Below are 144,179 nucleotides of genomic sequence, written 5' to 3'. Positions count from 1 at the left end.
GTGATCTCATTATAAAAGAATTGATTTGACTGATCAAAGGGCGCAGAACCCTACCGAAATTCACGTGCGCTAATCGTCGATCAAAGTCATCCTGAAATCAAAGGCGAAAATCAGTTCTGTCTAGATGTACGTTCCACAATAACGAATAAAAAATATTTGCAAGACAGTGATACCAAATACTGACCATTATTTATGGTAATGGCTAATACGCTTTAATAAAATGATCCACCGGAGGTCCAGAGTTCATTTGATCGAATTTCCACTCTCAGCTCTGGCATGTGACTGAAAGCAAGGTTCTTGAACCCATGACTAAAACAACCCTATTTCGTAGTTATTTGTTAACGAACATCACACAGAAAGCATATAAACTCACAAGAAAAAGTAGTCCTCAGTTTGAATAGTTATAATAATAGACATAAATTCAAACAGGCTCTATTTGTGATATCAGATAGGTCATCGGTCAAAACCAGTCGCCTGTTCGGGATAAAAGCAATCACAATTAAGTTACATCAAAAATGCATGCACGAGATTTTGAATGCAAGAACACGCAACTGATTTTCATAACAAAAGAATAAAATACTTTGGTTAAAAGCACATGCATAACAGACAAAGTAAGCGGCGGTAAGAGGGAAACTGACAAAGTAGGCGGCGATTTTCGCCGGTTGCCGGCCTCTAATGAAACCCCTGCATGCGTACCGGAACGATTCTTTCAATTTCCATTCGCGAACAATAAATCAAGCGCAAGCATACTGGGAAGATTCTTTCGATATTTTCATTCGAGAACAATGAGTCAAGTGTATACAAATTAAATCAATAAAAATATGCCTACCTTTGTCGATCAAACTTTTCCAGATTTTCGGCTACAACAGCCTTTTTTGGCCCATCGCGAAAAGAAACTTTACAAAGCATTATCCAGACCGGAATCCATGATCGAGTGTCGGTATGTAAAGAAAGCGACAATAATGTATGCAAAATTATTATGAGGCGCGAAAATGAAAACCGCTGACCAAGGAGTGCCTGTAAACAAGCTCCCGGCGAGGACGGAAAAACAATTCGGCGAGCGCGAAAGAATTCGGAGAGCGAAGCGATCGGGGCGGGGTTCGGGCTCACCGGGAGCCTGTTCGCAAGCTAGTTCTCCCTGAAGGGATGCGAATTCCCCGCCTACAGAGGAACCAAAATGGAGTGTATCTGAGGTCAAAGTCCCCGGAATTCCCTCGCTAAGGCCCGAATTTAGGGGGGGGGGGGGGGACTCAAATGACTGGTGCATAACAGGGCAGTAGGAATAGTAAATCCAAATAAATGTGAAGGATTTTTGAACTCGCCTGCCATTTTAAAAGTTGTGCTCCGCAAGCTTAACCACAAGGTGAGCTGTACCACGAAACGAGTGTCTGACAAATTAATATTGCCAGATTATTTGGCAAGCATCTGTCACTATACGCTCGAAATGTGATTAGATGCAGCATTTATCACGACAAGTTAAACCATAGCCTCCCACGTAGACGCTCTTTGAATTTCCTAAAAGGCGAGATATTCCCTTGATTTTGGGATTGATAATAGCTTGTATAAATATAAGACAAAGTGTTTTTATATTATTTCCGGCTTTTTCTGGTTTTATCTAGCAAAAATTTCACCATCACTGATTGAATAATAACAATGCGTCCGTCCAGGCATGAACAGAAACTAATTTCCCATCGCAACACCGCTACATTACCTGGTAAACAGTCGACGAGAATATAGAGATTCATCAACTACATGTAAGTGATACTGTTCTGATGTACCGCCAAATACTCAGAACGGATATAAGAAGAACTCTATGGCTGTCAGTAAGGAGAATTAACATTTTCAACTTGGGATTGAAAGGGCTAGGATCCTTAGTACGTACAGTATTAATTAGTTTTCACTAGAAAATATCCAGAATGCAAAGGGAGTTTCGAGAAGTTTCGAATTCGTTCTGAAGGCGTGAGGCTCCTTTGGTAGGGATGCAAGTAAAAAAAATGGGAAAAACAAAAATAACAAAAGCAGTAACAAAAGAAATACAATTCAACAATATAAATAAATAAAATGACGGAAAAGAGACAAAAAAAACTATTTCTTTGAACAATTATGACTAACTCTCCGTCATGTAACTTGTAATACATTATGGTTGAATAGAATCTTCTTTTGCGAAAGTAAACATGATTGCTGATATCAAAATGGAATACAAACAAACTGGAATGTCCTCGTTAGTTCATTTGTTGAGAGGGCACATATAGTAGTTTATTAGAATCATCATCAAAATTCTTTCATGTTTTCATATTAAAGGACATTCTCTTTCGCATTTAGAAATTTTCTTTAGTCATTACTTTTAACTAGCATAGTCCGAGACACATATTTGACGTCCTTTCAAACTGAATTTGTAAATCTGCTGAAGACTTGAAAAGCTCATTTCCAATCATTGGCTGTAAAATGCTTTTTATGTAAACAACATGGCAATGAGGATTTCAACAGCTGTCAATAAGACAATAGAGTGTATACAGATGTCTTCTGTGGGCCAGACGTGCCGCGGAAACGATTCCCATGAAATACGAGAATTCAAATCACTTAGAGTGCGTCATAAGTCACATTACGTAGCAGCGATTATCGACTTCTGCAGCGCTTTTTCGTTTTGACTAGTTATGGGGTCGTGTGAGTTCTGCTCTCTTTTAATATTTGGCTTGTGCTTTGTCTTTTGTCGTACAAAGCCTGCAAACCAATGGCCTGCTGCTTTGGATGATTATTCGGGTAAGTAAGACTGCTTCTGAGCTAGGCCACAGCGCTTTCAAAAGCATTAGTCGATAAGAAGAGTCTTTAGCAGTTAGAATCCATGCTGACTCTCCCGGATTAGCCGGGAGTCCTAATAATACGAATATCCCGACCTTCCGAACGGGTCAGCACATCGCCCGGTTAAGAAGGATTTGGGGAAATGTTAGGGACCCGTTAGGGGATTTTGCGGGGGGTTTTGACGCGTTTTCGTTGTTAAATTGGCGGAACTCAATAATGCACTGCAGTTTGGGTGGGTTGAAAAGAGGTCGGAAGTGATTTTCTTTAGGTTTAATATCTCTGCAAAGTTATATAGTTATGTAATAACTATTAGGTGATAGTTATATCTCCGGGTTCATATCTCTGCATAATTCCAAAGTTGTAGGGAAAGAGAGCAGAATAATTATCGCAGTTATCACAGCATCAAATGTTGTCGTAATTCAATCGCGTTTTGCTGAAAAATCCACCACAGCTGAAAATTGCATAGGATAATGCCACCTTGATATGATTATATTGAGTAGCGACGGGCATCGACGTTTATGGTTTCAATTAGCCAGGGGATTGGGGGACGGAGAAACTCCTGTAGGCATGTACAATGATGGACTGGTAAACTGAAGGCAGAGACTAAAATGCAGTATCCCGGAGCGCACCTCTCTAAAAGTCCTGATAAGTTAAAACCAGTCCTTTCCAAAACAAATAAGCTGTTTTGTCCATTATAAACTGTTCCAAGCTGTTCTTACCTTTATAGTTTTATTGATATATTTTTGGCAGACTGACAGTAACTCCGGCGGTGTAAGAGTGGAGAGTAATATATTATTGTTCATCAACTGGGGTTTTGATACATTAAAAATGTTTATCGATATATATATATACACATTTTATATACGTTGTATTGCACTCTTTTGTCTCTTCCTCTACAAAATGACAGCTTGCTGGGGGTCGCAAGCATTTTTTTCGTCAATCCTTGGGGTCCAACATCAGAAAACATCAAACCATGCAAGAAAGGTCTCCACATTAGGACTACACTTGACCCTTCCCGTTTTCATTACAACACGGATGAAAGTTTCTTTTAGTTATGGCTCATAAAAAAAAACCTCCCTGAGTTGTAAATAGAGTATGTTCTGCTCTCTCCGTGACCTCTGACCTGTTTCTATTGGACAACGTGTGGGAATTCTATATTCTACAACGGAAAAGTCGATGAAATGTAAAAAATCGATAACAGCAACTTTAGGGTGGTGTGTAGGGTTAAGTTATTGACTTGACAATATATTATTTACTTGTCGTACTTGGATTTGTTTGCAGAAAGACAGAATAAGGTGTACAAAGTTGACAAAGAAATAGAAGAAATAGCTAACAAAGGTGATGCAGCTTGACTTCTCTTTTACTGCTTTAGTATTTTTTAACAAATAATTCCCATTTAGCAGTACGACCTTACCGTAACAGTATACAGATCACTTCAAAAGTTATTTCGTAATTACCTTGACGTAAGTTTATTCAAGGACAAAACGATCTAAATTCACGCTACAACTCGCGGTTAATAAATACTTAGCAAAATATAACTTTTGCTATAGCTCTAACCCGCAAAGAACGCAAATCCGCTTAAAATTTTTGAGCAGAAGTCGAGAATTAAAGCTGAAGTTAAGACGATTTCGGTAAAACCATATCCATATTTTTATTTTTAACGCCAAAGAGATATTAATAAATTATACAGGAACGAGGATGGTTAAATATAGAGAAGATTGGCACGGGTTAAAAACGACGAACTTGAAAACTACGGAGTGTTTGAAACCGTGTCGTAGCTCATTTAAGAACTAGATGGCAAGACACATGTTGCATTTTTTTGTGGAACCGTTAATGAGGATCAAACAAAAGGTGCACGTAAGAAGCCATATTCCATATTTATTTATAAAAATTAAACGACGTTTCGATGACTCCATAAGTAAATAAATATATACATAAATAAATAAATAAATAAATAAATAAATAAATAAATAAACAAGAAAAAACGGTCTAACCTTGGGTACAAAATAGAGAGCAGGGAGAAAAAATAACACTACATCGTCAATATTGGTTTCAGAGTACGACACCGTTCATGGCCGCATCTTAGCGGTCAACATGGCGCACATCAGGAAGAAAAGAGAAATGGCCGAGATGGGGGGACAGGACGACAACGTCTTTCATAGGATAAGTGAAGCAAACAGTGGTGAGTATGAAAGGATTCAGCTCTGATTCTCGTCTCGCATTTCTGTCTTTTTGTTTTGTTCTGTTTAGCTTGGTTTCAGCTCGTTTCGTTTCGTTGTTGTTTTCTTTTGTTTTTGTTGACACAGCAAATAGCAGAGAAGGCAAGTGTAATTATAATTACACACAGTTATCGATCTGAGAATTGTTTTGGCAACTTGGGACACCTGGCATTGGGTGGGAAGGTGGGAGGGAGGGGGAAGGGAATAGCCTGGTAAAAGATAATATAAATAAGTCGAAAATCGCGAAGGGTAGCAGTTTAGTCACCTCACGAGGGTTATATTGGTGTTCCCAAACAATAGAGAGTGTTTGCACCTAGTAAACCTCATTCTTCTTTTTGAAGCCCACTTTGCATTCAAATTTGAATGTGAATTAGGACAAACCATGTGTTACCCTTGAGATGTCTTGTGACATGAAAAGAACTGATCTGTTTTATTTTTGAGATCGAATATTCACCCGGACCAGGAGCCATAATCGGGGACGGAGACCGTAAGCGCGCGCCATTTCAAGTATTGGGGTTGTCCCCATGATATGGGACAATAATTCTATTTTTAGAACAAATTGCGCCATCGTCTGCAGCACACGCGCGTACATGCTGCGAGGATTTCTGCGGATGTCGCGCGGGGGAAATGGCATCCGAAATTCCCGAAATTTTTCATGTTTTTGGCCCACAACTCAATGCGTTTACGTCTGTTGGAATTTTGCTTAATTAAGTATTTTCTTCGTAAGCTGCTACAGTTTGAGTGAAGTAAGACCGTGTCGAATTTAGGTATGTTCCGCTTTAAGCTTATATATATCGCTGACCAAGTTGTGTTCCGATGGGTGCTTCTTTTACATGAGCTGTACATTACCCCACTTTAAATTTCACCTATGTTAAAGATTAACAGCTTTTCCATTACACAACAAAAAACTAGCTGGATATATTTAGATATAGCAGATCTTCAGGAATTCATGGTTTCCTAGCTCCTCTTACCACACGCTTGCGAGGAATTTGCCAGTCTATCGCGACCGAAAAGTAAAACAAAATAATTCATAGTTTGAGTTTCGCCTGAATTGTAAGCAACGTTTGATGTTTCATCAAGGCCCAATAACTTTACGTCCGTAGATACTGCTCAGTTTTATTTGTGTAAAAATCCAGTAAATTCTCTGTTGTCGTTGAATGAGAGCGCCCACCGATGCGTATTTTGTACAGTCAGTAAACATGATAAATTGGACTTCCGCCGCGCCGCACTTTCGTGTGAAAGCATACATCGAACTCAGACAATAACTCTATAGTTTTTGAATATGTTTAAGATTGATAAACGTTTGAGAACATATTAAAAACTAAGCTGAAAATATGAGAATAAAGCAGAAATAATCAACAAAGTTACGATGACGCTTTCTTTAATCAACTTCGAATAACGATTTCGATTTTGTTGATCGAGTTATCAAAACTCCTTGTCTATTTTCATTTTCGCAGTGTAAAACTTCACTATGTTTATGTTGAAGAAACACACATGATGTTAGTAGCCTTTTTTGCGTTGGTGAAATTTGTTGCAGCATCTCAGCACAAAATATAACGAGGGAAATCTTTGTCAAGATTTGTTGACAATTGAAAACACCGACTCGGACTTGAAAGTGCACGAGCTGCACTATGCAAATGAGGTAATTGTACGCGTCAGACTTTCCTTTCAAAAACTTTTGCAAACTCACCAAACAAGCAGAAACAATAAGAAACCATCAAAACAGGTTTTGGTTATGATTAACCATTGTCTGAGAAACTCACAAATTAACTCGATACCGGAGTAGAGAGTTTTCATGCTATATTCTTAAGTCAGAACAAACGCAAAAACATACAAGTAAGCTTACAACTAGCGCGAGCAGATCTTATTATTCATTCCCAGCGGGAGATTGAACTCTTGTTTTCGACCCTGAAAAACCCACCTTTTCCGTTAGCTCAGAGCATAAAACTACGTATAAGCGCCCTGGTTCGTATTCCCTGCCTTATTCCCTGCCATCACGGTGAAAAATATGCAAGAGGATCTCGCAACTCTCACCATTTGATCAGGCAACGTGACAGCATCCACGTGAGAGCCCCCGACATGAGCGTGGATCCGCGCGGATATATGACTTCAGGATGGCGCAATTCGTTCTAAAAATAGAAAAATTGTCCCATATCATAGGTACGCGCGGATCCCAAGACTTACGGTCTCCGTTCCCGATTATGGCTCCTGCCCGGACCCTATAGTTAAGTACATTTTGTGACCAGACCGTAACTTTTGACGACAGAACGGCGGCAATTCCCGCTAGGGGTACTCCCTTAAATGGGCTACATAGGTATGCGTGGCTCCAAAGGGTATGGTTTTCAGTATTTTGGTCAGAAATGTGGTATAGATTTCGGCCATTTCGGTCTCAAATAGGGAATGGTTTTGTAATCTAGGTCTTGAATTTGGTTTGGTTTTTTTTGGCGAAGAAGCTACTTTTTTATCACTATCGATAAGACTATCAACAAATGCCCTTCATTGATTTAAAGGCAAGGCCTTAAATAGGGTATCAAATGTTTTGGTGAGGACATAAAAAGGGTAGGGAAAATCTCATATTTTGGTCTTAAATTGGGTAAAGATTTTGGGAAGCGGGCCGCACATCCCCAACTCTTTATTAATTTTGTTACTCTTCTAGGAAACTTATCGGAGTTATACCAAGGTGACATGGACCTTGATCCTGAATTGAAGGAATATATTAGAAGTGGAGGCCTCTCTAGAAATGCTATAAGAGCCCGCAAGAGGCTGTGGTCCACTCGTATTATACCGTACCGGATTCCCTCTTGGATGAGTATGTCTACTTGAATTAGTTCCGGTCCTAAAGTAATGTAAAGTAAAGTAAAGTCCTTTATTTAAAACACGATTATCGTTTAAGCACTGCTTTAGGGGTCGTGTATCTAATTAATTTTCTAGAAAATGCTCTCTATTAGTCCGAACAAATTGTTACTTAACAGTGCAGTAGGCAGGTCAGTGATAATCCTGCAGCTGCGCAAATAAGAATGTATATATGCATCTCGATCTGCAAATATCGAGGATAAGTGTTGCTTTTGGAATTTGCGCCAGATTCGTGACGAACGTTATCCAACAAAAGAGAGGATGAGGAGTATGATAATTGATCCCTCCTATAGACTGTAGCCCATATTGCAAGGTAAGCTTACTCAAGTTATTTTAAGAATCCCAAGAGCCTCTTCTACAGTATATGGCGTATTTTGGTCACATTGACAGCGTAAGTGGCTTTACAAGAATTTTCACCCTGTACGAAAACGTCCATACTACACACCTGGTAATATCATCCCCGGTTAACTGGGCACGATATCCAAAAATAACTTGATAGTGTTTGTCTTGGTAATAAGACCTTTATGAGGGATTAACTCTCTTACTTCTCATCCTATCTTGTCCATCATAAGTGGTTTGTGACTTCAAGAACATAACTGCTCTTGGTCGCTTCCGCACTTTTGTCTTTAATGGCAAAATTTAAGCCCCCCAAGAACATGTAACACGTAAATTTAAATCCCGCGAGCGATACTTTCAAATTCAGTTTTTATGCGGGAAGAACACGTGAGTGGAGCTCATTTCCTGCTGAAGTAATAGACCAACGGAGTGCTGAAGAGTTTAGCACCAGTCTTGTTTCTCTTTTATCATAACTAATAGTGATTTAATTACATTTATATCCTTTTTTTTTGTTGTTTGTTTGTTTGTTTTTCTTTTGCCTGGGCATGTGCGGTTATGGGTAGTTCCCTTTGCAGATTACGTATATGGAAATAGATATAAGAGAAATCTGATAGACCTGGCCGTTAATTAGATCTGGCCGTTAGTTAACGACATTATAATAAGGTGAAAAAAGGTAAAATATCCTCCTGTAAGGTCTATATAGAGGTTTTGCACGGCAGCCATGTTGCCTGACAGGAACAATAGATTCTTTTTCCTACGGGAAAAATGTGCTTTCTAATACAAAACATTTTCATTGTTCCTGCCATGCAACATGGCTGCCGTAAAATCCTCGATATTATCTCGTCTCTCACACCCTTCATCCTAGCAATTTCCCCTATTCTAACATATTTTTTGTGAAATCAAGGTGGCCGAACACAGTTTTCGCGCGCGCTTTTGCTGATGCAATTCAGCGTGTGCACAAGGTTTGCAACACCCGCACTATCTGTGCTATTTTTCTCTATAATTGAACGCAGCGTATTGATGGTTTTAGTCTTTTATTACAAAAATATGTCAGAAAAGGTAACTATACAAAGAGCCCAGCAATTCTCAGCTGTTTCTTTGTTACCGAACGAACCCAGGCGGTAAGTCAAAAAATTGCGATTGAATGGAAAATTGCACTTTAGGAGATACGCCTATTTCTCGAGAACCACTCATTAGAATTTCAAGAAATTTGGCACGAAAATACTTTAGGAAATAATTAATTGGATTATTGAAAACAACTGAACTTTAACAGAGGGAATTCTAGGTATTCCAGTGACCCTTCAACAATGGATAACTAAAGATATCTCTGAAAGTGAAGAATGATCATCGCAGTAAATTTTCCCATTTAGTGCGATTTCAGGCTTCTTCCTTCCAATTGCTCAAATTGGAAAATTTACTGCGATGATCATTCTTCACTTTCATCTACAACCGCAGTTCGAATATGAAATATTTCATATATTCTTCACATCATTTCACTCCTCACGGGAAGATATGAACTCGATTAATTGATCTCGCTCCCAATGTGTGGCTTCATAGCTCAGTTGGTAGAGCATCGCACCGGTATCGCGGAGATCACGGGTTCGAATCCCGTTGAAGCCCTGATTTTTTCAGGCTTCTTCTTTCCAATTGCTTAAATTGGAAAATTTACTGCGATGATCATTCTTCACTTTCATCTACAACCGCAGTTCGAATATGAAATATTTCATATATTCTTCACATTAAAGATATCTCTGTTCAATTATTTGCAAAATGGTGTTAACTTGTAAGAATCGTTACAAGCTTGTTGCATGCCAATTATATAAAGAAAATCTAATAACTAGATTTTCTACAAATAAACAAAACCGACTTTAAAAGGCCTGTTTGTATTTATTTATGTTGCCATGGCAACTGCACATACGTCAGCTTAACCATCAAAAAACCAAAGTTTGTATTGTTAACTTGCTTGCTGCCATTTTTGGCGACCGATGGATCAAGGGTTTTAGAGAAAAGGGGGAATAAAACACCACCTTAATTGAGACCTAAATAGTCCCTATTGCATTTGAGCCTGCGGTCAAACATTGCTTTGTGGAAAAACAACAACTATAACAAAAACAAAACATAAACGCTGTTAAAGGGTCAATACAAAGAAAATCGACCCTTCACCTCGCATGCATAACATAACTGTAGTTACAGCTATTGCTACCAATCCCTTTTAAAACGAAATCAAATTAACACCGGCATCATTTCAGCACGTATAAAATTAAGTTCATTAAATGGCGGTTTTGTTGTTGTTGTTGTTGTCGTTGTTGTTGTTGTTTTCTGTGTGTAGCGTATACATTATTTTTCTTTCTTTAATTTTGAATGCCTTTTACATTTAGGTCACATTACTTCAAATGTCCTAAAAGCCATCAACGACTTTCACAGCAAGACCTGCATACGTTTTGTTCAGTATCGCGGATATCACAGAGACTACGTTGAGTTTTCTAACACCTATGGGTAAGTGGCAAGAAAACATGTAATTACTGATCTTCAATGATCCAAGACTGATCTTTAATAATCCATTTTTATATCGCAATGGATCATGACATACATTAGTCAAGGAAATGAAACCGAGGCTAAGGCCCTGTCCACACTACGACGGAAAAAAATTGAAAACAAATTTTATGGTTTCAAGGGCGTTCTCGAAAAGCTCCATTTTCATGACGGCGTAATGTAGACGGTTCATAAACGAGAGACTTACCTCAGTGTGAAATGTAACAGCGATTACAGTGTTTATTTCGGGTTGTTCTATATTCCTGTTTTTTTTTTGGTTTTTGTTTTTTGTTTCGTTGTTTTCTTTGCTGTTTGTGGATTTATTTTATTTTGTTTTCTTTGCTGTTTGTGAATTTATTAGCTATTATTTAGATCTTCTCTGTGTCTCAACCTGTCTACTTGTGCACAGATGTTCATCTAAGGTTGGAAGGCACTATGCTCAGCCTGGGAAGCAGGCTATCTCCATCGGGGACGGTTGTAATAATGTGGGGACAATTATTCACGAGCTGATGCATACCGTGGGTAAGAACACGATTGAGTTAATCATCGATTACTACTCCTGGGAAATTACAACCATGAAGCACGAAGTGAAGACAGCGTTATTAGAGTGAATTATGCACTCCTGGGAGGCGTTGTGGCCTCATAGTTAGTGCGCTTGACTCCATACCAAGCGGTCCGGATTCGAGCCCTGGGCGCGGACATTGCTTTGTGTTTTTGAGCAAGACACTTTACTCTCACTTTTCTCTCTCCATCCAGGTGAATAAATGAATACTGGCGAACTTAATGCAAAGAGTAACCCTGTGGTGGAGCGGTCCATCCAGAAGGGGATTTGGGGCGGGGGGGGGGGGGGGTTCAGAGGATGAAGGGAGTTAAAATACTTGTAGTCGTTTCATGCTACAGACACCGGGATAAGCTTCAGCCTGATGGGCCACATGGCTTTTATGCTGAATTTCTCTTACTTACCTTTATGCACTACTCTTTACAATTTACAACGATATATCGGAATAATCACCTGATCACGGTTTAAAGTGTGTTGAACAATAATTATCAGTTATCTACTGACTTAGTAATTGTCTTAGAAGAGCAGCAAACAGTACAATAAGATTGCAATTATATTTAAAGGACAAACAAACAAACAAACAAACAAACAAAAAAACAGTAGTTGAGATCACAGTCCACACACCCTGTAGATCTTAATTTCCTTAGCTTTTTTCATTGCTTTTATACATGTAACTCATTCTGTTTTCTGTGGTAGGCTTTTTTCACGAACAATCACGAAGTGACCGAGATAAGTACGTGAAGATATATTGGGAGAACATTCTGGATGGTAAGGAGGGAAATACTCTTCTTTGCTGAAACATACTTTTAAGGACGTTCGCGCCAAAATTTTCCATTCAGATGATGAGTTACTTGTGTCGGAAATGCCAAAAAATGGGGGTCACCGACTTCGTTATAGAGATAAAGTGTGTGGAAAACTACCCTGATTTGAAAATGACGCACACAATTCAGCATGGTCTACAGGGGTTTATAGTTAAAAATATCGATGGTGAGTCAACGGAGGCAAACCATCTTAGTCATATTTTGTGGAAGTGGGTCTCTGCGTAAATAATTACAAATGTTACCAACGTTTTCAAAAAACTTAACACTGCAAGAGGCATTTCAAACCAGCGAAGAACTAAAAAGAAGGGAATTCGATGGTGCATTTTGGAAAAAAATTCAGAATTCTAGTTCATACATTTTCTTCATTTTTTCACTAAACGAAGAAACTCGGCAGGGAAAATGATCCATAAAAAATGGGGGTCACCGAACGTCCAAGATCGTTTAATCCAGGAAAAGCGTTAACAATGGCCATCTGCCCTATCATTGCTTATTTTCTTACTTAGCGCGCGCTCATGCATGACGGCGTATGGATTTGCGTGCGCAGTAAGGATGCGCAGAAACAATTAGCGCGAACGTCCTTAAGGTCATTCCACTGAAATAGAATCTGCATTGAGTTTTTTGTGAAACTTTGCCTATTGATTGTTTATGGTATAGGAACTTAAATTTTGAAATAAAAATTAGGGGTCCCCATGTTTGTTTAGGAGCAACAGCACCTTGTTTATACCCAATAAATCCTTAATTTTAATAGCACCATGATTATAGTCACGATTGCTTGGTAAATTCACGTTTCCGACGATTGTTTTTTGTTCTACACTGAGAATTGGTCCATATTTATTTTACACAGAGAAATTTATTACTCAATTCAAAACAACAGAAAAAAAATTATAAGTCACCGGACTCGTTTGCGAGAAAATAACGATTTACCTCCATGGCGAGGTCCAACCGTAAAGAAAAAGCCGCCATTTTTTAATGCGCGCGCGCTAATCAGGCGTGAAATTATGCGCAGTAGGGATGCGCAATGCAATACTGAGGAATGATTTTAAGCAAGAGGGAGGTGCAGTGCCCTCATGTTTAGTGCGCTCGACTCCAGATCGAGCGATTCGGGTTCGAGCCCGCAGTGCTTCTCTCCACCTAGGTGTATAATTGGGTACCAGCAAATTTAATGCTGGAAGTAACTCTTCGATAGACTAGCATCTCGTACAGGGGGGATTAGAAATGCTCCCAGTCGCTTCGTGGTACTGTAACCGGAGATAAGAGCCGGCCTGATGGGCATGGGCTCCTATGCAGACTTTACTTTTAAGTAAAGAGAGAAACATCCATCGCCAGTAACGGCCTGTTAAGACACCTGTGATAACTTGCATGTGTATATTTAATGATTTCCACACTGTTACAAGTCATAAGCAAAAGGTTATATATTTTCTTGAGCAAAATGCAGGGGGAGATCTCTTACTTTACTTCAGGGGGGAAGGATCTCTGTTTTTTACTGACACTCCCTTATATCATAAATTCTGTTACAAGATGTTACTGAGCATCTTCAATAATTTTGTACTTATAGTAAGGATTGCGATCAATTTGGTATTTCCAGATATAATTTCTAACGTTTTTGATAAAAGCTACAATGTATCTTTTTCTAATAAGGTCAATCAGACCAGTTTGACAAGTACAGTTGGAGAACGATCGATGAATTGGGCGTGTCTTACGACTATCAGTCAATTATGCACTATGATCGACTGTCATTTACTAAAAACGGCCTACCAACTATAGTAGCTATTGGGAACGAGAACATGGAGTTCAAGAGTCCGGATTTCAAGCTCAGTACGAGAGACGCAGTGGAAATAAACGCTTTGTACGACTGTCACAAAAGTAAGTGCTAGAATCGTTCAAGTTACGGTTTTGCTAACTGTGTTCGGATCTTAGAAACGGACATCAGTGTTTTTCGTTTGATTTATAAGTAGTTGTTTAGACATTGATAATAAACTAAGTAGGCAGCGTGGCCGAGTGGTTAAAGCGCAAGATTTGAAATTTGTAGGTCCCAGGTTCAAATCCCGTTCTGACCGCTAGCAGATGTTGTTCTCGGTAGCCCCGAGTCCAACTTCTCGGCTGCGCTTGTAAATAGCCAACTGGTCTGCCCCCCGCCAGTTGGGATTCTTAACCTAGTTATGTTTATATGAATATATATTTACCATTGTTTGTTTACGTTGGTCCTGAAAAGCCCCAATGGGGAGTGGCCAATTACGTATACATACACATACATACATACCAGGTAGAGAATTATGAAAGAGAAACACGAATTACTCACTCTATCTCTCTAATCAAAGAGTAACATAGGTCAATTATGGTTAAGTATAAATCTACTAGCGTTCTATCACGAATGCCGTTCTCTGATTGGTTACGCTACTCACTATCTATTTTGTGATAGATAGTGAGCAGCGTAGCAGTGTGCGCTTGTTAACAAAATGACGGCCGCTTGGCATTTTCGAAGTGTCTGTGAGGATTTAGATAAAGTTTTGAACGACTAGTAGATTTATACTAAAACAATGAGATTATTCGCTCCCGATTTCTATGCGTGATATTTGAGGAGGGCTGCGCCCTCGTCAGCTATCACGCGATAGAAATCTCGAGCTCACGATCTAATTGTTTAATAGTGTGACCATTGATTTACTTAAATAATAATATACATGAAAAAATTACTCGATTCTGATTGGCTGAGAGCAGTGCAGTTCAAGTGTAACACCAGTGCAAAAAGTGTAACAACGGTGCAAAAAGTGTAACACCAGTGCAAATTACACATCGTAATTCTGGATTATGATTGGCTGAAAGACAAAAGGAAATTTTCAAGTCAATGATATCACGTAAAATGATGACGAAAATTTTGTGCAGAAACTTTAAAAAAGTTTTTGAAATAGTAATTGTCAATATTTCATGCAGAATTATGATGCGTCATCCCATTCTTAGAAACGATGAAAGAAAGGTCGCTTTGTTTAAGTATCATTAGAATTCGAAGACAAATTTTGAAACAAAAACAAAACTATCTGAAAGGATTCTTATAACATTGAAGGAAATACATTTCTTTCCATTACATTTCCCAATTACCAGCAAGCTAAAATCAAATTGTTTACGTTTGCGATAGCTTGAAGGGGCTTGAAGGGGCTTGATGGGGCTTGAAGGGGATTGAAGTCCTAGTTTGCACACCTTGAAAAGTTTAGCCTAAAAAATTTTCAAGTTTGTCATTTGTAATCCGCATTAATCTTCTCTATCCTTAACCGTCTTTGTTTCTTTATGTTTTATAACGATCTTTCGGTGTTTTTTTCAATTTGAAGGTAATTTCCTACTTGTCTAAAATAACTCAAAATGCCGAGACTGAGCTCCTTTAAGGTTACTGTAGACATTCAGGGGTGCCTTCCGAAAAATGCTTTCTTTACGCGCTGATTTAAAGAAAACCACGGCAAACTACATATCATGGAAAAGCTAATAAACTGTAGAATCCGAAAATAACAGTATATTTTGCTATTTTTGTTTTGATAGGCACGCGCAAACCTAAAATCGCAAAAATGACCGTACTTGGTAAACTGAATTAACAGCCTTTGTGTTACCGGGACATCCAAACTGACTGGATATTATCAATCAGGAGATGATGGGCTAACAAAGGGTGTGAGGCTTTTTCGATATTTCTATTGGTTGCTTAGAAAATCTCTTTCAAAGTTGGACAATATAAAATTTTCTGACTGCTGTTACTCAGTGGGACGCCACAGGAAAAATATTTCGATTCTCGCAAAAGCCTCACACCCTTTGGTGGGCTAATATCCGACCAATATTTTGGCCAAGTTTCGTTGAAATCCGATAAAGCTACATACCCTATTAATTCATTTGAATAGAGGTAATTCACGCAAAAATAAACCTTGAGCTTTCGGCGTCGAAAGAAATTCACAGTTTTTGCACCTCTGTCATGGAATGCTTAATTACATCCCATAGGAACAACATGTTTAGAATCATATTTATTCCGTAACAATAGTTTTGGTGTAGGTGTCATGGAATGCTTAATTACATCCCATGGGAACGGCTTGTTTGGAATCGTGTTTATTCCGTGGCACTCGATTATGTGATTTGTATTCTTTCATTGTGTAACCAGTTCTGTTCGGTGCTTTTGTGGTTGGTCCTTGACCAATAGTTTTCTTTTCCTTTCTTTGATTGTAACACCTTGCGTTTACATATTTAGGGTTTTTGGGGTGATACATGTTGAGAGGTTTTTCTGTGTGTAGAAGAAGCAGGTTGAAGTGTAGTTACGAGCGAGGCTAGAAAGTGGCAGGAACACGTCCGGAAGCACATTTTCATTACTGAGAAGCCATCAGTAAACCATTCCTAAATTCACGACAAAGAGCCATTTGCCGGGGAACGTGAGTGCTAAATAGCTGGTCGAAGCAATCGAAGGACAAGCATAAAGTTCTGTCGAAGCCATCGAAGGACAAGCGTAAAGTTCTGGTCGAAGCAATCGAAGGACAAGCGTAAAGTTCTGTCGAAGTCGGCCGTTGTAAACCGGACAGCTGGAGTAAATCGGAGAAGTCAAGTTGAAATATACCGGACTGAGTGAAGACGTAATCGGAAGAAGTAAGTTGAAAGGTGGGAGTTATAAACGGGAGTTTGAATTGGTTCGTTGTGTGTGTCTTGTGTTGGTGGAACGTTGTTGGGGTCAAGTTCATGGACAAGGACTTCAGACGCAAGGTGAACTGAACTGAACTACGGAAACGCCTTTTTTTTTAAGGAATATTCTTGTAAATAGATTAAGTGTACTGAAGTATTTAGCTTGTTTATTATATTCTTGTAAATAAATTAAGGTTAATTATTTAGCTTATTGTATTATTGTTAGTTACCCTATTTAAAGTACAATGTTATTTTAGTGTAATTGTTATAATAAATGCTTGTAGACTTAGGTAGTTGTTGCGTGTTTTCTCGGGTTCGTTTATGCTTAGTTTTTTTTGTTAGAGAGAGCCCACCTCTGTGGCGCGGTTTCGTCACAACCTCACCGGAGCGGTTGTCAACGTGGCCATGCCGCCAACCAATGAAACGCAGCTTTAAACTTCCCAGCGGGCTACAGTAACGCTTCCCGGAAATGAATGTGCAATGTTTACATTTACAGTATATCTTTATATCTTACATCGTTTGCCGTGAAACATTCAGCATCTAAACCGAATCAGCAGATAAATGGTGAAGAAGGAAAAGGGAAAAAAGAGGAATGCTAGCGGAATAGCCTTGCACAGGCCGAGTCGAGTGCGGATATTTAAACATTAAAAAAAAAAACAAACAAACAAACTTAACGACCTGTTTGTTTTTGTGGAATATGGAAAAAACTCTATAAAGCAGGGGAAAGGAGCGTTTGGAGAAGCTGCCTTGTCAGATATCAGCCACTAAATTCGTCGGTAATTCCGCGGCAGTCAACTTTTGTGCCAGAACAAGCTAGAGCAGGGCATCGACGAAACATTCGCTTGCGATTTGCGCTTGCGTTCAAATGTGGGAATGCGAAGCGCCTAGTCTATCACTTAAGAGACGAAAACAATCAACAAAAGCGAAGCTTTCTCTGCGAGAAATTGCAAGACTTAAGGGATGAGATCAGTTGCCGCGAAAATTGTTACTGCTCAGCTCAAAGGTTGACACATTTTAATTGGCTTATCACAGTTTGCGGTTCATTGATTCGTTTTAAGAATTTACATTTTTGTGGATAACTCGTTCGCGTTTAAAGCTTTTGCAATATTTTTTTTTTTGGAAAATTCAGATAAAGTACAAGTCTTGAATTTGGTGTAAAAAAAACATTTTTGGACAAAATAGGCCATTGAAGGTCTACAGTAACCTTAAAGTAAACAGGATTTTGCCAGTAACCCTGTCTCACTTAAGTGAAATTGGGCAAAATACTCTTGGCCATCTTGGCATTGTCAGGTTGATTGTCTAAAATAAATGTCAAAATCATGTGTGATGATTTTTGCATAATTGTTTATACAGCTGTTTCATAACGTTAACTGAACAAGGACCATATCCAATTTACCATTACCCAAAATGCACTGCCGACTTACTATTATTACACATATATTCATAACCAACACCAATGACTAGGTGTTAATCTTGGACTGACTGGTGAATATGTTGAACTCTCATTTATGATTTCGTTTTCAACAGACTGTTGTTATTCTTTGACATTACATCATGTACAAGTTAGTAAAATAATAATATTCCGGTTCCAATCAAAATCAGTTATTTTCCATTTTAAAATTTATAAACAGTGTGTGTGAACAACCTGCTATTTGATTTTTGTCTTTTTTTCTATTTCGAACAGTCTGAACAAGCTCTACCCTTGGCTGAGATCATTTTATTGTGTTCGTGGGCAAGACACTTTACTTTCACAGTGCCTCTCTCCACTCAGGTGTATAAATAAGTTCTAGCAAATTTATTGTTGGGGGGTAACCCTGCGATGGACTAGAATCCCATCCAGTGGGAAGCAGAAATACTCCTAGTCGCTTCATGCTACAGAAACTTGGTTCATATGCAGACTTTACTTCCACTTCTGAGTTGCCGTTTGCCTCTTTTTCAGATCGAGTACTCCTGCAAAACGTTTCATACGAAAATGACTTGATTTTCATGAGAATGAACGTACAGGTGAAATGTATTTTCATGTGAATAGTTTCGCAGAAAGACTCGTTTTGCCACAGAGGCAAAAGTCAACTTGAAATTGGCTTATTCATTCATGAACTGGCTCAGAGAACCTTTGTTTTATTATTTTCAGCTCAGTCGTATGGCTGGTCATCATGGTCGGGATGGACACCCTGTGATGACAATTGTTTTCGTACCCGTGAGAGATATTGCTACAATTCAGGGAACTTGCAATCGTGCGGTGGGAACGTAAATGTATACGGGGTGGAAGCTGAAAAGCAGAAGTGTCCCTCGTCGATATGTCCAGGTGAAAATAAACTTCACTAAATTTTTCAAGTGTAACTTTCAGAAAATTAACTCTCTGACGTCCAAGAAAAAAAGTGAAAATGCCTACCACATTCGCCACCGTGGAAAAGGGTGTGGGAATTTAATTTATTCAATTTTCACTGCGATTATATAACAAAGAAAAAAATCATAAACGATAGTACAAAATAATAATAATATTAATAATAATTGTAATAACCACATTAATAAAAAAAAAAACCCCTTAGCACATAACAAGGCAGTGAGGAAGACTAGAAGGGAACTGACGAACCATACGTGCTAGTCAACCCATTATGAAAATAAAATGTATGAATATATAAAAGCTTAATCATTTAACAAGGAATGGTTGGAACCTCTGACTCCCAGGTTTTGGTTCTAATAATTAGAGAGGAGCTCACATCAGCTCAAGCCGGTTTTCATGCTGATCCTCTATCAAGATCTAATTGGGTTTTTGGCAGCTAGCTTGTTATGATAGCCAGCTTGCTCCACTCGTTGTACAAGATAAAAAGTCTTCTTTTTATCAGGAAATCATATGATGTCACAAGAACCCATAACATATGTTATATTTGCTGTTGCAATTACTTTTTTACAGTTCCCGTTGATGGGCACTGGGGTCGCTGGTCGGATTGGCGACCATGCAGCAAGACATGTAATGATGGAGTTAGGACAAGATTCCGAAAGTGCAATAATCCACTGCCTGGTCAGGGCGGGAAATATTGTGTAGGCAGTTCAACGGGTGAAGAGCCTTGTATCTTAAAGAGATGCCACCTTGGTAAGCAAAAGTTCATGCAGCATTTTTAATTTAATGAATGCATAGATAAAAAGGAAATGTGGTCATTTTATGATGCTTATCCCATTTGATGGTTATCCCAATTTTTACGCTCTAATGTATAATTATATTAATAGTTTAACTTTTGTTTAATTAAATCAACTTGTAATTTAGCTGCCATTTTGTGCGAATAATCTAAAAACCAGACACATAGATAAAAATTAATTTCTTGTAGTATTTTTGCTTGTGTTGATAACTAAACTGCAATAATCCAGAAATTCCAGTTTATATCTTCTGAACTTCATGGATACCATTTTTCATCCAGATAAATAATTCTTTATTGTATAAAGAATGCTATATTTTTCATCTCCTTCCTCGATGTTACCGTAATTAAAAATTTTATCTCTTCGATGACCAGGGACTGGGATAAAAACTAGCGTCACAATGGCAGTCGGTGCCTTTACTAATCTACTACTATAAATGTACATGAATTGAGGTCATGAAGCAATTCTGATATGGACTAATAATTATGCTAGGTACATATATGTGCATATCCTTGTCTTTATCAAGATTGAGTGAAATCTAGTCATGGGATCATCCAGACATTACTTTGAAACAGAAAACTGCCTCAATAACTAAGGTTTTATTGTTTAATACTGTCCGATTATATTATTCCTTTTTCAACAGACAAAGACGATGTTGACTTCGAAAATTTCCGTCTTGGGATGTGGAAGAATTCGAATATAGATAAGTTGAACTGGGGATTTAACAGTGGGTACACTCAAACTGCGGAAACAGGTCCCAGTACAGATCACACAAATGGTCGAGGTACTTTGTAATTCCCTTTCCTTTCTTTTGAGTGTTTTTTTCCTTATTGATAACCTTCTCCCTTCGTTCCTTCCTTAATTCCTTCCTTCCTTCCTTCCTTAATTCCATCCTTAATTCCTTCCTTAATTCCTTCCTTAATTCCTTCCTTAATCCCTTCCTTAATTCCTTCCTTAATTCCTTCCTTCCTTCCTTAATCCCTTCCTTTCTTCCTTTCTTCCTTCCTTCCATCCTTCCTTCCCTGTTTCCTTTCACACCTCTAGCAATTCTGTAGTAAAAGGATGCAACAAAAGGCTAAGGGGCTTGATATTTTGTCATTTTTTGCTATGAGCTGCGTCATTTCGTTAATGAGGCAGGCTAGCCACATTTATCGAATGAAATACACACTTATCACACGCCAGAGACTATTTTACAGCTGTGTGCTTAGCTACCTGGCGTATGGAAGCAAGCCAGGTTGAAGCTGAACTTGCTTTGATTCAAGCATCTCTGCTTTTCGTATTTAAGTGCAAACCTTGTTAGCGTTAGAGCAACTTGATTTTCACAACAAAAGCAGTAAGTACTGTTTCAAACAAATTTCAACACCAGTCTCGACGCCATTTAAACGCCAGGCCAGTGAGCAGACAACTGTAAAATGGTCTATAAATTTTTCGAGTACTTTGTGCCTCTGTTTCAAAACGAATCCTCATGCAAAACCATTCATATGAAAATGAGTTTTATTTACATGAAAATGGACCTGTTGGCGGAATTCATTTTCGTATGAATAGTTTCGCTCAAAGACTCGTTTTGACACAGAGGCAAAAAACAACTTGGAAATGGCCTATTGACTACTGCTTTCGGTGACTTCTGTCTTTTTACTCAGGATATTACCTATACGTGGAATCGTCGGGAACCACATCTGGTCAAACAGCAGACCTAGTGAGCCCGTGGATAGCAGCGAAGAGCGGAGGAGAGTGTCTGAAGTTGTACTACACCATGTACGGTAAAACAATGGGTAGCCTGGCAATAAAAATGGACTTATCGAATGGCAAAAGTTGGTTTATTTTCTACAAAAACGGAAACCAAGGCATTCATTGGAAGAAGGGGACCGGCAACATTGATGTACCTCTGGGCGTGTCATACAGGGTATTCTTGACTTCCACTATCTAACTTGTGCATTGGTTGCTAGACTTGGTAATGGTAATTGTAATGGTGATGGTAATGGTAACTTTATTTATACACGGTAAAACCTTTATTAAAGATTATAACCCTAACCCTTATAAAATGATAACAGATCAACTAATTATCCCTACGAACTAAATTAACTAACCTAAACTACATGCCAAATGCTGCCTTACAAAGATGCCCTGTTAAAACTCATTCAAAACTGTGGTGACGTATGTTAAGTTTAAAATCATCTAAAGACGTTGCTGCACGAAGGTCACTGGATAGGCTCTTTCACAACCTGGCTCCGCTGTAAGAGAAACTGTTCTTCAAATAATTGGTACGGGGCTGCGGAAGGTCTGTCTGTCTGTTTTTTTTTTTTTTTCAGCTAGTTTTCGCAATGAAATATGATACATGTTTTTTTAATATTTGTTTATAGCTCACCATACAAGGGAAAATTGGTCAGCCGGGATACTCAGATATTGCAATTGACGACGTGTACATCGACCCTGGGTTATGCAGTAAGTTAACGTTGTACCTTGGTTGCAAGTTACATGTAGAAGTAATTTATTTGTTTATGTAGAGCGAGAGATTGTTAATCACCGGCGCATCTGGAAAACCGAATATTTGAGAGAAACAAAGCAACTAGTAAACGAGCAAACAGATAGAGAAACAGACAGACCAACAGAGAGGCAGTCAGACAAAGGCAGTCAGTCAGTCAGACAGACAACAGACAGACAGACAGGCAAAATGTGTTAAACACGGAAGACCGTGTTTGATCACATTTCCAAACACAGTCTGGAAATGTCGTCAAACACTGTCTTGAGTTTTTGATGTATCTTCTCAATCGCAACTAAAAATAACGAGAAAATGAATAAACGAAATCGTAAAAGTCTATGCTATCTAATATCAGATGTCCAAACGCCGTCACTGTCATGATTTACGTTGTATTGTGACGAGACAGTCAGTTCATGATTTAATAATAACTAGCCCAAAATCGTTCATCGATCATCAGGCTGTCAAGATGAGTTTCACACCTGCCACATCTGGGCCGCTAAAGGAGAATGCACTGCTAACGAAGTCTGGATGAAACAAAACTGCAAGAGAAGCTGCAACGTTTGCAGAGGTAAATTGAGAAAGCTGCACCTTAAAATGTGTTTTCCAGAATATCGTGTGCATTTAAATCAAACTCGTTTCTTAATCCAACAATCGGATGATATAAAGAATGTTCCTCTTTCCTCTTGGTTTGGATTGCGCCCGAGGAAATGAACATAATCACTTCAGCACTATTTCACCTGATGCAGATTATTAGCAAAATTAAATTGGAGACTAACCCTTAGGGCAACAAGGTAGGAGAAATCTGATGCATAAAAAATATTCTGATTTAACCTGGCGGAAAATGGTATTTAAGAGCTCCATTTTTTTTAAAAGCACAGTAGTTGAGGTATTTGTCATGATTAACAAAAATAGTATAATAATATAACAACGTAGTAAATCACATTGCAGCCAGGAGCTTTTTTCTGTTCGTCACCATTTTTTTTTTTTTTCTGTCGTAAAGCCTTTTTTTAAGAAACGCCTGATGCAATATTCTGAAAGCAAGGACAAATGAATTTAACGTATTTAAAGTGTTTCTCCCCAAATTCTGTTGTGTCAATGTAAATGAAAAGACACCTCAGTAGTCAGCAAATCAGAGCGTACTTGATATTAAAGGGGCTACGTCACGCTATTTTAGGTAATTTTGTTTACTTTTGTTAATTATGAGCTCTAAACGTCAAATTGGCAGAGCAAGAGTCTTTCATTTGCAAAATCACGGCAACATAACAACTGAGATTGATTTTCCAGCTGTGTAAATGAAATGATATAAATTGATATAAATTTGAAAAAAGGTGGGCCGACGTTTTTCAAATTTACCCAAATGCAATCCATTTTGAATCCTCTCCAGTTTTGTCCATCCATATACCTTCTTGGCTTTCCTGTGTTTTGTCTGAGATCTTCTATACTTTTGAGCCGTTTTTGTGATATTTTAGTTAATTCTATGACCATTTGATCAGTGCTGAAATTGCCTAAAATTGCGTGACCTAGCCCCTTCAAAAAAAAAAAAAAAAATTGATTCCGTTCTGTTATCATGATAACTATCGTCTCCCCAGTTAATGTTGCAGTAGACGGGCAGTGGGGTAAATGGTCGAACTGGGGATCGTGCAGCAAGACGTGCAATTATGGTGTTAGAAAACGATCCAGGGCGTGCAACAGTCCAGCGCCCGCACATGGCGGCAAACATTGCCAAGGCAGCGCCAATCAACAGGAGTCTTGTAACTTAAAGAAGTGTCCAGTTGGTAAGCGACTAACGCACCCGTCTTTTATTTATATTATGTGTTGGCAATTTATATTAGCGAGCTAATATGAAAGATTTTGAACATGTACACTCTATACGCTTACTTAGCACTTCAATGTTTGGAGGCAGAGAAGTGAAATCGTGGAAGGTATTCTAGAACACCCAGAACCCTAGCCCTTCTCCTTCAAGTCATTTACCAAGAGCTGAAAAAATATCAACGATCTTTTAACAAATAACTGGCTCAAACCTTAGCTGGCTGCGTTCTAATAATCCAGTATTGTAGTATTGTGCAAAAGTAATGCAAACGATAATCGACGGATATCGCGATAATAACGATATATCGGCGATATTTGAGCGATATTTTGCTTGAGGCGAAATATCGCGCGATATCGCGGAGCTATTCTTGTGGCTGTTACGATATTTCGCCGAGTACTGTGCGTTTTTTATCGTTTGCACCGAGCGATTTATCGTTTTTACCGAGCGATATATCGTTTGCACCGACTGATTTATCGTTTCCACCGAGCAATTTATCGTTTCCGCCCAAGGAAATGTCGATGCAGCCTAGCGATTTATACGGTTTTGGACCAGAGAATTATCGATTCTGATCATGAGTAAGAATATTGCTCAGGAATTAGGTGATGATATATAACCAAAAAGAACTAACGCTTCCTCAATGACACAGCAGGTTGTGTAGATAACACTGCATACAAGGACCAATGCCCACTTTGGGCACAAAACGGCGAGTGCAAGACGAACCCGAGCTGGATGAAAGAGAACTGTCGAAAAAGCTGCCAAAGTTGCTGTAAGTACACCATGTATACTCAGTGAGCACAATAGTGCGACAAGGGAAACCGTCAGGGCTAAAGTATCTGCGCACTATTTATTGTTAACCATTAAAATGCGAAATCAAACCGCAAGAGAGAAAAATACAAAAACAAAACAAACAAACAAAAACAGAAAAATTAATGACAACGGTAGGTACCGTTCTATCTAGATTTTATGTTTCTGTAAAGTGCATCAGCAATCCACGCAGATTTTAGAGAAGGAAGTTCGAGATACGACGAACCATTGAAGGCGGTACTTTGTAGCTAGGGGGGTCCGACGGGCATCCCCCCGCATCCTTTTAAAATTGAGGTCCTCGGAAAAATTGGATTTCTGGGATTCGAAGCCAAGTTAGAGTATTACAGTGACACTTTTTTTTTTAATTTAGGAGGTTTGACCGACAAAAAATAAATAAATAGATAAATAAATTAAAAAATCATAAATTAATAAAGCCTTAACTAGCGAGAGAACATGGGCTGGTGTCTTCACTTGAATTTTTTTCCTTTTTTTGCTGGGACATCCTGGATTCTATTGACAGTTGTACGGTGACATATCGGTATTGAATATACATTGTTCGCATGTAGTACAGTAAAAAGCCGCGTATAAGAACCTGGATTTTAACGAGACTCCGTTTACTTAATAACCAGTCATACATTTATATTTAGAACCTGTTTAAGCTTACTTGGTAAAAAAAAAGGTTCCTATAAACGGGTCTTCAGTGTTATATATATTTTTGCAATTTTTGAACGATTTTTTTTACAGCACCAGCATGTACCGATTCAAACATTTCTTGTCCTGCGTGGGCCAAACTGGGCGAATGCGTCAAAAATTCATCTTGGATGAAGTCCAACTGCAGGCTGAGCTGCATCAACTGTTAAGGGAGGTAAGTCTGCCCATCCAAGCTTGATTCAAACTATTTTTAGTTAGTGACATTTCAGATATTTTCAGTTAGTGATCATTGCGTTTTGGCGTCGCCTAACAATGAAACATATTCGAGTTAAGTTAAAAAAAAGGTTAATATGTTGCTTTTTGGCAAATTTCGGATCTACACCCTAATTACTCGATTTGTTTCTCCTTAAGGAACTTTTTTCTTTGATAAATCATTTTTTTTGTTTCTACTGATTGTTTTTGCAACCAAAATAGTCCTTATAATCAGTTAAGCCCGGCCCTCATTAGCGATGCAAGCATAAGCATAAGCGTCAAAGAAACTTATGAGCTAGCGGGGACGAAGAAGCGGACTATGATAACCATAAGAAGATCAAAACGCTGCGTTCTACTTAATGCTTATGAGGCCGGCTATGTTGATATAAGCATAAGCGGAATGAATATAAGCGGAAGACTTTCAGCCAATCACAGAGCATTTATGCTTATGCAAACCATGGCCTCACTAAACATAAGCATAAGAACACATGTGCCTATGCTTATGTTTAAGTCTCTACTAGCGCATAACCTTCTTATGCTTATTTTTGTATGCTTGCGTCGCAAGTGAGGACCAGGCTTTGCAGGCCTGTCAATGCAAGAGGATTTCTGACATCTGTCGCAAGACAAGGCGCGAAACAACACGAAAAAATAATCTATTTTTCCTCTCTAAGTTGATCGAAGATGTCTGAGGGACTCCATGCTAATTATAATTAACAATCGACTTTACTGCGAACATTGCCAGGATGTGTTCCGATGTGAGTAGATGAAATCACGTTTTCTATCAGCAGATCAAATAGAAAAAGAAGCAATTAAAATTCACGGATTCACAATAGACTATGTTACTTTTCTACGATTATGTGTTAGTCAGTTTGCTTTCCAATGCTATACAACTTTGTTCATATCGCTCTTTGGCTATGGCAGCTATCGATAGCAATGGATTGTTAATGACAGTCCTTATCTGGAAGGTATATATTATGCCTATGTAAAAAGTAGGTCGTTACTCGTCAGAAAGCATCGGCACAGGTAACGAGTAAAAGTTTATTAAAAATATATACTTTAATCCATTAATTCATATATATATTATCTTTTACAGGTTACAGTTCACGATCACAAGAATATGGGACATAACTACTGAGGGAAACTGTATTAATCGAAATAAATAAATAAATGTATGAATGAACGAACAAACGAACGAACGAACGAACGAACGAACGAATGAATGAATGAATGAATGAATGAATGAATGAATGAATGAATAGCAAATTGACCAAATGGACTGCATGTGTTAATATCCTTTCATCTGTTTATTGCAATGCTGGGGTAATGACGCAGGAGAAAAAGGCTTAGACACCGAAAACAATCTCAATTACCCCAAGACTTAAATCGGGACTTGTATCCTACTGTCTCTACTCTTTGGCTTGGTTAAGGCTTCTTTTTTTAGCAAGCAAAATCTCTGCGACATCGAAAATAAACTATCTGCGTTTTAAAAGAGTAGAATCTGGAAACTCTCGAATGAATTTTAATACACCGTAAATCCTCTATTATTTTAAGCACTTTTGAGGGGTTCTTATGAGAGAGAGGAGGGGGGGGGGGGTGAGTAGAAGGTGGCATCAAATGTCCATAAAGAACTAGATCGCAAAGTGGAAAAGTTCAAGCACTTGAAGTTGGAGGTCGTGCAGCCGAAGATCAAAAAGCAATTCGAACTTTCAGCTCGTAGATAAGCCTTACCGTATCAGTCCACATGAAGTGTTACAGTCGTGATTACATTACAAATACAGTCTATCATTTATTAACTTGATTGTGTGTTATAAGGGGTAGGGGAGGGGAGACTTGAAAGAAAGAGGAGGGCTTAAAAACTTTTTTTTTGGAAGAAGGGGGACTTATTAGAGAGGGAGGGCGGGGGCTAATAGAGGATTTATTCAAATTTTGATATCACCTCTTTCCGAAAAGAGAGTGAATGAACGCATTTTTCCACCCCCGATGCATTCCTCCAGGGCTTCCGCCATTGATTCTTTAACTTTTCGGAACAAATTCAAGTAAAGCAGTGCTCACACTTTGTTGCAAAAGCTCAATGAATTTCGTCGTTGCATTAACGGTGCATGGTTCTTCCTTCAAGGGTACAAAGTTGCCTTCAGCTGGGCAACACGTCTCCACACATCCACTAGCAGCGTTTTTTGAAGTAAAATCTACAAATTCCATGAATATGGATTACAACCTAGAAGATACGCCACTCATTTGGTACGGAATGCGTTTACACGTTTCTTAACCAGTGAATCAAAAAGTGTCAATAAAAAAGACTTGGCGTGGACACACTAAATAATGGAACCATTCTTTTATGTTTCAGTTGTTTTTTTTGTTGTTTGCAAAACTTTGCATTTCAAATGGAAAACATATCTTTTAAAAAGAAAATAATTGTGTTATCCCTCAGAATTATAAAATATCAGCCCCAAAATGTCAGCTTTGTTTGATGGGCTAAAATAAAACACAGTAAACCATTCGTTTGCTTAAATATTTGTCTACGGCCGTGGCTTCGTTCGACGCGAAAATTCTCGACATAATAAACAATTCTAAATCCCACGGTTGTAAGGGTAATTTGTCACCCATAATATTAAAAAGTAATCAAATTTTCAATTTTCGAGCCTTAATTAAAACTAAAGGCAACGAATAAATGCTGATCACCTTTGAGCCCCAAAACGTGTTGGTTTTAGACATATTAAGCCATGGTGAGTATTAAAGAAATGTTGTCACAACCGTTTATGCCGTGCGTGGATACCGTAGAGGGTCTACTCAACCCTTTCCGCTTGTGAATGTTCTTTTAGAATCGACCTCCCTGGCTCTTTTGAGTCTTTGCATCATTCCAGGAAGGTTACCCAAGACAATATATGGACAATGAAGCAATGATTTTGCAGTAACTACCTTAGAAAAAGACCCGAATAACTAGACGAGTCGTTTTACAGTCAGTTTCTTTTTCGATCCAAGTCTCCATTGTTTCACTTCACTTGAGCTCCCCTTTACCTTCCTGGTGCGTCCCTGGTGAGTTCCAATGTGAGTTTATTCGTGAATTCCTTCATAAGGCGGCTCTCTCCTAAGTTCTCTCGTGAGTTTTCCTGTTACTTTCCTTGTAAGTTAACTCGTACATTCCACATTCTCTGATAAGTTTCCGAGTGAGTTCCTTGTGAGTTCCCTTACGAGCCGACTCTTGAATTCCTTCATATGTTCTCTTGGGTGTTCGGCAGTTCTTTGCTGAGTTCCTTCGTGAGCTCCCTAGGTTGTTCGGGAATTTCCTCGCGAGCTCTCCTTTGAGTTTCCTCGTGGTTTCCCTCTTGAGTTCCCTCATGGGTGAGTTTCCTAGTCAGTTCCCTTGCTCCTCCTAAGTTTCCCGTGAGTTTTCCTCTGAGTTCCCTTGTGATGTGCCCCGTGATTTCCATATTTAGTTCCCCCATAAGTTCCCTCGTCAATTTCCTAGGTTGTTCGGGTATTTGGAGGGAGAACGCACAAGAGAGTTATCGAGGTTCAGGTTTAGATATCACGTTCAGGAAGTTAGATATCACGTGCCGACAAAATATTTATTTCTGTGTAATTCGCAGGCTCAATCGTAAGAAATACCATTTTTGCCACAGAGGCAAAAGTCAACTTGAAATTGGCCTACTCATCCGTGAGCTGGCTCAGGCAACCTTTGATTAATAGATTTAACCGGGACGTTGGAACCCCACGATATGAATAGACGTGATGAATCGTAAAACTTGTAGCCTACGTAGACCCGTTTTTTTTCCTAACTTTATTTAGTTTGTTTTGTTCGTCATTTCCGCCATTCCTTTTGGTTTCGAAATATGTGTTACGACATCCACCGCTATATAATATTGTAATTTCATTTTTATATTTAGTAACATCTAAACCTGAAGAAGGCTGGTCTGGCCAACCAAAATATTGTTATAAATATACCACATTTTGTCAGCCGTTGCAGTAGTCCTTGACTTCTCATCGTTTTACTTTTCAAGTTTGGCTGATGAAATCCAACGGTCAATCAAGCAGGATCTTCTTTCACGGCTTTGCAGTTTATTTAGTCCCTTGGATGTTTGTCTCGCATTGTAGCAGTCATACGCCTCAGCTTATTTGCAAGAACACGCACGCTAAATGGCTTGTCCGCAATCCAGTGTTAGGCAGCATATTTGGCGTAACGCACTGACCTTTACAAATGAAAGGTTATTAGTAAGTGATGCTCTTCGCACAAATGCGTTTGTTGTTTGATCGTTAAAAAGAAAAAAAGAAAAGAAAAGAAAAGAAAAGAAATCAAAACAGTTTTAAGGTCCTTTAACAAAACGAAGATGCCAGGCAGCCTTAAGCACCGCTTACTTCGATATCTATCTACCCATTAAAAGTACTGACAGCTGATAGTTTCTTTTTTTTCTTCCTTCCTTTCTTTCTTTCTGTTGTTTTCTTCTACGAGGAACGTTCGTGGGATAACTTACCCCCAAACATCTGCTCCGGAAAATGTATCCATTAATCTCTACTGCTAATAGGCTTGTCAACGTCTCCGATGTACAAATACCCTGCTCTAAGGCTTTGTTTTTCGCACGTCACGGAAGACCGTGACAAGACAAAAGAATGTCTGCGTAGGTGGCGAATGGGGGCTGATGTACAGTTTGCATACGATTTCCATGAAATAGGAGAATTGAATTTACGGAGGGCATAAATTTGCAGGCACGTAGAAGGGAATCTCATTTTGCTTTCAAGAAATCATGGCGACTAGTCTCCTTTGTTTCCTTGTAATTTTTGGTTCTCATTTACTTCTATGCTGCACAAAGCCTGTCGCTGAATGGCATGCGTCTTCGGTTGAGAATACAGGCAAGTATAATCCAAATTGTTATGGGTGTACACCAACTTAGTCTTTCTGAGCTTAGTCACGGGGGCACTTAAGAAACGCTCTTGCTACCGGGACAAAATAGGCATGGCGCTCTTCTAGATCTATTTAAATGTTAGTAAGTTCATTATAATTATAAAGTATAACCAGTCCTTTATGAAAAGGATGGTTTAGTTCTTAGATACTTTTGACAACATGGTAACAGCTAACCAGACACGAAGTGTTTGCACAAGGTCAGAAATAGTTGACAGCAAAGAAAGAGAGTTCAACAAAGCAACAAGTCCTGTCGTTCGGTGATCGAGTTAGTTTTGATCAAGAAATTCGGTGCAAAAGATTTTGTCAGAGGTTAGGTCTCTGTTCGCATGCTACCACAAAACTGGACTTTTCCACCCAGGGGTCGGAGACTTACTGCTCTGTTTATATTTTGGCCGGATCAGCTCAGTAGAGAGTTCAAGTTCCGGAAATTGACTCAATTTTCGGCAAAACTTGTCTTGGCCGTTTTTAGTATAAATATATCACTGAAAAGATTTCAAGGGATTACAAAACTTTGACTGAAAACTTAAAGCGGTCCGAGTCATGGCGAACGATCGCTTGGCCGTTTTCATTGACAAGGTGTCGAAAGATTTTACAGTCGAAACACGCGTTACGCCATCTCCACAAAAAGAATACCCTTATGTTACGGAGAGTTCACGTGGTCCAAGAGAAACTAGGATTCATATAATATGTGGACACTCGACTCTGTCGCTCTTCTGTATTTACATTTTTTTAAAGAAAGAATTCTAATATTAGAACACCCCAGCAGCGATTTAGATGGCAACTTAAGGATAAGATCAACACCGAAATATTCAAAATATTCAAAGTTGGATTTACTATCTTTGATTTCATTATTGGGATTATCAATAACAGAGTAACAGCCTTGCTTGCTTCACATGCAGTCCATTCGCTTCCTGGCTCCTTTACTATCCTGTTACAATGTTGTTAGAAAGTTGCAAACGACCCTCTTTTCCCACACTTATCAGATCGGACAAAACCAATTGAAAGGTTAAACTCACAACGACAAATATTGAACAGGAAGCTATCAATAACGTTCAATAATCCTGCTCTCAAGAGCACAGGGTCGGTATTTTGAAGGCAATAACTACAATAACTGTGAAAGCTTGTTTGACTTTCTCCTTTTCAGAGTATGTTTTCAAGCCATGTTTAAACATACTTATTAACCTAGCTCAATTACCTTAACCCAGGAGGGACTTGATAATTAATATTTTACACTAGTGGTTTTTCATCAGCATTTTTCTATGTTGGGGCCAAGAGCCAGCTCAAGATGCAATATCCAAGTTAAAATCCCTCAATTACGTTAGCCAGAGCACACACACACACACAAATATTTTTACTGATGTTCCCCGAGCTTAAAAAAAACTGATGATTTCTCTCGTAACAAACAGATTGTAAGAGGACAATTGGTCTGTAAACAGATGTTAAAATAGTTGAACTTAATCACAAACACTGTTATCCTTTGGTCACTTCAACTTCAACTTCAGTATGAATAAAAAAAAACACACTGCGCCCGGTGACAAACATGAAAAAAACAACGCACTTTGTAAAATTTTAAAGATTAACGTTTAGTCATGCGTCAACATACATCTAGATTATTCACAGCCCTCTATTTTCTCGATTTTTATTCGATCGTTGAATGCGCGGAGAGAATCGTGAGAGAACTGGACGCCAGCGCAAAACGAAAGACTTGACTGCGTACCCCCCCCACCCCCGCGTAATTCGCGCTCGCTTCGCTCGCTTTTTCTTTCACGTATGAGGCTGTGAACAGTCTTACATACATCCTCAGAAGTCACTGTTTAGCCAAACTGAAAAAAAAAAAAAAAAAAAAGCGCAATTGAATGTACGGTGAAAGATTGGAACCTAATGAAGAATACAAATATATAAGAAATTAACATGCAGACTCTGCAAACAACAACAGAAAAATGATAACATTGATAACATTGATTCTAGAGTACGACAATGTTCATGGCCGTATCTTGGCAGTCAACATGGCGCATCTAAGAAAGAAAAGACAAACAGCTCAGAACAGTAGCCTGGGTGATAACAGGAACAACAGCCTGGGTGGTAACGCCTTTGATAGAATACAGGAAGCAAACGAAGGTAAGGAAGCTTCAGCTAAGTGAGAGACAACTTTGAATATACATTGCAACCCCGAGGGCAGCAAATGAAATTTGCAATCCAGAACATTTTTTTCAGTTTTGCCGATCAGCGCAAATGTACAACGAGCCAGTTTATCAAAATTAATCATGACCAGAGAAAATTAAAATTTCGTGTCCACTAAGTAACCAACAAATGAGCATTCTTCAAATATCTTTGCTACATGCTAATAAATTCATGTACGTAGTTCTACTCCCAGTAAACATCCTGTCAAAATTACCCAGGCCGCAGACACATAATTTATAATTTAAGTTTGCACTTGCAAAAACCATCAAAGGGCGTGACAGGAGGGCCAGAACGCCTTACCTATCTATTGTTCTCTTGGCAAAAACAATCGAAGATAGTTTTTCACAGCCAGCCAGCAATTAAAAACCATTTTGAGGGTAAAGGATAAATTACATGTACATCAGGTAGTTATTAGTCCCGTGGGTTTCCAAGCCAGCACGACTGCTACTGGAGGGCAAATGTTTTTCTTGTAGCAGTATTTTTGTCCCGGGGGTGGGGGGTGGGGGGTGGGCTCTCCCTTATATGGGCTTTGTAGGTATGTGCAGCCCAAAAGGATATGGTTTTTAAGCTGTTTTGGTCATAATTAGGATATCGGTTTAAGCCAGTTTGGTCAAAACAGGGTATGGTTTTTGCACTGTAGTCTTGAATTAGGTACGTTTTTTAGAAACTACTGTTTCATAATTATCGATAAGACCGATAAAAAAGCCCTTCATGATCACGATGCCTTTAACATCGGTCTGAACTAGGAAACTAAGTATAAGTTAGGTCTGAAACAGGCTACTGATTTCGGGCCAGGTCATAAATGGGGTCTCGAATTTTTGGTCAAGCCATAAATAGGGTAGGGCAAATCGCAGATTTTGGTCATAAATAGGGTAAAGGTTTTAGGAAGCGGGCTGCATATCCCCACCCAATCTTTATCGGATAACCCCCCCGCCCCCCTCCCCAGATTAATGTAGTCTTTATTATTATCGCGATTTTTGGAGTCTCCAACTAATTGACACAGCTAATTAAATTTCGAAGCAGGTATAACTACAAATGTTCCATTGGCTTTTTGCTGTTTCTTTGGTTATTAATTTTTCTGTATACTTCGTTTTCTCTGTTAGCAAACATTTCGAAGTTTTCTGAAGGCGACATTGTGCTTGATCCTGAATTGGAGGAAGACATAAGACATGGCGCGAACTCAAGAAATGGTCTAAGAACGCGCAAGAGGCTGTGGACCAGTCGTATTATACCCTATCACATTCCTTCGTGGATGAGTATGTATCTTTGTTCTTTTCTGCTGAATGTTTCTGCTGTGTTCTAGGATAAGGCTATGAAGGCCTTGGTATGTTTTCTCCGCGCGCGGAGAGCGTGCAACGGTTCAAGTAAAGAAGTTAGTGAAATATTCCTTGAGCTATTATTGACGCGACAAAACAATAAATAATTATGTAATATTATATTTCAATCTCTGTATCAACTGAATTAAATGAAACCTGAGTCAAAATTAAAGTAGTTTATTGATAATGATAATATAATAATATTACTGTAGCCTTCTATTAGAATTCTACTAGTATACTAATGCAAACGCTGTAATCCGATTGGCTGAGCCCTTGCACACCATCAACCATTAGTGTGCAGTGGCTGGGGGTCTTTTTCGTTTTTCCAAAGTTTTGGAGGAAAAGTTTGATGCAAATGGATAATTAAATTCCTGAGAAGACTAAACGAAGGACATAAACGGTTTCTTGACTTTTGAAAAAAAAAAAACCGGTGCGTGCGCACACAGCTTCAATTTTAAATGACATTTCAATCCCAGCGATCTTTTTTAAGGCGCAAAGGTTAATGAAACAATTGGAAACCGTTATTCGAAGTAAATTGTAGTATGAATTCTACTAAAATAATTAGATTATTTGCTCTCGACTTTTGATAGTTCATGAGGTCTTCGGCCTCATCAGCTATCACCTGTTGTAGTCCATCAAATATTTTCGCAAATATACAGCGTTATTATATGGCAAGATAGTCTTGAGGTAAATCTGAGCGTTCTGATTGGATCTATCTTGGTCGAGATTTCGCCATACGGACCGTTTCCACGGGAACGGTCATAGGCTGTGTATTTTTTTGTTTTCGAAAGTCGGCAAATTCAAGATTTGCTACTAAAACTACCAAAAGAAAACGTGTAAATACTCTCATTCTTCGCAAAGAAACTACCTAAAAGATTGATATTCTACAGAGCTTACAACATGGACGAGGAAGACGAATATTCACCAAGCGAATTTTATTGTTCTCGAGATCTGGAAACGTCTGATGTAGAAACTGAAACAGGCATCGGCGGAAGTCAGGAGGCCATTGACGATTTTATTTATTTATTTATTTTTTTTTTATAAACAAACGAAAAAGTGCAAACACAAATAAGAAGACGGCCACTGATATGAACACTCTTCATCTCCACTGCCTGGAAAGTAAAGGTATTACAAATGAAAGGATTGAAAACCTACCTGCGACGGAGCTTGACCACCTTTTGTCCAATATTTTTTTCTGAACACACGCAGGTAAAATGGAGAAGAGTACGAGCCAGCAACAATTTCCAGTTTTCAGCGCAATATTGCCCAGAATGAAAAGAAGCGTCGAATTGTTATCGAGAATGACGAGGGCGATTTACTTTAAGGCTACTTCTTCGTCAGTTGTGTATAACTTTGAATGATTTTCACAATAAACAACTTTGACTTTTCTTCATCCATATTTTGTGATGCGTAATGTGAGGGGAGAATTTGCCGATATTCATAACCATAAAAAAGCCAACAGTTAGCAGTCAAGTGAAAGTCCAATAACCATGGTAACCACTTGTCTATCTATTTTATCTTGTAACACCTTGTAGTAAGAACAACCTGAAGTTGTAAGCTGTTAATATTTACGAGCAGAATAACTGACTGCCTATGATGGAATAGCCTTAGAACAACAATGAGCTCATTGGCAACCAATAGGGGTTTAGGATTACTAAACGAAATATTAGATCACTTGTTTAGAGTCTAGCATAAATACAGGTGTTTTGTAAATTGTTCTTCGGTTACGCCCCTGGTGGTGGAACGCCGGTTACCACTATCCCGTATTGGTTATATTCGGGTACGTTCCGAGTACCTTAGTGGATTAAACTCTACTGTTGGACCCAAGAACTGCGTATTCTCTGTCATCCCGTTGGATTGCTTTGCTGTAACAGATCCCGAGTCCTCTAGGAGGCTGACAAACTCCGTCGCTGCAAGCGTGTTTCCCTCTGGATTGTTGTAACAAGGATAACAACCGTAAGCGGCCCAAAAGCTGTTATCACAGTAAGTTAAAATATTCCAGGATCGCAAGAAACCCGTTTCCGAATTTGAACAACCTGCAGCTGTTGAGACTTCTGTCGAATTCCGTTATAAATCGTTCTTGAAGTCTTGTTTATATTCAACATGATTTACCTTCAGTAAACTTGTTTTCAAATTCAGTAAGGTTACTTCCCACCTTCCCGGGTGCCCTTCGGGGAAAAAATCGTACGCGCGGCAGTTTCAATAAAATCCCAACAAACTATATATCATAAGAAAGCTTAATAGCTATACTTTACGAAAAAAAAATACAATTTCAACAATGCTTTCTTTTAGGAAGTGTCAGGAGGCGGTAAGGCGTGAAACGACCGAGGCTTCTTCTATTGAATTTATCGGGTATCGGATTCCGCAGAACGAGCAAAATGGCTGCACAGTCTTATTCACAAGGCATCAATCAACAAAAGTATGTCGGGCTTTTTCGATATTCTGATTGGTTGTCTAGATATCCTCATCTAAAGTTGGAGTAGCTAAAAATATGCGAGACGTGTTGCGTAAATGGACGCCACGGGAAAAATGTGTCAAAAATCAAAATTTCCCGACACACTTTGGTTTGTCATTATCTCTAGCTTGTAAAGGTTCGTAAACAACTCGCGCCACGCCCGGAGATTATCACGCCTAATAAAACTGCAAACTAATGGAACAACAGGACCACCTAGTGTCTATGACAATAGATCAAGATTTCTCGGGAAAAGCATCGCATTGCAACATGATTTTTTTTTTTTTTTTTTTTTTTTTATCTCGCTCAGTGGAGTTCAATTTAGGACGGCGACGTAATATAATGGGCAAAGACGCCAAAGGCAAAGGCAAAGGCAAAACCTGCGCCAAAAATGTTTAAGGCGGAAAATGTGCCGCTGAAAAACAAGACGTTAAGGAATCGACGGACAGCTTAAGAAATACCCTTACTGCTGAAATGAGTTCCCTTGGGCAGGTTTCATTTTCTTCATCGCTTCCGCCAGATTCCGACGAAGAATCTTGTTCGCGTCCTGCACTGACGTTGACTTTGATTTTGAAGCTACTTGTTCCAAGAATATTTGAACGCTCCGGATCTTCAGCAGATGCCGAGATTGTCGAAGGCGTTTGGCCAAACCAAGAGCCTTTGTCGCTTTCGGCATGGTTTTTGTTTTTTTCTTTCCTTGACAATATGGAGCTTTTTCTTTCTTCTTTGGGCCGGTTTTTTTTTTTCATTTTCTTTACCCAAGGACTTTTTCTGCTTTTGATTTTTCCATAGGAGTTAGCGTAAAGAGTTTTCACGTGGGAATTTTTGTCAAGTGCGTGATGTAAACAAAAATATGCAAATGACATGAAATACGAGCGATGAGCGTTTGCCGCGAAAATTTCCCTAGGGTTCTCGCCCGTTGACAAAATTATGACACCTTCCTAGTTTATTAACTTTATTTGAAAATACGTTTTTTCTAAATAACTCGGCCGCTTTTTGAGATTTTTAATGTTTTTCCTTTGGAAACACTAGATAAATTGACGAACTTAAATTTTGTCAAATAAAAGAAAAAAACGATTTTTTTGGCCTCTGAAGGTGGGAAGTAACCTTAAACTTGGCGCGTGCACGCAAAACAAAACTTTCAATGCAAAGACTGCAACAGTTGAATAATAAATCTCTTATTAGTGTAGCATCGCTTTATATTTTTACTCGTTGTTTGTATTTTAACTCACCCTACGGGCTCATCAAAATGCGGCCCAACTCATAAAAATATAAAGCGATATTGCACACCAAAACAACTTATAAGATGTATATATTTTCGCGCCAAATGGAGGCTATTGTTCATATAGAAATCTCGAGCTCATAATTTAATTGTTAAATAGTGGAAACAGAGAGAAAGGATGTCAGATTAGATATAAGATCTCCCTCCGCAGTTATATTCTGTTAAATTACACGTATTAAATATCCGTTGCAGTAAAGTACACCAAATATATCAATACATGTACTGTACAGCCCCCGAAATGATCCCCCATGAAATTAAGGATGGCAATTTAAATGGAACTCTGAATCACTCATGTAGTAAATTAATTTAAGGCATCAACTGATGAACAACTAAAAGAGTATAAGGCAAAGTCTGCAGACGAGCCAAGTGGCTCATAAGACAGGAGCTTATCCTGGTTTCTGTAGCATGAAGCGACTAGGAGTATTTCTACCCCCCCCCCTCCCCCCCTGGATGGGATGCTAGTCTATCGTAGGTTTACCCCCAGCATTAACGTCGCCGGTACCCATTTATACTCCAAGGTGTAGAGAGGCACTGTGAGAGTAAAGTGTCTTGCCCAAGAACACAACACAATGTCCCCAGGCTGGGCTCAAACCCAGACCGCTAGATCAGGAGACGAGCGTACTAACCATGAGGCCACTGCGCCTCCCTAAAAGAGAATAAAGTAAAACTTGAAATAAGTGGGCTTGATTTTGCTCTTAACATAACTTTTAGTAGCAAATTTTGAATGACTCTCACCTGCGTTATTATAAAAGATAAACTGCTTTATATGACTTTATAATAGGAACGACCTTTCTTTAAAGCTATATATAGCTTCCAATTAGAACTGTTTGCTTGAAGGGAAACAGTACATTCAGATACAAATAGTAATATTTTCATCCGCTTTTTTCGATTGCAAACCATTTTCTTGGTAGCATTATCATTCATCGTTATGAATCAAATTAAGCACTAAATGATGACGTAGATTAGTAACAACCTTACTGACATTAATAAGAGTATAAAAAATCTCTAAAAATAACAATAGATAACAGCGTTCTGAAACAATGAAATCTACAACAGGAACATCGCAGAGCGTCGCCTGTTCCAAGGAATCAGCTGAACCCTATTATTATTATTATTATTATTATTATTATCGTTGTCGTTGTCGCTGTCGTTGTCGTTGTTGTTATTATTATCATTATTATTTTTTTTAAATTTATTTTATTTATCTATTTTTTTTTTTCCAAATACAAAAAAAAAAAAAAAGTTGGATATAATCAAGTGTAAAAAATATCAACCACAATGAAAGCGTCGTTAAAAGTAATATATGGATCTAGCCAAGCCTAAAAGCGGATCTGCTGGGCCGCGCGATTGAGCTAACCCAGGATAAGCGAAAATTTTGATTTGAGTTTTTTAACTTTTCGGTGAGGTTTTCTGTGTATTGTTTGACCTTCTGTTTTGAGTTTGAATAATCTCAAAATACATGAAATAAAAGAAGTGAAAAACATTTGCATACAACAAAAAATTATACTTCGGTTAACTTTTAATCCTGGTTAGCGTTAACCGGCTTTTGAACAACGCGGCCCTGTTTAAAACAAGTTAACCTGACACGGCCCCGCGATCTAATCGAAAACCAGCACTTGATCAGTGGTCAACTTAAGTATAGTACTCTGATGAAGGCAGAAACGAAACAGTAAAACATTAGATACATCGGTACATACTGCTTTGTTGATTTTTGTTTCTTTTTTTTTTTGGTAAATTTTAATTAAGTAATCAGCTTAGCTATAGTAAGGTCATATAATATAGCGAAAACGGTCGACCAACTTTCTGGTTTCAAAATTAATGACGAGATTAGCGTGGAAGCATTTTAGCTTTTCTATACCTCGATTATCGTCTCCATTAATTTTGCACAGTACTGTAACTATGTCAGCATACAAACAAATAAAGTCAAGACTCCTTTGCGAGCACTGTTATGTTGTTGTTGTTGTTGTTGTTGTTGTTGTGATTATTGATGATGATGTTTGTTTTTTCGTTTTTGGAAAAACAGATCTATACTTTTGAGTTAATTATTTTATTCATATTTAGGTCATATAACTTCAAATGTGCAACAAGTCATAAAAGATTTTCACAGCAAGACATGCCTGCGGTTTGTGCCTTACCACGGGGCGTATCATAAAAACTACATTACGTTTTCAAACACGGATGGGTATGTCACAATATATATATCTATGTCGTTTAAGGTGGCTGGCAACAGTTCCAGCACTTTGCAGCAGCTATACTTTGACGGATTAATGCTACTAATGTTGTCATAATATTTGCATTTTAGATGTTTATAAAAGGCCAAAAGTTACTAAAATTTGAAAAACCAAAACGTTTTCGACCCTACGGTCATCGTCAGGGTTAGATGGTCGATAGATTTTCTTCTTTTTTTCGCTAAACGTAGAAAATCGGCAGATAAAATGATCCATCAAAAGAAAAAGAGGGGTCACCAAACGTCCAAGATCTTTAAATCTAGCCAAAGCTATAGCAAAGGCCATCTGCCTTATCATTGTTCATTTTATTACTTAGCGCGCGCATCGATGCATGACGTGGCGTGTGAATTTGCGTGCGCAGTAAGAATGCGCAGAGACAACTAGCACAAACGTCCTTAATTAGTCAAACTTTATCTTGGTAAGTTATTATGTCATGATAATGACAACGACGAATTCACCAATGATTGGGCCGTTATCGGATACTATGTTTGTAGCATCAACTGATAAAGAGTGGTTATAGTGACTCATGGAATTCTGAGTCTTGGAAAGTGCTGCAAGCAGCTGTTGCCAGCCACGTTGTCAATCACCTTATCAATCAATAAGGCAATCGATCAGTTAATCACTGAGTCACTTAATCAGTTGATCAATCAACCAATCAATCAATAAATATTAATCACTCGCTCGCTCGCTCACTCACTCGCACTCAGTCACTCACTCACACTCAGGATGTCATGCATTACAAATACAAACTGGCAAATATGAAAATACCATGACTATGACTATGACTATGACTATGACTATGACTATGACTATGACTATGACTATGACTATGACTATGACTATGACTATGACTATGACTATGACTATGACTATGACTATGACTATGACTATGACTATGACTATGACTATGACTATGACTATGACTATGACTATGACTATGACTATGACTATGACTATGACTATGACTATGACTATGACTATGACTATGACTGACTATTACTCGTTCACTCACTCACTAACTCAAACAATTAAACCAATCAATCAATCGATTAGTTTTAAAAGTAGTCACAAGTTTGATATATATATATATATTTTTGACATCGTCTGAGACTCTCCTCTCGTATTCAGGTGCTCGTCGAGGGTTGGAAAGAGGTACGCTGAGCCTGGGAAGCAGATCATCTCTATTGCGGAAGGTTGTAATTGGGTGGGGACAATAAGGCACGAGATGATGCACGCCGTAGGTGAGAAAACTAGTGTGATGTCATTTTTCAAACACGAGAGACCATGCTTTACCGAATTTCCAAACAGAAGAGAACTGAATATATATACCACGCACATTGAAGTATTTTGGATGAATTTCGAGATGTTTAATTTGGAAATGAACGCAAATCTCAGTCTATCGTGTTCCTTAATCAAAAGTAAGTCTACGAGACAGGCAGGTAAGCAAAATTGGTGGAAATCTCTCCTGATTAAGATCAGTGTAAGCGGGTTGTCTCACGAAACGATACTATGGCTCGATAATTTGAATACTAAATATTGAACTAATTACTAGACATTGAACTAATTTATTCCAAGAAACAGTAAATATACTAAAAAGTGACTCTATCAGAGATATCATCATATTGTTCACTGTTCACTGGCAATTACGTTTTATGCTACGCTAGGTTTCTTCCACGAACAGTCGCGATCCAACAGAGATAAATATGTGAAGATATACTGGCACAACATTTTGGATGGTAAGAAGTGTTCCCACTGCTCCTACCTTACCTGTTAAAATTATTGTGCCTAAGATTTTTTTTCATTAAAAAATTTAAACTTCTCTGTCTGCAATGCCTGAAATTAAAGTGCCAAGGTCCTGGTATATCATGCTACTGTTCTCGGAACTTGTTATTTCCACGGCCACACTTAAGATAAGGGATAAGTTTTAATTTTAATATCGTTTGTAGGTCTCTGTATTAAACTTTGAGACAGTTCTTATATATTTTTTTTCTTTTTAATTTTTTTAATTGAGTTACATTTACAATCACAATATGCATAGGCAAAAAAAAACTAAACAAATAAAAAGAGGAAATAATAATATTCCAGCACAATACTTGCTTACAGTACAATATGATCGTTAAGACTACTTACATCGTTCTTTACATATCTAAAACAATACAGTTTGGAAAATGTCCAGTTTTTTTTTTTTTTTTTTTTTTTTTTTTTGCTTTAAAGTTCAAACAAAAGGCAGCACTACTAACACTGCCAGCTTTGCTATATATGTGCAGTATAAGCATTATATTGCTAACCAAAAAACAAAACAAAACAAAAAAACATTACTTAGTTAACAAAACAAAGAAAACACGTCATCAGTGCAAGTTAAATAATATTTTGAAAGGATTTTTAGAAAGCAGTAAGAGACTTGTTTTTAAATGCAATTCTTTTTCTATTTTTAATTTTTCTTTCAGAAGTATGAGAAAACTGTCGAACGAGAGCTTTTCGTCGTGCAGGCAGCTGCAGTATATAGAAAATTTCGCAATTAGAAGCACATAGTTCAGAGTATCTATGTTCCGTTTTGTCAAAAACATCGTATAAAATCACACTATTTGATAATGTTAGTTGCTGTTTCGTTTTACTTGTCCACCAGTTTTGAAAGGTCTTCCAAAAGGCTATAACGGAAGAGCAGCGTAAGAACATATGATCTAGGGAGTGTGTATCAGCCAAGTATTGAGGACATAAATCGTTTTCAGACATTTTGGCTCTAAAAAGAGACATTTTAGTTGGGAGAATGTTGTGTATTATCTTATATTAAAACATTGTTATTTTGATGTCACACTTGATCTTGAAAGGTAATTCGTACACTTTTTGGACGGTTTCCGGGGTGAAACCATGCTTTAAGATTTTATTTTCAGCAGTAGGTGCTACGAAGAATTTTTTCAACAGCAAGTTGTACACATATTGGTTGAACTGATTTCTCCTTTTTCCGCACTTTCTGGGCATCGCGAAGGAGGATTTTCAGATACTGACGTCCAAGAAGTTGTGATAGCAGTAATAAGACCGAAGTAGAGGGTGAAGGGCGTTTAGAGCTGAAACAAAAGTTTTTAAAGGACAGGAATTTGTCAAGAAGTGTAATCCACCATATCTCTCTAGGGCTGCGTTAGGGATGATTTTCCAGGATGCTACGTTTTCGGATTTTATGTGTGGTATTCATGCGACTTTTAAGGCTTTATTCAAGATATTAAGGTCAGTCATTTTAAGTCCTCCATGTATTCTCTCGCCAATAATAGTTGATTTCTTGATTTTAGGGGGCTTCTCATCCCAAATAAAATCACAAATTGTGGAGTTAATTTCTTTAATTAGTTGTTCAGGGATAACGAGTACAGATGTATTGTAAATTAATTTTGAAAGACCTAACGTTTTAACGATGTTTATCTTACCAAGAAGCATAAGGCTTATTTTCTTCCAACTATTTAAAGTCTTAGAAGTACCAGTAGTTCTGGTATAGAATCCAGGTCTCGCACGAAAACCGTAGTGTCATCAGCGTATAAAGACGCTTTGATTTCTTTCTCACCTACTTTAATTCCCTTTATCGTAGTCTTGTTTCTAATTGCATTAGCAAGAACTTCGATACCTATCGCAAAAAGCAATTCCGACAGAGGGCAACCTTGTCTGGTACCCCTCTCTAAAGCAAAGAATTCTGACGCATGGCCATTGCTTAAGACACAGCTGGTAACGTTATTGTAAAAGATTTTCACCCAGTTTATAACGTCAGGTCCAAAATTAAACTTGTTAAGGGTGTCGATAAGGAAATCCCATTCAATAGTGTCAAAAGCTTTTCGAAAATCAATAAAAAGGGCAACTCCAGGGACATTTTTCTCGTCTGCATATGGCATTATGTCCAAAATTAAACGCACGTTTTCACCGATATAACGGCCTTTAACGTAACCGGTTTGGTCAGGGTTAATAATTTTTGGAAGAACTTTTTCTAATCTCTTCGCAATTGTTTTCGTCAGTATTCTATAGTCAACGTTAAGATGAGAGATTGGTCTGGGATTCTCCAGTGATGTGGTGTCTTTCTTTGGTTTCGGGATGAGTGTAATAATCCCTCTTCTTTGAGAAATTGACAAAGTTCCTGTATCAAAAGCAAAGTTAAAACTTTTTATCATGTCGAGATGCAATTCTTTCCAAAAAAAGCTATAAAACTCTGCAGGTAATCCATCTGTTCCCGGCGATTTTTCGTTTTGGAAATCATTTATGGTTTTAGGCATTCTTCAGCGGAGAACTTTCTTTGTCACATTTGCTGGTCCGTATCCTCTAGAGGGGTAATGTTTTCGAAGAAAGCGGAGCCTGCATCGTTTGAATTTTCAGGATGCGTGGCCGAAGTGTAAAGAGCTTTATAATATTCCATTTGCTCTCGCAGAATTTCGAATTGAGCGTTTTAATTTTGCAATTGTCTTTTTTCATGATTTCTTTTCTCAAGGTTATAGAAGTAACGGGTGTTGCGTTCGCCGTCTTCGTACCACCTCACCTTACTCCTTAGAATTGCACCTTTTGTCTTGTATTCCATAGTCCTCTTTATTTGGTTCTGCTTCAGCTCTTTTAAACAGATCATTAATGCGGTTCTGGAAAATGGTTTCAGTGGATTTTCTTTCTCTAGATTTGTTTTGGGAATATTTCACGGTAAAACATCTAATCTCCATTTAATCAGATCCCATCTCAGATTTAAATCTTCGCCATCAGTGTACTTTTGCTTGAAATTTTCGAGTTCTACACACAACAATGACATGTAATTTTCATCATGAAGGAGTGACTGATTAAATTTCCAAAAACCTGGACCTTTCTTTTGTTTGAGTTCTTCACTTTTAAAGTGAGAATAAAAATAGCAGAGTGGTCCGTTGCAGGAGCGAAAGGGATTGTGCTTTTGTTGGTCAGGTTCATTAGCTGTCTGGAAATAAGTAAATAATCAAGACGACATTGCATTTTAAAAGACTTATTTCGCCAGGTAAACTTCTCTTCGTTTGGGTTTCCTTGCCTCCAGATGTCAGTTAGCTCATACATATTACATATTAATTTGTTAATTTCTTGAATTACTGGTATTTTCTGGGAGAAAGGATTGCCGCCCTTCTTATCTGTGTCAGTCGACGTACAATTAAAGTCGCCACCTGTGATTATTGTTTCTTCTGCATAGTCTTTAAGTTCATGTTGTAATTCTTTAAAAAAGAAGACTTGTTGATGGACATTATTTGGTGCGTAAAAGTTTACAAGTACAAGTCGTGTATCTGACAACATCCCGTCTAAAATTATGTATCTACCGTTTTTGTCGATAATTTGTTTTTCAATTTTGAAATTTAATTTTGGATGAAAGAGAATCATGGTCCCTTTGCTATGATTTGTACCGTGATTAAGGACAATTTCGCCTCCCCATTCTGCTCGCCAGGCGTTTTCGAATTCTTTTGAACTGTAAGTTTCTTGCAAGAAGATAAAGGAGCTGTTTTGATGATGCAGCCATCTAAACACGGCGCGACGTTTTAGCGATTTGTTTAGTCCCCTGCCATTTACTGATAGGCCTTTGATATCACAAAGATTAGTCATTAAGAATTAAAGCAAAGGGTGTTGCCACAGATCCCAGAGGACCAACAAACCGCTCATACGGTTCGACAGTTTTCACAGTTTCTGACAGATTAGACTGTTGAAATTTGCATTTTGGAGTTTGATTTTGCATGCTGATATAAAAAAAAAAACATCCGATTTACATTCTAGATATGTTTGTCTGTGTGTACAACGCAAACCAAGTGAAAAACCAAACGTACTTACATAAAATAAAACAAAAAGAATAACATTAACATTAAAAGGTCCAAAAGACCTGAACGCGAAGGAATACATTTAATTTTTCGCATTTCAGACTGTCTTTCGGCTATAAAGATTATTTTGCGAAATACAAACGACCTTAAACAAACGTATTTTTTTCTTTGGCACTTCGAGTAAACATAAACATTTACATCAAAATTTGATAAGCTCTTGATCTGTAGCAAAAAAAAAAAAGGAAGGAAGAAGAAGGAAAAACAATAACATTAAGACGAGTCTGATTTAACTTTGTAATTCAGCTTTCATTGTTTCCACTCTATTTTTTTAGAATTTGATCAAAAGTGTAACGCCTTCCGTTTACAATAAGACGGTCTCCAATGATAGTGATCTTAGCTCTCGTGCCCGCCATCTTTCGTGCTTCCTTCATTGCTGGTACTAATGTCGTTTTTCTGATTTTCCGCACAGCCGGAGGCAGGTCCTCGGCAAGGCTATAACGATTGCCTTTTGGGTTGTATCGTTGTCGCCAAACCAAGTCTCGATCTTCGCGACAAGTAAAACGCGCAATGACCAGTCTGGGCCTTCCACTAATAATAATAATAATAATAGTAATAATCAATATTTAAACAGGGTGACCCCTTCAGTCGCAGGACTGGTATCAACGGGGGCCCTGTATAACGTAAAATAAAAAGAGCATGTATAAATAATATATATCTATAAAAAAACTAACTACTTTAAAAGATACGCTGAAATGTTTAAAAAATTTAAAAGCTTAAAAAGGTAATAGCGTTCTCATAAAAATTGGATATAGAATTGAAAATGTTCTAAAAAATAACCTAAGAAAAAAAATCGGAGATAGCCTACCTTGTTTAGACTTACCTACACGATGCACGCCACAGAATTTCGTTGAATTGACTATTTCTTCGCTATATCTTCAAAGCGGACATAACATTTTTGACTTGAGCTGTACAGTACTCTCTCTCTCTCTCTCTCTCTCTCTCTCTCTCTCTCTCTCTCTCTCTCTCTCTCTCTCTCTCTCTCTCTCTCTCTCTCTGTGTCTGACTCCTCTATCCCATATATGCTGTAAATATTCTGTCGGATAAGCTCATCTTCATTCCTCATTTGATCTTCTTCGCACGTGCTAACTCTCTCCTTGACTTCTTCATGCTCTGCTTGTGTAAATTTAAGGGATTCTTCTGGCGACTTGACTTGTTCGCGTAGCAGAGAGATTTCCGCATTTGCTTGGTCGAGACCAGATTGCATATCCTCTAATCTCTTCGTATTTTCTTTATCTTTGCTTTCCAGTGTTGAAATCCGCTCTAGCGTTTCAAGGTAAATAGTGTCGTCATCTTGGTCACTATTAGAACTGCCTTCTCTCGCTCGCTTTCCTTGGGTCTGAACTTGCTTTTTTGGTGGCATACTTCTGCTTCTACACGTTTTGAATAGTAAAGATTAAAACCAGGGGGCAGGAGAGGTATTTCAGTGCGTTTTCTCCGAACTTTTCATCGGAGTGCCAAAGCACTCGTCTACACTCTGGCGCTTCCTCACCGATCTCCGTCAAGACAGTTCTTATATATATTTTTTTTTTTTGCTGTGAATTTTACGGCTTCTTGTTTTTAGTTTTTTTTTTTTTTTTTTTTTTTTTTGATATTAAGAGGATTTCAATCTAAAATAAAGGTTCGAGTTGGAAGCCCGTTGGAAATAATTAATAAAGTTATTTCCACCTTACATATAAATGAAACATCAGGCTATTTTATAGATCTCAAAAAGAAACGTTTACGGAATTACTATACACTGTTTAACTTTCATACAGGTACATACATGTAGTCCAAAATGCAAACCCGTTTATATAGCGGATCAATTTAAGAGCTCCCCGCAAGCTTTTTACATCCATCAATTTTGTGTGACATGATAATGACTGGAAAGGTATATAGAAACGATCGAGTTAATTCATATCAACAAGTGTCGCTCTTTCGGGGCGGGAGCTATGGAGATCTGTAGGAGGATTTTTTTGGAGGCCCAAACGATAATGGGAAAGACGACGAATGATGCCATGTTCCAGGTGGAAAATGGAATCAAAATATCGTAAATAAATGATGAATCCAAATATTGACAGGACAGAATAGTTTTCAGAAAGGGAGGGAGGAATCTGCCTTAGTCCCCGTCTAAACAGGAATAGCACAGGAAACGACAGCCTAAACGCTTTCCTCGAGTCTTACAAGTGGCCATAATAACGAGGTCACTATCGTAAAGTGGTATTACGCTATGGCCTATATGTATTCTTCTGCTGGGTGAAATTTATGATAACAGATTTGACAGATTGCATTAAATTGATAATGTATTATACCAGTTTAATTCTATTTATTCCAGGTAGAATCACCAGCTAGCCTGTACGAAAATCATCTTTCTTTCTTTCTTTCTTTCATTCTTTCTTTCTTTCCTGTAAGTTGCCAAAGATCAGTTTGACAAGTACAGTTGGCGAACGATTGATGAGTTGGGCGTGTCTTATGACTATCAATCCGTTATGCACTATAGTCGAAGATCGTTTACGAAGAACGGTAACCCGACCATTGTAGCTATCGGTAACGAGAACATGGAGTTTGGTACTCCAGAGGGCAGATTCAGTGCAAGAGATGTGGTGAAAATAAACGCTTTATACGACTGTAAGAGTGAGTAGTAGTTTTTTTGGTATTTGGTCCAGAAGTGTGACAATACACACAAAATATGATAAGCGTTTTTCACATCTTGTCCAGAGGTGGTTAATATATTATTCAGCTTAAATAAATTGATTATTCATCTGCTGGAACTCACTTTTTGTTTATTTATGTATTTATTTATTTATTTGCTGTTTTTGTTTTTGTTTTTTTGTTTTTTTGTTTGTTTTTTTCCAATTTTTTATTCACAGCTAAATCATATGGTTGGACGTCATGGTCGGGTTGGACACCATGTGATGACAATTGCTATCGTACCCGTGAGAGGTACTGCTACCATTCAGGCAACACACAATCTTGTGGTGGAAATGTAAATGGGTACGGAGTGGAAATAGACAAACAAAAGTGCCCGCCTTCTATATGTCCAGGTAACCATGTAGGAGGCTAATTTCGAAAACCTACAACTCGGTGTCACAGCAGCAACACAGCATTCAATGTTTGAATATAGTGAAGCATGTCTTCGCGCTGTTGTGTATCAGTCAAGAGAAGATGAAGGTGGCTGTCCACGTATCCATGTGGCTGTCCGAATGTCAACGTAGCTGTCCACGTATCGCGCGAGTAACTTCCGCAAAAGAACTGGGTACCATGTCTAAAAATAACTTAAGATTGATTATCTTGGACATAAGGTCAGTATGAGGGTTTCACTTTCTTACCTTGATCTTCTCTTGATATCAGTGGATTGGCAAAGACAAATTCGTCCCCCGGCGCTTGGGCAGAATATTGTACATATTGTTATCAGATGTTTGAGCCACCCAACGTTTGAGTTTAGGATCTCGGATTCTTCATTATCCATCGCCAGTTCTAGAATGTTTCCACTTATGTGATTACATAAGTATACAGTTGATAAAAAAGAAATGCTTGTTATGAATAATGGCTTATTGCAAGCAGCGTAGTGCGGATTACTATAAAAATAAAAATAGACAAACGTGCATCAAAATAGCGAAACACAGAAGACGCAAAAGTGATTCAGAACTGTAAAAATATTTCGTAATACCCAAGACTTACAATAAAAAAAACGATAAAAACAAAACAAAACAGAAAACGTAAGGAAGACAATTAATAATCACTAAAGTGAGAGTGTTAAATCAACGTCAGTGTTAAAGTTGTTTGTTCAATTCAATACGGAAGGCTTTCTTGATGGAGCCGAGTCCAAGATGAAACAAACAACCCTGAGAACACAGATTATTACAATTTTTTGAAGCCGGCTTGCAATTTAATTTGTAAACATGGGAATGACCGTGTGTAATTCGCTATTTCGTTGCACTCTTCTACTATTATTTTCACAGATTTGTATCCTTACCGTACCCAAATTCGCAATTAGCCAATCAGAAGCCGTGTCTACGGTCCTGATATCCTGTGCACCACGTCACTGACCTGATATGGCTACGATATCATATCTTCACTTGGCCGAATATGGGTACGGTAAATTCCTAATCGTGCCTTTTTGGCACGCTTCGACGGAATATCATGTTCGTTTGGTCTCGCCATACAAACCATGGCCTAGCCAAACTCGCCTGAAATGTCGCCGAATTAAGAGTACCAAAAAGAAACGACTAGCTATAAGTATCACGTTAATTGCAATAAGCAATAGTCAATAACAAGCAGGAACTGATGAAGTAAAACATGTTCTCTAAACTCAAGCGTTACGTCATTGCTTTAAAATGTCCCGCCATTTACTATTCTACTGCTACGAAAAATTGGAATATTGTATGAATTACACATGGTGAATAACCACGTGACTGTTCGTGTGCTTACCTAACAGCCCCTATCGATGGTAATTGGGGTCGCTGGTCGGACTGGGGCTCCTGCAGCAAGACATGTAACGACGGCGTTAGAAGACGAGTCCGCAAGTGTAACAATCCGCCACCTGGTCACTACGGGAAACCTTGCGCTAGCAGTGGATACGAAAGTAAAATGTGTATCTTAAAAAGGTGCAATCTTGGTGAGCAAGGAGTCTTTACTTCTTTATACCTATAGTACTTTTAGGAGCTGATTTATGATATGAAAAACGTCCAAGCTCGCGAATACAATCCACCCCTTGTGAGGCTTTTCCTCCCCAACCCCAACTAAATACAAGAAAACAAATAGTGTGAACGTAACTTTCAATACTTGGGACTGGGATAGCGAATGCTATGAATACGAGCGCAATTAAAGAGCTATATTCGGAATTGTCTTAAAATTGCAAAAGCCTTTCTTTTTTGAAATAATTTTCAAATATAACGAGTATATTAAATCCTTAACAGCTAGAGCTTTCAGCAGGCTAGCGCTATTCATTTATTATATGACAGAGACATTTACAAACGCGCACGCTTTAATTTGCACTTCAGTGCAAATTGAAAATCAACGATAAATTTGATTGTTTTCAGCCAATGATAATGAAGCAGTTTTTCTCAGCTATATAATAAGGGGTTCTACTAGAGTTTTGCGAATTTTTACTTCATATTCTGCAGGACAACTTAAAGATTTGTTTTATGATTTTACAGCCATAGTCTCTTTTTCAACAGATGACGACGACGTGGACTTTGAAAATTCTCGTCTTGGGATGTGGAAGAATTCTTATATAGATAAACTGGACTGGCAATTTCACAGTGGACATACACAAACTATCGACACAGGTCCCAGTAGAGATCACACATCTGGGTCAGGTAAGGTATAGAGCGGTTTTCAATGGCGCTTCATAAAACCAAAACTAAAGCAATAACTTACTAGACACATATTGATATGATTTTCAATTGCTAAATGGATACGGCTTCTGGTCGCGACATTGGTTATTCGTCATCCTGGCATGCTAGTTTTTGAATATTTACTTTCGTTGAGAGGATGAGTAAGAAACACTCGGATCTGACATGAAACATTTTTAGAGGAGCCCCAGTAGACATACGATAAAATAAAAATTGTGACTGTTTCGCAGCCTAGCGTAAGGTAGATCTTTGTTGATAATTGAAATGTAGAGAAATCATACTAGGCCCCTGACTATAAATATTTTTCAAATATTTCCAAGGACACTACCTTTACGTGGAATCTTCATACAGAAAACCTGGAGAAAGAGCTGATTTAGTGAGTCCGTGGATAGCAGCTAAAAATGGAGGACAGTGTCTGAAGTTTTACTACACCATGTATGGTAAAACAATGGGTACCCTAGCAATCAAGCTGGAACAATCGAACGGTGTAAGCTGGTTAATATTCTCCGAAAAAGGAAACAAAGGCATGGGTTGGAAAAAGGGTATTGGTAACATTGATGTCGATGTGGGATTTCGGTACCAGGTAAGGACGCAGCCTGATTTCTGCGCTCGTTTTCTGAAGCATTGCTCAGAATACTGTTCGTTCCATTGTGGGAGCTAAATGATACTAGGAAATTTATGTGACAACGATAAAAGCAAAGACAACAACAACAACAAAAACGATAAATTGCATCGACGAAGACAAGATTAGCAAGCGCTAAAATGACATTATGGCTTCCAAATTATACACAGTTTCTGGTATTTTCTTATCTAGTTTCAAATATGCCTTTGAAAATAGCTGTACTTTTCTTCTTCAATATTTGTTTCGCTTCAAGATTGTCCAAGTTTGATTCTTTATAAAATCAATAATAGGTAATTTACGCAGTGATATATTTTTCTTTTTCTCCCATTTGCTTATAGCTCACGATACAAGGGATAATTGGTCAGCGAGGATACTCAGATATTGCCATTGACGATGTGTACATAGACGATGGGTTGTGCAGTAAGTGATGGTATTAATAGGCTGTAGAAGGAATTTGTACATGTATGTAGTAACTAGAGAATTCAGTCCTTAAGTTCTTCTGGAAACAAAACTCTCTGTTCCCCTCTTCTCAGCTCTGCTCTGCTCTACTCTCTCCGGCTCTCGTCTCCTCTCCTCCTCTCTTGAGAATACTTCAGTGGGATACTCTTGGAGTTCGACGTCAACATCATAATGCAATCACAACACATAAAACTATGCATACCAAAGCTCCTGAGTACCTTACTGAGGTCTTTAGCCTGATTCGAGACAGCACTGCTTGCCATCTCAGTGACTGTGGCTACAATTTCGCATTGCAGACTTTGCAGACTTTGCACACTCAGTCTCCACAATGGCAGTTAACACTAATAACTTTATTCTCTCATGAAATTTTGTATTGTTTTGAGTAATTTCTTAGCACGGCTTTCTTGGAAACCAATTCTTTGTAATTGAAGAGATACCGTGTTGAAATAAATTGTCTGTCTGTCTGTCTGTCTGTCTGTCTGTCTCCTCCCCTCTCCTGTCCTCTCCTCTCCTGTCCTCGCCTCTCCTGTGCTGTGCTGTGCTGTCCTCTCTTCTGCTCTGCTCTGCTCTGCTCTGCTCGGCTCAGCTCTCCTCTCCTCTCCTCTCCTCTCCTCTCCTCTCCTCTCCTCTCCTCTCCTCTCCTCTCCTCTCCTCTCCTTTCTTCCCCTCTCCTCTGCTCTCCTCTTCTCTTCTCTGCTCTGCTTTGCGCTCCTTTCCTCTCCTCTCCTCTCTAACTCTGCTTTCCCACTCTTTTCTTCTTTGTTCTGCTCTCTTTTCCTATCCTCTCCTCTTCTCTTCTCTCGTCTCCTCCTCCTTCTGTTTCTCCTACTCCTCTTTAAATCTCCTCCGCAACCTATTGTTAACTCTTGCTTCACTTACACCACCGCACCGCTAAGACAATCAGCATTCCATTGCTTTCCTTCGCCACCACCAGCACTAACACCACCACAATTCAGTTCAAGTGTTGTCTTCCTTGACTACTTCCAACCTGTTATTACCTACATTACCAGTAACCCTCACTGTAATTTTCGTCTTCCACCTCTTCCTCTACCGACGCCTCTTCCTCCTCCTCCTCTACCTCCCCCTCCTCCTCCTCCTCCTCCGCCTCCTCCTCCTCGTCCTCCTCCTCCTCAATCTCCATCAATTTTATTACTTAACTATAACGCGTTATTTAATATACGTAATTTTTGGTCAGTAAATGAAAATAACCAAACAGCTAAAAATTTCACGGAAACACGAAGACGTAGTTCTAATTGAGTAGCATCTGATAAGAGATACTGTGTTGGCTTAAACATGCACGTTTACCAATGTAATAACTGAAGCTAGGAAAATCTAGCTAGGGAATCTTGGGTCTCGGAAACTTTTAATTCGGTTTCAAAAATTCGTAACCTTTGTGACGAACATCGACTTCTCGTTTCCTTGAAGTCTAGGATTTGCAAATAAGGGTCCCGGCGTCCAGGCAAGTCTCAAGGTCTACCATGCATCATCTATTATCGTATTTTTGGTCATCTTCTTTTATCTTCCATCAGAATGTCAAGATGACTATCACACATGTCACATTTGGGCGGCTAAAGGAGAATGCGCCTCTAACGAAGTCTGGATGAAGCGACACTGTAAGAAAAGTTGCAAGGTTTGCCAAGGTAAATATACACAAAAAAGTGTATTTGTCGTGAAAAATATATTTTCTATTACAAAACGATTACAAAACCTTAGATAACTTATCTCTATCCAGGACTTAAAATGTTAGGCTGAAACGAGATCTGTCACGACATATTTAGAAATTAAGAACCAGGGCAGTTGAGGCTGGGAAAGAGCATGATGAATTACGAAGAACGAGTGAAGTGTATTCCAAAGTAACTTATTATCATATTGTTTCAGAGCGACAGAGAAATTGCAGTAATTTCCTAGACTTAGCCAACCTTGTGCCTCGATCTAAAGGGGATTCCTCTTTCAACGTCAATGTTGACACTTGGTCTCATCAGCACACAACTTTGCAGAGAAATGATAACATTTTTTATACAATTATTAACTTTTAAAACTTAGTAATTTGCGAAATATTTAGTTCTTTGGGACACTATAAAAGTTATATTGGCGTTCAAATTTTGCAAATTTCCATTTGGCAAAAAGCCCATAGTGTTTTGAGTTTGTGTTTTGTTCTTGGAACAGTTAATTATGTCATACCCTTTCAATACGTATTATTTTCAGAGCTGATTTTTTCGTGGATGAATCACAAACGATTCCTTTATGATACCAGTAGGGGATAATGTTTCTCAAAATAATTAAAAATTCTTGACTTATGCCTAACTGTTGCAGGAGCCAGTTCCAGTTGTGAGGATAACAGTAAGCACAAAGTCCATTGCCCAGGTTGGGCTAAGAACGGCGAGTGTCAGAAGAACCCTGGCTTCATGAAAGTTAACTGTCGAAAAAGCTGTAACACTTGTGGTGAGCTGATTATTTGAGATCCAAGTGTGACCCGGAAAATTGCGAGTACTATTTAATTGTAATTATGATGTTAGGTTTTTATGTAAGCGTGTATATACTAGGTTTTTTATGCCTCCCCCCCCCCCCCCACCCCTACCTTTTTACCCTCTAGATCCCTAGACCTCTAGATGTACTAATAGACCATTTAACAGTTGTCTGCTCAGTGACCTGGCCTTTGGATGGCAGCCCAGCTGAAGATGACCTTGTTTTGATACAGACCTCACTTCTTTTGTCATGTAAATGCATCTAGTTAGCATCAGAACAACTTATTTTACACAGCAAAAGCAGTAAAGTCTGTATCAAAACAAGGTGAACTCCACCCTCGTTTCCATCCAAAGGCCAGGTCACTGAGCAGACAACTGTAAAATGCTCTATTCTAAACATGGACTTAAAATAATTCATGGAAACTTTCCCTTTGCGTAAAAAAACAATTAATTATATTAAGTTTAACTCAAGACATTTTAAGAGCTAGTGAAAGTTAGTAGTTAACTAAGATATATGGTTATAATACAGAAGGAGATGTTGGCTTTCCAAAATTGCAAAATTTCCGGGTGGCAAAGGCGCCGATAAGCCGAAAACTACATCTCACAAACACTGTTTATAACATCGGTTTCAAATTGCTTTGAACAGTGCCACATTCTTTATACATTAAATGTTGAGAGCCGTTATTTAGGTAGCTTGATTAAAACAAATGAAGCGTTCATGCTGACAAGTTAGAAAAACTTTCTACTATAGCACGGGAGTGTTTCTCAAAACATCTAAGTACTCTAAATTATTTGCCTAACTGTTGCAGGAGTCACTCTCCCCAGTCCTAGTTGTCAGGATAACGCTAAACACAAAGTCCTGTGCCCGGCATATGCTAACAATGGGGAGTGTCAGAAGAATACGGTCTTCATGAAAGTTAACTGTCGAGCAAGCTGCGGCGTCTGCGGTAAGCACACAAGAATTCTGATGGATTTTTCTTTGTTTTGTGTTGTTTTTGACATTCGGTGTTTACCCGGAAAACTGGGACGGTTGATTTAAACTTTGAATTAAAAGTTATGCATAAATTAATATACTTAAAATGCCTAGACAATTAAGCAATTACCGTATTGTGTTGTGTATGCTATACGGTCTAGGACACTAAAAATAGTTGACTGGGTCAATCAAATCAGGAAAACAAGAAGCCATTACTTCCAACAGTTCAGCATCCGTCAGTTCAATAATTAAACCAGTTTATCAGTCAGTCAATTAGTGATTCAGTCTGTCTGTCAGTTAGACAGGTATGTAGGCAGGCAGGCAGGCAGGCAACCAGGCAGTTAGTCAGTCAGCCAGGCAGCCAGGCAGCCAGGCAGCCAGGCAGCCAGGCAGCCAGGCAGCCAGGCAGCCAGGCAGCCAGGCAGCCAGTCAGACAGTCAGACAGGCCGTCAGTTAGTCGAGATCAGGACGTCTTACAAGACGTCGAAGATTATTTTCCTAACCTTTACACTTACTTTTGTTTAACTTTCGGCAGTACCTGTGTGCAAAGATTCGCATAAAAGTTGTCCCGGGTGGGCGAAACTTGGGGAATGCAGCAAAACTCCAGCCTACATGAAGGCATACTGCAAGTTGAGCTGTAAGCAGTGCTGAGGCATGTAATTCACCCAACTGCTGATCACTGATCATGATTATAATATATGAATGTTTTAATAAGTAATTGGTCGATCAATCGATCGACCAATCAATCAATTGCTAAATCAATCAATCAGTCAATCAATTAATCAATCAATCAACCGATCGATCGATCAATCGATCAATCAATCAATCAATAAAAAAAGACCAACCCGAAGTGATCATAACATACTTTTTCAGGCTTAAATTAAATTTTCTGGGTTATGAAACAGCTGTAAATCTGATTGAACTATCGGTTATCTTCCTGTCCAGGACGTTGGTAGTGAGTAAATAGGGACCTTACACAACGGCAACGCGGCAACGAGTACGTCGCCAAACACCAGGCGTAATGATACAATGACCAGAACAATTGATCTTCACGTGCATTATGCACCTTTGTCCATTATCTCTATTGCGTTAGGAAAGAAGCCAACAAACAAGGAAACAGGGAAGTTAACTTGTCCGTTATGGAGAGTACCGCTAAAAAATGAACAACGCTAAGGAATTTATATCTAACCATGAAGGAAGGAATGAAAACGACTCATTTCTTAGTCAAATGTTGTGATCGATATTACCCTAATTTTGACATTGTAGGTAAACTATATTGGCAGAGAGAAATAGTGGATTACCCTGGCTTAGTGAGCTTTATCGGTGTGGTTCAATCGATCATTCTGGTGATGTGATTTTAAGTAAAATGTATGCCTGAACTTATGAATAAAGTCTGTAAAAATTAAACTATCTTGTGACTTACATTTAAATCGATTCACCAATTCATTGATTAAACGTCAAAGAAACTAGGTCTCTTATAAGGAAATCAGGAGGAACCGGAAAATTACCTATTTTTTGGATTCCCAAATATTTTATCAAAAAATTTTAGCATCCCTGCCCGAGTAAGATTTTTGGCAATTTAACGTCAATGTCGCATTTTCCCAAAATTCGACCCAAAACACGAACTGAAGGAATCTGGTCGCGACACTTTCATTTCATTCACAAAATAAGGTCGGTGAAGATTAAAGTAAGTCTATTTCCAACATTTTAAGGAGCTTACAAACATCAAGTACTTTATTTTAAACGGTATAGGTCGGCCTGCAACCATTCCGGAGATTTTTAAATGGCATAGACTCTGACGGATGACAGGAATAATGAAAGTAATTCGAATTCCTTTGTTAGAGGTCATCGAGTGTGGCGGTGTTGACGTCAGTTGGAAATGAACTATGGCTGATAACGTTAACGAAAATAACTGGTGCTTGGAGGCAACCCAATATCGGGATATGCAGTTTAAAAGGGAACGTGCTCGATCGAGTTATTATTTCTTGCCAATCTCACACCAATCTCGTATTTCCCATAACACAAACTATTTGATGGCAACACTTTCATTTTTACTCACAAAATAACAATAAGGCCATGAAGTTTAAAAGTAAGTTTATTTTCCACCTTTTAAAGAGCTTACAAGCATTTAGCACTTTAAATGGTTAGAACCCTTACTCTAACTTATTTTACTACAACCGTATCTTTATCAATTTCCTATACTGCTCTGGTATCGCATTTCGCAACCGGTTGAATGTAACGAAATTTTGCCCTAGGCTCAAGTGATGTCACCTTTCAGATCATCAAAGTTGATGTGACCCCAACCACCAGAGCTGTTGTCGACCAGTCTGATTTGTGCCTTTTGACCATAGAACTCTATGACATCCCAGGTCACCCTTTCCATTGTCTCGGTACATTTACCGGTCACAGTCTTCTACACCTGAAGCGTGAGAGTAAATATATTTGAAAAGCGATGCAACTTATTCTGATATATCCGGGCATCGAAAATCCAAGAAGACGACATATTTCAGAACCACCCGGAACATGCCGGACTAGTAAAAATAAAGCAAGAAATTAAAAAAGGGAAGAAAAATTGAGTCAGTTATTTAGGTCATTATCCATTGAACAATAGTTTGCTTGTATAGATATCAAATAAAGAAAAACTCCTGCTTGCTTGCGGTTATTTTTTCTTTGGTTCTCTAGCGGTTAGCTTTTATTTGTTGAAAAGGGCAACACTGTTTACCTGTTTATATTTGTGATTTATATATGTACTCTAGGTAGTTTTATGTCCGATCCCGGCATGTGATCGGATGTGTCTGGCACAAGCAACATCTACACAACAGAGGATTCCATCTAATCATGTCTGACAAGATAAAAAAAATCTCGGGAGCGAGAAAATAGATTTAAAAAATTAAAACTAAAAAATAATTCATGTGCCACTTTGAATTATTGCTTCTTGAAAGTAGAATCCGATGTGTCCACTGCTTATTTCAGAGGCATGGCTTACAAGCTTTTCCTGATACATTATTAGTTAACTGAACTACAGTTCGAGTTGGCCGTATGCGGACCCTGCCCGGTTTTATGTTGTACGCTGTGTTCTACCTAGGAGTATAAATGGGAGTCAGCAAGGTGTTGGGGCAACCTGACAGAATGCTGGGGAGTACTATGGGGAGGACTAGCATCCCATCCAGAGGAAGCAGCAATATTCTTAACCGCTTCATGCAAAAGAAACCAGAGATAAATGCCTAGAACTATAACAGCCGTTTGGACTGACTTAAAAGGCTCTACCACTATAATTTCTTACCTCGCGGTCAATTATCAGGTCTGTATGAATCAGATTGGCATCACAGCCTCCTCCAATCAGGAATGTGATATATCTGCCCGTTATCTCAAAGAATGGGGAAGTAAGAGTTCCGGTGGGACGGTCTCCCTGAATTTCTTTAGGCTTATTATCCGGAGTGTGCCTGTCTTCAAACCCTCCAATCCAATAGTCACCTTGTTGTTTGGCAGGGCTGTCCTCTGTTACGCTCTGAAGGGTTATCACCATAGGTCGGCTGGCTTTCAAACACTGTACCGGTCTTAACGCAACCACCGAGTATTCCATCTTCAAAGTCGAACTTGCAAACTAACCCTAAGTCCTAATTGGAATGTGTGAAACGTAATTTGCAGATATTTACTTAGACTCTCTTCTCCCTGGCAAGTCATTATGTGCTGACGTATATCACCTGACGAGGCTAGAGAAATAACCACACGTCCAGCCATTTTTAATGTTTTACCTAACTTGTGTTCTGAAATTGTCACAGTTCTTTGGAAATTGTATTATTCTGCAAAAGCTGTTCTTCGTTACTAATTTACAGTTACCAACGTTGGTTTGGTCTCATTAGTTGCTGTATATATATGGTTAGTTCTCCAGTTGTGTATCTCTTGTAAGTAAAATTTGCAATTTACTTAATAAAGGATAATTATTTGCGAGCATTAGTTTGAAAAGTCAAAGCCCCAAAAAATATTTCCATCAAAGGATATCCAAAATTACTATCAATAGAAGTGATCTGAGACCATAAAGTTGAAACAATTGGTTTGGACCCTAATTTAAATATATAGCAGTTCAAGTTTTCCATCAGTTTGAGGGCATTTTTGGACATCACGAAAAAGTGCCAAAATATCGTACCAGGGCTCCTTTAAGTATACTAACGTTTGCACTTGTCCATGCATGTTTCATCCAGTGCATTTATCCTCTTCCCTATGCAGTCCCTTCCAGCGGGGACAGGTTTGGCGTCTTCCATCATGATAAACAGCACCAGGCAGGTCACAACAGCACTCAGTCCTCCATTGATTGGCCATTTCTGTGGAATAAATTTGCAATCGTAAATTTGCATCCTCAATAACTTCGGCGCTGTTCTTCAAACATACATAACTGTTTTCAGGGAAATCGTATTGGAAAAAAAGATTTAGGTTAAATTTAAGCTGATGCACTAAACTCACCGGACTGATTAAGCTCTCTTGTTATAGAGTGTTAAATATATTGTCAGTTTGCACAAGGCTGCACTTATGCTTGCAATTTTTTTGCCCTTTTTGCCGTTTGCTTTCTATTTGATAAGTTGTTCAAGAGGTAAATATTACTTTCTATTGATCGTCAATGGCGAATAAAAAAAAACCTTTTCTCTTTCGGAGGCTTCCACAGCAATCTTCACACAATTATTTCATTTTTTAACGCAGTATCTAGGATACACGTGTTAGAAAAGTAGACAAACGCGTTTCGAGATAAGGCACATGGAAAATCACGATGTTACTATAAATTCTCGAAGTTTTTGACCCACTTTGCTTCGCATTGATAGCTGCATTAGTTGACAGTCGCTTAATAGAAACATTTGATGGCACATAAGCGGAACAAGATAGATTTTTAAGGAATAGTTGCCTAGCTTCTAATACTGTTAATTTCTTTAAAGTTGTTACACAGGCTAAGAGCCGTCTTATGGTTTCTCTCGCTCGAGCTTGATGTATTTATTGGCCGGCCTGGCCAGGAGCCGGAAGCTAATAAATACGCAACGAAATCTTGGTAATTGGAAGGAATTTCCTTGCATGAAAGCAAAATGGTTTTGCGATGCCTGATATACGTTTGACCCTATGAACCTTGTGTAAAGTGAGCCGATTATCTTTCCTTTTTCTCGCTAGAGAGCATACTTTTTTACTGTTAGAAAGCATGTCAACTTGGATAACGAAGTCAGTGGGAGGTGGTGAATAGGATGTAAATTTGTAACCTCTATATTTAATGGCCCTTGAACAATATATCCCTCGAAACTATTTAGGAAAGCCAATGCAAAGTAAAGAAGTATCTGACTGTATGATGTGGCACTGTAGCCCAGTGGAAAGAGTAAACCCAATGAAAACCGCCCATTTTCCTAGGGTCTGATTACATGAGCCGGGCTGGCTCGGTTAGCCGGGCTGGTGTCAGTTTGCCGGGATCTCGGCACGTTTGTTAAACGCAACAAAAATCAACCTCGCGATTACATGATAATCGGATCAGTCCAGTTAGCTAAGACCCCGGTATCGCGGTGCCGGGATCGCGACTAGCCGGGCTGAGATTTTTCCATGTAATCGCGTTTGCGAGTCAGCCCGGCCCATTAAGCCAGCGAGAGTACAGAAAATCAAAAATAATAAAAATATATATATATATCAAACTCGCTCCGGTCTCCCGCCGTTCATCATATCAGCCATCAACCGGGCTGCTTCGCCCGTAATACCGGGCTGAAAGTCATCTCGGCACCCCGACGCATCCCGGCTTATGTAATCAGGCCCTTAATCATTATTTTGCAGCAAACACATGTAGTGCGGCATAATTATCTGAATGAAACAATGGTTTGGACCTGAATGTAAGCAGTTTAAGCTTATAATAAATTACCTTCCGCTGTGTTATATTTCTTGCCGTGAATAAATTAAGTCTTTTTTTTAATTATATTAAAAAAAAAAAATAGGAATTAACCTGCATAATTTAAAATGAAAATTGTTTTTAAACGTCCAGCTATGGTTATCGAGTTATTGCTGACAAATTGTAAAATAATATCGATGAAATTATTCGATTTAGATTTATTTTTAGCTCTTAATAATATACATGAAAAAATTACTCGATTCTGATTGCAAGAGAGCAGTGTAGTTCAGTATTTTGCTAATCACCTCCGAGTGAACCATCAAAACGTGTGAAATGCACTATTCACTTACGTGGGTATCTACTAACGTCAATTAGTATATACCACACAAGTGAATAGTGCTTTTCGCGCACGCTGATTGGCTAGCTCGGAGGTGATTAGCCAAGTACTATTCACCTCCGAGCGCACGAATTTTTTTGTCCGACCATTTGTCGGTATATTGTCACAAATAAATTTACTCTTTGGTCCGCTAATTATTCAGCTTGTGTGGTATATACTAAAACAATTATTCACCTCAGTGTCGGTGAAAGTGGTGGCTATTTACCTCCACTTCGGTGAATAATTGCTAAGTAAACTTCTCAGTTACCAGTTTTAGTAACTAATCAAATTAGTTTATCTTTTTCAATCAGTTAACTGTTGTGCACATTTTGTTTTTATGAATATAATAAATAGAGGCAGATTTGACAACTCGTCGTGGGGGATACTGTGCACACAACAAATTTAAAATGACAAAAGCAGGAGCCTATGACCGGACTCCTGAAAAAGGTATTAGCTTTTAGGGTTGCGATAATGGGTGTAGTGGCGGAGATAATAAATTTCCTTTTCGTGTAATGGAAAATTACATCGATAATTTTTGTTTATTTTTAAACCATTTCCAAATGATTATGCCGATAATTTATGTTTAGAGCCGCTATTGATAGAAAGTTAAAATTTCATATGATGTATATAGCAAACATTAGCCTGAATATCACGCATTTTATCAGTTATTGCATATACTTTGCATCAAAACAGGAAGGTGCTGGGAAAGCTATTTGCTGTAAATCATCAATTTCAAATATTACAAAGAGAGAAAGGTGCCGCAATCAATTTTGAAATCTCATCATTTAAAGCAAACTGATGACAAAGCATCGAACTTGATCGCTTTTAACTCCCGACGATAATCGGTATTACATTGTTATGGGTTGGACGAAAGCGTTGCAACGATTGAGAAAGGACCGGTACGCTGGTTGAAACTCACACAAAACAATTCTACGGAAAGATCATAAATACTCTTGTTCTTCGGCCAGTTCAAGTTCAGAAGGAAAAGAAAACAAACAGCGGTTACAAACATCACAAATAGACAACCCATGGTCTAAAAAACTTAAGTGTATTAACAGAAAGCTTTCTTATAACACTATCGATATTCTCTTTCTTGTTACTCATGCGCCGTATGGCGCATGAGTTATAAAATGGGCTCTGTTTCTCCGTTTTGACCCGTTTAGACTTTACCCCAGTTATTGGGGGCGGGGAAAAAGTCTGAACGGGTCTTCGCCCGAACTTTTTTCTCACCCGTTTAGACTTTTCCCCCGCCCCAATAACTGCCCCTGGGTCTCCGAGGATGACGTCTATCATGACTGTCTTGAATTGACTCCATGTTTTCTAAGAAATTTAGCTAAATTTATAACCCGATAGTGAAAAAATATTCAAGCGGCCACCTCCAATTTCCCCGAGGGTAGCCCACTGTATTATATATAAACCAAAAATAATTGCACAGCGCGAAGAAAGACCTAGGTAAGAGCTTAGCGTTACAGTATTTACGCAGGGCGTGTATGTAGCGATTGTCTAGTAAAAGATGACAACACGGGCAATGGTTAACTATTCATTCTTTTCACAAAATCGCACTAGTTGGTTGATAATGCAAAAATTAAAGTAGCACTTACCTACCGGGTATATCCAAGGCTGTTAAAACAGAGATCAATGATCTTAACACTGAGAATCCCCTGTTTTAAAAATACGGAGCATTATTTGCTCGATGGGACAACGTTCTCCTAGCAACATGTCGAAAAAGCAAAATGTATCTTGAATAGTTAAAATGCAAACTTAACACTGAGAAATTTGTCGCCATACCTACAAATGAAATCAATTTTACACCAGTTGTAAAGTCTGGTTTAAAGCAAAGTTAAAGATGTATAACAGAGCCTTACAATTACTTATTTTCTGTAATGTAATTGTGTGATTCTCTCAGCGTGAGATGACAAACACCACATTGGTCGATGTCGGCGGTAGAGTAATTGCATTTGATCTTGTAGTAATTCGACATTTACAATATTTGTAAGCTTAATTAAAAATGAAGAAGGTTGATAAATATCTTTATTAACACCGGGTTTAGACAGAAAAAAATCACACCGTTGGCACCTCGTCTGTTAGAGTGATTTTACTGAACCCGTGAAACAGAAATTACTTGTTAGTGTGTAACATTGTCTGCTAATAAGTATTAGTGCGGGTATACAAAAAAACAAAGACTAGAAAACAAAAGAATTACTAACTATAGGGGGATAGTAGGATACGAAGTTGTGGCGTGTACAAGTCCACTATCTATTTCACGGGTTAAGGAAAACCACTCTATGTTGTGGACTATGATGAGCTATGGTTATAGCTTGTGTTGAAAACCTCTCCGTGACAAGCTGAGGTAAATGGAATGAGCAGTTTGGTTTATATTTGTAACCTCTAATCGCTTTTTATTCTTCAATTTCATAAATAAATGTTAATGAGAAAAAAAAGCAAAAACAAACAAACAGCAACAGCTCGACTCATAGGGGATATACATTGGGTATGCAGCTCATTCAATTAGAACGTCCTAGCTTCAATTAGAATGTCTTAGCTTTTCTCGCGCGAAAGGAGGAGGTCTATGTGGCGGCTACTCGTGTGCCTGTGTGGGTTTGTTTCACTCTATGGTATGGTTCTCTGTTGCTAAAATTAAATGTTTGTCTCTCTTAGCGTGAGACAACGTAAACACATATCACACAGTTCCATAAAAATCACAAATAATGTCCCATTTATACTATGATCAGGTCAAAAAGGAAGAAAATAACTAAACTGGAACATTGAGTAGTATAATAATGACCTAGCATAATAGTCATTCGTTGTCAGTCGTCAGAATCAAATATTTAGGAGCGCAAGTGACCCACGAAGTGACGGCAACGAGAATGCCACTAAACAAGAGGTATACAGAAAAGAGCAACGAGGGTCACCCAGAAAGAAGAAACATGTTCCATTGATCCCTAAAAAATTTCACTTCTTCTGGATCACTTGTTCCCTATTAATAAATTTTGATAGTTCCCTAAAATTTGATTGTAGAAATACCCCTTGTTCCCTCAAATTAATCCTGAAAATATCCCTTACTCCCTTGAAAAAATCAATGAACAGATTCCTTGTTCCCCATAGTTAAACCCCTAGAGGCCGTCCACAATGACTGTGCACCTGCGTTATAAATTTTTCTTCATTTCAAGCCGTCCTCTGCAAAACAATAACGTAAAATGACCAAGTTCTGCGTGGTCTCGAGAACGCAACGACGGCACTTAATTTGTGGTATTTCAATTTGGGATTAAACGCTATTATTACAAGTTTAAGCTGAGTAAGGGTTTACAGCCAAGGGCGCACAGATCTTGAAAATTTTGAAATTCGTAGGTGAAATATAAATTGAAATAATTAATAAAAAGCAAATAAGTTGACTTAAGTGTCGAAGTGTTTAGCACTGCTGTTCTAATTTTGGACACAGAAATAAGCAAACAATTATTATAAATTAAACAGAAACTTGTTAAAATCTCCATTAGCGGCAGGCTGACTAGTTGGCCATTTACAAAGCGTGAAGGCGTTGAATCTGGAACAACCAAACACAAATTTAGGCCGTTTTCTTTTTCTTTACTAGCGCTCTTTCACCAGCATAAGCAACAGGAATGCTCGTAGATACAGTAAGGTGGTGGTCATTAGCACCTTTTATCCCGCGGGGAAGGGGGGGGGGGAGGTACTCCCTTATATGGGCTATATAGGTATGTGCGGCCCCAAAGGGTATGGTTTTTCAGCGGTTTTAATCATAAATAGGGTATCGATTTTAGCTGATTTTGGCCATTTTGGTCATAAATAGAGTATGGTTTTTTTCACTCTAGCCTTGATATGGGTATTTTTTTGAGAAGAAGCCACGTTTTCAACATTATCGAAAAGAAAATCAACAAAAGCACTTCACAAATCATTTTTACGGTAATTCAACATTGGATTCTGAACTAGGGAACTAGTTATTACGCAGGTCTGAAATAGGGTTTTGATTTAAGGGTCAAGTCATAAATAGGGTTTCGAATTTTTGGTCGGGTCATAAATAGCGTAGGGAATATCGCAGATTTTGGTCATAAATAGGGTGAGGGTTTTGGGAAGCGGGCCGTACACCGCCACCCAATTTTTCCGGGAGTACCTCCGGGCCTTTAATCATCACCTCACTTCATATTGGTTATGTTGCTTACGCTAATAATAATAATAATAACAATAAACGAACGAGAATCCCGCTTATAAAGCCAATAATCTATTCTTTATATTTTAGATTCACTATAGAAACCGTCTTTTCCACGAAGAGTTATGCAATTTACTTTCCACGGACGACCCTCAAAAATGTCCATGTCAATAAACCTAATTGGCCAATTACTTCATCAACCTGCAACAACGTAACAACTAGGCGATTTCAGTCTCCGTTTTTGAGCTAATGGTTAACAACTCCAAAGCTCAAATTTAATTATCTTTACACACGTCGACCAATGCAAGGTTATCTCCCGCTAAGGCAATTAAACATCTAATAACACAAAATTAGCGCTGTCTTACTATTTGTAACATCTTAGAATTTGCTTGAAGTCACACCGTTTGGACCGGTAAAGATGGATGACTGCAGGCCCCTAAATTCATTTTTACTAATGTTTCCGATGTCCGATCTCCGATCTCCGAACATTGTTGGTCTGTTGTCACGGGAACGTTGTGTTCTGAGGGAAATATGGCTCCTTATATGTGGTATACCTCCCCTGAGAAGAAAATTACATATTGCGCTGTGCATCTGAGCTCACAGTTTCATAGAACCGGGAGTTCTTAGCGTCAAGACCGTCAAACTCAGCCGCAGAGAAACACTGAAGAGGTATGTCACTGATATAGTTCTTAGCTTATGAGCCAAGAAATTCAGTTCTCTAGTTTTCTAACTATGGTACTTCGTAGAAAATTTCGAGTAGAAATATTTAATTATACACTCTCACGTTTTCTCATTTAATCTTCACTGCCTTTCTTTGTGTTAAATACAATTTAAAAGCCGGTTTTCATGAGCCTCGGAGTTTGGCTTTCTGCAATTAAAGGGCACCATTTGTTTTAGTTTAGAGCAACCTTTCAGGTCCAAGATATTTTTTCATTGTAAACGATACGATGTATACTATACACAACACGATAACGTACGAGCGTTTAAAAAGTTTTAACTTCTGATGTAGAAAGTGATGATTTCAAGATCCTGTACGAGTTTTCATTTTTCTAGAAAATAATTTTTTTTTTTTTCAGAAAAATATATATATATTTTTAGTTCGATTTGTCTGTATTTGTCAGCTGTCCCCATTTGGCGGTGTTTGGGACCTCCAAAAGACGGAGTAAAGAAAAATTACAATCTTCAAATCCATCCCGTATCGCGGTTTTCGAAACTAGGAGACCTCCATTAGACGGAGTAAAGAAAAAGTACAATCTTCAAATCCATCCCGTATCACGGTTTTCGAAACTAGGAGACAGACGCCATTAAGGCTATAATCAAAGAATGAAATTTTAAATGGGACCAGGTATATTTATAAGAATTAAAATAAACATGTTCAGCGTGAAAGATTCCGTGCCGAAGAGTCTCCGTTCGCGTGTCGTTTATGAATTCACATGTGCTCTCTGTTATGCCTGCTCCATTAGTGAGACCACTCGCCGCATTTGTACACGTGTCCGCGAGCACCTTGTGTCGGAAAAGCTTTCGCATGTGTACAAGCGCTTGCAGTCATCAGGAACTTGTCGTGACTCATGCTCTTCAGACTCTTTCACGATTCTAGTTTCTGCCGCCTCGAGTTTTCAAGTTAAGATAAAAGAGGCGCTGTATATTAAGTGGGAAATTCCAACAGCACTTAGATTTGTCTCCTTTTTAATTATTTTTCATGTTTTGTTTATGTTATTTAATTTTTTGATTCTGTTTCAAGTACTGTTGGCGCCACCGCAGCCTTTGTTCCCAATGTATTGCAATATTCAAATTGTTAACGTAAATTTTATGGCGTAATTCTATCACGTAATCGCGTATACAGTGAAAATTCAAATGTAAAACCGTCGAATATTTGCAACTGAAGATGATATAGGAAGGACGTCGAAACATGTTTTGTAAAATTAAAAATGTTGTCTCCTTCTTAAAGACTGCTGTTAGTCTGTTGTCTTTACGACCGTTTGCTAAGAATTGAAATGTTTTTTAATTGATTGATTTGATTCTAACCCTTTGTCGTGTAACCAGCTAAAGAACCCTGAATCTCGCTTATTACCCAGACCGCTTGATCCAGAGACGTGCACACTTACCATGAGGCCTGATTCGAGCTCGTGCAAGCTAGCCCTTTATTGTTGCTTGTAAGGGTTTACGTAACTGTGCCTGCAAAAATTGTCTTATTCCACAGAAATGGCCACTCAGTGGAGGATTGCTGTGGTGACCTTCCTGATGTTTTTTATTCTGTTTGAGGACGCAAGACCTGTCCATGCCGGAAAACGATGCAACGGTAAGTAAATTTAACAACTCCGGGAAAACATGCTATGAAACCCTTTTTAAATTACGTCGATAGTTCATTCAAGCAAGGCATTAATTTGTCTTCATAGATGCTTCGTAACCATCTACATGACACTTTAATTACAACACGATTATTTTACTTTAACGCCTCCGCGTGTTCGAACTATTTTTGCGATGATGCAGAGGAAGAGTGTCCAAATCAAAAATCCCATGGAAAAAGATTAGTGTTTAGAGAGGCCGGAATCTTTATGTGGTAAGCATTGCTTGTATAAAAGAGGATCATGACATGTCAACGTATTAGATAACTACTTCCAATAGAACGGTTTTCAACTAAGTAATAACCCTAGCCAACCACCAAGGACACAGACAGTACAGCAAACCAGTCAAAACTCAAAGTCATGTTACATGTATCTGACGCGGAGCACGGAAAAACGTGTGCGGACGAGTTGTGATTGGTTTTGGTCTTAAAGTGGCCAATCGTGCAGCGAAGTAATAGGAAACCAATCATATTTTTTGACGCTCAAATGAAAACCTGTCCATATCTTTTCAAGATCTTTGTCAAGATTGTTGCAGGGCACGACCTTCCAACTTCAGAAGATGGCACAAATAAGCAGAGATTTTACTTACAATATATTTGTTAAAGGTTGTGACTTCGACTTTGAATGCGAACATTCAAAAAAAGGAGAAGTGTGTGGTTGGATACCAGATGGTGAAGCCTTTAAGAATCAGCCGACCTTTGGTGATAACCCTAAAGCTCGTGCCAGAGAGCCCTCCAGACACCAGGGTGACCATTTTATTGGAGGTTACGAGAACAGGCAAACCCCAGATGATCCAGCCGGAGCAATTCAAGGAGACGGGCCCCAAGGAAATCTTACCTCCCCGACATTTAGAATAATAGGCACGTACATATCCTTCCTGATTGGAGGAGGTTGCGATCAAAGGTTTGTTCGCGCAGAGTTGCTTGTTGAGGAAAAGAAGGTAAGCAATAGATACATGGAATATTGCTTTCAGGTATCAGGTGTCTACTTGCCATAGATTTTGATTTTTGGCGTTGAGCGTTTTTCATTACGTCAAGACAGTCGTATTGGTGCTCAAAAGCAATGATACGGCAATCATGCGTGTCCCGGCTAATCCTTTGGGAGTTGATTTCTTTTCATATGTAAACACTTTCTTTGTTTCAATAAGTTTCCATGGATGCTATCCATGTGAGTACAAACGCTTTGTACTCCCTTTTAGTATTTCTCCCCATACTGTAACGTAACGGATTTCCGAAACTGGGGGCAAACATTTGTATCCGATGGTATCAACAAAATCTGGATGACCAAAGGTAATCCCTCTCTTGTATTTTTTTTTTTATCACAGCCGCTTATAGAAATCCTGGTGAATAGACCATTTTACAGTTGTCTGCTCAGTGACCTGGCCTTTGTATGGCAGCGAGGCTAGAGTTGACCTTGTTTTGATACAGACCTCACTGCATTTTTTGTGTAAAACAGGTTGTTCTGATGCTAACTAGGAGCATTTACATGACAAAAGCAGTGAGGTCTGTATCAAAACAAGGTCAACTCTAGCCTCGCTGCCATACAAAGGCCAGGTCACTGAGCGGACAACTGTAAAATTAACAAATGGTAAACGCCATAGCGTGCACTATTGAGTTATGGATGCACGCGGGAGGTTGCTAAGCACGAAAGAAACGTAAGAGTCGTACGAGGCGATAGTCGAGTGCGACTCTAGCTTCTTGAGTGCTTAGCAAACCTCCCTCCAACATAACATTGAGGCATTGGAACAACAGAAGTCCTTTTATTGAGCTACATGACAAAAAAATGTTCGTGTAGTCTTACATGACAAGAGAAAACAAGCGCGCGAAAATTCATTCATGACAACCGACTGCACACCAGTAACTCGATAAAGTTTCATCTTCAGACAACTGTGAAGATAGTTTCGCATTTCTAGCAGAAGAACGTCGGCCATTACTTTGGAAACAATGTCTGTCAAAAGATTTGCTTTGTAAACATTAGCACAAACGTCAGCAGCGTACACCCATGGGCAAATAGTAGACGCTAAATTAACCAATCAGAGAGCGCGCTTTGCTTTAGTTATGTTATAATGGTCTACAGGCCATGTTCGATATATCAATATTCTAACATAGCTCCGAGGCTTTCGCGTCAAAATTGTAAATTTTTAAAGTTCCTTTGGTCTCTCAATTTCCAAAAGAGGCTTGGGTACAAAGAAAACAACACCAAATATAGAAGTTTGTCCTGAAAGTCTCGGAGCCATGTTAGAATATTTTTTTTTTCCATAACCTTTATTAACCATATTGTACTCAGTTAAATCAATAAATGTGAAAGGCTACGCTACAAGCATGCACGCACACACCCACACACACACATAACAACAATAACTTGGGTAAATGCTTAGTTGTTTGATAGATTACATTAACAAGCCCTTATCCTTTCAAACAAATTATAACCTAAAGTGACCGTAGCAAGCCATCCTTGCACTTCTTAATGTAATATTGATCTATCGAACGTGGCCTATTCTACAAACAGCCAATCCCGTGACGCAAATTTTTCTCACGTTGAAATTAAAAGCGGTGTTACACGCATTTTAATCCCCCACCAGGGGATGTTTTAATCCCCCACCATGTTTAAAGATGTTTATCTTATTGTTAAACGAATGGGAAAAAGGCCTTTTTAAAATTAAAAACTCGCGCATGTAATATCGAGGCCTTATTTCTTTTTTTAAGAAGTAAACGATATCATTATCATAGGCTTTCGCAGGACAAAATCAGTGCTCATGCTGATGTACAAGCATTCTGACGCACTGTAGAAGGCATTAAATGTAAAATCTCGAGCAATTTGTAGAAACACCAAGTTCCCTTAAGGGAGTTGGGGTTATGTCCCATGACTGGAAGTGAGCAATATAGTTTTCTTCACATCCCAATATATATTTTTCCCACAGGACTATTTCCGGGTGCGTGAGACAGCGACCGGTGAATGCAGCGAGACTATGATCACTAAGACCTGGGATGTCGCCGCTCACAAAGGCAAACGCGCTCAAGTCAGATTGGTTGACCGCAGCTCTGCTGGGTGGGGTCATATCAACTTTGATGATCTGAGAGGCGATATTCGCTGTTAGTAATTAAAAGGAAGGCAAAACGTCGTCCTATTTGCGAGAGACACTCTCTCGAACAGTATGAAGAAATGGAAATAAAGATGTAGTCGTAGAACTGGTTAGACATGAGGGAAAAATTATGTTGTAAGGTGCTAAAGATGTGGGAAATAAACTTTGACTTGAAAATGTCATTGATCTTTGTGCTATACCTAGTGATGAGTGAAAATGAGAGTTTTTTTTTTTTTTTTTTTGTGATTTATGTCCTGCGACACTGGATCACGAAACTTGAATACTTAAAGAGAAATATAGTTAATCATACAAAGACCAGGTGTCAGTTCCTTGTCGGTTGAAAAATTCACCCCTCTAAGTGCTCATTATGATAAATATACTAATTGTTAATTTCGTACGGCAGAAGTCTTTTAATGATAGCATAATCACTGAGTCCGGTACTTTCCTGGCTGAGAACATCACAAAGAAGAGAGGAGCAAATTTGTGTCGGAAACTAAAAAATTACCAGTAGTTGAAATAATAGAAAATATATCGGCCCACATGCATAGGGAACGAGGCTAATCCATACTAGATAGCCCAAAAAGATCCTACACAGCTGTAGAAAAGGACAGAAAGCTTCTTGGGACTCCCGAACTATGAGGGGTTATTTTCTGTCTGATTAGTGATTGCGAGTATTACAAGTGTGTTTCTAAACAACACACAGGAATCGTAGCAAATCCGTACTCGATGGCCTTTAAATATTCTTCACAGCTTTGGAAAATATAAAGGACAAAATAATCATCATCATAATCATCATCATCATCATCGTCGTCGTCGTCGTCGTTATCATCATCATCATCATCATCATTATTATAAAAGCTTTATTTATACTAAAAAAAAGGCGATCAGCGAATTCAAAATAACCACGCTGGTATGAATCGGTGATCAGTAGGTAAAACACAATTTACAATTAAATACAAGTTGAGGTCAAAAGTAAAATAAAAAAAAACTACTAAATATGTACAGAATACTTGATGGGACTCGCGCACTGAAATTTGCTATGTGATTTTTCTGCGTGACATTTTCTGTGTGACGAGGGATTAATAGCTGTTCTTGGTTAGTTATTAGGGAAAAGAAGAAAAATGAAATAAAAAAGAGAAAGTTGAGAGACGAAAAAAAACAACAGGTCTTAGATCATAAGAAATATGTAAATAAAACGAAAAATAAAGGATCATTCGCAAAGAAAGAAAAAAATTTGTCGACAAAAAGTCGTTAAAAATGGTGTATTAAGTTTTTGACGTTTTGTGTACATAACTGGTTGGTTTCATGGAGAGTTTTAAAGCGCACTGTTTGAGGTGGAGGTTATCCATTCATAAGTAGTAATAATAATGATAAAACAGAGCGTAACGATGCAAAAAAGCAAAATAAAGCAAAACAGTGAGAGAAACTTTATCCCGAGTATACATGAGCTCGTGTTGCCTTTTCTTGGTGTGCGTAGAGTATTTTACATGACGACTTAGCGGCTACGCTGGTGCTCCAAAACAACGAAAATTTCTTTTGTTTTCAGGAAGAATTACCTCCCCGCCGTGGAAACGTTCTATTACACAAGCTCATCTGTTATACCGAGAGAAACCCCTAGATTGAAAAGGAAAATCAAACTGGTATTCCGATGGGGCTGAAAGAATGGAGTAGCGGGCATATAGCGCCAAAAAGAGTCAGGAGTCCGGCCTGTGTCTGTACTTATCGATAACTGACGCCGTGACTGGATGTCTCAATTGCATTTTAGGATGAAGGTTTGAATGCCAATTGAATGATTTTTTTTGGCTAAGCTTGGCCAAAATGCAGAGAGTCGAACTGTTGACAGGCACTTGCAGGCGCAGACAGGTTTCTTAACAAATTATTTATTTGCGAGCTACGCTTCTTGTACAGCTTACAGGCTTGCCTGAATGTGATCCTTAATCTAGAATTATGGTTCTAAAATTTCATACAAAAATGATCTAGTTTACTTCTAAATTTCAACTAAAGTAAGCGTTAATTCTTACACCACCTATACCAAGGTTACTATGTGAAAAGAAATCTCACGTGGACTCGTGAATCGTGTATATAAATAAACACTCATTTTGGTGTATTCTGACATCAAGAACGCTGTCTTTGTAAAAGATGACGACCGAAATTTAGATCCCCAGATAGACTTCTGATATCAAAAGTATGCTTTTCATTCTCTAGAAATTACCTTAAATATGGTTACTTCGTTATGTCTGTATTTTTGCGATCAAAATAAAAACTGACGTAATGTTGAACAGAAGCAAGTGCGCTCATAATGGGTGCAGATGAATGGCAATTGCCATGTCCATGATACTTTAAGAGCATCGTAAATATTTAGGATTTCACGAACAAATGGACAACTCGGAAGCATAACTTTTTTAGCAGTTATTACAAAATGTCTTAGAGCATCCTTACGTATATGATGTTGCAACCTTAAATCATTCAACGAGTTACATTCACTTTGATGGCATACTCCATTAAAGTTGGAAAATTACCATAAAGTTCCGAATGTTGCAGCCTTTCCTTGTCGCTCAGTCCTTCTTCTGGTGAACTAAAGCGGGGCTACCTTAGTGTATGCGAGACTATCTAACAATAAAAAAAGCTATGTATACATATCTATGCCCTAATACTTTCAAGAACTGCCCTTTATACCAGGAAACGTAAATTGCCTTTTCATTTGGAATTTTCGATATTGTTGTTTACCTCATTCACACCTCACATAGCCGACCATACAGACGAACTGCGGAATACAAACAAGAAGAGAAATTTCTTATTGTTTCGATGTTTGCACAGTCCCTCCCCAGCGGAGACTAATTTCTAGAAACTTCAGTAAAACATTCATCAGCTTCCATTTAACTGCGTAACGAGCCTTACACACTTCCCCATGCCTTATGGAACGCGACTTCGTTGATCTGCAGTTGCACTCTTCTGCTCTTCATTTGCATGTTTTTATCTGTTTGGCAGCGCTAATAAGGCTAGGGCCTTAGCAAGTTCTTTTTCGTCGTTCATTTGATTATTTGATTGCCTTGGTTGTGGAAGTAACCTTCTGCGTTGCTCTTGTGCCTGCGAGTAAGTTAAATACTTTGTCCTCAGTGACCCGCGGTATGGCCCGTATGGAACTCTGGCCGATGGTCTCATACTGTTCGCGATCTGTTAGTGAAAAAAAAAGGAAGGCAACATAAGATACCCATGAAATCGTTGATAAAATAACGGGTAGTATGCAGTTTACAAGAGGTAAAATGGATAAAATTGTTACAGTTTGATAACAACCCTTTCATCGTCAATACATGATGGCTTTATTTTGATGGGCCACTAAAATTGTGTGGCTTGTTCCAAGAAGTATAAACAGACTTTACAAAATAGGTGCTACCTATTTTGAGCCCCTCTTTATGATTCCCCAGGCCTCCATTGGTCCTTCAACTGTGTACTTCTATTTGTCCCTTAATTGTGTCTCTAGGGAGTGAATTCATTTAATGTCACTAAATTGTTTGCCTATTTAAGTCCCTTACTAATGTGCGTTTCTATCGGCCAATGGCGTGCCTGTTTTGTAGAGAAAGTGACTGACCCACGTTTTGATGCAAAATTATGGCGCAACAGAAATAGTGAAGTAATTTGCTAGAATACAACAGCATAGTGTTAAGATTAAAGTTAAATGCTAAAAACTCTTAAACACATACAGGGTGGGATGAAGACATTATAAAAAGCGTTAGATAATTAAACTTACTGTCACGTGAAGTCGCCATGCAACAGTTATTCCATGCGCGTGGATGGTCGTGTTCTGGTCACCAAAGTGTCGTCAGTTGATAAAAACAAAGATGATACTTGCACCGTAGGTCATTAAGAGCCGTTACCTTGCGGCTTGTTAAAACGTCAGTTGGATTTTGGAAACCTTGAGTTTTACAGAAAATCTAGGTGTCTTAATTGGGTTCAAGAGGTTGCTGTCACTAAAAAGCGTTTAGCTGAGGCACAATGGATAATTTAGACTTTTAATAATAAGAAATTGAACTTATAATTCTTTTAGAATATGCGTTAGTTCTAAGAAGATGTATGGACATCTCTGATAATGTTGAATCCTTAAGAGATTTCTTTCTTTTTGCAAACGAACAAAATTAAAACCTTATAGGACGTCGAATTTGTGTGAAGGAAAAGTTTGTAATATGCTAAAATTGCTTAGTGGAGTCAAACGTATGTCATATTATACAACGTCAACGGTATCTGTAGACGGATAATCTGGATTACTGTTGTAGTGAAAAAAAAACCTGAAAACAAACTAACGTCAAGTTATGTCACGTCACGTCATGTCAATGTTCTTTGGTAACGATTGCTGCTAGAAAAATTGTATTTTAATGACATTATGAATTGCTGTACTTAAGAATTAGCTATTAGTTATTACTTTTAGCTATTAGTTCATTAATAATCAATAGCTATTAGACGTTTCACAGTTAGTAACTTTATTAGAATCAAGATATTTTACAATTTTTTTTTGCATTCTAATAAAGTTGTATTTCATTGACTTGAAACATTATATTAACTGCCTTTGCTTCTCGTCAATATTTACATCATTTGTACATAATTCTAAATCATTGATTAAAAACTGACCGCAACAAACTAGCGCTAACCATGTGTACTATCCTATTAAATATCACAACAAAAACACGTCATTTTAATCTTTACTCTTAGAGTCCCTTTGCTGCTCTCAAAAAGTAGCTGAGAAAATTCAAACATTGCTGAAATATGCAATTTACTTAGTCTTTTGGTTCAAAAGTCTGGTGATGCCAGGTTGGTTACGTTGATGCAGTACTCGTGTTTCGTGATTCCGTGTGGTCCCAGGTTACACAAAGCTTTGTTAAATAACGTTGTTGACGGAAAATTTTAAAGTCACAGGGTATCTTTTTGGATTCATCACCCTTATGAACTGGCGGGGGCGGCTAAAACCTCGATTTAGTCATAAGCCCAAACAGAAACCATCTTGGCTCACTTTCAAAACTATTAGCTTCCTTCGTCACACAAAGCTTCCTCCCTTTGAAAGAGGTGTTGTGCGATCATCTATTATAAAATACCACATGCGCACAAAAAACGAAGAACTATTTCAAAAAAGTAATATCTAAAACTTTTGCTAAAACTTTACTGACTCTCATTATCTTCTGCCCATTCCTTTCCTGCTATCCTTACCCTTTCTAGATTTCTCTTTCACTCCACGTTTTCTCTTTTTGTGTTTTAGCTTACCATATCGTAACCTGAGAATATCGTTCAATACCCTAGCTAGGTATTGCTGTGTACTAGATTGAGTGTTAAAGGAAGGCATTTTTTGGAGTTGGTAATAAAGTTGATATGGTACTGTTTCTATGTAGATTGGTCGGTTAAGCAGTCCGTTTGTTAGTTGTGACTCTCTGTCTGCCACAGCCAGACGCTGCGGGTAAGCAACTCTTTGTGGCTGAGTTATGAGCTTGCTGTGTGGGTAAGTAACATGTGGGGATGTCCATGCAGTCTGGTATGGTATTAGTGGAAGAGAAGTCAATTGTGCCGCACCCTTTCTAAGCTGAGGAAGTAAAAGATGCGTTTGAGCTTGATTCTTTCCACGGAAGCGTTTGGCCAATGGACCAGTAGACATACCTCTTGACAAGGGAAAATTTGCTGATCCTGTTTCAAGGTTGTAGTGCGGCACATAAGGGATCTGTGTAAGTTGTTTGGAGTTTCCGTTAGGAACCTTGTTGAATTTTGTAACAGTTGATTTTCCCTTCGTTTGTCCAGTTACAGTCGGGTTACCTGTTGTCATAGCTACTCCTGGCATGTTGTTCAACGCAGCACTGGAAATTTGTTGTGTTAACTTCTGTAAATAGTTTCCGTCCAGTTTCTCCCCTTTCAGGCTCGTCATTTTCATAAGAGGCCGGTTAATTGTTTTAGGATAAAAATAGTAGTATAACAATACCTTGGGTGACCTTGTGTACGGGGATGCTGGCAAATTGCTAACAAGACCAGCACCTGGATGATAACTTGCAAGAGGGTTACCGTATGCTTGGAGACGAGAAACCCCGGTTGAACGACTTGATGCTTGTGCTACTGGTGAAGCCTGGTTTCTCCAAGGACCCCAAGGCCAAGAGTTTTTCCCAGAAATAAAATGTGGACTGAAAGGTGCTATCTGCCTCGGTGGAATTCCTTGGGGTATTTTCCATGTCGTTGGTGCAAGGGGACCTTTCGAAGGTATCTGCGTCCTTGCTGGTATTGTTAGAAGCCTGTGCTGTACATTAGGTAAATATGGCGGTCTTGGCATGTTACTGGAATAATATGGTCGACCTGGTGATTGGTCCTTGGTTGAAGTAGCCATTTGGGTAGATGGCATCTCTTTTTGCCATGGCGATGACGCTAGAACATCGCTCTGAGAGACATGCTTAGGCTGCTCCAGCAAGGACATCTTATCTGCGAGTGATTGTTGTTGCTGTTGTTGCCTCTGAAAAGATATTGGTACTTGTGGCTTGGGTCTCCTAAACAGAGGATTCACATTACTAGGTCTCCGCAACGGTTGCATAAAGTTAACTCTCTGTTTCTGAACCAACGGTTTTTGAATTAGAGGCAATTGTTCACTTGGAGCAACATAGGCATTTTGAATAATTCCTGCAGTTCTGTTTCGTTCATATGCTCCGTTGAAAACGTTCAGCGGCTTCATTCTTTCCAATGTCCGTTGGCCTGTTGAATCTACCGGCGACGCAGGGTAATATGGCCTTTGCAAACGTAAAGGGGGTCCCGTTCTTGCGTTTTCTAGAGGCATATGCCAAATAATTGGCGTATGGAACTGTTCAGCACTGTTAATGTTACCCCAAGAAACTTTTGGCTGAATTATCTTTGTTCCTTGACTTTGATATTGTCTCTCGGGTCCCTTTTGAGCACTGAATCGTTGAAGCTGCCCATTATTATTTTGTCTCAAAGGAATTCGTTGCGCTCCAACGGTATTCAGTTGATTCAGCACATCAGGAGGACGATTGGCATTCACCTTTTGCATTGCGACTGGATTCTCATGCCGAAATGAAGCTTGAGCTAAAAATGATGGTACTGTTCCAGGAGGATGATACGCATTCAGAGGTTGCATAGTTGGTGGTACACCATGCCTAATTGAAGCCACCTTCTGCATACTTCCTCGAGTGTTATACTTGATCGAAGCTTGTGTTGCAAAGGGTGCAGCTAACCTAGGTGGATGATTGGCCCAGAAATTGGCAGACCACAGCTGCGGGTTTAGCTGCGAGGCTCCAGACAGCGGTTTATCTTTTGTGTATGGTGCAGCAGGTCTATAAAGCGTTTGTTGTTTGTTCTGACTTAAAGGCGCTGAATAGCCTTGAGGTGGTCGATAAAGTGAAGAAGGATGTAGGCCGGAACGATTTGGTTCTTCAGCATTTAAACTAGCCAGAATTTGCTGTAGATTACCGGCAACATAGTCCGTAGGAGCTGGCTTCCTCTGATAAGCCGGGCCCAGAGAAGTTATACCCTGAGGAACAGCCGGGTGAGCTTGTTGCAGAGCAATAGGTCCATTATATCGTTGCCCATTTGCAGGCGGAGTCATAATTGTGGCAGAGCCTCTTGTCGTAGAGGACTCCTCTGTCAACTTCTTAGGTTTGTTAGCTAAAGAAGAGAAGAAAATAAAATTAATTCAGTTCAAGACTAACCCCCAGAAAATTTTCTTAACACTGACATAGATCTAAGTCAAAGAGGCAAATTTTGATTTCAGGTCGTAGAAAAAAAAGTTAACTCAAAAGTCTGATTTGATTTCCGAGGTAGGTGAGGTATCTTAAGGAAATTCTCCAAATCTGAAAGTTTGCGTTTCTGTTTCCCGCAAAATGTAAAGTCCTCATTCCGTGACATCTAATTTCAGACTGACATAACAGTTACTTTGGAGGCTCTGGACACCAACAAAAAAAAATTCAATGTTTATTTATTCGGATACCCTTGGCATAGAAATTGAAGTATCTTTGAGCCCCTACTTATTTCAATTTACGTGCTTCAAAAATGCTCCTGTAATGACTTAAGAAAGAAATACGTGTTTACTGCTTTTTGTTGTCGCTGTCCGCCGCGCTTTATGGATGCTTGATGAAACTCGCGCAAAGAGGTCTTGATGGTCAGTTGCTCCAAGGCAATGGTTACTGGCTAATTTCGCTATTTCTGAACTGAATCTAGATTTCCACTCTCGGCTCTACTTGCGTAAAATGAATTAGCGAAAAGTGTGTATGGTTGTATCAGCGGAGAAAGTTGAATCGTATTTAATGTGTTCTCCATTAAAATTTGCGTCCATTAAAATACTTGAAATACCGCGAGAATGGAAACCCGCTTAACGAACGGTATTATAGCTAACAAACGTACTGAAATAGACACGGCAGTGCCTCATCAAAACGAGAATTTCCAGACGTGGCAGCTCGCAAGGGAATATATAGAACTCATCTATCATTCCTCTTAATAGGCGATTTCCAAATGGGTGCTTGTGTCGTCCTGCGGAGATCAACAGAGGAGGGAAACGTTTGGTACATCTGCTCTAGCATTAAATATGGTTAACTTGCAGCGCAGATAGATATTGAAAAAAAAAATAAAATAAAATAAAACAAATTTGTCGACCGAGGAGTATAAGCCCAGCGAAAATTTTCAAATACCCAAAACAACTTTTGACTGATTTTGTCTTCTATCAAGTTGTTAACTTGCTAAAATCAAAATCATTACTTTACTGGTGGCTGGTAACTCCTTGCCGAGGGTGTATGATAAATTGTTCAGGTAACTTCAGTTACTTTTGTTTTCTAGCTATTAACTTGGTAACATGCTTGGTACTTCGTTATCTCGCAGTTTCATACCTATTCCCGCCTTGCCTCCCCAATCCAGAGACAACAGACCTTGTCCTTTGACTTCCTCTCGCATATCTCCATTGACGAAAACCTTCAAGAAAGAAACGCAAAAATGGATTTCATGTAAATAAAAAGTATTCAAACCCTAAGTATTCTAAGTATTCTAACCTTAACCCTAAGGACATATGCGCTCCGGTCGTATGACCAAGAGGTCATAAGTTAGACCCTGGCCCATATGCTTGGGCTATGATTTCGGGAAGGACACCTTACTCCTTTTATACTTCTAGCCTTTGTGCTGCTAGATGACACGGGTCTCATAAACGAATATTAGCGTCTCACTGATTTGTTGGTGGAGAAATCTCGCGTTAAACAAATGGCACAGACCATGGGGGTATTTTACTCTGTTAAGATGTTTCTAGAGTAGGGGTTCTGTCTATTGCGGTTCTGCATAAAATTATTTCAAAAAAGTAATCACGTGCAGGTTGTGTGACATACAAAGCAGTAAGATATAGTGTAGGCTTTCTTGGAATTCTACGGTATGTAGCTTACTGGCATCAAAAAGCACTTAATCAACTAATTAGCCTAGTTTAATCTCACGGACTACCTAATTAAGGTAAGAAGTTAATCTTCGGTTTAGATTTGTTTTTTGTTTGAAAGTTAGATTAGTATACAGTGCATACAGGTCACTCGTGGCCCCATAAACTCAGAGCTTGTATGGGTCGCCATGGAAACCACAAGTCTAAGATCCTGACTAATGACTTTTTTAAGGTATTGTGACCTACAGCCCTGGAGAGGAATAAGGATGTCTCTCTGGGGACTGTGACCTGCAACCCAGCAGATAAGATGAGGTTGTGACATCCCTTACCATGCTAGACTAGTGATTTTTTCACTGAAAACCACGTTAACCCACATATCATTGTTGCGTTGTTGTTTCTTTTGATTTGGGAGCATTAATATATGATAGTCAATACATATGGTGGGATATTTCGTGCGATGACACTTACCCTTGCTCGCTGTTTGCTGGCACTGTACGTAGCGGTAATCTGTGTCCATACACCTTCCCTTATGGTAGGACGCGTGAGCAGACTAAATATTGTATCGTGATTTTCGTTTCTGTGGAACCAGCGTACTTTTCCATTTTCAATTTCAAAATGATACTGCCCATCTTTGTGCTTCGAATGGCTACCCACTGTGTCAAATATCGATTGTATGCCCTTGTTTGTGTCCAGTTTCACCCAGGTTGATATAGTGATACCTTCTCTGGGGATTCTATCGAAGTGTGCACCGTCCAGAAGAACGTCTCCACCTTAAAAGATAAAATGACGTTGAAACTCAAAATTTAACAACGAGCCGACGGTTATCTTAAATGCGGATCCAAAATCGACACTTGTGTTGTGTATGATGCACATTTTTCTTCGGGGATCGCTTTTAATTTGCTGGTCCGAGCACGTGCACTCGAAATGGATCACAACGCTTGCACAGCCAAAAATGCGCTTTTAAAAGTGAAATAGGTTGGTGTGGTAGATAACATAGGAAAATTCATGCAGCAATTTTTTTCAGAGCTTTAAGAGCAAATTTTTTCTCGAACAAGTGTTCTTTGATGCACTGGGAAGTTAGTGTAAAACAAAAGACCCCAACCTGTCCCTTGTAATACTAACAAAGAAACGAAAATTCAGGTAAAACGGTATAGGTTCCAAGCAGGGAGACAGGATATCAGGCTGAGTTAATGGCCTTTACACTTACCTAACAAGTTCGCGGCATTGCCACATTTCCCAGCGTGTGGCTCTATTTGCGCTCCGTTGGCAATGAAAGCGTTATTTACACTTCCAGAGTCATCCAGTAATGTACCCTTCGAAAACCGGTCGAAACTTATATGGACTGATGGCGGGCAGTGAGCTAAAAAAAAGGACAAGTTAAGGCGTTAGTTGACCAAACTATCTAAAAGTGAAAAATTTCGTGGCACTTTGTTTGTTCAGCTGCGTATTTTAATGACAATAACTACTTTCAAGATTGCAATTAATTTGTCCATTTGACTTTTTCAATGTTTAGCATTATTTAGGTTTGCGTGCAGTAAATACTTTAATTATAATGGATAAATTATAACAGGATCGAGTCCATTAAATTAACAAAACGAAGCTGTCATCTTACATTCACAGTAGTCGCCAACGTATCCCAGCCGACAGACGCATTTCGATATCCCTGGTTTGCATGTTCCTCCGTTCTTGCACGGGGAGACCATACACGTCCAGTCCTTGTCCCGCTGGGTTTCAACTAAAACAGATAAGAAGAATACGCGATTAGCTAAAAACACCACTTTGGCGCGTAAGATGACACCTATATAACAGTGAGTGTAGAAACAGGTTTCCTTAATGGTTATTTTACTTGACTATTTTTAACTAGAGAGGTTAGAGATTTCCCATCGTGACTCCTTGTCTTTATTCTTGTGCAAAACACGACTTTGTCTATGCCACGTCCTCCGCCCATCAGTGGCTGAATTAGAGAGTTCTGCAGACGTGCACTTAATTTATTTAATATCACTCGATTGGTATAGAAATTGTAATGCCAGAATTATTGGTCATTATTCCAGAGCTAACAGTATTGACTACATTCTGTCACCAAGCTATGGGTAATAATCAGACTTCTAGACTAAATTAGAAATCGAGTCTGTCTGACGACGTTTCCTTCTTACCCCAGCAATCCAAACCGTCCCCCACAAATCCATGCTTGCAGATGCAATGTCCTCCAACACAATGAGCGTTCCGATCGCAATGCTGACACTCCTCTGTACAAGACAGAGAAACATTTTCCAGAATAAGATAAAGCGTACGTATACGCAACGGCCAATTCCCTCTAAGAGACAGGGAATTCAACATGTTGGATATGAAATTGGCCATTGTGTCGAGAAAAAGAATTAGGCTTCAAAAACAGCTTTATTCTAACCAAATGGTGCTGTAGTGCTTTCTCGTTTGCGATGTTTTGAATTACGTGTTGAATCACTAGAGTTTGAATGCTTGAAGGCTGGATTGAAGCTATGAGCTTCACAGCCACAAGATTTCCCAGTGTGGCCTCTTCCAGTGATGGACTATTTTCCACATTTAGGTTGTCTATATTTGTCGAGTCGAGTTTGCACTTACCTCCTTTTCCAGGAAAGAATTTTGGCGCTGAGGAGTACTTGTATGCTCCAGCATCTGAAATAAGAAATAAACATGATCAGTAAACGAGTCTTTCAGAATCCCCTTCTGAATACAATTGTATCCCAAATAAAAAGACAGTTGACACGAGTAGTATTCTTTGAGGTCTTTATAGGAATAGAACACATTGAAATTAGTAAGACTCGACGCCAAAAGACCTCTTGTCCTTTGCGTGGACAATATTCTCGCACGTCAGGTAAATTGGAAACATGGCAAACATGGCGCTATGAACCAGAAATTGTGTCTGCGTAGGACGGTTAAGTCCGAGATTGTCGGTACTGTAACTGTTGTCTTATTGCTTATCCAATACAAGTCTAGTTAAGTAAAAGTCAAGTATGTGCAGTCAACAGTCTGTCAAACCTTCACATCTTGGTCCAGAGAAGTCACCGCGGCAAAAACACTCGAAGCTATCGTCAATTGTCTCGAGACACACGGCGGAGTTGAGACAAGGTTTGGAGGTGCAAGCGTTTGCTAACATTTATAAAAGATAAGAGTCAAGTTACATTTAGTCAGAAGCGGTTGTTAATAGTCAACAGTAATTCCCGGTCATTGAAGAAAAATGGCAAGACACTTTTCAAAGAAACGAGCTGTTTGTGAGAGCAAGCTTAAAAGAACAAACTTAGTCTATTTGTGAGAACAAGGCGAAAAGAGACAAGGCGCTTTGCTCTAAGGCAGGGTGTGGGACAACAACCAATCAAGGAAACAACAAAAACGATAACAGTAAAAAATAAATAAATAAATAAATAAATAAATAAATAAGGAAAATAAATAAATAGATGAAAAGAGTGAATTGTTACGTCGCTGTCTTTGATGACTTTGAACTCTAGTCTACTGGGTATGTTTTTCAGAAGAAGCTACCTTTTCATCATTACTAATAAGAGCGATCGACAAAGGCACTTCAAGATGTCTTTAACATCGGTCTGAATTAAGTATAAGGCAGGACTGAAACAGGGTATTGATTCAGGATCAAGTCATTTAAAGGGTATCGAATTTTTGGTCAGGTCATAAATAGGGTAGGGAAAATTGCAGATTTTGGTCTTAAATAGGGTAAGGGTTTCAGTAAGCGGGCCGCACAACCCCACCCAATTTTTTTCGGAGAACCCCCCTGGGACTTTCATATTTGCCATGCAATTCACAGGCATCGCTTTTGTGACCAATTCACCACCAAATAAGAAAACAAGGTCTCGATTTAGCTACCTCCCTATGTTTAGCACGTTATTGTCTTTAAAAGGTTGCTCTTACTCTTCAAGTGTTCTGTTGTCTTGCGCACGGGTGATACCTCAGTAATGAAGTTGGTTGATTGAACAGGAGGTGGCGCAGGGGCCAAAGCTTGCTCGGGGATAAGCACTGAAAAAGCAAAACTATGGATCAAATAAAGAACTTGTTATCTAGTAATGACGCAGTAGGGCTGCTCATAGAGCCTATAAATTTCCCAATTATATTCTGACGCAACATTTATCTAGGGAAGTTTTTGAGTAGGTAGTTCTTCAGAACCCATGCATATCGAGCAGAATATAGGTACATTCATCATTTTATCTCGCCGCAATGGAAACTCTCACTAACTGGTAAAAAAGGTAAACTGTCCAAGTTTTTTTTTTTTTCTTAATGACACTTCAAGAAATCGGAAACTTGAAAATGCACTTTGTTCCCTCGACACAAAACGTCTTGTACTCACTCTAATTTTGACCTTTTTACTCAATCGAGATTTTAGGGATTGGTTTATACCATGACGCAATCGTCCATGGTTTACATGGAGGACTCGGTAACCTGGTATTGGGAGTTCTAAGGTCCTACATTCTAATCATGACAGCATTCAACATTTTTTGTTTCTTTTCCTCAAATTCCCTTAATAGAGAGGGCAAATTAACGGAGACAGTCTGCCAACTGTAAAATATCAACGAATGGGGCTTAAACATTAATATTTACTCTACGGAATGTTTATGGTACCGTTCGAAACCGCAATTCTTACTTTACCCAAGGGCTGATTACAAAGTGTGATACCAACTAGAAAGGATGAGTAGAATCCAAAAACTCACCGTTACATCTCGTTCCTCGATAAGCCTTTGGACATTTACACAGGTATACTGTGTAGAAGACTAAGCAGCTTCCTCCATTATTGCAAGGGTTAGGATAACATGGATTGTCTATTGACGACACCAAAGATAATGTTACTAAATTGTATTGAAATGCATTAAAAAAAAGGTATTAAAAAGTATTAAAAAGTGGGATAAATAGGAAATGAACACAGTCCCTAAAAATTCCGCGTACGCTTAAATTGTAGAGCATGGTCCAATGGCTTATGTATATCATCATGGGTAAGCCAATGAAAACTCTTGACTTGTATATTAGCTTGCATCGTCTAATGATCCAGTTTTTAATCATTGATAATACCTCTACACACAGAGATTAGGCTAGAACAACAGCCCCTTTAATACTTTAAGAGAGGACAACATATAAAACTGACTTTCACAGTGGGGGCCATTGAATCCATCTCGACACTTGCACTGGTAACCTTTTCCGTGAACCGTTACACACAAGCCATCATTTTTACAAGGATTGGGCAGACATGAATTAACTGGAGGAAACAAATTGCGAATCTCAATTAGGATAACTGCAGGAATTATATAAAAAAGCTTAACTCAGTTTAATTTATGCCCACTTACAGAAGAACTCTAGCATGTTTGAAACATGTTTTGCCTAGCGTCTTTTAAGGCAGCAGCAAGCGTAAAAGCTGCATGCTATGGCTATATGAAACAGTACCATAGTTATTATTAAGTTTGAGCTGGTATTAACCCTTTCTTCCGGCTCGCTCTGTCGAGGCTATTTTTATAAGTGGTTTGGGTTATTTGCCATATTTTAATCAGTGATGGAGCAGAACTGTCGTAAACAATCTAGTTTTAAAGAGTACCCTTGCATGATTTTTTTAAAATTTATCTGTTAATTCACTTAAGCACTTATTTACCCTCTCGCTTGCTCACTTGTCTATTTTTTTTTTTTTTTTTGAAATGAATTTTGTTATATTTTCTTTCAAGAACAATACCATCAAATGTCACCAAGGGACTCTACGGGTATGCTCCATCAGGACAAGGAAATAGAGAGTATGAGGGAGGAGACCTGCACTATCCCTTTTAACTATCCTTTTTAACTATTCTAGATCTGTCTATGAGATGTACATACCAAAAGTCAACCTATACGTTAAATTACCTTGACAGTTACGTCCTAGAAAGCCGTTCTGGCAGTGACACCTGTAATGGTTGTTCTTCTCTCGGAGACAAAGACCGCGATTTCTGCAAGGATTTGGAACGCAGTGGTCCACTACAAAAGAAGTAAATATGCACATTAGATTTGTTTAGATTGAATTAATTTTCCTAGATACTCGTTGCAACCCATTCTCTTCTTTTAGTAAACAGTAAAATAGAAATTGCTACCCTGGTGTACTCTTGCTGGTTTCAATTATGCTTGTTTGTATCTGGCTCGACAAAAAGCTTCTGTGCTATGCCATTATATTATTATATGGACGATTTTACATTTTAACCGGATAAAAATTTTCATTAAAGATATAAACAGATAAATGGGTAAATGAAATACTAGTTATGCAATGCTTTCGAACATGTATTTTCTCATTATACACACAAACCTTTATTTTTATACCATGCCATGTAGGAAACACATTGGCCAATGCAATCAATGCGACACACACGTAGTGATGACTACTGCTACTCACTATTTATCTATAATTTAGTATTACCTTGACAGTGAAAACCAGTGAATCCTGGCTCACAGGTACAACTGTATCCTTTCCCTTCTTCTACCACACAAACGCCTCTGTTCTTGCAAGGATTTGGATTGCAATAATCCACTGAAATGAAGAAGTGGGGTGAAAAAACAATTCAATTTTTCATAGATGGTAATTTGCTAATCTATATATTGCTCTTTTCTATTCAACAGGGAAATATAATTGTAGTCGTCTTTCTCCAAAGTTTGCTTATTTGATGAATCAGGTTGTCATTTCGTGACGCCCGGTACCCTGGTTAGCATCTAGACATGCACATGTAATACATTTAAGAAAATCAGAGGCAAGACAAGTTTCATATGCGGTTTCTATGCGGTTTCTGGTTATGCGTGGAATAGTGATTGTGTGAATGTGATTGTGAATTGATAATTCGGGGCACTGCTAGACTTTCGCCCTCTTTAGTTATCGCCCTAATTTTTTTTTTTCTGCATCCGTAAATTTAATACAAAACAACCATCCCGGCGGCCATTCCTCGTAGAACCAGAAAGTGCAAAATTTATAGCCAACAATGTCGATTAAACATGCACTTGATCGACTTACTATGAGGCTTTAGATGTACTCTCACTTTTGTTGCTTCTGCAAGACCAAGTGGTCCGGTTAGAAGCTAATTTCACAGAATTTTACATGCATATTTAAATTGGAAATTCACCATCGACATATTTAACGAGGTTTTTATCATAGAAACAAGGAATATTCTGACTCAAAAGGCTGTCACTTAAATTAAGCTCGGATCTAATATTTATGCCCTGTTCTTCTTCCTATTCTCGTACACTTACATTACCATAAACTCTTTACAGGCACTTGTGTTGAAAAATTTAATGTTAAATCTTTAACAGCTCTGAGAGGACCAACAGTTAGCGTTGTTCTTACGTGAATGCGAATGTAGGGTGACTGAGTTACATTGACAATGAAGTGCAGTAATCATCTCCGGCATTTAAATCAGCATAATGTTTAGCGGTTGATTGCGTAGTGTGATTTGGTGACGGTTAATAAATTTGGACGACTTGGGCAGGCAGGTTTTCAGTGCGCATGATTATATATATGTTACAAGTTACGGCCTTAAAGTATCTCAGTCAAGGTATTTTGAGATATTTTAGCCACGTACAAAATTACCTTTAAATTAAAGGAAACCTGAAAATAGTAGATTACTACGAAAGAGAAACACCAAAGGGATAATAATAAACCATAAAGGAACATGGATGGTTAAGGATGGAAAAGATTAACACTGATTACGAACGATGAACTTGAAACAATTAGGCTTAACTTTTGAAGATGCGCGAACCGTGACGTAGCTCCTTTAATATTAGGACTTGCAAGATGGAGTGACGGACTCAAGGCGAACTATCTGTTCACAAGTAGCTTGAACATCGAACCAAGAGAGAGACACCTCAAAGAAATTTCAGTCGCAATCAGACCTTGGAGGCCTAAACCTATACTACCAAACCATATTCCAGTTTACCAGACCAAAGTACCTCGATGGGAGCCTATTCCATTGCCGGCCATAACCAAGCACTTGACAGGTTTTATACAGAGACCGAGCCTAGAACTCGAAACCAAGTTGTTTCAAAATTAGCTGGGAGCAGAGTGCGTCAACACTCAAAGTTAGACACGAACACAGAATTAAGGGTAAATGAAAGCCAATTGCGAATGCTAGTTCCTGTCTTCATGCTAGAAGAAACAGAAACGACACAGAAAAGATTCTTTTAGACAGATTATCCACATCAATAATGAAAACAGCGGCATCTGAAACTGCGTTGAATTTTCTAGCGCCTACAGCATCAAAGCACAGCGGCAATGAATCAATAGATCGGCAGGAAGCGATATTTATATTAAGAAATGAATGCTTCCTGCGCTCTAGGAAGCTGCAAGTGAAGATGATTAACGAAGATGTGAAGATGTGTAACGAAAGTTAGTAAAATCAGTTAAAATGGCTTTGTTCGCATTGTTATTGCCCACGTAGTATATGGGTATGTTATACGTGCGCTGTTATTCTCAACACTCTGTTTCCTCGAAAAAGTGACATATTCTAAACAATTGCTTGCAGCTATGAACACTTCACCACGTTTTTCTCTGACATGCTCGTAAATGGGACTTGCCTTCACACGAAGCGCCAGCAAACGCTGCAGGGCAGCGACAAACATAGTTGCCTTCCTCTCCCAAAAGGCACGTACCGCCATTATTGCATGGATTGAGAATACAAGGGTTGTCTGTGAGTGAGCGAGGAAAATGTATGGTATGGACAAGCGAAGACAAAAAAAATGAATTAATTTTCCAGTATGAAGTCACAGCTCGTAGATACATTAAGACTATATAGCCCTTTAAAAAATCCAACTTTAAAGTTAGTGGAGCTTCGCTGGATTTTAATTTTAGTTATAAGGGCCCCACTGCAGGTTGGTGTTTTCATATCACTTTATAATTAAAACCCGGGGATATTGCTTTTATATACAAATAGTACTCAACCAGAATTAAACCAAACACTTTTAGATTGAGCAAAAGTGAACGAAACCTTGATCTTTCAACACTGTTTAGGAATTTTATAAACGTTTTGTTACTTTAGAAGGACCTTGCCATGTACCCACTACGATAATAAAAATTGACATATTTCTCAGGCAATAACTCACTCATCTGGCAGTTTCTTCCTTTGAATCCCCTTGGGCAGGAACAATCATACGAATGCCCCTTTATAGAGCAGGAGGCGCCATTCTGACAGGGGTTTGGACTGCACACCGCTACAATTAATGGAACAAAAGAAGTTTAGTATGAACAAACCAATGATCTCGTCGAGTATTGTGAGCCAGATCACAGGTCAGTCTATTGGCTTGCAGAAAACAAACAAACAAACAAACAAAAAACAAACAACAAACAAAAATAAAAAAAAGGATAAGATAAAAGAACGAAACTAATGTTTCAAAAATATGGACCAAACAAGCCAGTGCAGTAGAGTCATTGCTCTTTTCATATTGCTTGTAACAGTGCTCTGGAAACACCGTGCCAATGTTTACAAATTATTTCGTTTTTCAAATACATTAGGCTGGTGAAAGTCAAAATGAAATCGCCCGCTAAGTATATGGCGCAAAAAATATATACTCAACAACAAAAAGTTGTAAAAAAGATCAGCGTTAATAAATATTATCCAAGGAATATGGAACTTAGATTACCACTTACACTCAGTTGTTTTGTTCCTTGCTTGTAAAGCCAGACCTGTGACACTGTGTGTTGGGCTCGCGGCTTTTAAGTTGTTTGGAAGTTCGGTGCTATGGAAAACGGGCACGTTGTGTCGACCATCTGCGTTAACTTGGTTCTCGAATTCTAGCCATTAGGGGAAGACAAAATAATAAAATCAAAATAAAACACACCCTGTTTATGGTTAAAGTTGAAATAAATGAAAAGAGAGACTCATTTTCCAAACATGTAGTATATAGAGAAAGTTATTTTAATGTTCCCTGGTTTCATTGTAGTTCCATTTAATGCTACGAAGGTATTGTCGTTTGTGATCACCTGTACAGTTCGTTCCGCCATATCCCGACGTGCACTCACACTTATACCCTCCAAATGCTGTCCTGGAGCACGTTCCACCATTCATACAGGGGTTTGGATGGCACAAGTCACGTTCTTTGTAATAGAAATGTAACGTCGCGTTAGCCAGTGGTGTTGTATACAGTCGTACGTGCGTTGCATAGGAAAAATAACATTGTTATTGTGTGCTCGAACGAAAAAAGGGGTTATTTTTTATGTGACAAAATTAAAATTGCTTTTCAGAAAACGTTCTTTTTGACAGAATTGTAACATTGCTTTAGTCAAAGGTCTTGCCATGAACGAGGCATGATTCATTTATCAGTTGGTGAAATGAAAAGCAGTTTGGATTTTGAGGATTTTGGCCATGCAAATACAGTTAATTTGGGGTGTTTGGTCACGGCTAAGTCGTGTTCGTCTTGCCATGTGTGTCGTTAAAGGAGAAATAGTCTATCTTTGTGTCAGATTCACAACTTTTTGGTAGGTATTAAAGGCATAAAAGGCAATTTTTCTGGTATACAACACATTCAAACACATGCGGTAGGTCAGGAAAAGTTTTTGTAAAGGTTTCCTTTCAACCTTCGTTAGTGCTTTTGTAGTACTTACCGTTACAGTTTTTCCCTGAATAGCCCGGTTTACACGCACATAAGTAATCTTCTTCATTGATTTCGATGCAACGTCCATCATGCATGCAGGGACTGGGATTGCAGAGATTCTTGACGCATTGATAACTGTCAACTCCCGTTTGATGGCATTTGTTGCCAAACTGGCAAGGATTGGGTTTGCAGAGATCTCGTTCTAGAAGTTAAGTCAGCAAGAGTAAATAGATTAGAAAATTGAAGTAAATTGAGATCTAATGATTTAGAGGAAGTAAAGATGAAGATAATATATTCAATTTTGGCTACTGGACTACGATGAAGGGTAATGCTTGCTGTCATGAAAGGTATAAACATTTTCAGGACAGAGATCCAGAAGGACATTTCTTTCTTTCTCATTCTCCGAGAGGATGAAAGGTTATTTTGCACTTTTTTTGGCGAGATAAAGCGATCTCCACAAGGGGAAAGAGAAACACAATATCTCGTTTGGAATCATTGGTTAGTACACAAAGGCCCAATGACCCACAATTGCCGCGCCGCTAATTCTGGTTCACTGGAAATAATTTACTTCAAATAACGGTTCCCAAAAATTCTCGGCGTATTATTAAACTTGGCGCCTCACAAAGATGGCTCGGATTGAATTGTCATTTGAAATTGAAGTTGTGTGCGAGCACATCCTTTTTTTTTTTTTTTTTTTTTTTTTTTGAATAATTTCAAGGTTTTTTAAAGTTAAGAAATCTTTAATGTGCTTCTTTTAGTCTTTTCAGGAATTTGCATCAAAATGTTCATTCAAAACTTTGGCAAAACGAAAAAACGTCGCCATCTCGTAGGCGACCTTCGGCCACTGCACAAAAATGGCTGACAGTGTGCAACGGCTCAGCCAATCAGATTACAGCATTTGCATTTATATACTACTGGAATTCTACTAATAGGCTTTAAGCAGTAACGGCTGGATATACAGACCTTGACAGTGTTCCCCTTTGTATCCTCTAGAACAGTTGCAGACAAATCCTTCGTCGGTGTGAAGACAGGCGCCAGAGTTAAGACAAGGATTAGGGCGACATGGATCCACATCTAAATGCAGCAAGAGATATAATTGTTGGTTATTGCTTACATTTCAAAATGTTACGGACACTATAAGTCACTTTTATCATTATTTTTCATAATTTACTTTGTGGAAAGATCTCCTGAAACGACAACCAATTAGAAAACTGCTAAAAAAAAAATACAGAGCAAAGTTTCAGCACACTTGATGTAGAGAAATACAAGTGATTTAAACAATAGCATGTGATTTAAACTCTAGTACGATATCCTACACTAGCCTATCTTCCTATCGCTACTCTCAGGTAACTGATACTCTAGAGTAACTGCTTTCGAGTTACTTTCAGCATAGCTGAAAAGTGAAGCACTGTTTTATTGAGAACAGCCAAACATTGCTTTGCAACAGTCCTGCATGCGCAGTGCTAGTGTGCATTATTTTTCGTATGCATATGCGTGTTATTTACGTCGTTAAGAAATGTTGTTTTAGATCTAGTTTACATAGGTTTGAACCGCATTTCGTTTCGACTCTCACATTGTACAGTACATACGGAAATGTTTTACTAAACTGAACAGGGGATTAAACTCAAATTTACATTGCGAATCGCGGAAAAAAAGCACCGTAATTCTTAAAGAGGAATCGGGGTATTTTTCACGTCTTTATTTAATACTTGATCGAAAATGGATACAAAAAATATTCAATATTTGACAGACCTTGACAATGAGTTCCACGATATCCCGACGTACAGTTACATAAGAAACCCAGTTCATCGTTGATCTCCATACACATCCCATCATGTAAGCATGGATTAGGGTGACATCTGTCTTTCTCTGTTATGAACAAAGTGATAACTTTATATAAATACTAAGTAAATGTACTTGCATTCACATGATATAAATTTGTAAGGTGGAACCAAAGGTTGATGCTGCTATCCAATCGTGCATGCTATCATTTAATCACCAAACCAGTTGAAGACGTAACATCGTTAAAACCAAGGACACGTTGGTTATACATTTACTTCCCCTCCCCCTAAGAGGTTGTCGGAAAGCCACATCCGCATAGTTGTTCTCTCCTGTCTTGCACTAATCGTTAATTTTTCAAAGTGTTAGGTTACTGGAAAAGAAGCAAGAGCAAACAGGGAAAGCGGAAAAGTCCATATTGTACTTGATACCGTAATTGACGGGTCCCCTTCTTTTGGTTTTTCTTTTTCTTCTTACCTTCACACCTTGATCCTTTATACCCAGTGATGCACTGGCAAGCGAACCCAGTCCCTCCTACAACTTCTCGACAATAGCCACCATGTTGGCACGGATTAGGACGACATTGATCGATTTCTGGGACAAAATGGAAACGAAAAAAAATAATAAAGAAAAGACCACGTGCCTCAGGGCAAATCTTGGGATCTCATTTTCAACTCAACTTGGATTTCTCGCGTATAAACCATACATACATACGACTTGGGCGCTTGTATATTAAGTGAATTCAATAATTCAATGGAAGTGGAGGTTAATTTATTTATTCCGGTCTATTGATAAAAATTCCATAGATTTACACTTTAAACCTGGTTTGAGCAGACATGGCTAGTAGCTGTGAACTGTATATTAGGTGTCTTACCCTGACAAGTGGATCCTTTGAATCCCAGCGTGCAGTTGCAGGCGAAGCCTCCACCGATTTCCGTGCAAAAACCACCATGACCGCAAGGGTTGGGCCTACAGGGATCTTTTTCTGAAATAGCATTGAAGGAAATTGATATCTCCATGTTGCTGACACAGACGTGCATTTAAAACCCTCCATAGAACACAACCGTGGACTAGCCACGAGTTTACTGTAATGAGTTTTTCACAATAGAACGCGAAACTAAAAAACTTCGTCTAATCCTGATCTCATGACTTATCCACACATGTAAATACACACTATGTTCGTAGCTCTAAAAGAGTAAATATGATCAATTCCTATTTTGGTGTTTCCGATTCTTCATGAATTTACAGCCTACCCCGACATGTGGTTCCTCTGAATCCCAGCGGACATTCACAATCGAAGCCACCACCAAAAAAGTGAGCTATACATCTGCCTCCGTTTAAACAAGGATTTGGTTGACATTCATCTTCCTCTGCGAATAAGAAGTGGTCCGAAATGAACGACACATACGATATTAAGTAACTACTATACCCACCTAACGATGCGTTGCATGTTAAGTAAAAAATTTGATTGCCAAATAATTGATTGATTATACAGTTTATAGCACATAGTGTATGCAAGGCGCCATTCTAAAACCACAGACACACCTGTACATGTTTCTCCTCTATATCCCGTGGCACATCTGCAAACAAATCCATCGGAAGTAGAGAGACACTTTCCTCCATTGTGGCAAGGGTTTGGATGGCAGGGCTCCCTCTCTGATTAAAGCATCAAAAGAAAAATAAGCAAAATGGGAGAAATGCCGAATGAGCGCAAAGCAAAACATCAAAGACTATTTTACTCGACTCACAGTAACTTTGGTATTTTGTTATTTCTCAATTCTTGTTACTGGACGATAGCCATCGTTTCCAACTTACCATTACAAAACGTTCCTCTGTAGTTCACAGTGCAAGTGCAAACAAAACCTCCTTCCTCTGTCTTGCAGGTTCCTCCGTGCTGACACGGGTTGGACAAACAACTGTCAACCACTGTGGTTTAAAAAGATACTTACAATGAGACTGAGGATGAGAAAGATTCAGAGATAAAATTAAACATATAAATGGAACAATTGGTTAAAACATCTACGGGCCTATCACTTTGAAATTAAGTGAAACGAGCAGCTCTTTTCACATCCGCATTGTCGAAAGGTGTACCTGAAATTATTCCTCTTTCTCAATTGTAGCAGTTTGATTATCCATCGTTACAGATATGGTAAAAGGCAAGTCTGTAAGCGAGCCAGGTGGCCCATCAGGCAGGCGCTTATCTCCTGTTTCAGTGGCATGAAGCGACTAGGAGTACTTCTACTTCCCCCGGGATGGGATGCTAGTCCATCGCAGGGCTACCCCCAACATTAACTATACGCCAGTACCCATTTATACACCTGGGTGGAGAGAGGCGCGGTGAGAGTAAAGTGTCTTGCCCAAGAACAACCATCGTAATAGTCTTACTTTTACACTGCTCTCCTGTGTAACCTCTCTTGCAGGTACATTTGTAATGGTCGCCTTGTTGTGAACATGCTCCACCGTTGTGGCAAGGATTAGGATCGCAAGCGTTTTTTTCTAAAATAATAAACCATATATTAGTGGAAACTTTTACCGAGTGTTAATTAATAACAATACGTCTACGGATAGTTAACGCGTACATATCCAATAAGTTAAATAGGATAATCGTTTGATTTTTTTTTTTTAAGAAATGGTTGTCAGGGTTCTTAGAACTTTGGCCAGGAAAGATCCAGGGAGAACATTTCTTGGTGTATAAAAGAAGTACCCCAAGTTATCTTCTCACTAGGTTACAGCCGCATTCGGAGAGTTGAAATCAGCTTAACCATTATGATGCCTTACGGTAATTCCGTACACTAACCATGGAAAATGCGGCTGTATCCTAATGCGAAGAGACATCGTGGAATATCCAGCTCTCGCTATTTCACGAGGTAAGTGGAATATATCATCATTCTCTTTGTGCATCGTTATTTTCATGTTGTTATGCCAAATACGAAGGCGCAGTTTGTTGACAATAGCACAGCTTAAACTTCTTCTTCTCACATTTTGCAGCTTTAACTGTTCCAAGATTTTTTTGCATATTTTTACAGATAAGATTGTTCTTTAACTGGAGTATAGTTTTAGGATGCCAAGTGAGTTTTCTGTGGCTATTTTTTCTTTCAACTTAACCATATTTATGGCTCTTCAATAGTAGTTTAAAGGTGAGAATTTTAATATTCAGTATAAGAAAAAAAAATCTCGATAACATTTTAAAAACAGCCTCCCAAAATAACAACAAACATCTGCTTGACTCGAGTAATGTTCTTTTAATCGCATTTATAACTTTTTCTTTGTATTGCAAAATGTTAAAAAATGTGCTCTTAAATGGTCGCCTAAAACCCACTCACAGCGGCAAAACCAAGATAGTCGCCCTAACGTTAAAATACGAATCGAATTAGACTGAAAAAAAAAAACATAGCCAATAGCACTTTGTCAAAATTCGTAACCGGCAAGCTGCTTTAAAATATGTGCACAAAACACCCACCTTCACAGCTTTCTCCTTTGTATCCAGGGAGACATATGCATTTGTGACCTCCCTCGTAACCCAGGCACTGGCCTCCGTTCTTACATGGGTTTGGAATGCACATGTTTATATCTGAAATAGAACGGGTGAAGTAATGATTAACTTTGAGTCTAATACATATAATTCAACCGAAAAGTCACGGGGAGAGTACTCCGAAATTAAAGCGAAGGGAAGGGGGCTGGGGAGGGAGACAATATAGGCAAAAGGTCCCTAGAACAATAGCAATTGATTTCTTGGGGCTCTGCTGTTGGGAAGTACATGTAAATTAAATTAACGACTGACTGATGATTAATAAAGATAATTTAACGGCCGTAGTAAACTTAGAAAGTTGGACGTTGTTTTTCGTTACGCCCTCTTTAGACGTAAGAGCAACATTTTATACTCACACTAAAAACTTCCGCTTTACTGGTTACTTTTATTAGCGTTAGGCTTGATTTAGCAAGCTATTTTTATACTTTTCTGATGAACAACTGGCCAATTGAGTGAACCCAAGAGCAGATGGATGGCAAGGTACACACTGGCACCTCCGGGGCTAAGAAAAATCAAGGCTTGATTTGGGGCATGTTGCATTCTTACATCGAACTTATCAATATTTTGCAGTAACCGGTTCTTCTAAGTTTGGAATCAATCTAATGGTAACTTCTTTTTGCATCAGCTGGAATTTACAGGAATTTGGTACAACAATATTTTCTGGAGACCTACCCTCACAGCGCAATCCCTGATATTGCGCCTGGCAATGACACTTGAAGCCGTTATCCGTTTCTACACAGTCTCCGCCATGTTGGCAGGGATTGGGCTTGCAGTGGTCTAGCTCTAAAGGTTGGAAAGTACGCACAATATGTGAGACACAGCATTAGTTGCATCTAGCTGGTCTGGCCAGTTGATTTCATTTTTTTTTACCTTAGGAAGTGTTAGCACGAGGGAGTGTATACATTTGATTGTTTATTTACTTACCGTCACAGTATGTTCCTTTGTACCCTGACGGACAGACGCACTTAAAGCCACTGTCGTGCTCAATACACTTTGCGCCATTCTTACACACATTTGGTTGACAGCTGTGACGTACTGAAATATAAAATTGCTTTAGTTTAATCACTCATATGATTCTTATCATCTCCTCTTGCTGTCGCATTTGTCGATGGAAATTCGATTTCGCTGGTCTGGCCTATTCTAAGACCTGAAATCGACCTAAATAGCATTATTTTGGCCTATGTAGCTTGCAAATGGGATATGAATGGCCTATGCAGCTTGGCACAGTTTCCCAATACAGACCTCCTGGCCTGAAAATAACATATATTTATTGAGAAAAAGCTCCTACCTGAACAGGACTTTCCACTGTAGCCTATTTGACACAAACACTTGAAGCCGCTTTGTGTTTCAAAGCATGTACCGCCGTTTGCACATGTGTCCGGTTGGCATGGACTTCGCTCTGTAATTGAAATACAGGCATCGATTTGTATATGGTTTAAACTCTTTACTGGCATCTGATGTATTTGGAAGTACAATAACGAAAACGTGTAAAACTAAAAACGAATAAAATGGGATGGAAAAAAGAGATCAGGAAAGTCATTGTTGGGGCAACGGAGTTGTTGAGGAGATTGTCATCCTATAGGGAAAAGGAATGGCGTGGAGGTTGGCTAGGGAACTTCTTTAGTTTACGCGCCTAGATGAAAATAATTTATGTGGCTTTACGTGTTCAATGGCATTATGGGTGTAAATATACTTAGAGCTCTTTTTATTTCGCCAAACTTTTGAAAATTTATTTTGCGAAATTGAACGCCATCTTCTGGAGTATTAGACTGAGGCTGTTTACGGAATTTCTGAAAGAGGGGACAGTTTCACAGGATAAGATTTCAGGTTGAATTGAATGATTCGTAAGTCGAACAATCCATAGTTTTTGGATTGTATGGAAACTTTCCCAGGAAAATTTGTTGAACCATTCCCTCCTCCCTCTCTCCCCCCCCCCCCCCCCCCTCCATCTCACTCTTATTTAAAAATGAAGTTTTAAATAACGTTGGCGTGCTGGTGGTTACCTTCACAGTTGACGCCTTTGTATCCCACTGGACAGCGACATTCGTATCCTGCTCCACCAATAGACTCGATGCAGGTCCCTCCATTCGCACATGGATCTTGCAAACACTTACTCTGCGTTACTGTAAGGATGAAAGTAAATCAAGGAAATCATTGACCGATAACACAAGACATCTACTGAATTAATCCTTGTTGGAAGAACAAATAATAAACTTTCCGAACAGACTATTTTGGGAACTGGGGTCAAGGTGGCTTTGGTTTACAAACTTAATGTGGGAAGATTCTTCACAAGAAGGGGCAATCCATTGTTTTCTCAAATTATGGCTTTATCCTTGAAGACTATTTCTATTTTATAAACGGCATGGAACTGAGACATTAAATTTTAATTGTTGATTTGTTTGACCATGGAGAGCTGGAATTCTCCGAAATTGTCATTGGTCTAAGTTTCACGCGCGGTGAATTTACGCAAAACGTGGCATTTGCTTACATTTACTGGTGTTCACCAATCGGAAGATCCCAGATTTTCCAATTGAAGTATTCGTTCCATTATCCGGTAGTTTTCCGTTACATTGAACGCTGGAAAACGCCTGTTTTCTGGAATTTACAAGTCTGTTAACACTTGGCGAATAATGTCTTGTTTGCCTCTGTTCACAGATGTTTTCCCGGTGTAAAACTTCACGTTCATCCGGGGTTAACAGTTGAAAACCGGCGTTTTCCCTTGTTTTCCAGAACGGCAAATTCCGTTAAATTTCGCAAAACACACTGTTTACCAGAATTTTTTTTTTTTTTCTGTGCTTTTCTTTCATTTTCCCTGACGGCAAAATCGCGTGAATTCACGAAAACGCTTGTTTTCCAATGTTGACCGTTCGATGAACTTTTGGAAAATATCGTGTCTTCCTGTGTTCGCAGAAATTTTCTTGTATTTTCTAGGACAGTGAGTTCGGTTGAATTCAAGATAACGTTTGTTCCCTAGGGCACCTCGATAACGTCACATAATCTTGAGAGTGTATTATTGCTATAGCAATTTTTACCAATGAATATTTTCGAATAGTAAAGAAATGGCTGTTGAAAGTAAGTTATTTTACCTGCACATGTCGTCCCAGAGAAGCCAGGTTTACATACGCACTCGAAGCTCCCAGATGCTGCCTCAATACAGTGGCCGTCGTTAAGACACGGATTTTGAGAACAGCTCGTTCTTTTTTCTAAAAGGTATTGGGGATCAATTAGTTTGATTAACTTTGATAGTTTATTCTTAGAGCAAATCTATACATATAATTTTTTTTTTTTTTTAACATGGCTACTCTCAAGTTATACTCGTATAGATCGCTTTTCGTGATGATATCTGACCAAGTCGCCAATGGAAAGCGTAAAAAAGAAAACAGTGGCCTGTCAAACCAAAATCTACACAAAAAAGAAATTAAACGTGTCACAGTAAAACTGATTTTGATCAAAATCTAGATTGACGAAATACGGTAGTATAACTTAATCATTGAGGGGACTCAACAAATGAAACATCAAACAAACAGATAATTGCTGATCAAAGATAATGAGTTAACCACTGCAAACGGCTAAACGAATTGATACGCTGGAATATGGAACGTAAATACAATGTGACATCTAAGAACACGGAAAGTCTCTCCGAGTTGGTCTAGAGCTGCCAATGTTTTAGAAGGTTCATTCTAAAAGTAATGTTTATAAATTATCGTCTAAAGCTTTCGACGTGAGGACTTTTAAGTGGTTGGAACTTGAAACATAAAGAGCTAACGTTTGAACATCTCAAACCTTCACAACTTTTCCCATGAAATCCATGGGGACAGGTGCATTCATAGTCAAACTGTAATTCTGTGCAAGATCCTCCATTCATACATGGATTTGGATGACACTTGTTGGGTTCTACAGGGAATGAGAAGTATGCTTAATGGTTGGAATGGTTGGATCTACAATTCCCTGTCACAGTTATTCAAGCGCAAAAGAAAACTTCCAAAAAGCCAAAGGAATTATTTTAGGTTAGAGGACAAAGTTCGATGGCACTTAAGTAATTCACAGTTAGAGTAAGTTTGTAAATATTTGTTTTAATTCATGTAAGTTGTATATAGTCTAATTATACATTCGTTGCAAGTATTCAAGTATTCTCTAATCCAGTGTGACTAATGATGGTTGGGGTCTATCCATATAAGTCCTCTTTTATGAGAAAAAAGGGCTCAGTAAGACCATTAAACTACATTAGGTACCTGGAGAAAATCGCTTACTTCAGCGAGACTAGAGCAGTTGAACTCCGGAATAATAGCAAGGTAGGATCAGAGCTTTATTTCCAAATACATATTTTTATGACCATTCAATATTTTTTCTCACAAACTTGCGGGTAGTATATCGTTCTCCGTATAAAGCATGGCATGGCCTGGTGTTTATTTTTGAACCTGGCTAATTCAGCTAACCCCATAGTTTGACTTCCACCTGTTACTATTCAAATAAACCAGGTGTTTGGAAAGACAAAGACAAAATTGCCATCCATGGAACAAACAAAAACATTGAATGAAACAATGATGTCGCCTAAGGCCTCCTGGGTGGTTGGCTGGGAATGACTGCGGGTCACCGACCTGTTCCCTAAACGTTCTTACCAGAAGAATTTTAATCACCCACACAGAAGAATTTTGTTTGTTTCGAATAGACATGCCATCCATATTTATAAACATCCATATCTTAAAACGTAGACAGAACAAAAAGGTAACGAAAGTTGTCCAAGCTTTTCCTAGGTAGTTTTATTATTTTTTCAAAGTCTCGGTTGAAACTTCTTCAGTACCTACCTTCGCATCTTTCACCCTTCCAACCAATGGAACACGAGCAATCGAAACTTGATCCTGAAACTGTACACTGTGCGTCGTTGTGACATGGATTAGGTAAACATGGGTTTCTTTCTGAATCGCCATGGGAAGGAAGCATCAAAGAGAATTGAGAAGATACCAACAACACTTTCGTAAGCAGGAAAACGCCCACGAGAAACATCGAATTCGCTACATAGGTACATTGACTATACCAAAACCAACACAAAATCTCTGAAGCATGTAATTTTGGCAAGGACAGAGGAACTTGTTGATACGGAGGTCTAAACACTTGCCATGCCACATGTTTGTTCACTGAACTTTTATGATTACCTCAGGGGCTAAGAACGACCCTTCTGTTTCATTAAAACGGGTGAATGACCGCCCCTTTATTTGAAAGTCATCACAGCGGATGGTCGAAGCGGGTGGTCGTAGTCATGAATTGTCTCCGCTCTGACAGTTCACGGTCTCTGGCATTTGATTGGTCCAATCGTGCGCCGTGTGACCAAAAACTTTTAAGGCCAAAAGACTCTTTATTTTCAACCAATCCGAATTCAAACGTGATGTTACTACTTTCTTTTTGGTTCACACGGTAAATTTTGCATGTTTCATTGACAGGTATACTACTGTTTTGGCTAGTTATGGCACAAACTCCTCCAATTAAAGATACAAGTCATTGAGCAAATTTCATTGCCTCTTTCGCAATGCAATTTCGATATCTTTTCATAACATTTGGTTCGAAAATGCCGTAAAATATTAAGTGATACAAAAACAATGACATAACAAAATAAGCTTATACTTGTAAATGCAGAAACCAAATAAAAAGTGTTCGACCATAAACAGTTTAACAACCAACAACAGTCAGGCTGCGTTACGGAGGAAAGTTTACTTTTTATCACATTGAAAAAACAAACAAAACCAACTAAAAAACAAACAAACAAACAAACAGAAAAAATAAAAGATATAATTTGGGATTTATGTTTGTCACAAAAGTTCAATATAAGGATATTTTCTCTATATCGATAGTTGCCGCAACCAACCTACGAGGAATTTTAAAAGTAGTCATGACCCCGTATAATTTTACATTCTTCCTACATAATGTTTGTCTGTAATTAAATAAAATCAATGTAGTACTGTAACTGATGATATATATAGAAATAATTATGTTTTTGATGGAAAAATGTCTGGGAAAATCTGACTTTTTTTAAGAGGAATTTGGGTTTCTGTGCACATTGTGCACAGTCCTAGTTTTAATGTAATTTTTAGTCAAATTCTATTAGTAAAATATAAATTATTGATTAAATAGGGTCAACCGTAGCGTTTTAAAGATTAGCTCTCACGAAAAGTTTTTGGAACCACGTTTATTCAGACTTCTTGGGCTCGATCTGTTTTAAATGTGAACAAAATCGTAAACATCAGTCACAAAAGTGGGGAAGCGAGATCTTGCGTCTCACTTGATGGTATGTTGCCCCAATTAAATTTGGCTTCTCTTCAGCAAGAAGAAACTTTATAAGAATCTTAAAATTATTTCTGAAAATTATTATATTTTATCGGTAATACACCTTCTTCACTGATAACAATGGGGTAACAGGCTTACACAACTCCTATCCACGTGTAATAGCCGCTTTGAGAGTTTTGCTCGAACTAGTACATCTTTGAGGTTCTGCTCCCTTCGTGTGGTACGATAGGGGGATCTTTGAATATTTCGCTAAGCAATAATCCTGTTTTTAGAAGGACATTTCACCAGAGTAGAGCCGTTAGAGGTCATAGGTCTGCGTGGTTTCCACTGTTATCCGCGTGTAATTTGTAGAGTTCGACACCTCTGTTATTTGCCACGTGCTAGTTGTTATTGGCTCATTTGTATTGCAAGATATGATTTAAGCTCTCTAAATATTAGCTCTGGAGGGACCAAGTTTTAAATATTCCGTGAACGTGTTGGTTACTTGCCTTTTGTATTATTACGCCGGGCCCGGCAGTTTGATTAACTGTTGCAAGTTATGCTGCTTCTTATCACGGGTGTCATATTTATCTTTGTCCGGCTTCGCCAGAGATAGCTGTAGCTTTCCTTGTTGAAAGCTATGAGTCTGTCTTAAAGAGACGTTCTTATGTTTCTTGTCATTTCATCGAGCGTTTTGTCCTTCCAGTTTGTTCGTTCTGGAACTGCAAATGTAGATGTTCAAGCGCAAGTCTGTGGACTGTTTTGCGTGTTGTTTATGATATTGTGTGGTTTTGTTCAGGCAAGAGCCCTTAATTTAGGAGTTGTTCATCCAGCTCCACGTTGTGGTTGTCATTGCTTTTATTTGCGATGTTGTCAGGTTTTCTTGAGACTGTTAATAGTCACTTTTTTGTTAGGAGGCTCGTAGCCTTGTGGATCAGGCAACTCAAATATCTCGACAAAGAAATTCATACAATCTTCGATTAAATGCATCAAGCTTCTGAACTTCTGTTTTGTTTTGGATTTGTGATCCATACCAATTGACGCTGTTATTGCATTATTGTTCACAAGTGTCTTTGCCTATATTCTAAACTGGGTACTCGCCCAAAAGAGATATTTAAATCCCTCTATCAAACATAGCATCACAATTATTTCACAGCAAGACATCTTTATTGAATCGAATGAATGCGATCATACTAAGATTTTACTGAGCGATAGTGTTACATGTGGTGTGGATGAGTAATCTTAGGAATGATTTTTTTATTGTATTTTACACGTAAAAGTGAGGACGACCAGTTCTTGTCCAAGCCTTGGCTTTTTGCATTGTGTTTTCCGTAAAACGCAGGCTTGAAGACCACGCTGGACGAATTTTATTTGGTCTCATATTTGCACTGTAAGTTTTTTGAAACGCCTTGTCGTACAAGAAATCTGAATTTGTTAATTAACACCAATCTCGCTTTGGAATCCCAAAAGGCAGACTGGTCGAGGGCGTATTTGTAGCTTATTAACTACAATAGATCTCTAGAACGCGGCCTGAAATATAATTTTGTTGGAAGTTTGTTTGTTTGTTTGTTTGTTTGTTTGTTTGATTTCGTTATCTCTTGTCACTGTCACCACGGACAAGGAAGGGCTGACAAAAGAATTGGGCAGAGCAATTGTTTACTAGCCAATTTGGTATAATTTTCCTACTTAATTCTTGAAAGGAAACAAATGCTCAATAAGTGTAAATTATTCCGAGAAAAGTATGTATACATTGTCTATACCTTTTCCATGTTCTTGCACTAACGCATGTTTGCTATAGGCATGCAAAAAAGAAAAATAAATAAATAAGGCATTCTGAAATATGGAATACTCACCTTTACACTTCTTTCCAGTAAATCCTTTTCGGCAAATACATTCAAACGTTTCGCCGACATTTACGCAAGATCCTCCGTTGTGACAAGGGTTTGTTAAACAAACTCCACCTAAAAGTAATCACCAAGATTTCATTACAGTTGTTAATGAGAGATCATGTCTGGAGGACTATTTTATCTTTCCTCCCAACACTCAGCAGATCATCAGTTCGAATAACATGCAAGCTGCATGAGTTCAGGCTGTATTTCGATATTGCCTAAGTTGCGCACATCTGATTGAGACGATGTTTCAGGTACTATATCTTTCTTCTGCGGTTCTACCATGTTGTCTTCGCAACATTTTATGTTTCCAAAATATGACAACGTTTGCCTCAAGACAAGGAATTAATGCAAACTTTAAATGTAGGAATATTTGTATCAACCAGTGCTATTTCAGTAGAGCATTCCAACTGATTAAATTCCGAGGCTTAATAGAAGTCACTAATATCGTTCAGTCGTTCTGAGCCTCCATAACCCCACGCTACTGAGCTGGGGCTGAATTTACGAAACTCTCCAAGTGCATCCTAAACATTGTTTCATAACAACAGGCTTTAATCCTCGAACAATACTTAGAAACATCTTGGCCCCGTCCACACTAATCCGGAGAAATCTGAAAACGGTGTTTTCACTCTGAAAATGCATCGAATGTTTTCCGTCCACACTACGCCGGAGAAATTTGAAAACGTAACAACTACCGGTCATTTTGTATTTGTTTTTGAGGAAAACTCGGGCAATGAAATCACATGAGTATTGTGATGTCATCGTTTTCGAAAAGCTCTGTTTTCAAAATGTTCAAACTGTTTTCCGCTCACATGTACACTGAAAACTGAAGCCGGCGTATTTAAATTACTCCGGTTTGAAAAGCGTTTTCGAAAAGCACCGTTTGCTAGACGGATTAGTGTGGACGGTAATCTATAAACTCTGAAACACCTCTTTGAATCCGGCCGCTGCTAATCCTACTAATTCTACAATTTCGCGGACATTTTGACCAAAAGGACACACGTTTCACAACATCTCTGATTTTTTTTTTTTTTTTCAAACAACGCAATAACAAAATAAAGCTTGCATCGAAAAAGCTTAAGTTGGATCGGATTCTCATCGAGCGTAAATTGAGAGATGTTAAAAGAAAAGAAGTCACCCAATTTTCGCGCCAAAAGTACTACCTGTTGCACTACGCATGTAATGTATCTCCACTACCGATTGCAAAAGCGATAAAATTCAACGGTTGTTTCGCTACACTCACAACAACAGCACTTATGGTAATTTAATAGGAAGTCTAACCTGAAATAATTCATTTCCTAACTGCAAAAAACAAAAATATCGAGTGCAAAACCATATCGAAATGGGCGGAGCATTGAACCTGACACATTTTGACCTAATACAGCAATTTTGGGATGCTTGGTTTGGTTTGGCCATGGACAATGGTGACACAAAGCGAAGCGTGATATGCCACCGAGGCGAGACAAATTAACGCGACTAAGTACATTAAATACCGTCAATTAGCGAAACGCCGTTTCATGACCAGCATATATTCACAGTTACTTGTCGAACATGAACAAAAACTAGAAATTTTGTACCATAACAAGAGGATCATCTTAGAAGGAAGTGAAATAATGTACAAGCAGTCACCCGTAACAGTTTCCATCGCAATTTTGCTGGTGCTGTAGTGATTAGTTGTAATGCTTCACAACCGTCTAAAATTTGCTGTGTTTTCGAAATGACGTAACCATCTAGACAAAATAATCTTCATCGTAAGAATATTTATGCGAAAACAGTATAATTTCTCACCTAAATATAAAGGCCAAGATTGATACGGAGCGTTTTGACTATATTATTTTTAGAGCTGGGAATAAAGAGACCACTGCATGAGTGTAAATTAAATGAAACTAAGATCAAATGAGATGAAAACCCTTAGCGACGGAATCAGACACGGAAACAGTCTGTCTTAGCTGATTTGCAAAATTATAGATTTTACAGGAATACAGAATCGACCGCATGGTGAAAAAAAAATTCACGACTATATTATCTCGTGGAAGCTCCACAATCACTAAACATATTCTTACATGTAAGCCAAGGGGGATTAAATGTTGTAACCCAATAAAGTAAATTGACTACTGGTACATGGGTAAATGTTAATTGTCTAAATGAAAAAGCTATTAAACATCACACTGAACTGAATATTTTAAATGTCCCCTAGACTGGAAGGTTTACCAATTGCTAGAGAATGACTCTCCGACATCGCTGAGTTAGGCATTAATGTTGCGAAATTTTTGAACGCCAAGTACGCAGTCACGAACTAAATAGAATTTGCCGAGTTAACTTTATACGTTGATGGTGTTCCTATGTGCGATCGTCTTGAAGTCCGTAAGCGAAATCTTCAAAGGACATTTTGTAAGAGGACTTTAGCAGTCAATTTGACTTCGATGCAATTGAGGCAATTAACGGTTCTCGTCCGAGTTGTCAAGTGCAGCTGTATTGGAGTTGAGGAAATATGTAACCAAAGAATTAATAAGGTGGCTTTTTTCAATTAGTAGATTGGAAAGCAAATGTTTGAAGAATAATTTTAAAGAAAAACACTCTCCAGCTCAACGCTTAGCGCAGTTGAATATTTTAAAATCTCAAGTACCTAATTAATAATAACGGCAAATGGTCTCATCTTGCGAAGATGAAATGCCGAAACAAAACCGAGTTATTGGTCGAAACAAAGATTATACACTTGAAATGAATGTTATAATAACAACTTGAAGGAAATGACATACCTAACTCCTCTAGGTCAGCTTCGCTTTCATCTGACATGTCATTCAGACCCTGATCCCCGGCGGAATTTAACTGGAGCAAAGCTGGTAGATTGAGTCCATTACTCATTAACGCCTGTTGCTCGAGGTCGGGCTTCAGTGGAATCGAATCATATTTTAATCGGTTAGGACCTTTGTAGACATGAACATCGGTAGCCATGCTTTCTCCATTACCAGGCAATTGCAACCGACCAGGCAATTGCAATCGATTTCGATAAAGATTCAAGACGGGTAAAATCCTGGCTAGCTGAAGTCCATATGGTAACCTCAACGCTGCAGCGTTTTGAACTAATCCACCCGTGGCCGGGACTAACCCTCGGTACTGTGGAAGCTGTTGCAAAGTAGGAGCTTGCTGATAGCCTAGGGACGCGAGCCTTGTCCCGTAAGGCACAGTCAGAGGGTTAAGTCCAAGAGCCGCGCGATCAAGTCCTGCTAAAGCAGCCAGTGATAAGCCACGATTTTTCCGCGTTTTGCCGAGACGTTTGCTGGGAATTGTTGCGTTCTTATCGAACTTGTTATTATCGTGTAGAGTCTTGTTTTTAGGGATGTTTGTTGTTTTCGCAGAATTATTTTCGCCGCCATGTTTTTGTTTAGCATCTCGCGCACTTCCTTGTTGAACAAAAATAATGAAAACAACCACAAGCAAGAGACGGACCAGGTCTTGGAACATCGTCGCCGATCATATCCAAATCCACATTATTTGCCTTGGTTTAACCCATATTTCTTGGTCGAAGAAACTCGAAAATACAAAAGCGACGCCTACATTAGTCACACCGATGCTATTCTGGTTCCAGTAATAATAAATTAAAGACTAGTCTTTGGTTACATCATCTAAGAACAAATGCCTCTTGAATGACGTAAAACAGAGGTTCCATGAGTTGTTTTGCTTTCATTTCCTTAAAACTACTTCGTTAGCAATCCCTTTCGACAATTGTTTCGAAGGAGGGAAGTGAAAACCGATTTTGGGCAGTTTTCCATCTTAATATTTTGTACAAACTTTCACACGGCAGCACCTGTCTCAACCTGCCATATTCCGGTCAAGCCCAGTTCAGTCTTCGCAATTGCCCTGGTCAAATTACGAAGCCAGGGGGTCTTTAGAAAACTATGCGCCATCGTATCGCAATGTCTAGACAACTTTAGCTTTCATAAATGAAAAAAAAGTTCTTTATTTCAGCCTTTAATTCGTTTGCGCCATAATTGTTAGTTTGTGAATATTTCGTTATCTCCGGAAACGCATATTTGATTTTAAATTTGTTCCACTTCGGTTCGTGTTTCCCTAAAAGGCATAACGATACGGTTTTGAGTTACATCAAATACTGCTAAAGGCACCCAGTTTACTCTCCCGAAAATGCCTGCATTCGAGCGCTTCAAGAGAAATAAATAGTCACATTATTTTTCTCATAGCAGTTTCAGAATTGTACCAAATCGCTAAAGAAAGGCGAAACAGAGGTTCAAAAAACCGATTTGCGAAATGACGGTCAATTGTTTTCACAGGTATTTTGCTTGCTCAATTGACTGTCTATATTCCCTTTAACCTAATACTTGAAGAAGTCAAAGCCGAACTGCGATGGTAATTTCTACAGAAATTGGTTTTTTGCCTAAGGGGAAAACACAAAAAAATTTAGAGCAAACAAACAAGCAAATAACAAACTAGGAAGTACTCTCTTAGATAAAATATAAACTGCCATATACAGTGGGAAATATTTCCATGGGGATAATTACTGTGTTAAAAAGATGTATTTTAAATGAATTGAAATGTTTCGTTGCTATAGTGAACCAGAATCTAACAGAAATGGCTGAAGATCAAAATAAATAAAACAGTTGAAAAGAATGACACGCTAATAAAAGTGCCATACAGCATTTTAGATCACAATTGGCGTGAACTTTCATCCCACTTAACTTCTCAAGCACTTGTAATTGTTAGATCACACGCTATGGAAATTGTCTTTTTTGAGCTTAAAATAGTTTGAGAACTAAGAAAAATTTATAAGAATTCGTTACAGATAATAAACACGCAAATGTCGCGCTGTGCTTGCGTATATACAGACAATTCCCAATAACTGAGGCCGACCGCATTGCCGACTTCCTCATTTGGGGAAAGCGTCGATAGCTACTCTTTCCGGAAGCACTCGCTCTCACCCGTCCTCATCTCCGGCTGGGACACAGGGCAATCTTCCTGGAATGGCCGCGCATAACAAGTTGAGTTCTATATATTTGCACCAACATTTTTCCCGGCACTCATTTAAGTCTCACATAATGGTATGAAGGGTCCTACTTAGGATAAAAGGACTGACAAAGAATCAAGCAACCGAAACACTTTCAACTTTTATTTTGCTGAAAAAACTCAAATAAAAAAGAAAAATATGCTAGAAAAAAGGAATAAAATACACAAAGCAAAAACAGCGAGGTAAAAAGATAATGAAAAATACAACCTATGTGCTTGAAGTTTTTTTTTTAACTTGCGATTATCTGTAGTAATCAGTCAATTTCCAGGTGGTGTGGACCCGTAGGTCATTGTCGTGTTCACTGAAGTGAAACAAGAGGTCAATAATTACAATGATACTATAACTCAGCAAGAATATGCCATTTAATTAAAACGCACCCAAGCGAAAAAACTCTGAGACACCAGAACCTCTTTGTTGTTGAAACCAATAGCGTAGTGATTAATATTTAGTAAAGATCTATCCAGGTATCATTTCATTTTAGTCTCATTCACTCAGCAAATCATGGCACTTTGCAAAAAGAAGGCGTTCGTTAGATTAACATTAAAAACTGCTTTACTGAACTTTGACATTATTACTGGTTGATAAACTGTCAATGGTGGTTATAGCTGTTATCTTCACTCTGCCTTTTGTTTGAAGTCTGCTAAGACAGACACGTTTCCTATTTCCTTCTGGCGTCCAGTATGCGTCGATATTCCGAGAAGCGCCGCCAAAAAAGAGCTCCGGGCAGCTAAGAGGTAATTTAATTCTCCCACTCGAACTGAAATTTAAATACAGATAGAATCATTTTTTTGTTTGTTTGTTTCATTTAAGGATACACTATTATTTAATAGTTATAAGAATTGTTATCCCTTCCAGTCGGGTTATTTGAACCCCGGAAATACATTAATGACTAACTTGTACACGTACTTCCATTACGCGCCATTCTAAGAAGAGATTATTGGTGTGAATTACTTCATTATCTTGGAAATAGGTACGTTTTGGAGTGCAGATGTGTCCCCTTGGCTTTGCATTTGCTAAAGGACTATAACAATGCTTTCCAGTTAGTGTGAACAAACGGACAAACCAAGAATTGACCATTTTTCTTCTAAAAACACTGGTCTTGCGTGTGTGATTCTTGGCAAAATGCCAGAAATTTGAAAAAAACATTTTGTCATCCTGCAATGTGATACTGAAGAAGGGTTCCTAAGACTTCGGAATGGGGTATACGGGGGGGGGGGGGGTATAAAATTCAATGAGTACTCTTTGACTTTTCAAAGTCATTTCATGGATGGCTTGCTTGTTTAACGGAGCGTCAAAGAAATCTTTCAACGACGCAATTAAGGTGCTGTCAAGCGTTTACAAGTGTCTCGTACAAATGTGCAGGTATACAATCGCAGAACCTCAGGTCACAAAACCCAACGCTGTTAAAATGACCTTGACGCTTTTGTTTTCCAAATTATATTTAGTTTCCTGTAAACATGACTGTTGTATATCATCGACGGCTTAAAATTTCTAATAGAGGAACAAAGAGTGCTTTATGAATTACTTTTACCACATTGCTACAACAGTTCTGGGGCTCTCTTTAATCCTGGTTAAAAAGATTCTCTGCCATCAAAAAAAAAAAAAAAAGAAAGACAAATGTATTAAGAAGATCAAAGAAGATACCACACTCTTGCATCCTGTGTTTCAAATGTGCGATTATTCCATATAACCAGTTACTGCCCATGCCTAGTGACGTGGAACCACAGGTTCTTGTTATGGCTACTGAGATGGAACAAGAAGTCAATGGGCAGTTTCCATCCCACTAAAAATTCCTCTTAGTTTTTGGAGTCTATAGCAATATTACAATACGATACCCAGTCATAATTAGCAAAATCATGTTACTTCAGAAAAAAGAAAGGGTTGGCAATGTCAAAACTGATTGAAATATTGGTTTGAAATTGGAATTCACTTTGCTTTTTTTAATAAATAAGGTTATTCTTCATATGACTGTCATCTTTGTCGTTTTCTTGACACATTTACAACTCCTTAATGTGGTGTCGAGTCAGAGTGTGTTTTAAAACATTTTGCTAACAATACCGTTTCTTCGTTATTGCATTCCACGGGTTGTAGCAGTCGTTTATGAGTTTAATTTATCTTATGATCTGAAGTACTTGGTTCTCTATTAAATGAGAATTGTAACAGTTGTGAGTAGCTTTAGGAGTGAGACATCGCACAATTGGAAATAATTTGCATTTTAAATTCCACATATTGTGCCCCCGAACCGGTTCAAGATCATTCATTTGTTATTGTTAGAAAAGGAGACACCGAGATCTGAGAATTAACGATTAGAATTTAATTATACTTAACTTGAATTCTGCAATGATACCAATATGTATATATCTTAAATGTACAGGCGCGAAACGGATGAAGCATTGGATTTGCTCAAGGGAACAAGGTCCTTTTTCTGACGATTTGAACATTGTCCCGGTGGATTACAATTTTAAAATAAGACGCTGGCTAACAATTGGGGAGTTTTATGCATGGTACCAAAACGAAAAGATCCAATACACTTTTTTTTCGCAGCACATATAGTTGCATTGTGGTGGGCACTTTCCCAATCAGGGTACGGATTGGCGAAGTTAGACGATAAGAGAGGCTGAAATGTTAACCCTCGGACGTACAAGATAACTCATACCCCTCACAATGGTACAAGGGGAGTGGGGTGGATGGAACCTCCATCTGGGTTTTCGTTCTGTTAAGGCAAAGCGAAATAAATTTACACTGATTAGATAACCCTGAGATTGCTCTACAAGATGATTCCATTTTTTATTGATAATTACGTCATATGACGTCAAATGACGTAATTTGATGCGCCATCTTGGATTTCACTACTTTATTTTTTAAATTAAAGGAGAAGGTCACTCTCATTTTGTCTTCGCCTATAGCAAGTAAACTTGCAGCTTTTCCATTCACCTAAGTTTCAGCCTCTGCAGTGCCCGCTGTCCTGAAGAAATTCGTCTCGAAAGAAGTGACTTCGGAGGCCGCCATTTTGAAACTGTGTTGGCAGCCTGGCTGTGTTTATGTGACGTTATTCCGTCCAACTCGAAATTGGCAGAAAAAAGAAAAACCTGCAACTGGCTTGGCATCCTTCACAAGTTCAGCTAAATCTTTTTTTCCAAGCGATTATCCACTTCACTATCTTCAATGCTATCATTTCGGAGTTTGGAGCATGTTTGACTCAAAATATTATGGCTCAAGAGCAGCCATAACCCAGAGTGAAGGTTAAAAGGCTCTTCGGAAGCCATTAGGACAAAATCTTTTGGACGGAATGACGTCACGAAAACGCGGCCTGGTTGCTGAGTACTGTTCAAAATGATAGCAACGATGTTCGAATTTTGGGCTTCTTTGGAGACGAATTTCGTATGGAAAACTTGCACGTTAGAGGCTGAATTCGAAGTCTAAACTTAGTTCAAGGTTTTTATCCGCGTTGACAAAAAATATACGTAGAATTAATCGAAATTAAAACAAAATCAAGTTAGAATGCTTGTAAAATGTACAAATTCATGAATACCTGGTAATACAGTATTATCTCGAAAAGCTGAGTTTTGGTCAGACCTACGTGAAATTTGATGGCTGCCATGGCAACGTCAAAAATGATGGACACACAATTAACATATCAAGATTTCCACAGTGAATGAAGGAACAGCTACTGGAATTTTCAGCCCCTTAGAGTTAAGTAATTGTCTTTCTTTTAAAAAAGCTGATCTTTGGTCAGACCTACGTGAAATTTGATGGTTGCCATTGCAACGTCAAAATTGATGGACACGCAACTGACATATCAAGATTTCCGCAGAGAATGCAGGATCAACCCTGTACGTCTGAGGGTTAAGGACGCGTAACAAAGAATCAAGACTTCTTTTATAAATAAATTACCATTTCATAATTTTCTCTATCTATCTGATTCACATTTTTGTTCGTTGTATAATTGGCATGCATACATAGCATACGTGTAGCTTATCAAAGACCTGCAGCTAATGGCATATATTAGAATTGCGCCTATTGGTTGCACTTTGATCTTGCTGCGAGTCATTTTCAGTCCATGAATGGTGTAAGGTAATTATCCGCCCTCAGGACTACACTAGTCATCTGGTATGCGCATTTCTATTAATTGATGATTATATATATTAATTCTAATTGATAAAATCAATTTGGTTAGGTATTTGCATGAAAAAACTCCTGAAATTTGTAGTAACTATTTCTCTTTTAATTTTACCCAAAACATCAAAGTCGAGATTGGTATGCAAAAGGATATATAATATAATTATTTTTCTACATTCGCCGCAAACGAGATCAAAGGAATTAGTGAATTTTCACTTGCGTTTTTCGTATTGATTGCTACGGGATCAAGGATATTTTCTCGTTCCCAAAACATTTGGCCGCTATATGTTGATACCAAGCTTGGTGATCTCTTCAGGCCTTAAGTCGGTTATGACTCCGGCAATGGCAATTATCTTTGGGATTGCAGGGATTATCAATACCCACGGAATCGTTCTAGTCGGAGGGAAAACTTTTTCCTAACACTATAACTACAAACAGATCACATCTAGTGTGTCGGTCTCTTATGAATCACTGTCCTCCTGTTACTAATTCGACCACCAGTACTTTTATCCAGCATTGGTTTTGCTGGTGCTTTTACCTTTCTCATGTCACTTAAGTATTTCCTTTGGTCTTGGTAGCGACGTTTTTTCAGTTCCGCTGTATTGCTTCGTGGTAAACAACAGTCATGATGACAATAGTAAAGGCAGTTAAAAGGCCTACATTCAGACGGACATGGTACTTTAATGGTAAAATGGGAAGAGACAGCCGACTTGTTAAGATCAGACAATCCAGAAGCACGCTCTGAATAAGCTCTGCAGCATGTCTCGTCGCAATTTGGATAACAAGATCGTGAACAACCAGAATGGCAAACAGCTGCTGGAGGAGGAAGAGGAAACGAAGGAGGATTTGGACCCGGTTGTCGCTCTCTTCTTGTTGGACTAACTGCTGGAACGTTTGCGTTCGAATGTTCCTTTTTAAAGCCAGCTCTACAGCAACTTATCGTGCAAGCAGGAAAGCATTCAGAAGCACAACCACCGGGGCAAAGGGGTGAATTAATTGATGGACGAGTAGCTACCAAACGTGTTGGTGTTGATGATATCACCGTTCGACCACAACATCGCAAAGGACACGATGGCCCGCAGTCGCGTCGGCAAACGGACGGGCAATCTTGGTTGGTGAGAGGAGGTTCCTTAGCAAAGAAATTGTTGTATGACTGTTTGGCTTTATCGGGTGCTACTGGTTGTTGTGATAGTTTTCTAGAAGTCACTTCTCCCCTCTGACAACAGCTTTCCAAGCAGTTTGGATAGCAATAGGCTGGACAAATGGGTGTACAGGCAGCAGGAGGCTTAGGTAAAGAGGTAGCTAGAGCCTGAGTTCTAGGAGGTTGAGATACTGGTGAAGGCTTTGCAATTTTGATTTGCTCTGTTGGATTGTGATCTGCTAATGATGAAGTGGTATTTTTTGAGCAACAAAGCGGAGGACAGGTTTTAGAGCAGTACAACGCACATGATGGTTGGCATTTCAACGGATTTCCTACTTTGATTAACGTCTTTCCCTCAGATTTGTCGCGGCAACATTTCATGGGACAAATATGTAGACACGACTTGTTGCAATAATCTGGACAGAGATCATTTGCTTTGTTGTGACTTTCCGCAACACCAACCTCCTTGATATTAAAGTGGTTTTCTGTGCGTACGGTCTTAGGCTTTGTAGGGCTAACTGTTTTTAGTTTATGATCGTTTGCTTTGACAGGAAATTTGGCGAAATGTTTGGTACCATACAGATTACCATACATGTTGTACATCATATTCAAAAAGTTCATCATACCAAACCAGCTCATTGCATTTCTGAAGAAATCGGCACTATTCTTGCTCTCGCCCTTTAGTTTCTGAAGATCTACACTTTCTGAAGTTGCAGGATGAGTGGAATTAACTTCACAGCAGATTGGCGGGCAGTTTGGATTACACTTTGCCTTACAGGCTCTAGGGCAAAACTTTTCTGCCATAGTTTTCATGAAGTTCTCTTGAACCTGAGGGTCCATCATTGGAATCAGGTGTTTAGCCCCAGGAAGATGACAGCATGTTTTAGGACAGGATGGCTGACAGTTTTCCAGGCAAATGAATGGGCACTTTCCAAGACAACATCGAACAGGGCAGGAATCCCGACACTCCGACTTACATTGCGCTGGACATTCTGCCTCGTCCTCGATAAGGGGTCTTGCTGCCATTTCTGAAACTGCAAATCCTCCAGCAGGATTTTTCAAGTTCACAGCTTCTAGGTTGGTGGATTCAGAGTCTGCAGGGCGCTGTTGGAAGTCAGATGCAAAGTTCGCCACGTGTTCATTCACTTTGCCTTCTGGTTTAAGGACAACGACTGTTGGGCGGGGAGTAGTAACATTTTTCTGGGGCGGTGCATTAGGTGGTATATTTATCTCCTGAAGATTTCCATCGTTGTAATGAATCTTTAGAACTCGATGATGTTTGCAGCAGTTTGGCGGACATCTGTCATGACATCTCGTGGCACACTGAAGGGGACAGTTTCTGTGTGTTATCTTGTATGCTGTGTATAAAAATGAGAAAAAACACAGTGTTTGTTTCTGCCATAACAAAGAACATGCACGGACATGGATCAAGGGGAGCAGCACCGAAGGAAGGGAGACTTCTGGATGCTATATTTCCGATACCCAGGTGACGGTGTGCAAGAAATATTCTTTTTTTCTTTTTTTTCAAATCAACTCGTATAACGTATAAAGAGAACAATACCATCATCCTGTTACACGAGGCGGGAATCCATGACTTAAAGAGGAGCTTAATCAATAAAAGCTCGATTTCTGATCCTTGCTGACGAGAAAGACAGAAATAAGCAGACGGACTTACGTGCACATTCATATCCGTTGAAGTAATGATGATGATCACACACACAGAACCCTTTGATGCATTTTCCATGTTGCTTGCAGCCAGGTAAACAAGTGTCAGCTGTAGGATTAGTAAAAAACTGGTAAAATAAATATCCCTCTTACTGTGAATGCTAAGAAATACTTGATCCCACACGCCAGGAAATTACTGATATAGAACAATTATCCTTTATTGATTTAATCACTTTTTACCATTTTTCTTGGTAAAAAAAAGAATCAATAGCATGGTCAAACGATGCATCAGAATTTTACTCCATGGTTGTGGATAAAAAAAATAAAAATAAATTTGAAAAATCTGAAGCGAAAACCAGCAGAAAACTAATTATAATACTTAGACAAATAAACAGCCGGGAAAACTGAAAGCTTAAAAGCGAAAGAGTCGAAGTATCAAAGAAAATAGCTTTTACTAAGGTCTGGTTTTCACTTGGGCACAAGCGTAAGCGTGAGCAGCGTACGCATGCGCATAAAGGTGTTACTAAGTACTTCCTTTTGTTTGAAAATTCTCGTAACAAACGGCGCGAATTATAAACATCTTCTTCTTCTGTTCACGCGTCAGTGAAAACCAGCCTTAACTATTTATTATTGGAAGCGACATGTTTAAGGTTACATCGGAAATGCTTAGAGTAATCAAGGGTAGCGTGAAAATACTTACGGCGGCAGTCGAATCCATCACCAGTGTAACCCGTCTTACAGACGCACTCTCTTTGGATGCACTTAGCATTGTAATGGCATTCTTTACATTCACTGGGTGGGGACTGTTCACCTGACATAGAAACGTGCAATATTTGATTCGTACGGGCCCCACTGACAAAAATGTTTTTTGCTTTTATTGATTTTTTAAAATTTATTTGACTTGTTGTTTACCCCAATTCTTAGAGATAAATGCAGCTTTAATTGCTTTGATATTCGTGAGAACTATCCAATACGTTATGCGAATCAATTATGAGAATCACGAACCTGCATTAATTTGCAATACAATACAATGCAACTTAAAAACTGGCGAGAAAAATGCTCACTCCCGGCTAATGGCAATGAAGTAATTTCCCCGGTCATATAATAAATATACTGAAGTAATCAGGAGAAAGTCAAGTGGCTTGCTGAACAAATGAGCCTAATATTCTTCTGTGTTTGAAAGATATAATATCCTTGGGAAATAATACCATATGCAAAGCTTTAAAAACAGTAATGCAGCTGATCATGATTTTAGAGACTGGAAAAATGGCATTCTTTTCAAATACCAAAATATGATGACGTGTACATGAAAGTGTAGAAGATGCAATAAATTACGTCAAAATGTAAGCCCGGAAAACAGAGTAACTATATTTGCATGTTAGGCCATTAAGCAATAATTAGCTAGTTTAGTTGCATTTTCAGTATAATGACATAAACGTTCATTCCTCGAGAAGGTTTTTAGGGAATCAGGAAAAAAATGGGACTGGTATACCAGTTTATTTGGCTGTTTGCAACATTAGATTCTTTTCTGGCGTGCGTGCCATAAGAACCGAAAAACGTTGTGTATTGTTTATGTAGTATGTATGCATGTTATGATTTTCGCCACGTAATCCTGGATTGTGTGGTAATTAATGAAAATTGTAAAGTTAATTTCAACCACAGTTCATGCATACCTGGTTCCGGACCAGACAGAGCGTTCAGCATATGGGCCAGCGGTTGGTCGTCGTTGATTATGCACACTTTGTCTATGCATCTTGCATGAGGAGGACATCCTTTACATCCTTTGACTGCGCATCCACAAAAGAAAACTCAATTCACGACTGTTTACATCGTTTGAAACAGTCATTTATCATTAACTCTTGAGAGTATTAAGTTTTAATTGACCTTAATTCATTTCACAATTTTCTTACATTAGTTAGTTATTGTAAAGCTTGCGTTAATGCATAAGAAAGATTAGGCGAAAATCATCTTTAACCAAATTGAGCTTTCGATTGAGGAAAAAAATCCATGTACGCGTAAAAGTGCGCAGCAATAATAAATGTTAAAATGTTTTCTAATATACTTGTCATCCAGCGATTTTCATTTCCAGAAAAGAAGTTGTGACCTTTAAACTGTGTTTTGCGGTACGCGTAATCAAGGGAACTAAATGGATTGAAACTGGTTTGGTAAACACGTGTCCCATAATGCAGATTCGCTTTGGGTTTGTATAAGCGCCGAATGTTTAGTATAGAGAGAGTAGTAAGAACATTTATGTTACAATTTACCTGCCATTGGGCCGTTCTTGTTTGCAATGTCAACAATCTTGTTAAAATCGTCATCGAGTGACGGCATCTTCTCCCCAATGCCTGCCTGTTGTAATTGCTGTCCAGCAAAGTTAAAAGAATTTTGATTGTCTGTAGATGTGGTACCTTGCGATTGTTGATTTTCCTCTAATGCAGTTGCGTCACTATTGGTACCCTGGTCATTCATTGGAGCATATCCATTGACTTCTGTACCAGTCACAGCTTGGTCATTGTTCCCGTTATCATCTATAGCGGCGGTCTGATACCCAGAGGGAGCACTTACAGTTCCCGCTCCCATAAAACCATTGTTGCTGGTTTCTCTGGAATCTGGCCCCCCACCGATATTGATGACATTGGCACCATCGTTTGCACCGAGGCTCCCTTGACCATCACCTTCTTCGCTGCTGCTGTCTTGTGGGGACACTGAAGGCTCTTTAAGCGCTTCTTCGATGGAGGAGGCGTATTGAACGCCGGGTGGCGCGCTCTTATCTCCCCCTTCACTAGGCTGCTCGTTTGCATATGTTACTGTTCCCTGTCCTTGTTGCTCAGCAGTTGTCTGTTGACCTTCTGTTCCGAACAGACTACCAAGGGAATTGGTGGAGGTCGTGAAACTCTGCGTTTCAGAGGACGCAGCCTCCGGCTCTTGTGACTCCTCCGATGGTTGCTGCTGTTGCTGCTGGTATTCCTGTGCTTGATCCTGCTGCTGCTGCTGCAATTGGTCATCAAAGCCTTGTGACTGCTGCTGACTAAGCTCCTGTGTCTGCCCCTGTTGAAATCCCCCTTGATCAAAACCAGTTTGAGTTCCACCTTGTTCCGGAGCTCCTTCCTGAGCACCTTGCTGTTGACTTTGACCTGCTTCTTCGCTCTGGTATTGCAATTGCCCTCCGTCAATAATCTGACTTGCCTGTCCTCCCAGTTCCCCACCTTCAGTCCCTGGTCTCGCATTATCCTGTTCTTGTCCTTGCTCCTGAGGCTGTTGAGTGTAAGCCTCTTGCTGTAACTGAATGGCCTGTTCTAGACTGGTAGGCTGCTGTCTACCTTCGCTTTGACCAACGTCTTCGCCATTATTACTCACAAAACTTGCAATAGCTGACTGGCTGCTGTCTTGTTGATACCCTGCGCTATCGTACTGCGATATTGAATTACCATCACCGATCGGTTGTTGCTGTTGAGATGGATCCTGGTCTTTAACATCTCCTGTTTGGTCCCCCTCAATTAATGGAGAATACCCTGCCGCTAAAGCTTCTTGTCCACCAGTAGCAATCGGTTGGTAATCTAAAGACTGCGCCTGAAGTGGAGAAAATGTTTGAACTAAAGCATACTTTTTAAATAACTTTTTCTTTTTCCTCTTAGTATTTCCCTTCGGATGAAAGTCGCCAGGCTTTACTGGAATAGAGTTGTTTGTCAGTTTTGACTTCTTAGCGTGTGTTAACCGCCTTTTGCTTTTCCCATTAGCAACATTTTTATTTTTATGTTCTCTTGATTTTTCAGTTTGGTGAGTCCGAGCAGATGGCTTCCTGAATTTGTCATCAGCTTTAGCAGCCATGTGTAAAGGCACATCTTCCTTGTGGCTGATGTTGTGCTCTTTGTTTAAGCCTCTGCGGTCATGATAATTTTCTGAAGAGCCTGCAGAATCCAGTTGCTTTTTTGGCGAAGAGGAGTTTTCTCTCTTATTTTCTGGAGTCTTTCCGCGATTTAAGTCCTTTTCTAGAACGTTCTTGCTTCCATTCTTTCTTGGAATCGAATTCTTCGCTGACGATTTTTCATTACTTTGTCCAAGATGCGTTTCTCCTTGGCAAGGGTACTCAGCTAACAACTGAAAAACGCATAACAGAAAAACTGGCTCAAAATACCTAAAAACTTTCATATTTTGACTACATATCTTTCTCCCTGTTGTAGTAAAAACACAATTCTACAATTAATAATACAAACAATTGTGTCTTTCAAGCGAGAAATATAGGTAACACGAAAACAATTCGGTGTCCGGTGGCTTTTGTTTGCTTTTCATTAATCACATGCCAAGTTCAGCGTTCTACCTGCTAAGCAGTTAAATATTTAGCTTCTGATTGGCCCAGCGGAGGTCACGGAGAGCGTTAAGCTGGTTGCCTTGTCGTGGTCCAGTGCCTGCTTACTCGGAGTGACACTTAAGAGTGCAGGTAAGTTTTCGCTTAACAGAATTAGTCCAGTCGGCGGCTATTGTGATAACTTAGAGCAATAATAAATGTATCGAATTTAAAGGTATTTGGTTTAAATCCGAGTTAATTAGAACCAAATATGCAAACAAGTGGTACTTTGATATCAAGTCTTTAATTACGAAAGGGGATCAATTTCAGACATAAAGACAAACAAAAGGCCCCAAATTACGTTAAACCATCATAGTGCTTATATTAATATTGATTCACCGTCAGCTTCTAATTGAAACCGAGATTATGAAAGGGACCTCTTTACAGAGCTAATAAGCTTACCCTTTAACTGCATTTAAACTGATATGGGACTTAGATATCGTCTTTGTCCCACGCTTGTAACATGGTGAACGTTGTATCCTCTTGCATTTCACTTCCGGGCTTAAAGTGTAGCAGCTTACTATCATCATCCCGTACGGTAAGCTCTGAACGTTGCAGGTCCTGGCGGCATGAAGGTCTCCCGTCAGTGCGAGCCTGGTAAATGGCGTTGCTCGCCGTGAGACCTTTTTGTACTTTGGCATAGAGGGCATTCGCTCGGTGTTTGGGAAGTCATGGGTTCTACTCTTGTGAGCGACTTCGATTTTTTTTTCTTTTTTCGTTTTCTGCGTAATGAGCACTGCATCTCTCTCATGGGCAACGCCGTTACAAAAACCGCCAACTTCTTTAAACCTGAGGAATCTATCACCGCTAATCCAGTATTGACAAGTTAAGTCACACCATTCCTACAGTGGAGTGGCACCTAAGTAAAATTCATCTATAACTACATACATGATGTTCAGGGAAAGTAATGAGGCATAACAGGCCAATTTTAGAACATTTTTTTTTTATCAAAGTATCTCAGAAATGCGTCACAATAGCGGCAAATATTGATCTCATGGTCAACGAGTTTGTTTATAATTGTAGAGGCAACGAATATCTTATTGTCCCTAAAACGCGCTCTGGCTACGTTTTAGGAAACGTCACTGGGTTTTATATTTCGATATAGGCCATTCGCTAAATTTAGTCATAAGAAGCCTAATTAGTCGGAGCAGATGTCAGAAAAACACTTTTGCCGGTTGAAGGTTAAATCCAATAAATTATAAGTCTATGTTTAAACTAAATCCTACTCTCGGTGAAGCTCTAGACTTCACTTTCTCTTTCCTAATTGATTGTCTCAATAACGGTAATTTGAACAAACTTCATATTAATTTGATTTGTGTCTGCAAATGATTTTTGCTTGTCAACTTGGACAACTAATGGATATTACTGAATCTTGTGGCACATTAGGCAGGTCAACAAGAATGGCGTGACTGCTGTGCCTCGCCTATTGCTTTTTAAGTTTTCCTGATCATGTTCTTTTTTGTATATTGTTCACGACTGCATGATCTTAATTTCGACGCGCTTAGCCCCACTCGTTCGCAACATTTTGAAATATTATTTACGTACATTGTGTAATGCTTGTTGTCGATCTGCTCCATTGTTGTCACTTCTATCACCATATCACCTATGTCAACACTAACCACTCCTTCCACATGTCAAAATGGCAAGTAAAACAAAGGAAACCAAATAGGGTCAAAATAAGCAGGGATATGAAGCGATTAAGCAAATACAACCAGCCACACTACGCATTCAAGTGTCTAATAATGGAATTTTCCACGCAACTTTTCACTGGGTTTTAGGGTTGTATGCAGTCGACAGACAGCGACAAAAAAAACTGTTTAAACTGTTTCCTACGGCCTTCATTCGACCGCAATGGAGTTTGCACACATGTAACAGCGATTGTTGCTGTACACATCAATTTTGTTATATTGTTAATAGTTGGGAGAGTGTAATTGTACCTGAAGGAATTAAAACGAAAACCCGAAATGGATGCCCCACCCCTTTAAGCCCCCCCCCCCCCCCTTTTTTCGGGTAACAACCCCCAATCTTGCCATATATTCTGCCGGTAAAAATGTTCGCCTGTGAAAAATCGCAAAAGAAAGACTCTTTTTCTAGTTTAAATGCCAGGAACCAGATAAGTAATTTGCTTTTCATTTTCGACCACTTTTCTCTGACCTTTATTGCTCAAATCCATCATACTGTATAGAAATGAAGTCTATAATGTTCTCCCTCGAAAAAAATCGAATATTTACAGGTTGTAAATGAAAAACAAACACACAAAAAAACGAGCAAACAAATAAACAACAACAAGAAGTCAGGTTGGTGCTGAAGTATAGTCGAAAATACTTTTTTTTTTTTGGTTGCTTTCTTTTTACGTATCAATGTAGTCATATGAGCCTATAAATAGTAAATATAATAGAAACCGTCAAGAAAGCTTCTCCTCAGGGTGTCTGCCGCATAATTGGAGTCTCCCGCTATCCAACAATGTCGTTGATATTGACCTGCTTGATTCCATTATTGCTTTCGGGTTATTGCCGAATAAAAGTAACAAAGCAAGCAGAAATCACTGCTCTTTAAATTGTCTCAAACGCAAGAAAAGAGTCGCGAACTCTAAGCACGTCCTATTTGAAATCCATTCACCCATCGTTGTTTGTTTGGTAGTTTCTGTTATATCAGCTTGTTTTGTCACAAAATACAACTCATGATGATGCATAATTCCTTTATTAATCTTATAAATGAAGACTAAGACTAAAAATAGTACTGGGCCATTGCTTTTTTAAACTAAAACATTTATGTCGCTTTAAGATCCAACCCGATTTAACATTTATAACAAGGTTCATGATATATGTTTGCGTGGATGAGCCGCCATTTTGACCCTTTTAGGCCTGATGTCTACATAGGGGGTTCTCATTCCTGGACACTGTACAGTCCTTATAAAAAAATTTACCTATGCGGATTGGAACGTATAATTAGATTACCTTACAATAACTGTAAGTATTTTTAGCGTTTTCGCTGGCTCAGTTTCATTACTAGCAGGAGAGAAACGAGCGCATGCTCAGGTTATTTAAATTTGCAATGGAACTCAAGCTAGCAAACAGAACGGTGATTTCTAATGTTTTAAAATGCATGTCTCGACTTCTTATTGCAAATTGTCGAAAATTATGTATGAAACACATATAGACAGGCGTTCTCAATCTTTTAAGATACAGAGGTTGTTACTGAACGATTCATAACTCTTGGAAACCTGCTTAGGACGACTGGCAAGTCAGTGTATTCATCACCGATCGACTCCAGGTACATGTACATGATTTCTCAGAGTTTGTATACATCGTTAGCTAAGGATCCCCCAACTCCATCAGCGCATTTCTCTGACGAACCATACGTTTTGTAAGTATTTTCGTCTGCGCCACCAAAACACTGTCCTCCATTTTGTATGGCAAACACTCTAAGGCCAAGCCTTTTAGCCACGTCTGCGCACTTGCTGATTGGTTGCTTCCGTTCGTGGTAATTATCAGCCAGGAGTGGATCCAAACCTTCCATGACCATCATTGCACGTTTTGAAGGGTCTCGCCAGTCAGTGGTATCAGCCCAGCATCCCAAGCTACGGTATTCTGTGACTATGATGTCTTCTGTTTGGGAAAGGAAAAATTGTATAAGGAACAAAAGACTGGAAATCAAAGCTTTAAAATCAGTAAATAGTAGATAGCGATCTTTAACTATGTCTATGTGCTTCCCCTAACAGTAGCCGCAGATTGAATAGTACTTAATCTCCACTAAAAGATCGACATTCACTATTCGTGCTTTTTCTGCGGCAAGTGCTCATTACTCAACGTTCCGTACAACATTTTTGTTACCGATCTTAAGCAGTATTTAATATCTGTTATATAACCATTCTGCTCCTACCCTAGTGATTTGTAAGCGTTTGCAAGAATTCTACGGTTTAGTTTTCACTGCACGCTTTCTTTTAACAGTTTTAAAATACTGACAATGACTTACCTGCTTGGAAGCCGCAAGCAGTCAAATATTGCTTTGGCTGGTTGGCAACTCACCCATACAAAATTCTGAATTTGTCTATCTTATTAATTTCACCGAAACGTGGCAAGACATTTTATTTTCAAGGTCCCTAGCTAACTGTCACGTAGAGCATTTGTTTTGTTGAATGCATCTGTAAGAATGATTGCTAAATGAAATGCGAAAACAGTGACTTTACAAAATAGTTTTTCAACGTAATATAAGGTAGATGTTTACTTTCTAGTTCAGTACCTGACCACTGTTGTCCATTTCGTGTAACTGGATTTTCTGCTGGAGGAGGAATTTCAAGCTTTGGCCCATGCTGTAATGTTTTTCGGGATATATCATCATTCGCTGAGGGTTAGATATATACAAACGTTAAATTGCAAGCTTTTAAATGTCCTGTTTTTTTAAACCTGTTATCAATTTTACCCACCAAAAAAAAAACCTTTACTTGATAGTAATCATAATATCCTTGCCCCTTGCCATATCAGTTCTTACTATCGCAAGATGTCAGGACAGTAGACACGGCTTCTAATTGGCTAATTGCGAATTTGGGTACAGCAAAATGGACTGAGTAAATAGGTACGAACTCTAGACTATTAGGAACAGAACCATAGTAACATATTGCTCACATCAGAAACCCGTTCGAGTAATTTAGGACTACTTACCGATACAGGCGCGTTTTCCAGTATTGCTCATGAAATAGCCAGGATTACAAATACAGATATCACCGCTGATTGTGGTGGAGTACGGCGGACATTTATTTTTTGGTTTAACTGAAAAACAAACCTAACATTTTCTTATTCCTGAGCACCACTTCAGTTAGATGCACCCAGTTTAAAGCTTTTTTCACAATAACATAATTTTTGGGTAAGAAACGGGAAAAGTGGGCTTGCTTCAATCTTTCCGAAGCCGGGAAACGTTTGAACTGGACTGAAGAGGGTGAAAATGTCTATAAACTTCCTTTTCTAACCCCTTTTGATGAGCTCTTTATGTGTGCATTTGTTTGCTTTGTTTGTAGAGGCCCTTCAAATCGGCTTTTACCCCAGTGAATCGAATGGCAGTAGTACCGGTTGGGGTGGAAAATGTAGAGAAGACAGATATAGAATTGAAAATATTTGGATTTGGAAAGGTCTTTCAGGAAACGATATACCTCTCCTGCAGGAATATCCATCTCCTTTGTAACCCCTCCGACAGAAACATTTTCCATTTATGCATCTTGCATGAGGTTCACATTCAGCACACATATCCACTGCAAGTAAAAAGCAATTTTGGCATCAATTTAAAAAATCAATCAAGAGTAATAATTAATGGAAACGGTGCCCTGCCATATATAGATATAGACTCGTGTCGTTGAACACCGCCCTCTAGAAGTAAAAAGCCTATAAGTGGAATTAAGTGGTTGGGCTTTTCCCAATAAGTAATGAAACACCTACAATAACTACCATCGTAACAACCGGGCAGTTACTTTTTGGAGCTAGAAAGGGTGCTTCACGCCCTCAAGGGGCCTGTCCCGGAGTATGGTGCCAGAGTATTCTGAAGTTTGTAGGTGGATTAGCCCACCTGGACTTATTTCATCGAAACTTTATAAGCCTTCAATTTCCTAAATATTCAGGTAAGGGGCCTGTCCTGTTTATGACCCAGCACTCATCAAACCCCTGCACTCTGAGCATGTGATAGGGAGTCTTGAAGATGTACGTACTGAAAATGAGATGAATCGACATGAAATGCATGCTTTCGATTCATCTCTGACCAACTGAACATTCTTTATTCACTCCACGCAATTCCATAACTTACCGTCACAAAACCTTCCTTTAAACCGAGGATTAGGGCAAACACAATCAAAGTCCTGGTTGACTCCTGTTTCTTTGCACAGGCCGCCATTGAGACAAGGATTTGGATGACACGCAGCTTTAGGTGGAGCTGTTGTGTTATAAGAGAAAATATACAGGACAGAGGAGAACTTTGAAACAACCACGGCAAATCATTGAGGCCAGCACTTAACTGTACTGGATTTAAGTAGTGCTTTAAGTCAATATGATACTCCTAACAATGTATAAAGGCTACTTTTATTCAACGGAGTCCAATCACAGTTATTTGCGCAACTGCCAATCTCCGCAAAAGGTAAACTCTGCGTTGGGACAGGTGGTTTCTACCGACAGAGTTCTGCCAGTTTCTGTCTTTTTAGATAAATAGGAATATTTGTTCTAGCCCATGGATGGGATATTAGCCATCGCCGGGTTTTAACTAATCAGAAGTAACTAAAATGAAAACTGTCAGTTCATACCAGTTGTAGGAGTAGTTTTCTTTTCACAGAGCCTGCCAGAGGTGTGTTCTGGGCAGACGCAATAGAATGTGTTTTTTCCTTCGATGCATGCTGCTCCATTCAAGCATTTGTTTGGAGAACAGCTGTTTGGAAGTTCAGAGGGCGTGGTTGTTGGGGCCTCTGCAAAGTAAATTGTAATCAAGCAAGCAAGCAAGTAATCAATCCATCAGTCAGTCAATTTGAATAAATCACTACTGAGAAACCCAAAAAAACAGTACTTATTCCCGCGTGAAGTGTTTTAGCTTCATGTGGCAGATAGGGTCGACGAGAAATGAAACGTGCAGTACTCAATTACTTTTAGTAACAACTAACAGGTTTTAAAATTTATAATTTAGATGATTTTTACTCTCAAACGAGGTTAGTGAGGCTAATTTAAATACATACAAAGTAATTTTAAATTGAAAGTCACTTATGGAAAGGGTCTATAGAGTTGGCGATTCGACTCTCCTGAAGTCGAGCATGATATTAATTCCGCGAGTAGCATCGATGAAGTGTCTAACGAGATGGCAAGTATTTTAAAGTTATAATTTGATAACTTACTTCCTAGTTCTTCCGGCTCGTTGCATGTTATTCCGTCACCGGTGTAAGGGGGTCGACATTTACAAATTCCCTCATCACAAAATGCGTGTTTGTCGCATTTATTACATTTGTTTTCTGGAGAGAAGTAGATCCAAGGAACATAACATCACTATCTAAAAACATACAGGATAATGCACAAGACTGATTCTACTTAATGCAATACATCAGTTATCCTGACCTGTGGGGATATCTCTTACTTAAGCCTACTCTATTTGCAATTTAAACGAGCAAGCGACATAGATATTTTTTTCCATATGGAATGTCCTTAAAATAGTGTATCTTTCTTTTCCACGTGCTTTTTCCATCAAGAGCGTTTTTCACCACAAATGAAAGTGGTTTAGACATTTCCAGGTTGTTAGGAAAGAGCTCTTCACAGCCCTTGAAAGACGTCATCATAACAAGACGAAAACTTTGCAGTGGTAACGGTGGCACTGACAAGATTTAACATGCGCTCTTCAATTTAGTTTAGCATCACGCAGCAAACGTATTTTTGCATGAGGTTATTGGGCAAACGCTGCGTCTCAAAAGGGAAATATATGTTGAAAACGTTTGAGTAACCTCGAAAGGTTCACCCTATGCTTTCCGCTTTTTGGAGTATCAGGCTATCTAGATAAAATAACAAAACAGCAGCAACAACTACATACAGAGAGAGATTGTTTTGCAAGTGTTTACCTGCGCAAGTCGGACCTTCATACTGGATTGGACAAACACATTTTACTTCGCCGTTGGTGAATTCACATTTTCCGCTATTTTTGCAAGGATTCCTGTTTTCGCCGTTCTTTGGTAAACAGTAATTATCGACTGAAACGTTAGAAAGAAGAAAAAAATTAGTAAAAAGCGCTAGTTTTTTTTTCTGTTTAGACAAACTAGGAAATTAGCACTGATCAACAAACTTTAGGCTGCGTTTGAATGGTCACACACTGGGCCCACGCTAGAGGGGTTTTGCTGATTGATTATCCAAAGTAATACCACAATTACTTTGATTTTGATTATGGTTATGCTGCGGTTAGAGATTGGCTGAGTAGCCTAATTGGTGAGAACTTTGTTTGGTTTTGGTTTTATGACACTCGATAGCCCATTTCTGAGTTGCCTTAAGCCTCTCTATCATAGCGAGGTCTGGTACTGAACCATTCATATGAAAATGAGTTTAATGTGCATGTGAATGAAATCCTATGAAAATGGTTTCATATGAAATGATGGGAACCAAGAAGCGCTTTGAGAAAGAGGCTACAGGTAATTCGGAAATGGCCTATTGAAAACCGCTCTATTACCACGACCAAATTCATTTTGACTCTAGCTGTAAAAAACGTAAGTGAGGAAGACAGTAAACATTTCAGTATAAAGTTCAAAATATACTTAGAAAATAAATCCCAATAGACTTCTTACGTAGACATGTTGGGCCTTCCCATGGGGCTGGGCAAATACAGCGTTGTTCATTATATGTGGATTCACATGTTCCTCCATTGTGGCACTTGAAATTGGAACATGGGTCGAACACTACAGTTCAAAAGTAGGTTATAAAGGATATCGTTAAGTAAGTAATTTCACACACATTTGAAGTTAGTAGTTCAACAGACCTTCGGTCGACTTCGATACTGTTGGAGGTATCAGTGAAGTTATATAGGAAATCAAATAGTGTCTAGTGAAATTTGAAAATAACTTCGGCAAGGTTACGTCGTAACGTAAGTGAGATCATCTTGGTGTTTCAAACCTCTTTCATACCAAGAAATCAAGAAGAAACTGCTAGTATATGCCCGATTTTAGTCTCGAGTAGTGCCACCATTAAAACCTCTTATTTGCAGCCTCCCTTTTAAGTGCAGCAATTTTTAATTGCATGGACTCTTTAACTGCAGCAAATTCTTTATTAAACGTTTTTCTAGCTTCTGCAAATCTTTTAATTGAATATCATTTTATACTTGCAGCAACTGCGATATTTGACACGCGTTTTTATTTTTACAAGTTGTCTGTAACAAACTTCTAGAATCAACTTTTCTGTAGTTTGTATTACGTTCATGTTTTATTGTTCGTATAGAGGGCAGAGTTTTATCTGTGGTAGCTTTCGTTTTATTTTGTTACCCATGAGGGTCACATAGAGAAATCGAAAGACCAGGATTAATCATTTATTTCAGAGTTTAACACAAAACATACCATGACACCGTCTTCCACTGTATCCGTTTGGACACTCGCACCACCAGTCAGGCTGATGCGAGTCGACGGCATCCTCATCACGGCAAGTGCCACCATTCTCACAGGGGTTGGGATGACACTGCGAGGGTTCTAAAATCGAAATATTTAAGTGTAGCTTAACAGAGGTCATATGATTGCATTGAACCCGTTGAATGTAGTCTTGGTAACGGAACAGTTCAGGCAACAGCTTTTGGGTCACGCAGCTGCACGTCACGCGTTGTTTTGGTGCTAAGTCACCCTATTTGAGAACTATTATTTGAGTTAAAATGAAGATGAGCATAAGTTCATAGGAGTCAGACCCCGCTGTTCTTGATAGGACTACTCCTGCTACTCCTTGGTTTTTATCACTTACAAGTAGTTTGGTCTTCGATCCATCACAGATTAACCCAGATCATAGAGGTTTGTTACGAAACGTGAATATACCGAACGAATGCCACTAGCTAACTCGCGATTTCTAGTATACCTAGATACTGATGTAAACTCGCAACACGAAATTAAGTTGAACTTAGGGTACATACTTGGTCTGCAGATCTTTCCGTCACCCAAGTATCCTTGTCTGCACATACATTTACTGGAAATGCAGACAGCATGATGATGGCAGCCATTACAACTGCTTTCCTGGAAAAAATCTGTACAGAAAAACATGGGAAATACCTTAATTAAGCGTTGATACTGAAGCAGCATTTCTATAACAAAACCCTACATAAATAAAAGAGGAACTGTTTTCTTCCAGCGCTTATTTTCATCCTTTGGTTTTGCTACAAGTTTAGCCCTCGGGGGAAAAAAAAAAAAAAGAATCCTTACAGCCCCGCTTATCTTTTTAGCGAGTTTGGATTTTGTTTGACGCAAAGCTGAATGAGTGTGCTTGACCAAATACAATTTTTCTATCACTTTTCTTTAGAATTAAAGGCTCAGTGCAATGAACGACGAAAGAAGTAAGATTGTGTTTGGACTTACGCTCGCAGTGTGATCCCCCTCGACCTTCCGGACACAAGCAAGAGTAATCTTCTCCATTTGGTAGACAATGGCCGCCAAATAGGCAAGGGTTATTGGGCATGCAAGGTGATGTAGCAAAGGCAAGAGATTCAAAACCTTTTTCTGCAAACAAAAAATTAAGTTAAACGTGCTGTTGCTTCTCATTTTGGTGCTGTTCTTACGGCCAACTATGGAACCCAAAATAAAGACATTTGTCAAATTTTGGCATCCTAGTGCACGAACTGAAACTTGGGTATTTCCCATATATATAGGACTCATATACGATCTTCTTTATCTCATGTCTACATTAATCAAGAGCTAGCGAAAGCGCATAAAACTAATTGTTTTGCCTTCCAATGCTGGTAGCTGCTTCGCTGAGCGTACAGAAAATTTACGCACAGTTTCAAAGCTTCTCCTTGTGACACAAGCAACTACTTTCTTTTATTCATATGGACTGCGTGTAAGGCCTAACGCCTTAGATGTAAAGGCGTTGATCATACCTGTCCTGCAAACTCCTTTGATGCAAATCCCTGGACTAGGGCAGCTACCACATGCAAGATCTGTTACCATGCAAGTCACGCAAGGATTTTGCAAAAACAATTCATTTCATTATAAAACCAATAAGAACAAAGGTACCATAAGAATGGAGATGGCGGGGAGTATAGTTTGGCACCCATTGATTCACTGCGGAAGTTCACGAAGAGAATTGCATAAATGTATTTATTTATATGTTATATATCATTGTTAGACGCCACTCAAAACATATTGAGCTGTAACAAAAAAGTAATAGTTTTATCTGTCGGGAAGATAAAGAAATAACTACTCTATATTTATGATTGGGCACGGTGTTACACTTGCGCCTCATTCTTTTTCCCAATGGTCGCGATCAATTTTGCCACACACAAAAATATCGTGATTCCTGATTCCTGACTCAAAGGATCGTGGTCTCTGGAAACTGTTTTCAATCTTTATCCAATCAGATTATGTACTTTACTGGTGCCATGTAATAAGAACCTCCACTTCAGCTTACCTTCGCAGCTTAGTCCTGTAAAACCTGATGAACAGTAGCAAGAATATCTGGTCGAATCATAGACGTCAGCAATGCACGTAGCGCCATTTCGGCACGGATAACTATCACAGGCGGTGTTTGTTTCTCGAACTAAGGAGAATAAAAAAAAATTAATTTAATTTATTGTGTGGTCACCTTCACTAGCGGACAAAAGAAACCAAATCGGCCTATTGCACTAATTATGCAAATGTTTATTTTCTGTTGAATTAATACCTTCACAGTTTATTCCATTGTATCCATCTTTGCAATTGCACTTATAACCGATCAGATCTTCAGTACAGATGCCTCCATTTTGACACGGGTTGACGGGTAAACACTTGGATTCCTCTGTGAATTAATGGCCTCGAATTGTTCATTCAGTTATAAACATTTTTGAACAATATAACACGACACGAGTTCACTACTCAGAGAAGTGTACACAACATAGCGAGTTTTAAAAAGTGTGTTGGTTATAAAAAAGAAAGAAAGAAAGAAAAACGAAAATTAAATGTGACATTTCGCGACCATTAAACATGTGAGCTTTACGCTAGTTCCTAAAAGATGAAAACACTTACCTTAAAGCTGAAAACAAATGTTTAATGAGAGTAGACGAAGGTCTCTTTAAATGGATATTTATAGCGATATAAATATATTATTAAACATACTGGAATTACTCACGTTCGCAATTTTTACCCATGAAGCCAGCCGCGCAAGAACACGTATAACTTTCAATGTTCTCAGTACACACTCCCCCGTTCCTGCATGGGTTGGGCTCACACTTGCTTTCCACTGAAGATACGATATACATACTTTTAGGAAACATTTGTAAAACTATGCAGGTTACTTTAAAAGCTATAGAAATCTATCCCGACGTACATTAAGCTCACTCGCAATACCCGGTTTTAACTAATTCAATGCAATTCAAATTTTCACCTGTTTCCAGATATTTAGGCAACAACAACAACAATCTTTTAGGCCTGAGATTGTTTTCCACTTTGGATGACAGAGGGGTCAACACGGACAGATTTTCAGAAGGAGGGACTTCTTTGTAACAGTGTCAGTAACCACAATGATTAATTTCTGTCGGGCCGGAGTTCATGTACAGAGTTGATTAACAAAATATATATTCGATATTAATGCAGCCGACTTAGGGCCCGTCAACACTAACCAGGAGGAATTTGAAAACGGAGGTTTCACTCTGAAGACGCATCAAATGTTTTCCGTCCGCACTACGCCGGAGGAATTTGAAAACGCAACGACCACCGGTCATTTTCCATTTGTGTTTGAGGAAAACTCGGGCAGGCAAATCACGTGATTATCGTAACGTCATCGTTTACGAAAAGCTTCATTTTCACGATGTTTTTCGTCCGCACTAAAGCGCAAAGCCGGCGTGGATAAAAGTCCTAACCAGAGAAATTTCAGCTCCGTGTTCTAATTCGTTCGGCGTGGTCTGCAGTGAAAAATTGTCAACTAGTTTATTCCGTTATCAACTTATCAAAATGCAAAATATTTCAAAACTGGCGTTCTCGAAGATACAGGAAAATAGCATTTATCTTCTTACTGTCGCATGCCTTTCCGTGGAAGCCTGTGTGACAAGTGCATTCGAAATCGTCAGGAAGCTCGGTACATTTGCCAAAGTTCTTGCATGGATTTGGTGTGCAACTACTTTGGACTGAAAAAGTGCAACAACAAGACATTAGATACTGCTTCACGAAGGAAACTTATTTGACCTTCAGGCCTGTCTAGACCTTATTTGAACACTATTCTCTTGGAAAGTAATTAAGCTACCCATGCGGACTCGCTGTTTTTGTCAAAGTGAATACAAGTTAAAGAACAAGCATAGTCTACTGTAACCCAATGTTTGATTTTTTTTAAACCACGTAGCAATGTTTCGATCTCTTTGAGATCATTTTCAAGTTGAAGAAAAAACGAATGAAATATACATATATAAGTACAAATTAGGGCGTGAGAATGTCAAACGATAAAATATGTAAATACAAGCGCTAAAATGTAAGTGCTAAAATAATAAAATACTATAAAGAACCTATATAAATAACTTTGCACGGATTGAATCTACAAGTGTAGTTTGTGTGATGCAAACTATGTCGGGTACACGTGCCGACACCTCTATCAACGCGTTGAGGAATACAAAGGATCGTCTTCAATCGGGAATCACATCAAAGAGCAGCATGGGACAGTCCCAAGTGACATATATCGTGATTTTAAGATCTTGAGAAAGTGCCAAAGTAAATTCGACTGCCTGATCTACGAAATGCTCTTTGTAAAGGAGCTTAAGCCAACCTTCAACAAACAGTCAGATTCAATCCGTACAAAGTTATTTATATAGGTTTCTTTATAGTATTTTATTATTTTAGCACTTACATTTTAGCGCTTGTATTTACATATTTTATCGTTTGACATTCTCACGCCCTAATTTGTACTTATATCTGTATATTTCATTCGTTTTTTCTTCAACTTGAAAATGATCTCAGAGAGATCGAAACGTCGTTTTTTACCGCTAGTTTTTATTCTGAAATGTTTTTCAAAAAAACTACTTATAAGAACGTATCAATGAGACATGTAAATCCAGCCGAGGTCGCTTTACGATTAACGGCACCGAATGTAATATGTACAATAATACTGCTAGTTTCTTTGTGTCGGAACTTTTCCATGATTTTCACAATGACATCACTCTGACAGCGAAACCGTGCGGTATTCGTCAAGTAGTCTAACTTAAAAGTTGAAAGTGATTAATTAAAGACTTTCACCTTCACATCTGTCTCCCTTGTATCCCAATGGACAAATACATTTGAATTCGGTGACCACTGCTGTACAAGTACCTCCATTTCTGCACGGATTAACACCGCAAGGGTCAATAACTGCAAAATATATATATAAAACGAATGAATAGGAGTAATAGGGCGTCATGGGATTAATGCCATTAAGGCTATCGAATGTTTTAAGGAGAATTTCGAATGTAGCTTATCATTTATTCGAAACTTCATGGCCAGTCTGCAACTGTAGGTCTCTAAAGCAACACATTGTTCCCCAGCAGTGTTTACACATTCAGCAGTGGCTTCATATGTTTTTGTTAAAACGCTGTTGTAAGTGTTATATTTTACACACAGTAGAATATTTTCTTTGCATTCTTTGAACGATACCGTAGATCGGCGAAAGCTTGGACTTAGTAACCGTAGTTGAAGGCCTCAGTCGAATCGTTTATTTAACCACCTCAATATGCTACCGAAGGGCACTTGAAACGTTTACTAACTCCTAAGTGTTGATGATAGACCATTTTGAATCGATTGACGCTTTTCTGAAATAAGTAGAGTTCTTTAAATAGAATTAAGACTCACTTGGACTGGAAAATTCTCTGTGATGCACGATAAGGAATGGCGGAGGCCTCGGAATGAAAGGCATATGAAAAGGTTGAGGTGGTAACGGCGCTGGGTGATGGACAACGACAACCCTGGGAGGTCCGTTCACTGGCACTGGGACAGGGGGGTGGATCGGTCTGTTTACAACTATCACACGGTCCCCACGATGAGCAGGTCCAGAAATAAAAGGCGGCATTTGTGCTTGTCCAAATGGCCCAACTGGACCTGAAACTGCTCCGCTTTCTAATCCACCGAGTGCCGGGTAACCCTCTCTGTTTCCATCTTTAAAAATCACTGGAGAAGAAAGATATCTGTGTATGGGAGGACTGGGGTAGCGGTGCTGAGCTGGCAAAAACTTGTGGACAGCTGGAGCAAAGTAGTGGGTTGAATGAAGCACCCGTTGTTGTGGTCTGGCAGCCATAGGATCTGCAAAGAAACTGTCAGGGTTTCCAGCTAGCTGCATGGTTTCACCAGATATTCCCACGGCGTTTCCATTACCGAACGCATTAAAGCGGTTAGTATTTGTGATTCCTCCAGAAATTTGCTGCCTTTTCTTTTCCTTTGGGATATCTGAGTCGATGGGCACTTTAGAGTCAAATGCGATAACGTTTTGCTTTGTCGAATTCACATTAATTGGGCGTGATCTTTGTGTTTTTAATCTTACCCTGTTTCGGGACCTTTTAATAAGACCATCCTCGTCCCGTGCCGACCCGTCAGAGAATTTAAAATCCCAACGCTCAGGAAGCGATGGTGCATTAAAATGATCAGGAATTTTTCTCCTTCGTTGATACATTTTGTTTTTAGTTTCCTTTCGTGGGTAGCTTCCTCCCAGTTTGTCAAATGTTGTATAAGATGTTGTTATCGCCGAACTTTTCCCAATTATTTTGCTAGTGGAAGTAATATTTTTCCTCGAATTAAACTCAAAGTCGTCTCTTTTTTTCACTTTGCTCTCCTTTAAATCATGTCTTCCTTTTGGTAAATCTGATAAATGTTGTTTAGAGTATAGTTGGAGATTATTATGTCTTCCATGAGGGTGGGATGGTTTCACGACGATTCTTTGAACTTCTACTTTGGTCTTATCCTTTCTCGTCATTCGGTCCAGAAATGTGACTTCCACTGAACCAGCGAACAATGCCAAACCTACCCACACTACTACTGTAGCCCAAGCCATGAGCCTAATGACTTTCGCCAAAGAAAGCCTAACGTTACATGTATACTCTTATATCTCCGCCATTTCCAAGTTTTGCTTTTGCTTACTTCTCGTAACGTTATGCATAATGCATCACAGTCAATTGTTTGAAGGTCCACATGACATCATTGTTTATGGACACGCCCTATTACTCCTATTACTTATCGAAGTGTCTCATACATTGATTAACATAGCAACATAGCAGGCTGCGAAAAATGAACAAAATTCAAACTTTTTTTTCTACAAAGGCTGACTACTTTGAGGTTGTTAGGTAGCCGCTATGTTTGCTGTTTCACCTTACCAGTGTTTGTTTTTCTTCAGTGTTTGCAAATATATACATTAACACCTGCCTTGACCAGAATGACCTATTTATTTAGGGCTAAGTGGAGGTTATTTAGATGAATCCTAAATGCCAGACGTGGTTTTGCTTCACTGATCATATTCTCATTATGACGGGTTGCATTGTCTTCTCGGGCCATTTACCCAGGTTGGTCAAACAGAAAAAAAAAGGCAATGGCAATCAACCAGTGGTACGCGTTCTATATATATTCTTCAGCTGTCTAGATTCAAGGTCAAAACGCCATGCCCGGGTTATTCAAAAGGTGGATAACGTTATCGAGTGCACACATAACATGTTTTTGGTAACACTTATCCGGACGATAGCGTTAATTATCCGGCCTTCGAACACTGGGTTAGATTTTTACGTAATAATTTCTATGCATTTCTTTAATTTTAGTCCTGAGAATTTAGTGGTTCATTAACTAAAGATAATGAATCGTACCTGTTGATGTTCTTTACACTTGTCACTTGATAATGCATTGATGTTGAAATGGAGAATTTGACGTTGGATACGAGCTTTTATATCTGGTCAACCGGATAGTCGAGAACCATATAAGAAATTTACCTTCCTTAAGCTCCTCCCAAAAGGAAATTTAAAATGCGCAAACGTTTATGTACACATACAATTTTAGCAGATGCAATATTTTGAGTATCGCAAACGCCCTGGCTTTTTTATGTATTTTAGACATAGACATGGACATGTCTATGTCTATTTAGAATATAGATAGGACCCTGCGCGCGCTCTGATTGGTCAAAAACCCATGTTTTATCAGTGTATAAAACATAGAAAAAGCGTGTTTTATTGCTTTTCGCCGCATTACTTATGTATCATAAAGCAAATGATAATCCGGACATTTGAGACTCCGGACATTTGTGAACACTCGAGAAATGTAGAAAACACTCGCCTGCGGCTCGTGTTTTCCACACTTCCCTGGTGTTCTCAAATGCCCATCGTGTTTTATCACAGTATAATACACGGCTTAGGCTTCTTTATTTGTTAAATATTTTGTGGCTATGTTCTCATAATATATTTTGAGAATTAAACCATGAAAAATTTTTTAAAAAATCAGAATCAACTTACAGTTTAAGCTTTATTTTATGCTGAAGTTAGGTTTGAAAACTAATATATTTTTAGTTTATTATTAGTGGTTGGTCGCATGTTTTTACATGAAGGGTTTTAATTTAACTCTAGTCCAGTTGTCGAGATTGAAAAAATTTCTGGCGGGCAAATTTATATTAGGAATTCGTATACCCGATAAGGAAAGAGGCTTTTGCTTGCTTCCGAAATTAACTGAATAGATGATTATGAAACTGCTTGAGATTTGCTTCTGGTAGAATGAAGCCAAGGAACTCTGTCGATGATTTTTAAAAAAAAAAGGAAAGAAAGAAATCGCTCCTTTAGTGCTACATCAACAACTAGCTTCTATCAACAGCATTCGAATAAATAAATCTGTGAACCCTTACCATTCCATGTGAGTATTCCGTCAATATTATAAATGCTGAAAAATTTTCAAATCCTTATATTTAGATCTGACAGCTAAGCTTCAAGGCCTACAAGAGTAGTTTAGATTTTAATACTTAGCCTAGAAGTTCTCGCTTGTTATCTGTTTTATTCTTCACTGTTTTAACCATCCTTCCCTTTTCGTTTTCTGGTTACATCTCCAGCTATACTGAGGACAACGTTTCTTTCACAAAAGAGTTTATTACTTCATTGAATTCATTACCTTATGAGTTGAATGTTTACTTTTATTGCCAGACGGTTTTCCTTATCTGGGAACTCTTCAAAGTAGAATCTGCCACAGGAACAAATCAACGTTGACGATGAGATTCATTATTTCCGAACCATGAGGAAAATGCGGTTACGGAGAGGCGAAAATAAACGGTCGGTAAACATCTAAGAATTCTGTTTTAAGGGGTGAGCCATTTGACTTTTGAGGGGGGGGGGGGAAGGTTGGTACAGGAACTAATCTTTTTGTAAAAACCCTTTCATGATCATGCGCTAGGGAATTTTTTCCTCAGGCCGTATGTATGCATGATATTCTTTTCTCCATGGTACATATTTTTTTCGGCTCACTGACCGTACAGTGATCGTGGGTATGAATTTTTTTGGTACGAGTTACTTTGCTTTCAGGACATTACATTTTTTAAATCACCAACCCCTCCCTGAAATATCATATGGTCCACCCCTAAGTTGACATACAATGGAATATTCGTTATTAAGTATCGTATCTGAATAAAAGTGTAAACATTACATTTTTTAAGTACTGATATATCAATTCCTGATAGCATTTTCAACCGCTGTAAAGTTTTATATGTGGTACATGTTCCGACAGATAAAATTTATAGTCAGTTTTTGTCAAGAAGAAAAATAATATTAACGAAGGGGAAAAAAATTAATCTCACCGCTTGACTTCGAACAGTATCATAGAAACCGCATCCGTGGCATTGAACTGTTCACCATTATTGTTCCATGGTTTGCGCATTCTAGGCTATTCGGTGTCTTTTCTTTATTTTTTCTCTCCTTTTCCTTTGGAATTGGTGCTACTCGTCGGCTTCTGCTCTTGCTAAATCTACGGACACCCCCATGGGAAATCAAAGCTACATGCCTTGGCATTGGTATTACCAGAAAGGGTGGTAAGATGACACTGGCAACCTGGTTACCGTTTTGGCATTTGGATATTTGGTCTTTGGGGCCAACTATCTTTCTTTTGAATTTCCTTTTCTTCTTGCAGGTCAATCGCATAAAAATGAAAGGGTTTGCAACGTACATAACAAAGAGCAATACCTGTAAATATATTCGCATGTCATTGCAAAACAGGCAGGGTTTGATACCACCGACACGCAAGGCAAATGACCATAGAGGTGTTGGGGCCACGCTCACCAGGTAGGTTGCAACAATTTTTATGGTCAAAAAAACCATACCTTTCTCCGAACGTGTGCGCTTTTGTTTGGAAATGTTAAGCCGCCCAGCTAGGTTTCTCATCGATTTTAGTGAATACCAACTAGTGAACAAGACATAGCTACATGTAAGTACAAAAACAACCATGAGAAGAACTGACATTGGCTCAGAATAAGGGCCTTCCACGGATGAAATCAGAATGCAGTTCGTAGAATCTATTTTGATAACGAGATGAAGAAGTCCAACCAGGAACGGTACTAGCCAGATTATGGAGAGATAACGGTTCACGTTACCTTTCGTGATTCGCCGTCGAAATGGTCTGCATATAAAGTCGTAGCGGTCCAAGCTCAGAAAACAAATATTAATGTTGTTGGTCATGAAGGCGTAGGTGAGTGAGAAATACCTTGTTCTGCAAAGGGCAGCTGGTACTTGAGTACATTCGATGAACGACAGAAAAATTGTAGAAAAAAGGCTGGGCATTCCAATCAAACTGCTCAATGCGCCGATTAGGCAAAGGCTTTGAAGTAAGATTCGATAAATTGTCCTGTGATGGCAGGAATGTCTTAATCTTGCAAAGAGTGCTGTATTGGCGAAGAATCCTAAAAGCATTTCCAGTCCTAAGATGATTAACGATGCCTTGATCGTTGAAGTAGAGTATCGTGAAGCAATACGGGAAGAATTGTCATGGAAACATTGAAGCTGCTTCAGTGACTGCAACGCAGAGTTATTGAAATTATGAAACATTATCCTTCTCACAGGCAACAACACACCTTTGCTGGATGGTTTTAGTAATACTGGAGAAAAGAACTACTGGAGGAAAATAACTGGCACAAGACTTCCGCTCGCACGAAATTGAAACTTGATTATTTTCGATGATGTAAACGAGGCCGAAAACCACAATGGACTTATCTGAAAGCTTTAATTTGACGAAAATTCATTGTATTCAACATATAGTTATGAAAAACCTTGAAAAATAATTGCCGGAAGCCGAAAAGAAAATATTAAATAAATTGGAAAAAAATGCAATTGATGGTCAAGTTATATTTGCAGGGTAAGTAAATGTGCTATTTTCGAGCCTGGGTTGAAGTTGGCCTCGTCCAGCCTTTTTCAGCGTATAGTATCAGGTGTCAAATCAATAAAGTTAATGCTGGCGATGAGGTTGAAAGCATCTTAATCTAAGAACGTACAATGGAGATAAGACATACTGCGCTTTCCGTTTCTATTGTATTGCACTTCCTTTTGTTATCTTTGACTAAGTGAATTTGTTGCTCATCTTTATTTATAGTTGAAAAATAACTCGAGAAAAAGTGATTCACTACCAAAAGACACTTTCGTTAACAAGTGCAACGTGATATTAGCACGTCCTTAATTTTCCTAAAGGCCAATCGGTTAAAATTGTTATTAAAAAAAAAAAACTGTTAAGTGTAACAAAAAAGTGTAACAGAAAACTGTTAAGTGTAATAGTGTCATTGGCGTTAACTTCAAGGGATAGGTTACGGACTACACTTGACGGTCTCCTCATCGGTTTTTTTTTTTTTTTTTTTTGGCTGAAAGGAAATGCTGAATCTGCGGAAAATTCCGATTACAACCTGCATCCACGAAATGTGTACGCCAAAATCCGTTGGCAAGTTACTTCAATTCAAAAACTTTTTTGACACAGATAACGTTGCGACTGATTCTTTGACCACAGAAATAACACAGACTGCCTGTTGAATATTTAATGTGAGATTTTTTTAAAACAGATTTCAACCTGTATGAATTAAAATGGTTTTGAAACCGCATCCAGATGAAATTATTAAGTAAGCCCTTTTAATAACGTTATTCACAGCACCGAAGTCAAAGAACTTTCAAATTTGGAATCACGTTCATCGCGGTCAATAATTCAATAACAATACAAATAGTCAGCGACATAAAGGATCTACTTTGTGAAGGTCCTTTTCGACCTAGCGTATATTCGAATGGAAATTAGACCATCTGAACTCATGGTAAAGATGAATGTAATACATTAAATGATTGATTATTCACCGAATCGGAGGCGAATATTAGAAAATAGCTGAGCGAGTTGCCAAGGGTCAAGCTTAATACACTCAAGTTTTCACGTTCACTATGGAAGCAATGTCCTCACTTATATATTATGTCAGTCGACGGAGAAAAAACGTTCAATGTGACATTTTATTAAGGAGCTGTACGGTTTTGACTGGCTTTTGCACTGTGGGCTAAATCCGCCATATGCGAAGAGAGCGTTAAGAACTGATATTGATGAAATGCGACTTTCTTATACAATGCAGAGGACAACCGGACTTGAGCTTAAGTGTACATGGACGCGCCATATCTGTCAAGAAGAAGAAAAGTGAAACCAACTCACAAATTTTCGAAAATTTTATCATTTGTTAAATCCATTTTGAAATCACTGGTTATCCTTGCAATCTGATTGGCTCTCAGTGGTACGATTTATTCACGAATCACACTATTTTTTGCTCCAAATCGCATCTTTTTCTCAGCCAATGAGAATGGGACAGTAAAACAAAACAACCAATCAGATTTCAAGATTAGTTTAAAGTAATCAATAAAATTTCAGGAAAATGAAAGGCAAAAGGCCACTGTGTGGAGAATTTTGCAACTATTATTGCCAAAACTTTGTTGTTATTGTAGTTTTTTTCCAAAAAAATCGACGAATTTAATTAATTACAGTTTCTGAATGACGATTATGAGCTCCTTCAGGCTGAAGACCTACTTTAATGGAAGTTTCCAACTTTCAGTGTCCATTTTGACGAATATTTTGGCGATTTTTCTTCAACATCTGCTCAAGATCCGTACGATACCGAGTCCAGTAAAACATAAACAAATGAAAACCACACAACAACAAATTGAGAGCCATCTCAAGAAGGTAGATGTTTCCAGGTTTCCGGTAGTTTCAAACGAAGCAACAAAAGAGCTCAACTCTGTCGCTGTGAATAAACATAGTCAAAATACGCCACATTGCACAAAATAGCGAATGAATGAACGTCTTGCGAAGCCCGTGCCAGTCCCGCCTTCTTGGAAATATCTTAAAACAAATGTAGCCGAAAGAACTTGATAAGGTCCTGAGTATTGAGTCCTACGCCGAGGTCACAAAAAGAAACGGAGATGATAACGAGCTGGACTCCCTTAAAATCATGCCACTGAACGGTATTTAAAAGGAAAAAACGTACTATCCACTGGGCATCGTGCACTCGAGGGAGTTTCACAACTCAAAAAAAATCGATCGCAGAATTACACAGGATATGCACCTCTAAATTCCTTCTCCAAAGACAATGAAAAATCTCAGCCTCAACCACAGAAGAAAGGAAGGCCTTCCATAATTGATTCAGGCGACGAGAATTGAACTTTTATCCCTGAAGTACACTATTTTCGTTCTGACTTCAGAACTGCTTGTTTCTTTGTCATGCTCGAATAAGTTTTCGTCACATGACGTCGTTTTGCATACTAAATGAGACGTAAAGGCGTTTCCGGTTCCGCTTTTTTTAACAAACCGGCTACTGAAACAGTACACCAAAAATCTAAATTTAAGGCGATAAAATTGTGCTATTTCAAAATGGATTTAATAAAGTGGCAATTGAACTTCGGATCGTGCAATTTTGGTCTGAAATCATACTTGCGATTTCAAATTTTGAAATCACGCGTATGATTTCAGACCAAATTGCACTCCACTCAGTTCAATTACCATTATTTATTTCTTAGAAATATATCGTGGATCGCGTTATCACAGCCCTCCATAGATTTACCAAAACACGGTCATTTGTGTCTAATTCATTATCAATAAGTTTACCTATAAATACTCCATTAAAAAATGAGCGACAAATC

At 38.7% G+C, this 144,179-nt stretch overlaps 7 protein-coding genes across 17 annotated transcripts; 3 read left to right on the top strand and 4 right to left on the bottom strand.

The window, feature by feature from the left end:
- Positions 1-2,547: 2,547 nt before the first annotated feature.
- Positions 2,548-28,500, top strand: LOC145494458 (uncharacterized). 2 transcript variants are annotated; one of them, XM_081473929.1, is made up of 18 exons: positions 2,548-2,760; positions 4,081-4,137; positions 4,856-4,981; positions 7,675-7,827; positions 10,586-10,703; positions 11,149-11,261; positions 11,995-12,066; positions 13,758-13,982; positions 18,889-19,062; positions 19,672-19,851; positions 20,536-20,676; positions 21,533-21,795; positions 22,253-22,334; positions 22,829-22,939; positions 23,961-24,146; positions 24,831-24,947; positions 25,730-25,850; positions 26,982-28,500. In XM_081473929.1, the coding sequence occupies exons 1-17, from the start codon at positions 2,655-2,657 to the stop codon at positions 25,843-25,845; spliced, it is 2,340 nt and encodes a 779-aa protein (XP_081330055.1). In that variant the 5' UTR covers positions 2,548-2,654; the 3' UTR covers positions 25,846-25,850; positions 26,982-28,500. The 2 variants fall into 2 exon arrangements, with proteins under 2 accessions (XP_081330055.1, XP_081330054.1); XM_081473928.1 differs by having other exon boundaries at positions 24,828-24,947.
- A 4,178-nt stretch (positions 28,501-32,678) lies between these two features.
- Positions 32,679-57,310, top strand: LOC145495160 (uncharacterized). Its single transcript, XM_081474737.1, has 15 exons — positions 32,679-32,903; positions 34,070-34,222; positions 40,078-40,198; positions 41,373-41,485; positions 41,909-41,980; positions 48,473-48,694; positions 48,931-49,104; positions 50,499-50,678; positions 51,241-51,381; positions 51,738-52,000; positions 52,378-52,459; positions 54,028-54,138; positions 54,812-54,940; positions 55,773-55,910; positions 56,472-57,310. Exons 1-15 carry the CDS (start codon positions 32,726-32,728, stop codon positions 56,585-56,587), a joined length of 2,193 nt encoding a protein of 730 aa, XP_081330863.1. The 5' UTR covers positions 32,679-32,725; the 3' UTR covers positions 56,588-57,310.
- LOC145495871 (uncharacterized) lies at positions 46,023-47,568 on the bottom strand. Its single transcript, XM_081475461.1, has 2 exons — positions 46,886-47,568; positions 46,023-46,612 (listed from the first exon to the last, which is right to left on the bottom strand). The coding sequence occupies exon 1, from the start codon at positions 47,442-47,444 to the stop codon at positions 46,941-46,943; it is 504 nt and encodes a 167-aa protein (XP_081331587.1). The 5' UTR covers positions 47,445-47,568; the 3' UTR covers positions 46,023-46,612; positions 46,886-46,940.
- An 8,241-nt stretch (positions 57,311-65,551) lies between the features above and the next one.
- Positions 65,552-72,551, top strand: LOC145494620 (uncharacterized). Of its 2 annotated transcripts, XM_081474148.1 has the most exons (4): positions 65,552-66,988; positions 68,520-68,618; positions 69,270-69,604; positions 71,585-72,551. In XM_081474148.1, exons 2-4 carry the CDS (start codon positions 68,522-68,524, stop codon positions 71,759-71,761), a joined length of 609 nt encoding a protein of 202 aa, XP_081330274.1. In that variant the 5' UTR covers positions 65,552-66,988; positions 68,520-68,521; the 3' UTR covers positions 71,762-72,551. The 2 variants fall into 2 exon arrangements, with proteins under 2 accessions (XP_081330274.1, XP_081330275.1); XM_081474149.1 differs by lacking the exon at positions 65,552-66,988 and having other exon boundaries at positions 68,389-68,618.
- A 273-nt stretch (positions 72,552-72,824) lies between these two features.
- LOC145494601 (uncharacterized) lies at positions 72,825-109,187 on the bottom strand. Of its 7 annotated transcripts, XM_081474121.1 has the most exons (39): positions 107,894-109,187; positions 105,099-105,206; positions 101,793-101,903; positions 100,771-100,881; positions 100,074-100,190; positions 98,991-99,110; positions 98,276-98,386; positions 97,912-98,022; positions 97,660-97,770; positions 96,919-97,029; positions 95,844-95,954; positions 95,274-95,384; positions 95,004-95,114; positions 94,712-94,828; positions 94,333-94,443; positions 93,936-94,052; positions 93,432-93,548; positions 92,643-92,753; positions 91,690-91,881; positions 91,069-91,182; positions 90,736-90,879; positions 90,192-90,299; positions 89,667-89,777; positions 88,111-88,146; positions 87,526-87,636; positions 86,982-87,092; positions 86,242-86,352; positions 85,814-85,921; positions 85,020-85,124; positions 84,138-84,248; positions 83,721-83,774; positions 83,276-83,368; positions 82,735-82,857; positions 82,330-82,482; positions 81,591-81,892; positions 80,596-80,677; positions 80,117-80,242; positions 77,700-79,381; positions 72,825-74,920 (listed from the first exon to the last, which is right to left on the bottom strand). In XM_081474121.1, the coding sequence occupies exons 1-39, from the start codon at positions 108,597-108,599 to the stop codon at positions 74,720-74,722; spliced, it is 6,801 nt and encodes a 2,266-aa protein (XP_081330247.1). In that variant the 5' UTR covers positions 108,600-109,187; the 3' UTR covers positions 72,825-74,719. The 7 variants fall into 7 exon arrangements, with proteins under 7 accessions (XP_081330247.1, XP_081330241.1, XP_081330244.1 ...); XM_081474115.1 differs by lacking the exon at positions 72,825-74,920 and having other exon boundaries at positions 76,214-79,381; XM_081474118.1 differs by lacking the exons at positions 72,825-74,920; positions 84,138-84,248 and having other exon boundaries at positions 76,214-79,381.
- A 3,331-nt stretch (positions 109,188-112,518) lies between these two features.
- On the bottom strand, positions 112,519-122,339 carry LOC145494604 (uncharacterized). Of its 2 annotated transcripts, XM_081474127.1 has the most exons (5): positions 119,344-122,339; positions 118,753-118,866; positions 117,780-117,890; positions 117,090-117,188; positions 112,519-116,772 (listed from the first exon to the last, which is right to left on the bottom strand). In XM_081474127.1, exons 1-5 carry the CDS (start codon positions 121,226-121,228, stop codon positions 114,719-114,721), a joined length of 4,263 nt encoding a protein of 1,420 aa, XP_081330253.1. In that variant the 5' UTR covers positions 121,229-122,339; the 3' UTR covers positions 112,519-114,718. The 2 variants fall into 2 exon arrangements, with proteins under 2 accessions (XP_081330253.1, XP_081330254.1); XM_081474128.1 differs by lacking the exon at positions 118,753-118,866.
- Positions 122,340-124,120: 1,781 nt separating this feature from the next.
- LOC145494605 (uncharacterized) lies at positions 124,121-137,614 on the bottom strand. 2 transcript variants are annotated; one of them, XM_081474129.1, is made up of 19 exons: positions 135,889-137,614; positions 135,301-135,411; positions 134,094-134,204; positions 133,211-133,321; positions 132,767-132,880; positions 132,515-132,643; positions 131,985-132,044; positions 131,467-131,607; positions 131,028-131,138; positions 130,471-130,599; positions 129,709-129,819; positions 128,995-129,123; positions 128,284-128,397; positions 127,705-127,863; positions 127,215-127,340; positions 126,571-126,669; positions 126,086-126,193; positions 125,667-125,768; positions 124,121-125,032 (listed from the first exon to the last, which is right to left on the bottom strand). In XM_081474129.1, the coding sequence occupies exons 1-19, from the start codon at positions 137,078-137,080 to the stop codon at positions 124,716-124,718; spliced, it is 3,474 nt and encodes a 1,157-aa protein (XP_081330255.1). In that variant the 5' UTR covers positions 137,081-137,614; the 3' UTR covers positions 124,121-124,715. The 2 variants fall into 2 exon arrangements, with proteins under 2 accessions (XP_081330255.1, XP_081330256.1); XM_081474130.1 differs by lacking the exon at positions 131,985-132,044.
- Positions 137,615-144,179: the final 6,565 nt, after the last annotated feature.

Source organism: Orbicella franksi, chromosome 8 (assembly GCF_964199315.1).
Source record: "Orbicella franksi chromosome 8, jaOrbFran1.1, whole genome shotgun sequence".
NCBI classification, from domain to species: Eukaryota; Metazoa; Cnidaria; class Anthozoa; order Scleractinia; family Merulinidae; genus Orbicella; species Orbicella franksi.
Note: the sequence above shows the minus strand (reverse complement) of the source record. Positions and strands in the feature narration are given on the sequence as shown.

Coding starts and splice junctions, on each gene's coding strand:
- LOC145494458 (XM_081473928.1), top strand. CDS start 2,655: ATGGGGTCGTGTGAGTTCTGCTCTCTTTTAATATTTGGCTTGTGCTTT. Junction 4,138..4,855: donor AGAAGAAATAGCTAACAAAG/GTGATGCAGCTT, acceptor TATTGGTTTCAG/AGTACGACACCGTTCATGGC. Junction 13,983..18,888: donor TTTGTACGACTGTCACAAAA/GTAAGTGCTAGA, acceptor TATTATTTTCAG/CTCAGTCGTATGGCTGGTCA.
- LOC145495160 (XM_081474737.1), top strand. CDS start 32,726: ATGATAACATTGATAACATTGATTCTAGAGTACGACAATGTTCATGGC. Junction 48,695..48,930: donor CGCTTTATACGACTGTAAGA/GTGAGTAGTAGT, acceptor TTTTATTCACAG/CTAAATCATATGGTTGGACG. Junction 52,001..52,377: donor ATGTGGGATTTCGGTACCAG/GTAAGGACGCAG, acceptor ATTTGCTTATAG/CTCACGATACAAGGGATAAT.
- LOC145495871 (XM_081475461.1), bottom strand. CDS start 47,444: ATGCCACCAAAAAAGCAAGTTCAGACCCAAGGAAAGCGAGCGAGAGAA.
- LOC145494620 (XM_081474148.1), top strand. CDS start 68,522: ATGGCCACTCAGTGGAGGATTGCTGTGGTGACCTTCCTGATGTTTTTT. Junction 68,619..69,269: donor TGCCGGAAAACGATGCAACG/GTAAGTAAATTT, acceptor TATTTGTTAAAG/GTTGTGACTTCGACTTTGAA. Junction 69,605..71,584: donor TGCTTGTTGAGGAAAAGAAG/GTAAGCAATAGA, acceptor TTTTTCCCACAG/GACTATTTCCGGGTGCGTGA.
- LOC145494601 (XM_081474115.1), bottom strand. CDS start 108,599: ATGTTCCAAGACCTGGTCCGTCTCTTGCTTGTGGTTGTTTTCATTATT. Junction 97,030..97,659: donor TCAGGGATTGCGCTGTGAGG/GTAGGTCTCCAG, acceptor GTTCTATTTCAG/ATATAAACATGTGCATTCCA. Junction 95,955..96,918: donor CAAAGGAGAAAGCTGTGAAG/GTGGGTGTTTTG, acceptor TTATTATTTTAG/AAAAAAACGCTTGCGATCCT.
- LOC145494604 (XM_081474127.1), bottom strand. CDS start 121,228: ATGAAAGTTTTTAGGTATTTTGAGCCAGTTTTTCTGTTATGCGTTTTT. Junction 117,189..117,779: donor TGATGGATTCGACTGCCGCC/GTAAGTATTTTC, acceptor CTAATCCTACAG/CTGACACTTGTTTACCTGGC. Junction 116,773..117,089: donor CAACGGATATGAATGTGCAC/GTAAGTCCGTCT, acceptor TTTTATACACAG/CATACAAGATAACACACAGA.
- LOC145494605 (XM_081474129.1), bottom strand. CDS start 137,080: ATGGCTTGGGCTACAGTAGTAGTGTGGGTAGGTTTGGCATTGTTCGCT. Junction 132,644..132,766: donor CAATGGAATAAACTGTGAAG/GTATTAATTCAA, acceptor TATTCTCCTTAG/TTCGAGAAACAAACACCGCC. Junction 132,045..132,514: donor TACAGGACTAAGCTGCGAAG/GTAAGCTGAAGT, acceptor GCATGGTAACAG/ATCTTGCATGTGGTAGCTGC.